The 136,163-nt window shown below is 39.3% G+C and overlaps 2 protein-coding genes across 5 annotated transcripts; both read left to right on the top strand.

Annotated features, from left to right (window-relative positions):
• Positions 1-40,156: 40,156 nt before the first annotated feature.
• CENP-C (centromere protein C) lies at positions 40,157-48,395 on the top strand. Of its 4 annotated transcripts, none has more exons than XM_028210554.2 (14): positions 40,157-40,451; positions 40,641-40,846; positions 40,929-40,999; positions 41,079-41,289; positions 41,376-41,464; positions 41,538-41,640; positions 41,735-41,901; positions 42,046-42,881; positions 42,975-43,085; positions 43,191-43,278; positions 44,768-44,832; positions 46,375-46,483; positions 46,567-46,674; positions 47,970-48,395. In XM_028210554.2, the coding sequence occupies exons 1-14, from the start codon at positions 40,290-40,292 to the stop codon at positions 48,095-48,097; spliced, it is 2,454 nt and encodes an 817-aa protein (XP_028066355.2). In that variant the 5' UTR covers positions 40,157-40,289; the 3' UTR covers positions 48,098-48,395. The 4 variants fall into 4 exon arrangements, with proteins under 4 accessions (XP_028066355.2, XP_028066224.2, XP_028066296.2 ...); XM_028210423.2 differs by having other exon boundaries at positions 44,747-44,832; XM_028210495.2 differs by having other exon boundaries at positions 43,185-43,278.
• A 9,313-nt stretch (positions 48,396-57,708) lies between these two features.
• On the top strand, positions 57,709-58,104 carry LOC145812866 (uncharacterized). Its single transcript, XM_082908092.1, has one exon. The coding sequence runs from the start codon at positions 57,709-57,711 to the stop codon at positions 58,102-58,104; it is 396 nt and encodes a 131-aa protein (XP_082764218.1).
• The last annotated feature ends 78,059 nt before the right edge of the window (positions 58,105-136,163 follow it).

Raw genomic sequence — 136,163 nt, 5'->3', positions numbered from 1 at the left:
TTATTTAGAAAATATTCCAGCGCTGTCCAGATTCTGTCCAAATCCGTCGACCGTTACGAAAAATTGATTTTCTTGCAAACCGCTTAATGTTTTTCGATGAAACCAATTTTAGTTGAAAGCTAACACCTTAAGAAAGGTTTTGACATAAAATAGAGGTCCAGAATAATTTTATAAATTTTTCTAAAATTTCTGGAAGTGGGCTGCAAAAACAGATTCTAGGGTACTTTGCCCAAAACAAGAAGATTTATGAACAAGGGATTCCACCAAGGGAAAGTTTCATTTCTTTTGTGAAGAAAATATGCTAAATATCATATATTTAACTCAGAAAATTTGTTTGAAGGAGTGCCTTTGCAAAGTTGAGAGATTGGTACAAAAAAAGATGGTTTTGGACCAAAATGAGAAAAATACAAGAGAGATGGAATCAATACTCAACCCTTAGCATTTTTAACATAAGAACTTAGTAATATCAGTTCTGAAAACATTATTTAGAACCTTTAGAAACGTGTATTGAAAAAAAAGAAAATGAAAGAGAAGGTTATGTTTGTGGCTTACCTACTAAGCTTTGCACAAGAAAGCTCTCTTCTTTCTTCCTCTTCTTCTTCTAGACTTCTCTCTCTTTCTCTCTTCCCTCTCTCTAGCCGAATGTGTGTGTGTGGGTGTGTTTGTGCTTTGCCAAGGTAGGGGAGGTTGGTATATGTATAGGCAAATTTTGATGTAAAATGTCCTAAAAGCCCATTAGTTGGAAATGGATGGAAAGGTTAGGATTTTGCTTGGAGTCTAATGGGATAGGAGTAACTAAGTTGCTAAATCATAGGATTAGGCACTATTTAGTTGATTTTTAGTTGAAAGGTAACTAGTATAGGGAACATCATCCTAGGCCTAGGGTACTAGGTTTTGGTTTTCCTAGAATATCATGATCAAAAATCTTCAAATTTGACTCCCCTCTTCTTCCTAGGGTGGCCGGCCTTGGGGGTGTGTGATGGAGTTATTATTTTATTAGTTTTGGTCCTAGGGCACACTTTTCAAGGTGTATATATATATATATATCTTACAAGATTGATGGTATTTCAAGGTACAAGGTACAAGTACTAGTTTTGGGTAAATTTTGAATTTTAAAAAAAGTGAGGGCTTGGAGTTAAATACATGTAACTTAGGTAGAATTAAATTAGGTTAGGGAACCTAATCCGGCTAGGGTAATTCCTGTTTCGATAAAAATAAAAATAGTAATGCTAACCGACAAGATTCGAATTAATTCAAGTAACCGAGGGGCTTTAAGAAAATAATTCAACATTATGGTTTTTAAAGTGAATACATATTTCAGAGGCTTCACAGGCCGGCCACAGATGAGGTTTTGCCGGCCAACACTGAGGGGTTGCCAGCCATTGGAGGTGGCCTGCCGGCCACTGATGAGGGTTTACCGGCCATTGGAGACAAGTCTTTCCTTGATGCAACAGAGGACAAAACAGAGGAAGAAATGGGTAGTCTCATAGGTTGTTTGTACCATGTATCACCCCTTATCATTAACACAAGCTCAAAGGAGTGATACATTTGGCCCTCAAACCATCAATTAAGCAATTTCCATGCATAATGGCTAAGGGATCAATTTGTACAAGTTCAATGAGTGCAAAACAAGACTCAAATACCATCACCCTATCATGCATGATCAAGGGCAACGGAGAACTAGGAAAGTGGCACATTTCATCACTTTTGAGTATGAAATGTCCCATTTTCCTTGTGTTCAAATTAATGTCCGATTTGAACACATGCAATGCAATGCAATACAAAGAAATGCTGATCTTGCCATTTTTACTTGCCAATTTTATTTATACATTTTAGTTACCAAATCATTCTTTAACCAATTTATTAATTGGTGAGTGTCTTCTAAGATGAAAGAAGTGTCAACCTAGGGATAATGTAAGGCAAGAAAGAGATCATGCCGTTAATAATGAACCCTCAAAGAGGATTAAACCATTAAGCATAACCTCAATCTCAAGCTTAAAGGATCCTAAGCTTGAAACAACCTCCAAAAGCAAATGAAAGAGTGAAGCAAAGAGGGAGGTTGCAGAGTTTATAGTGCTGAAATGGAGTGAAAAACAACACTAAAAGATGCTATCAACTCAAACAAGAGGTGTCTAAGACCCTAAAACACCAAGTTGTGAGGATTATTACACCATAACCATGCAAAACAAGATTCAAATGAACTAACCAGCCCAAAACACAACTAAAACAAGCTATTTCAGAGGCTAAAACATGCTAGACTTGAGCTAAGTTAGGCTAGAAAAATATGCTAACATGTGGAGTTAATTAGGCATGCAAACAAGACACAAGGAGGAGAGGCTAACCCCTCCAAATTTGGATTTCAAAATGAGTTTTTTGTCACTGAAAAGCCTCTGAAATTCAGTGGTTAAAAGGCCTAAACAAGTTGGTTTGAAAGTGGTGAACAAAGGTACAAAAACTTTACAAACAAAGAAGTAAGAAAGGGTGAACCACCCCCTAACTGAAAATGGCCTCAAGCCACCTCCTTTAGGCCAAAAAATAGAGTTTTTTATAGTTCAAAATCAGCCCCAAAACAATCTAAAAATAGTAGAAGAAGATGGCAAAGCAAGTATGTAAAACAAGCTAGCAAAGCAAGTGTTATACCTCTTGAAGCCAAGGCACAAATTAGGCAACAAAGCAAGCCACAACCATCTTCTAAAGCTCAAAGAGGGTCTCAAGTAACCTCAGCCCAAAGAGAAGCAACTTTGGTCAAGGGTTGATAGACAAAAGTGTAGAGACACTAAGCAACCCAAGCACAAAATTTCAAGAGAGAGAGAATTTTGCTCCAAAATTTTCTAACCTTTTACAATGGCGGAGAATGTTCTATATTTATAGAAAAACAAGCTTTCAGCTGAGTTATATCCATCCATACACGTGTATGGTGATCAAGACCATTGTGCTAACAGCTGGAATAACTGTCAAGAAAATATTTACATAAAGGCATCAATGACCGGTAGGCCACTAATGTGGCCGGCCGGCCACCAATTGACTCAATTGGTGGCCGGCAGCCTCAATTGGTGGCCGACAACCACCAAGGGTTATAGGCTTGAAGATTTTGATCCAAAACATGGTACATAATGGATAGGGTTTAAAGGCTTAAAGATAGTGCATTCCGCCGAAGACTTTAGACACCAAAACGAGCACAAATAGTCACAATCATTGAGTGCATAAACAATGACGTCCAAGTCTTGAGGACGGTCAAAAATAGGGTGTCTACAGTTGTCCCTCTTTGACAGAACTCAGAAGTCATGAAATGACGTGAACGAATGTCAAAACCCAGAGACGACCTATTTTTGACAAGGCTAAAGACTTGGACAAACAAACAAGTCAAAAACAAATGGTTGCGCCCATAGGCTATCTACGTATTCCTTTACAAGGAATCAAACCAGCGTAGTTTTGGGGCAAGATGCTTGTGATATGCACGATGCAAGAACATAACTTATGATCATGCAATGAGGCTGTAATGAAACATTTAAATGCAAATGCAATGCAATGAAAATGCCATATTTAAACAAATCGAAACAAGGTACAACAATCTTAAACATGGAAAGAAGTAAGCAAATAAACACGCCACGCGTGGGAATCATGAGCCAAACAACACTTCATGCAGAAAGGACGTAAGAAAATTATATAAGCTTAACTACGGAACGCGCAAGAAAGGAGAAGAGTGACATAACTGTCAGGCGCACCCGAGGTCTCAACCGAGATCCTAACGTGTCTCACGCGGAAGGAGAAAAGGGATGGCGTCAACACCAGGTGCACCCAAATGTTTTCAACCAATTGGAAATCCTAACACGTTGCACGCGTGAGGAGGAAGAGTGGTGCGAACACTGGGTGCACCCCAAGTGCTTTTAACCGAAAGGTGGTGTGAATACTGGGCGTACCCGAATGTTTTTAAACAAAGGGTGGTGTGAACACCGGGCATACCCGAATGTTTTTAACCGAAAGGTTAGTGTGAACACCGAGCGTGCCCGAATGTTTTTAACCGAAGGGTAGTGTGAACACCGGGCATACCTGAATATTTTTAACCGAAAGGTGGTGTGAACACTAGGCGTACCCGAATGTTTTTAACAGAAGGATGGTGTGAACATCGGCCGTACCCGAATGTTTTTAGCGAAAATGTGGTGTGAACACAGGGCGTATCTGAATATTTTTAACTGAAGGGTAGTGTGAACACTGGACGTACCCGAATGTTTTTAACCGAAGAGTGGTATGAACACCAGGCGTACTCAAATGTTTTTAACCGAAGGGTGGTGTGAACATCGGGCGTACTCGAATGTTTTTAACCGAAGGGTGTTCCTAATGCGTCTCACGCGAGAGGAGGCGGGGTGGAAGGACGCAATTCGAAGGGCATAAATGATTTCGCCTGGAGCTCCTCTAAATGAACCATACATATAATATCATGCATGTGAAGGAAAGAGACTTAACAAGAGCGATATAGTATGAATGCATGTTCTATGCGAGACAAACAAATGAGATACAATGTTAATGGCATGTTTTATGCAAGAAACAAAAGCATAAGCACGTTCTATGCATGATTGAAAAGCAAATGCAAAACGCACATACAATTCTCGTAAGATGCACATTTTACAACAACATATGTGAAATGCATATTCTATACCACAAAGTGAAATGCACGTTCCATGCAACAACGAAAAAGAAATGCATATTCTATGTAAGATAACAAAACATGATTTGACGAAACAAACTCAAAGCCAACTTCCGATTCACCTCTATGAAGAATTGCAATGTTTTTAAAGGATACACCTCGTCCACGTTGACAAGTGACGAACATCGCGCACTGAAAACACAGTTTTGAGCTTCCGCAGAGACATTCTAAACCAAACAATGAACAAACCCTTCAATTCTTGAAGACCAAAGACACAAAGAAGCATTAGGACTCCAAAGGAAACCTCAGAACACTTGCTGGCCACCAGAGGGGGCCGCCGGCCACTTGTTGGCTACTAGTGATCATTGTTGGCCACTCGTGGCAGATTCGGGACAAATTTGTCATTTTGCCTCGGGTCTTTAAGTACACACCCCCACACTTCATTTCCTTATTTCTCTAGGGCTGAAATCTTCCTCTCTCTCTCTCTCTCTAAACACTCCTTCTCTTTAGATCCGCGCTTTCTATGTATTTTCCAACGCCCCACGTGAAGTTTATTTGCTAAAGTCTCTTTGTTTTCGATGCTTTTTCTTGGAGTTTCACCTTTTGAGGCTTATTCCCCTCGAGTTTCTCTTGAGTTTTGCACCTTTTCTAGGGCTATGACTTTTTTTTCCACTTTCTCTCTCTTAGGGTTGACTTATTCTAAGTTTGCCATTCTTCCTCCATTTTTGATCACTTTCTCATCTTCTTTTCAGATGGCAGACGACATAGCTCATAATGGAGCTCCCCCGGAGATCCCACCCCAGTTGTCTCCAGAGATGGAGGCGGAGCCTGAGCCAATGCTACTACCACTCGGGATTTGACCCTTTGATCCGACGACATATCATCCTCAGACGCATGTGCAAGCCCCGGGGGTATCAGGCACTTCAGAGCATTTCCATGATGCACACCAAAGGACCTCTTGCTACAGGAGCCAGACTCCCATTTGTCTTATGGCACCACCGAGGTATACACTATATTCTCATGTTTTCTTCACTGTACATTGCATTTCTTGCTTTAACTGGGTTCCTTGCTTCAACTGTAATGTTTACACTACATTTCTTGCCTCTTACTGCATTTTTTGCCCTAATTACACTCTTGCATTGTATTTCTTACTGCCTTTTCATCTGCTTGTTCTCATATCGCTGTTTATCACTGTTTTGATCACAAGAGGGCTATGAAGCCACGTCTGCGAGAGACTGGTATTTGGAGCTTCTTGCCGGTGTTTGCTACATCATCGACGAGACCGGCTTCGGCTTATTTTGCATGGGGCTGTCGCGCCATATCGCGAGTCACCCGCTTCTTGGTGCATTAGTGGAGCAATGGTGGGATATACCAACTCCTTTCACTTCTCTGCTACTAGGGAGATAACGATGACTCCCTATGACTTCGCCATGCCCACGGGAGTAGAAGTAGGGGGTCATTGGATCCCTTACGATATGGACATGGGTGAGTGAGAGGCCGTCTAGCTACACCTACTAGGAGCACGTCGACCTCTTTTCCGACTGGGGATGGTACGATATAGCTGGTTCACCAAGCGTTTCTGAGGGAGAGAGCCAGAGACCCCAGAGGAGACCGAGCAATACGCCCGAGGCTTTTCGATGTTCCTGCTCAGCACCACCTTGTTTGCGAACAGGTGGAACACTGTAGGGTTATATCTCTTGGGCGCTCTAGTGGACTTATATCAGGTCTGGCTTTATGATTGGAGCAGTGCTGGCCTAGCCACAATGTATGGCTATATGAGCTCGAGGCTACTGGCGAGCCTACAAGGTACGTTTTATATTTATATTTTACATTTCCTGCTTGCCATTTCTGTGATTTCTACTTTGCACTTTTTGTACACTACACACTACATTGTTACACCTATATACTGCGCTCTCTGCATTGCACATTCTGTATCCTCTGTACACTGCACACACATTCTGCTTTCTGCATTTGTATTTTATGTACGCTATACACACATGCTATTTCCTGCACTCTGTATTTGTACTTTCTGTACGCTGTACACATATTCTATATTTGTATTTTCTGTACACTGTATACTTACTATTGTCTTTTCCTTGGAGCTATGGATATACGCATATTTCCTCGACCCTCGCTCCGGAGCCGGAGGTGGAGATGCTTCCCGTTGTACCATACTCTCACCGGTATGACGGGAGATGTCTACGGAGGACCCATAAGACTTTCACATTCTTTCCTCAGTACTTCGACACAGTGACTACCGTGGAGGTAACTCAAAACTCACAGTTGTTTTTGTTTTACTTCAGCTCTAATTCATATTGCAATATTTGATGGCAACTAAAAAATCTGCGCATTCTCTGTTTGCAGATCGTATCGCAGCCTTAGGCGATAATGCCGGATGGAGTCTGGAACCAGCATGCCAGAGCTCGAGGGGCTTCCTATTTTCAGCTTCTACTCGACGGCCCGGTTTGTCGAGCTTGGTTTCTAGGCGAGCGATTCGTGCGCCAGACCTTAGGTTTGCTCGAGCCGGTAGTTCCCATGTCGCTTGCGGCATCTATGAGAGCTACAGAGAGCCTCTCCTCCCAGGAGATGATTCAGTTCACTGGGGGCCTAGATGCTGACTACTTCCTTGGGGAGAGGGATTATGCAATATTCATCCAGACACACCTTACGCCTTCATTGATGGGTGCTCGTGCTCGTGCAGATAAAGCAGCAGATGCCTCTTCGGTGAGTAGGACTCGAGTGACGAGGGCCAGGACTTGGGGGGTTCCTCTCGAGGGACAAGCTACTAGTTGGCCAGAGATCTAGACCATACTAACATGCTGGAGGCCGGCCGGGACGTCCTATCAGATTCCGATCAAACCAGCGGAGGCCGAACATAGATACGTCAGAGCTCGTGACGCACCTCTAGTATGTACCACATCTTTTCCAGTTTTCCATTCTCTTTTTGATATTCATTCATTCCAAATACTAATCATTCCCAATGCATTTGCAGGCACCCCTGGGATACATTGAGGGATTGCTCGAGCTAGTAGCGTCATTCGAGAGTATGATACTGAGGAGGGAGGCGCTACTCAGTCTTCATAGCATTCAGGTATTTTCCCTATTCTCTACCTGTAATTCAGTATTTTCCATACTGTTATACATACCATTCTCACTGAAGCACTAATAGTCATACCACGGTATACATTCTGCTCATTGTCATATCACACTGATATGTTGCATCGACATACTGTACTGTACTGCACTTGCACTGTATCTGGCTCATTGCATTCTTCTATTTCACCATATTGCATCTGTAACCATACGTCGTATCTGATGCGTCAATATTATATTTTTTTTCAAGTTCTAGCCTTACCGAGAGCACCAGCGACGACGGTTGCACCTACACCATCACCACCTCCTCCAGCAGCAGAGGAGAGGGAGAGACAGGCCCCAGCATGCAGTCGAGAGGGACGTCGTGGTCAAGGCTGGAGGAGCCCTTCAAAGCCAGTGTTGAGTGTTGACAATGCCGAGACCAGTGGTTTCGAGGAGGTAGTGAGTCTACAGACTGAGTCCTCTGAGAGCGGAGATGACAACGACTCTAGATCTGAGAGTGAAAGTGATGCTGAGCCGGGCTTTGAGGCAGAGAGTGGCGATGATTCGAGTTTTGGCTCGGCATCTGAGTCAGATAGTGGTGCTGATGGAGACAGCTCTGAGTCCCGCTTAGAAAGAGGACGAAGAGGGCCTCTCGAGCCTGAGATGGAAGGCGCTGATTTTCTTGTATTTTTACATAGTTTCTTTTTGTTAATAGTGTTAGCACATTATACAGCTTCAGATAGGTTTTATTTGCTTTAAAAACTTGTACTGTACTTTTGTAAAAAACAACCATGATCGGAATGAAAACCAGCTTTTCTTTGAAAAAGTGTTGTATTTTGCATCATGAGCACCACTAAGCACGGAATGGAGATTGAAGTTGATACTGAAAACTGAATACTTGCATTGTCACAACAGGCTTAATCAGTTAATGAACTGACCAACAACTGAAATTCTAAACTCAACATACAACTCGATAATCGAAATAGCAACAACTCGATAAGCAAAACAAAATAACTCGATAAATAACACAACAACTCGATAAACAAAACAACTCAAATACAACTCAACAAACTTGCTAAAACTAACAAGACTCAAAACAAGACCTTAAAATGCATAAAGAAAAGAACAAAACACATATTTTTAGCATTCTCAGCACACAGGTGGATAGCAGGACAGACAAGACAGCTGCCGGCCACTTAAAGAGCTTGCCAGCCATATTTCAGGCATGGATGAAAGGTGCCGGCTACCAACAATGGCCTACCGGCCATAAGAGTGGCCTGCCGGCCATCAGTAGTGGCCTGCTGTAGACACCCTATTTTTGACCGTCCTCAAGACTTGGACGTCACCATTGGAACACTTGGTGATTACCCTTGTTTGTGTTCGTTTGGAGTTCCCGGAGGTCTCGGCTACGCGCCTTGCCTCAGGATCTCCGAACTTGACTGTTTAGTGTCTGGTTTTGCACCAAACACTTGTGTTTTGCCTTGGAGGGGCAGGAAATGCCTAGTGAGGCATCCCCACACATCACCGGCCATGGCCAGAGGCCACCGGCTAGTGTTTTGATGCCATCGGCAATCTATATTGCCGGTCAGCATTCTTTGTTGCCGGTCGGCACTCTCTTTTGCCAAAATGGCATTTTTGGGCAGCCGACTACTGTTCATCTGCTTTTGCAGATATTTTATTACAGCTGTAATGCATTTGGCTCCCCTCCATACACGTGTATGGAGGGATCTCTCTCTTTAGAAGCTTGTCTTGTAAGCTTTACAAGACAAAAAAAAGCTCTATAAGAGGAGCCCTTCTCTCCCTTGCTTAGGGTTAGACACTTTAGAGATTTTAGACAGCCATATTAGGGTTTTGAGTTCTAGGGTTAGGATTGATACATATCCTATCTCTATATCTCCCTCTTGTGTGTGTTTAAGTGTGTTTGTGTCTTACTATTGCACACAAACACATAGTGTTTCACCTTCACTTAGCTACTGAGGTTCTAAGAGGTTGGTTTTGAGGTTTTGGAGCTGGTTTCAACCTAAAAGAGGTTGCTGGTCCACCATTGTTAAAGGGGTCTTCAAGGGTAAGAAACTACTCCATTTATTCCCCATTTTTGCATTGTATTTTTACCTATCTTAAAATTGTTTTTGAGCTTGGTGTATAATATAAAAAAGTTCTGTTTTTAGGCCCTCTAAATAGTTTGTTTAGAGTGTTTTGTGGTTTGGAGGTGTTTGACCCCTCTTAGGCCTTGAAAGGCCCCATTTTGTGCTATTTTGAGTGAGCTCTGAGACCTTAATGTTTGGGCCTCCTCACCACTGAAATCTTGAGGGATTTCAGAGGTAAGGATGGTGCCTTGAGGTCCCAAGAAAGAGAGGGCCACCCCCTCTCCTTATTGTCCTTGAAATGGACCATTTTTGGCCTCTTGAGGGAGCATCTAGCTAAGCTTCATGTTGACCATGCCTTGGCTGTTTTTTGTGCCTATTATATCATAATATGCCTCTGTTTATTGTTGGTTTTGGTACACCATGCATGCTTAGCATACCTACCTTGTAATGCCATGTTTAGGCCTTAACATGCCTCAGGTTGTAAACCTTTGTTCAAGCTTGTTTTAGGTCTAGTTTTGTGAAGCTTTTATGCTTATTTTACCATGCTAGAGGTCTGTCCATAGTTGTTTGGGTCGGCCATGGCATGCATTGTATAGCCCCTTTGCATTTTTGGCTTGTTGGCCTTAAATGTATGAATGTATAGCATGCATCCTTGCCTTAATTGAGTGGGTTAGGACCATTTGTCATGTAATTTCAGTCCCTTTGACATGCTTGTATGCTTGCCTTGGACACCTCTTTAATGCTTTGAAAGCTTGTGTAGCATGTTCCATGTTTTGGCCATTGTACATGTCTTTGAATTCGAGCCACTTAGATGCCATCTAAGAGTCCCCTTTGCATGGTCTAGGTCTGCCTTGGACCTGTTTTAAGCCCTCTTGGCCTTGTGAGGCTTGGTTGACTTGGTCATGGTTCAAGCCCCTTTGACTTGCTTCAAGTATTTGGGCCATTTATTGCATGCTTAGTCTATTTTGTTTGCTTGGTTTGGCACCATCTTAACATGATTTTCAATGTTTATCTTGCATGCCATTAGTCCACATTATGCCTCTTTCAAGTGTGCTTGAGAGTCCCCCTTTTGTGCCTAAGTGTTGGCCCTTAATCATGTGCATGTGTGCATGTGTATTTGGTCCTTTATTTTGGTCACTTTGGCCACTGTTTTGGGCCTTTTTAGAGCTGCCCAAATCATGTTTAAGTCTATCTCTTTGTTTGTTGCATGTACTCCTTGTATGTTGTAGCATATTGGTGAGTTGTTGAATAATTGAACTTGCATGATTGAATGAAGTCACATGTTTGTTTACATGCTTAAACACCCACATTATGCCTTGCATACTTGTTGGTGGCATTATCTCATGCCTTGTATGCTTGTTTGCTTGCTTGCATAGTTGGTGTGCCTAGTGTACATCACTCGCATTGCATTGCTATGTTGCATGCTAGCTCGCATGATTAGGATTGCATTGCATTGGCATGCATGCTCTACCTCTTGACCAAGTCATGATGGAGGTTGAGTCCCATTGGTTTGTTGGTTTGCATTGCATTTGACATCAAAACGTGCACACTTGGTCCTTTGGGCCATCACGCATGGAAATGCGCGATTGATGGTCCGAGAACCAAGGAGCATGTCCCTTTGAGTCATTAACATGATAAGCGACATGATTGGTGCATATATGCCTTGAATTGTATTGCCATGCTCTGCCTTGCCCTCTGTTGCTGCCAATTGCAGATTCTGCAGGAACTTTCTGCCGACCGGCAGTGCTGAGTGCCGACCGGCAATCCTCTCTCTGCCGATAGCTTCACCAATGGCCGGTGATCACATGCCACTGCCGGTGGGCATTCTACCCAGCCGATGGCATTCCCCAGTATCCAGAGAAGCAATCCTGAGGTTTTGACAGCCTCCAGAGGAGTACATCAAGGAAAACAGAGGCAGCCTATGCATGGCGGTGCACTTCCGAGCAAGATCCGAGCACGCATTGCTTTGAGCTCTCTTCTCAAGGCGGTTTATTGTTTTCCCTAGCTTAGTTAGTTTGTTAACTAATTAGGTAATTTGTAATAATTAATTAGCTTGTAGGTTAATTATCTGTATTATTCTTTTGGTCCCTCCGAGCGAGGACGAATCTGTAATAAGTGTAGGTGAGTGTGTGAATGTCTTCCAACCTCCACTTCTTTCTTCCCTTTTATTTACCTACTTATGATGGTAGATTAGGGCATGTTTAAATTAGCATACCTTATGCTATGTATGCGTGCATCCATACATTTGTCTTGCATGCACCGGGCTCGGTACATCATGCTAACTGCATTTGTACTTCAATTCCAAATTGAATACGTGCATCAATTGGTTACATTTCACATGCCATGCTTAAGTTAGCCGAGCCTACTCTAATTGCATTCTGTATGTGTTGCATTAGGCACTTAACATGGACTAGGATCACGCATATTTGCTAACTAGTTTATTGTATTGGCACGGAGTACAATGTAAGTATTTATGCTTTAGCATCTCGCATGCGTGTGAATGTCAACATGATAGCATGCTTACCATGTGGCTAGATGCTTATGTGATAAACTGTTTGAATGCCTGTGGGTGAAGGTTGGATTGTTTGAATTGAAAAAACTCGTTGAAATCCATATTTTAGCCTACTTGCGAATAGCAAATTTCAAAGTACTTTTTTTAAGACAAACAGATATGCAATGCTTATTTCCAAATTAGGCAATCTAGTCTATACTTGTTTGCTGCGCGCATAACATAGTAATGCTAGGCTAATAATTGGTTTAAGAACACATAATGTTTTCAAAAATGGATATCACGGTTAGTAGAGACCGATCTTCGGATCGGGCGAGAGGGGGTGCTCATAGCTGACCTTCCCCAATCGTACCCTAGCTCCCGAGCCGAGACAACTTCGGTGATGACGGACATGTGGCCTTCGGCACCGAGTCAGGGTTTCCTAAATTCCCCCATAAAAAATATTTAGGTGGCGACTCTGTATCTGGCAAAGTAGTCCATGTTTGGCACTTCTTTTTCTAAAAAAAATCTGTTTCTCAAAACGATTTGCCAGATTTGGACTCTTTGGTTCAAGATTAAGAACCGTGACACAAATCGAGTCCGAGCTGTAGTGACCCCAAATGAACAGAACAGGAGCTCACCCTCCCGAGGCGTTCGGGGACGTTTACACCTGCCGGCCACTAATGTGCAAAACCTCTAGATTGTTGACAGCTGGTTTCCACTCACTGCCGTATCTTCTACAAAAGCTTCACCTTCGTCATTTCTTCTCCAGAACTCATTTTAGCTATTGTTTTTGCTACAAATGGAGCCATTTCTTGCCCAAAACCTCTCAGATTGGATTGCAACTTTAGATGGCTCGGAAAAGGTAAATTTCTGGGATTTTGGCATAAATGCACTTTTATCGCTGAGTTGTTCTCGACTTTGTTTTCTATTCCTTCACACCACGGCTAGGTGTTGGAACCTAATTACACATGTCTTTAGCTTCAGGGGACAAGAGATATGCCCGACAATTGAAGAATTTTAAGCGCTAATGGAGTTCCCGAGCGATGAGAAAATCTTGTCTCAGCCCCGTTTTGGTCACATCCAAGCTTTGGGATGGATGTGCAGGCTTACTCTACATGAGGCTCGATCCTTGGTTCACAATGGGAAGCTGCATATCCCTAATCTGATTCATTGATTTTCTGAAGTTGGTGATCAAGGCGACCTTCTTTGGCGGGATTTTCGGTAACACGGCCTCCGCTTGTGCATGTTGGCTTATTTCCTTCTTGCCCCTAGCTTCGGAGGGTCTAGCATTCGACTCATTGAAGCGGCCCAAGATTTGAAAGAGGGCAAGAGTTGCATTGGCTTAGCATTAGCCGAGACTTTGATGGGCTTTGGCGCCTTTCATCGATGGGAAACCACCAAATTCGCGCGAAGTCCATTACTTCTTCAAGTAATGTTTCCCACCCATCTCATATGTGTTTCTCACATCTCTCAGCTTTCATGCTTTATTTTTCTCTCAAAGCCCTTTTCTCACTTTTCTCTCAACATACAGCTATTTATTTTTTAATCTCTCTTTTCTTTCATCCCTCCCCAGATATGGCTAATGGACAAATTGAAGGTAGTGGACTCTTGCCCTACATACTCAGCTTGAGCGTAGTTTTTTCGTCGACAGCTAGTGGATTTCTTGAATGAGGGACGGTGGTGCCACTGGATGTACAACAGGTCTGCTGCTGACATTGCATGGCGTCGCCTGTAGACACCCCATTTTTGATCGTCCTCAAGACTTGGACGTCACCGCTTGGAACACTCGGTGATTATCCATGTTTGTGTTCGTGTCTGGTTTCACACCGAACACTTGTGTTTTGCTTTGGAGGGGCAGGGAATGCCTTGTGAGGCATCCCCATACACCACCGGCAGTGGCTAGAGGCCACCGGCTGGTATTTTGCTTCCATCGGCACTATTTGTTGCCGGTCGGCACATTTTATTGCCGGTCGGCATAGTTTGTTGCCGGTCGGCACTCTTTTTTGTCGAAATAACATTTTTGGGCAGTCGACTACTGTTCATCTACTTTATGGAGATATTTTGTGCCAGCTGTGATAGCTGGCACCAACTCTGCCTCCCTCCATACGCATGTATGGAGGGATCTCCCTCTAAGCAAGCTTGTTGTATAAGCTTTGCAAGAGGGAGTCTTATAAGAGGAAGGGCTCTCCTCTTTGATCTAGGTTAGAGACTTAGAAGCAAAAACCAGAGCTTAGAGATATAGATACATTCTATCTCTATATCTCCCTCTCTCTCCTCCTTTGTGTGTGTTTCCTTGGCCTAAATGTGGATTTTACCTTACTTTTGCACCATTACACACACTATTACACCTTGCTCCGAGATTGAGGGACTTGGGGGGTTGATTCTTGAGTTTTTGGACTGATTTTGATCAAAAGAAGAGGGCTAGACCATTTGTTCTTCAAAGGTTCTTCAAGGGTGAGCATCTTGCTTTATTTTCCCCAAACTTACAATAGTTTTTTACCTATCTTGCTTGCTGATTTAGATTTTGTGCATAACATGAAAAAGGCTTGCATTCTCATGCTTTAGAACTTTCATTAAGGTTGTTTTGTGGTTTGAGTGCAAACTCACCTTATTAGGCTTTATTTGGCCTCTTTTGTGCTTCTTTTGAGAGGCCTTGTTTGCTTGAGTGTGTTGGTCTTTTCACCACTAAAAACCAGTTGATTTTCAGTAATAAAGAAGGTGGTTTGAAGTCTTGCATAGGGGAGGGACACCCCTCTCCCTTCATTGTCTTGTTTCCTTACATTTTGGCCTAAAAGGGTAGCATGTATGTTTGATCATCTTGAGCCTTATTTCAGAAGTTTTTTGGATGTTTTAGGTCATATGTAACCTCTGTTTTTGGCCGGATTTGTGCCTCCTTATATGCTTGTAGTACTTGCTTTGCATTGCTCCATTTAGCTTGGAAGTGCACCTCATGATTAGGCCATGATTCTTACATGTGTTGGCTTAGTTCTATGAAGTTGTTTAGCATTGTTTTTCCATGTTTGAAGTCTGTTAGTTATCAATTTGGTCATGCTTGACATGTTTGTTAGGGTTGCTTTGCATTTTGGCTTAAAAGCTTTGAGCATGTTGACCCCTAGCATGCATGGTTGTGATCATCCTCATGATTTGGCATCATTTAGGACCACATTTCAGTCCAAGAATCATGTTTGTATGTGTGCATGTATGATCTCTTTTATGCCTTGAGGGTGTGCCCTCTTATGCCTAGAAATGAGTCTTGGTGGTAGCATTTCATGGGAGGCATCTTAGCTGCCATATTAGGAGGCTTTGGAGTCCCATTTTGCATGTAAAAATTCTGTCTTTACTTGTTTTAGTCATGCCATGAGTGGTCATGTTGGTGGGAGTGAAATGCCTCCCCTTTGTGCCTTAACCTTAGGACCATTACCTTGTTTGTTAGCATGACTATTTGTCCACCTTTTAGACACCTTTCGGCCACTGTTTTGGGGTAGATCAAGGTCTGTCCCTTTATGGTTCAAGGTCCCATTGCATGCTTGTTTCATGTTTGTTGCATGGTTGCTTCATTAAGCCTTGTAGTATATTAATCTCATTGTCAAATTGGTCCATGTTTGCACCACATTTGCACCTTGTATGCTTAGCATTGCATATTTGTCATGATAGTTGCATAACATTTGCTATGTCTTGCATAATTGGTATCATGTTGCATTTGAGCCATGTTTGCATAACATGCATTGCATTACTTGGTTTGGGGTGTCAAACCCAGTGTGAGAATCAAGGAACATTCATACTACAAGTGATGTAATGTGCCTTGATTCTCGGTCACCGAGGCCTTTGACTCCGACTTGATAAGGCTTTGGTTCTCATTTTGTTTGTTGCATGCATCCTTACATCAAGTGGCAAATTTGATCCCTTGGGTTATCATGCACCATTGATGGCTCGAGGATCGAAGGTCATGCTTCCTTGAGTTCAAAGCATGATAGGAAGCATGACCATGCTCACATGTGCCTGAAAACCCCATGCCATACACTGTCTGTTCTCTGTTTGTTGTCAAAACTGTCTTCTGCAGGAAGTTTCTGCCGACCGGCAGAATTAAGTGCCGGCCGGCAACCTTTGAATGGCCGGCAAATCAAAATAATGCCGATGGAAATCCTGGACTGCCGGTGGGAATTCTGCCTGGCCGGTGGTGATCTGCAACATGCAAGGAACCTGTTCTGGAGTTTTGGCGATTTTCAGAGAGACAGGGTAGTACAAACAGAGGTGGCAGGGGTACGGTACAGGTTTTTCGGGCGAGCCGATTTCCGAGCATGCATCATTTGCGCATCCCGAGGCAGAGGCTGCGGCCACCCTCTTCTTTCTTTTGCGTCCTTTCTTTTAATTAATTAGAAATTCTGTAATAATTTTATTTGCTTATTATTTGGGACTGTAATATGTATTTGTACCCTCCGAGTAAGGGCAATTATGTAATAAGTGTGCGTGAGTGTGTGTATGTCTTCCAACCTCACGTCTTTCTTCCCTTTTATTTACCTGCTTATGATGGTAGATTAGGGCACGTTTAATTTAGCATACCTTATGCTATGCATGCGTGCATTCATGCATTTGTACTGCATGCATTAGGCTCGGTACATCACGCTAACCGCATTTGTACTTCAATTTACAAATCGAATATGTGATAATTGATCGCATTACATATGCCATGCTTAGGTTAACCGAGCCTATCTAAATTGCATCCTGTATGTGTTGCATTAGGCAATTTAACATGAACTAGGACACGCACGTTTTGCTAACTAGTTTACTGTTTTGGCACGGAGTACGATGTAAGTATTTATGTTTTAGCATCTCGCATGTGTGTGAATGTTAACATGACAGTATGCTTGTCATGCGGCTAGTTGCTTACGTGATATTACTGCTTGAATGCCTGTGGATGGAGGTTGAATTGCTTAAATTGGGATAACACATTAAAACTGTGAATTTTAAAGCCCACTAGATAGTGGCAAAACCATCTTTTCTAAAAGCCCACTTGAGAGTGGCAAAACCTACACTTTAGCCTACTTGTGAGTAGCAAACCATTTTCAAAACAAACATGAAATGTTTTGTTCCAATTTAGGCGATTTGGTCTATACTTATTTGCTGTACGCATAACATAGTAATTCTAGGCTAATAACCAGAATAAGAACACATAAACGTTTTCAAAATAGAATATCACGGTTAGTAGAGGCCGGTCTTTGGACCGGGCGAGAGGGGGTGCTCATAGCTGACCTTCCCCAATCGTACCCTAGCTCCCGAGCTGAGACAACTCTGGTGATGACGGACATGTGGCCTTCGGCACCGAGTCAGGGTTTCCTAAATTCCCCATAAAAAATATTTAGGTGGCGACTCTGTATCTGGCAAAGCAGTCCATGTTTGGCACTACTTTTTTTTAAAAAAAATCTGTTTCTCAAAACGATTTGCCAGATTTGGACTCTTTGGTATCAGATTTAGAACCGTAACAAAATCGAGAGTCCGAACTGCAGCGAGGCCCCTTCGCGGACTTGTTACAGTTTCTGGCTTAATCTAACCCAAATGAGCTACAACATGACTCGACAACCTAGCATTAAGCTGATTGGCTTGCCACACTATGTATTCTACTTTTCGTTCTGGTTCAGGCGTCAGTTTGGACATGATCAGACTTGCCCAGAGAAGGGAGTAGAATACCTGGTTTCATTCCCAATCCGAGGTTCACATTTGGCTAGGTACCTCACTACTTGGAGGACAAGAGAGCTTTTGGCTCCTGCCCCTAGTTTCAACTGTGCTCTTTTTGGCAAGTGCCTGTCTTGGTTCGAAGATGAGGCACAAACCGAGCCCACTTTAGCATCAGAAACTTCCACAAGCACAAGCGGGGGATGCAGAAACACCTGACTCATCTATGCCCCTAATTTATTGCTTTGATCTTACTTTTACCACCATTTTCGATAAGGATCACAACTTGACATGCACGGAATCTGTAACGATCCCAGTTTTGCCATTTCGCTGAGTATGTCGGGGGTCGAGCTGCCTGGTCAGCTCGCCGAGTTCTAAGGAGCAACGCCCTTTGGCGGGTCCTAGGGCAACGCCCTAGCAGGGTTGAGGGGCAGCACCCTTAAAACAAAAATGCAAAATGCATTCGAAGTTGCTTGTCCGCTCGGTCAGTCTGGAGTGTCGGGAGTTGAATTGAGAAAATTTCGGGGTGAGAACCAGGGTCGTTCATGCGGGGCCTTGGGCAGCACGTGAGGGAGGTGAGGCCGCACGTGCGGGAAACAGGGGAGGGGGTGAAGCACACTGCTAAAAAGGCAGGTGCAAGAGTGAGGTACGGAAGAAGAGGGCCGCACGTGCGGGAGTAGGTGAGATCTCGATTTTTTTTGTTTTTCCTCTCTTTCTTTGGGCTGAAGTTGTATCACTTTTGTATACCTCTCTCTCTCTAAAAATATTTCCTCTTCATTCTCTTTACATTTCCTACCAAAAACCTCACAAGATCTTTGATTCCTCCAAATCCATTGGGATTTAGATCCAAGTTCTTTATCAAAGTTGGTTATCTAGGCGAGGGATACGTTGTGTGCGGTGGAGATCGAGGTTAGGCATCGTTGATTTTGGGGTTTCAACTCTATTCTTCTTCAACTTGAGGTAGGGATTTCTTTGAGTTATATATATGTTTTTGCAAGATCTAAATGATTTTCGAAATCATCCTTTGATTAGTTTTGAAAATTAATTGTTGATTCAAGAAAAAGAGTGATTTGGAAAGTGGGTTTACTATTTGATCCTTTGAGATAGAAATTGAGGCTTTTGAACTATGTTGATTAAAGAAAGATGTTTTTGGTGAGATTTCTTCAAATGTTTTGGAGATGAATTGTTTTGGTAAGAAAACCTAAAAAGTACGAGTTTTAAAAAGATGTTGAGAAATCATGGATGATGTTGTTATATTTATTTTGTATGTCAAAATAAATGGATGTTGAAAAATTTCTTATTTATATTTACATAAATGATGTTTTCATGGAATATGGGAAATTGTTGAGATGGCTTGAAATGTGAGAGTTATGCTATCCCTTGGATTAATTGAAATAAATGTATTTATTTATCTTGTGAAATTGTATTGAAGAGAGAAATGGAGGTTTTGATCACAATGGAAACATTGTGTGGAAGAATTGAAAATGGATAAAATGTTGCATTGCATTAATTGATACATTAGCATATAAATTCATTGATAATGAAGAGCTTTGAAATTTGATTCGAAAACTTGCACTGAGTAAAGAATGTTGAGAAACAAGTTTTCATAAAATGGTTTGGGGGTAAATACGGTGGTAAATCTTGAAAAGTGGTGTAGATTATAGGTGTCGAGCCTTCCAATTAATACTGGTTAAAATGACAGATTATAGGTGTCGAGCCTTCCGGTTGATACCGGTAAAAATGACAAATTGGTAGTACTTGTATAGTCTACTTGCAGACACTGACCTAGGGATTACGAGAGTTGTATTTACCGCCCCTCGAATAAAATTTGATAAATATTGAGCAGTTGAAATTGCATGACATCATTGAGCATGTTGGTTTTCAAAGGATGAAGGTGTGTTTTACTTTAAAAAAGGCATGGCATGGCATAAGCATTCCATCTCATGAAACTTGCATAAAATGTATATACTTTGTTAAGAAATTCCTACTGGGCTTTATACTCACCCTACAGGATTCTTGTGCAGGAAAAGATGTGGTGATTCCGCCTAACTGAAGGCGTGGAAGTGTGTGCAGAGAGCATAATGTGCTCATTTGCTGTGACTCTGATTGTAAGCCAAGGGCTTTGTATGCGTGGGTTTGAATAACCGTTTTGTGTAACCAGGCTCAAGCCTTAGAAACTTGTAAACCCTTAAGGATATTTGTTATTTAATTAATTATTGTTGGATTAATTATACTGTTGCATGAAGACTATTTACATCATATAATGCAAGTATGAGGGTTTATTATCAGTTTTACTTTAAAGGGCCATGACTATTGTATTACCATTTGGGCATGAAAATTGGGGTGTTATAACTTGGTATTAGAGCTACCGGGTTTGAAAACTTGGAGCTCGTGGGAAGTGGTTGTTTAACCACAACGAGTTTATTTAGCATGCTTAAGAAATGTTATGCATTTTGTGACTATGTAATAACATGCTTATGTGACTAAATGGGTATAGGATTGGACTTTTGGGATATTGTTTGCGCCTGTTAAATTCCTTGAGGTCTTATTAGAAGGGTACTTGATCAATACTCGTTCTACTAAGAATTCTTAATTTTTCGTGGGACGAATTTCATTGTAAAAGAACAGCCCCTATGTGTTTACATGACTAAGTACTTATGTGGAGTGAAATTGAATCGTGTATATGGTAGAGAAATATATAGGATTGTTGTAGTCGAACGTGTGTGTCAAGTTATGAGCACATATGAGTTAATGTGTTAAATTATTTCTATTGTGTCCTTTATTAGGATGTCAGGAAGGGGTCAAGTCCATAGTGGTAGAGGCGGGAGGCGTGGTAGGGCTCGCCGAGGTGTGTATGAGGTACCGGTCCATAGGGTTCTGGTGCAAGAAGAAAGGTTCGGCCAATCTAATATGGCCGAGCAAGCAGGCCAAGCTAATGTGGCCGGGCAGGTGGGACAAGCAGGTTAAACCGCAATGGGGGCCCTAGTTCGAGAAATGGCAGGGGCTTTAAGAGAGTCTATGAACTTAAGTATTAACACTTTCCTTTTGCGCTTTAACTTTTGCCAAGGCCACCTTTTAGGGTTTTCAACCTTGCGAGCTCAATTTTTCTTTATTTTCAATTTTTTGTGCTCTAACTTTTGCCTAGGTCACCCTTCTGAGTTTTCGGCCTAGCGAGTCTCTCAGGGATAATATTTCTTCAACTTGTCCATGTTGATCAGTTGGGAAAATTCTAGGCCATCCAGGTCCATAAGAATAACAACTCCACCTGACCAAATAGTTTTGATGATGTAAGGACCAGTCCAATTGGGTCTGAACTTGCCCCTAGGCTCATGGATGGGAGCTCGGTTGTCTTTCAGCACCAAATCCCCTTCTTTGAGATTCTTGGACTTAACCTTTTTGTTAAAAGCACTGGCAATCCTGCGTTAATAACCCTGAACATGGTACAGTGCTTTCAGCCTTCTCTCATCGAATAACATCAGATCTTCAAACCTGCTTTGCTGTCAATCCGCTTCTGCTATCTAACATTCAGCCATAACCCACAGTGACAGAACTTCTATTTCAATTGGCAGAACAGCTTCCATACCATAAACAAGAGAGTAGGAGGTTGCCCCAGTAGACGTCCGAATTGAAGTTTTATAAACCTAGAGTGCAAATGACAATTTTTTTGGCCAGTCCCTGTAGGTCTCAACCATTTTCTGCAAAATATGCTTGATGTTCTTGTTGGCGGCCTCAACAGCTCCGTTAGTTTGCGGCCGGTATATGGATGACTTATGAAAAGCCACGTTGTATTTCTCCAACAAGTCAATGACTTCTTTCTTAAAATGGGAGCCATTATCTCAAGTAATCTCGTTTAGGACTCTATAACGACAAATGATGTTTCGGATGAACTTAGCCACATGCGCTGCTTTCAACACTGCGTAAGACTGAGCTTCCACCCTTTTTGTAAAGTACTCAATTACCACTAGAATGTATTCATGCCCATTTGACCCTTTCGGTGTGACTGCGTTGATGACATCGATTCCCTAGACTGAGAAAGGCCATGGTGAAGTCATATTGTATAGTTTCAACGGCGGGGATATTCATATGATTAGCATGAATTTGGAATTTGTGGCTTCGCCGAACAAAATCGATACAATCCTCCTCCATAGTAGACCAGTAGTAACCTTGCCTGAGAATCTTTCGGGCTAACATTGCCCCGTTCATGTGCGCTCCACACTCTTCTCAATGGTTGGCCTCCATTAGACGCTTTGATTCCTTTGCTTCGATACATAACTTGTGCATTCCCAGATGACCTCTGTTGTACGGTTTACCTCCGCAGATGATAAATTGAACGGCCATCCACCGTATTGCCCTTTTATCTTTGGCATTTGCCCCTGGTGGATAAACCTCATTTTCCAAGAAGTTCCAGATATCATAAAACCAAGGGTTTTGATCTTGTACTTCATCTATTGCGGCGATAGTCTCGTAGGTCAGCATATACCTCTGCTCAATGATGATCGGACGCATCCGGATTCCGAGCGGGATGTCTATCGTAGAAGATAGAGTTAATAGGGCGTCAGTGAACCTATTGTTCTCTCTTAATAGATGTGTGAAAGTCAGCTTTTCAAACCTAGGAATCAGAATATCCAAGGTCTGGTGATAGATTTGTCATCTTTTCTTCTTTGACCTTCCAGTCTCCTTTTGCTTGAGATATAACCAGGTTCGAGTCCCCAATGACGTCAAACCTTTTTGCCCCTAGTTCCAGGGTGGCCTCCAAACTAGTGATGCACGCCTCGTATTCTACTTCATTATTAGATACCTTGAACCGGAGTTTGAAAGCTAAGGGTATATGGAAATTGTCAGGTGCTATCAGCAACACTCCTATCCCAAAACCGTATTGGTTAGACACCCCATCAAAGTACATTGTTCAAATCTCTTCCTCGACTTACAGAATAGCTTCATCTAGGAATATGTATTCTACCGCTTCATCCCCTTCCACTGGGTGATCTGCTAGGAACTCCGCTACAGCTCTCCCCTTGACAGACTTGTGAGTGACGTACTTCAGATCAAATTTGGAGAGAAGAAGCAACCAACGGGCTAGTCTACCCATAAGCGTTGGTTTCTCAAAAAGATATTTAATAGGATCTAATCTTGAAACCCGAATTACGGAGTGAGCTAACAGGTAGTGCCTCAACTTTCGGGTAGCCCATACTATGGCTAAACAAGCTTTTTCCAGCAGGGTGTAACGGGTCTCATAATCCAGCATTTTCTTGCTTAGGTAATAGATGGTTTTCTCCACCATATCCTCAGATTCTTGAGCAAGCATGCATCTCATTGTTGTGTCCGTTATTGACAGATACAAAATCAAAGGCTCCCTCGGCTCTGGTGGCGACAACACAAGTGGATTTTGAAAATATTGCTTGATCTGCTCGAAAGCAAATTGACATCGATCATCCCATCAGAACTTCTTTCCTTTCTCCAGGAGATCAAATAGTGGTTTACAAGTCAAGGTTAATTTTGAAATAAACTGTCTTATGAATTGCACTTTATCCAGAAAGCCTCGCACCTCATTTTCAATCCTTAGTGGTGGCATTTCTAGGATGGCCTTGATTTTGGAAGGATCTACCTCAATGCTCCTCTATATGATAAAAAACCCTGCATTTTTCCTGTTGTTACGCCGAAAGTACATTTTTGTGGATTCAACTTCAGTCTATATTCTCTGATCCGTTGAAAGAATTTCTTCAAGACAATGTAGTGTCCCTCTCTTTCTTTGGATTTGACAATCATGTCGTCTACGTACACATCGACTTCTTTATGGATCATTTCATGCAAAATTATGGTTGCAGCCCATTAATAGGTAGCCCCAGCATTCTTTAACCCAAACGGTATCACCCGATAGCAGTAGGTTCCCCACGGCATAATGAAAGCAGCTTTCTCTCTGTCTTCAGGTGCCATCAGAATCTGGTTATATCCGGAAATCCATCCATGAAGAAAAGTAACGCATGGCCTGTGGTGAAATCCACCAATTCATCGATATGTGGTAAGGGAAAGTTGTCCTTCGAACTGGCTCTGTTTAGATCTCTGAAGTCCACACACACCTGAATTCTATCATCCTTTTTTGGCACTAGAACAATGTTGGCCAACCAAGTTGGATACTCAGATACTAGCAAAAATCCTGCGTCTATCTGCTTGGTGACCTTCTCCTTAATCTTCAAAGCCCAATCCGAACGTATTCTCTGTAATATCTACTTGATGGGTCAGGCCTCGGGGTCAAAAGGGATCCGATGCTATACAATCTCAGGATCGGTTCTAGGCATGTCTTCGTAAAACATCTTTGAAATCTTTTAATAAAACGAATAAGCGTTTGTGCTCCTTCGAAGACAACGTGGACCTGACCTGGACCAGACGCGGATCCTTCTCAGTACCCACATTAAAAGCATTGATTTCATGAACGAGGGGTTTTGCAAACCTCTCATCTCCTCGATTAATCAAAATTTTCAAAACCAGAGGAATTCCTTCCTCATCATTTTCATCAAACTTTTAAAAATCATGCTCAATGCAATAAACAAGAGGCACAGAGAAATACTCAGAATCTGTAGTGGCATTCTCATTCACAAGGTCAAGCTGATCCAGTTCCTCGGTTACAATCGACTCAAAGGAAAAAGAAAAGGACGACCTAGACAAAACCTCGGCCTCTGGGTTATTAACCCCAAGAATACCGGACCCAGACTCAGAAGAACCGGAATCTGATTCCGACTCCACAGACTCTGTGGAATTAGATTCTAGTTCACTACCCGACTCAGAACTACTAAACAGGTAGCCCTCCTCTAGCTGCCAAATGAGGGATGGTGTGTCGGATGCATCCAAAATACTGCTAGAAGGATTCACACCCAGTTAGTCTCCGATCATGGAAACGGTCAGGTTATCCCCCAAGCTCTCTAAGTCAATCGGAGGATTCGGAATAAGACATGCCAGTGCTACCCCTACTTCAAACTCACTGCTATCGGAACCACTTTCTGTGCTCTTCGCAGCTTCAGTAATTGGTCCAGCTATTTCTTCCGTGTCACTGTCTTGCAGCTGTAAGTCAAAGAAAATCTCAAAATCAGGAACCCGCTGTCTCTCAGAGTTGAATCAGGGCTTGAGGAAACCACAGAATGGGAAGTCTTCACCCTCCCGAACAAAATAACCATTCAGGGTTCCCCAGATTGGTCGGTGCACAAGCTCGTAGCACTTCCCGATCTGTTTAGCTTTGGCTCTTCTTGCCATCTCTTTCTTTTTCCTCACACAGTCCTCTTTGGTGGGCGTATAGCCAAGACCAAAGGCATGCGGGTTATATGGCACATCGGCCAATGCAGTAACGCCATTCCGGCCATTCCTTCCCAACTCCATTCTTGGCATGTGATGGAGTTTGTTCATGAAGTACACAGATTGGGCGCTAACATACAAACCCTCATTAACAGCCAAGATACTCTGTACTGCTTGGGCCTCGGCCAAGGTGAATCTAGAGAGGAAAACATCATCTTCGCTATGCACAATTTCTAGCACAAGTGTAGTGACCTCTGGCGGAGGATGTATAGATGAATTCCCGAAGACTATGGCCGCTCTTTTTCCATAGGGGTACTTCAACATTTGGTAGAGGATGGAAGAGACAGCTTTTACTTGGTGCAGCCAGGGTTGCCCAAGTAGTAAGTTGAAAATGGCCGGAACATCCAGGACATGGAACTCGATATCCTGTTGAGTTGGGCCGACCTATACTCTAATCTGCACTGTTCCCATCATATCTCTACTTGTATTATTATACGCCAAATTACCTGGGCCGTAGGCACAAAATCGGCCGATTTTAGGCCAATAACGTAAGTCGTGCGACAAGGACAGACGTTGATTGGTGGCCTAGTGTCAACCAATACCACTGGTATCCACTTTTTCCAGCACTCCATTGATATGTATAGAAGCTTGTTGTGTATAGAGCCTTCCAGCGGCAGTTCCTTGTCTAGAAAGGTCAAAGTTGGTGCAGTGCCTCCCGGGAAGACTAATCCCACCAGTTGTTCCGAGTGGTGTCGATGGACAACTAGCTTTATCCATCGCCGACAGTACAGCTTGTCTGTGTTCTCGTGAAGCCATAAGCAGACCTCAGATTGGTATATCAGCTTGAATCTTCTTCAACTATTTCAGCACAGCCTCTTCCTCTAACTACTTTTCTTTCTGTTTCTCAATTTCTTTATCCTTCCCGGATGCCTCGGGTTGGTCTAGATGCGGTGGTTTGAAATATCGGCCATTTCTTGTCATATGGTCGACCTCTTCCACATACCAAGTGTTGTCAGGAAAGTCTTCATCCCAATCCTCATCGGTATGGGCCAAATGTAGGTTATCGTCATTCCACCAGACTCCTTCGGCAGCCGACAAACATTTGTCCGGCTTCGTTGGGATTATCTTCTCGTCACAAATCTCCCCTGTAGGGTATTGGGCTTTTCTAGCTTTCCAGTTGTTTCCACCTATTTCTTGCTCAAAGCGCTCCAGTGTGTCTTCTTGCTCAGTATGTACAGTACTAACAATGCCCAATTCCTGAGCCAATTGTTCTACACCGATGTTTTTTGGCTTATCCTTTCCATCGGCCATTCCGGCCATTGCAGCGGTTCTCGCTTTCTGTTCTTCCAACTTCAGTTCAGTTCTCTCATCTCTATCAAGTACATCACTTAGCTACCCAGAATTGTCTGTCAACCCGTTCAGATCAAACCAATCAATATGCACGTCCCTTTGATCTTGCTTATTGAAGAACTACAAATTGTCTATGTCCTCCTCTAGGTTGGCTAGATCATCTAATCCTTGACTTGGCCCATCTTCTCGAACTACATTGACCTTCATCCCAGTCGGCAACACCACTTCCGGCTTTGCTTGATTGATTAGCGCAATATAGCAGTATGGGTTGTGTAGACACCCCATTTTTTACTGTCCTCAAGACTTGGACGTCATCGTTTGAACACTTGGTGATCATCCATGCTCGTGTTCGTTTTGAGTTATTGAAGGTTCCGGCTACGCGCCTTGCCTTAAGATCTCTCAACTTGTCTGTTTTGTGCTTGGTTATGGACCAAGGACTTGTGGTTTTGCTTCTGAGGGAATAGGGTGGCTTGTTGGCCATCCCTACAACCCATTGGCTAAGGCCTTGTGCCATCGGCCTTGTTTTCTTTTCATCGGTCATAAGTGTTGGCCGATCGGCACTCTTTTTGGTCGATCGGCCATATTTTCTAGCCGAGACCTTTCTATGTGCTTTTTTAGATATTTTTATGCCAGCTGTGACAGCTAGTGAGCACAGATCTTATCCTCTATACACGTGTATGAAGGGATTGATTCAAGTCCTTAGCTTGCTCAACAAGCTTAGGAATTGAATTTCTATAAGAAGGGAGTCCCCTCTCCCTTTCCAAAGGTTCTAAAAAGTGAAGATACAAGTTATATCTCTCTCTCTATATATATTTTACCTCTCTCTCTATATTTTCACTCATTTGTGCTCAAAAGTGTAATTTCTTCACACTTTTGCACTAAAGTACCTACTAGAACACCATCCTTTTGTTATTGAGGTACTTAGGAGCTGGTGTTAGTGTTTTTGGATTGGTTTGAGCTCAGAAAAGCTGCTGGAGTTGTGATTTTGAAGGTGTTCTTCGAGAGTGAGTCAACTAGTCTTTAAACCCATGTTTTGGTTTAAGCTTTTGGACCTATTTGCATGCTGATTTAAGCTTAACTTTCTACTGAAAAAAGGTCTTATTTTGCATGCTTAACATGTTTGTTTAAGGTCACTTTTGTGTTGGGGGTAGTCTATCCCCTTTTAGGCCTTGTTTTTGTGCCATCTTTTTAAGCTATTGGGATCACCTTGTTTTGGCCTTCTCACCACTGAAACTCAGAAGAATTTTAGTGATGGAAATAGTGTTTTAAGGTCCCAAAAAGGAGAGGGTCATCCCCTCTCCTTGTGTCTTGCATGCTTGTATAGATGGCTCATCAAAGTGGCATGTTTATCTAGCATATGTTGGCCATATCTCAGCTTGTTTTTGGTGTTGTTTTGCCATGCTCTACCTCTATTTTAGGTTAGTTTGATAACATCTTGCATGCTTCACATACTTGTAGTGCAATCTTGCATGCTAGTATAACATGCATCATGTGTTTGAACCATCATTCTTGCATGTTTCGGCTCAACTCCAATAAGCTTTTAGCCTTGTTTTACCATGCTTAAGCTCTTATTTGTGTTGTTTGGGTCATGCATGCCATGCTTTGTATACCCATAGTGCATCTTAGCTTGTTAGTATTGAGTTTCCAAGCCACTAGCATGCATTGCTTGGACCATTTTCATGATTTGGCATCATTTCATATGTGATTTCAGTCCATGTAGTGTGGTCATACACTCACATCTTTCACTCTTTCGATGTTTTGAAGAGTTGGTGTTTTATGCCTTAAGAATGGGTCATTATGCATGTCATTTTGCTTAAGCTTGTGAGTTGCCATATCAGTGTGTATTTGGTCTTGTTTTGCCATAATATAACTCTAATTTTTGTTGTTGAAGTCATCTCATGCTTGGTCTTGGTAGGTGTAGAGTAATCCTCCCTATTGCCCTTGCATGATCCATGTTTTAGCCCTTCGTACTGGCTTGTTTTGGTTGTGCTCCATGCATGTTTTAGACTCATTTTGGCATGATCTAAGACTGTTTTGGTTGTCCTTGGCTCTTTGGGACTTGATTCATGTGGCCTTGGTACAAGCTCCTTGGCTAGCCTTAAGCTTTGAACCTCCTAGCATGCTATGCTTGTATTATGTGCATGATTTGGCATCATTCCTCACATGATTTCAGAGCTTACTTCATTGCCACACTCTCATATTTGTCACTTCTTGATCGTGTTTGAGAGTTGTGCTCCTATGCCTAGTTAATGGGCCATTGCATGGCATGCATTTTTCTCACTTTTCATGCCATCATTTTATCATTTTGGCCACTGTTTTGGACCCTCTTAGGTCTGTCCATATGCAGTTTAAGTCCACTATATGTTGCATTACATGGTCCTTGCCATTGCATTATTGTTTGCATATTGTTGCATGACATTATTATTTGCATGTTTGTGATGTTTGGCATTTTGATTAGATAATATGTTGTTGCATGCTTAATATATAGCATGTTGTTGCATGCTTGTTCCATTGTATTATTGTTGCATGTTTGAGTTGCATTGCATGGTGCTTGCATGCTCATGTTGCATTAGCATCGTTCGCATGCCATTAGCTTTGTTAAGTTGTGCATGCATTGCATTGCATTTTGTTTGGATATAGTGTTAGTCCAAACACGAGGAACGAGGGACGTTTCATACTTGAAGTGATGAAACGTGCCTCAATCCTCGGTCGCCGACCCTCTTGATCAAGCATGATAGAGGTCAAGGCATTTATGTGTTTTTGTGCATTCATTTGGCATTGATTTGTGCAACCCCGCCTCTTTGGCCATCATGCATTGGAATGCGTGATTGATGGCTCGAAAGCCGAGAACTACACACCTTTGAGCCTTAGACATGATAAGGGGTGTAGTTGCATACACATTTTCTTGCAAAAACATTGCCATGCTTCTGTTTGTGCTCTGTTGCAGCAAAAATGAGAGTTTGCAGGAAGAAATGGCTGATCGGCTATCTACTGTGCCAATCGGCTATAAAAAATTGGCCGATAGCCTCAAAATTGGTCGATGACCTTTATCCTTTGGCCGATGGCCCTACATTTTGGCCGACTACCCCTCAGATGGTTCCTAAGGTAGGTCAGATACATCATAGAAGTTGGCACAATTTTCAGAAGTACAGAAGTGTGCAAACAGAGACAACATGAGGCATGGTAACGGAGTTCCGAGCGAGGCGATCGAGCATGCATCTTCGAACTCTTGGAATTGAGCTGAGGCTTTGTAATTTGTAATTAGCTTTGTAATTTGTAATTAAACTAGTTAATTTGTTAATTAGTTAACATGTTGTAATAATTAGCTTAGTGTTAGCTAGTTATTCAATTTGATTATATAATAATTAGTCTAATTAGATTATTAGATTAGTTGCTCAGCTTAACGTAGCTAGCTTAGTGTGCTCATTTGGACCCTCCGTCGAGAGGGTGAATTTTGCAATAAGTGTGCATGAGTGTGTGAATGTCTTCCAACCCCACGTCTTTCTCCCTTTTACTTAACCGCTTACGATGGTTAGTTCTAGGTCATATTTTGATTAGCATCCTTATGCTTTCATGTTTGCATTCATCTATCTGTCTTGCATGCACTAGGCTCGGCGCATCATACAAACTGCATTGTGTTTCAATCCCAATTTGAATACATGTTATCAAGCTGCACTTCACATGACATCTTAGAATAGCTGAGCCTATCTTAGTTGCATTTTTGTATGTGTTGTATTAGCCATCTTAACAAGAACTAGGATCATGCATGATTTCTAACTAGTTCTCTGTTTTGGCTCGAAGTACACTGTAAGTGTTTATGCTTTAGCATCTTGCATTAGTGTGAGTGTTGCCATGATAGCTTGCTTGCCATGAGGCTAACTACTTAAGTGTTTGAATTGCATGAATGCCTGTGGACGAAGGTTGAATTACTTGAATTGGAACAATTCATCAAAATGCAAGTTTTAAGCCCACTTTGCGAAGTGGCAAAATCTTGTTTTCTAAGCCCACTTGAGGGTGGCAAAATCTACGTCTTAGCCTACTTGCGAGTAGCACCTTCAAACCATTTTCAAACAAACAAACATGAGATGTTTTGTTCCAACTTAGGCAATTTAGTCTATACTTGTATGTTGTACGCATCACGTAGTAATGATAGATTAATAACCATAATAAGAACACATGTGTTTTTAAAAACAAAATATCATGTTAGTAAAGGCCGATTTTTAATCAGGCGAGCGGGGGTGCTCATTGCATGACCTTTCCCTCTCGTATCCAAGTTCCCAAGCCGAGACAACTTTGGTGATGACGGACACGTGGCCTTAGGCACGAGTCAGGGTTTCCTAAATTTCCCAAAAATAAAACATTTAGGTGGCAACTCTGTATCTGGCAAAGCAGTCCATGTTTGGTATTTCTTTATTAAAATCAGTTTTCCAAAACGATTTGCTGGATTTGGACTCTTTGGTAATTTATCAATCTTGCATTGCACTTTGCAAGATTAGATTTAGAACTGTGACACGAGTCCGAACTGTAGTAGCTAATGAACAAAACGATTTCGCGCCTTCGCCGCGCGGAGCCGGGACATTCGGGCACGTCTACGGGTTGTATATCCCTTCAGATAAGTCCTCAGAGCCCTCAGGCAACGAATTGACATTCTCTACCAAGGCTGACCTCCCTTTATCTTCCACTGTCACCACCACTGGTTCAGATTAGAATATGGACGTGTTCATCATGCACAAGTCTGTGCTCTCAGGGATGAACAACGCCAACTTAGGTAGGTGGGAAGAGGTGGTGTATATACTAGGGTCATAAGGGACGACCAGTGTGTGGATGAGGTTTATATACCGGGGTGGAGGGACTTGGTTATGTGGTGGGAGAGGATTTGTAGTGACGTTTGGTTTTTAGGGCGGCATTATCACCTTATTGTCAATGAGATCTTGAATCTCATGACGCATCCTATAGCATTGATCAATGTCATGACCGTGCTGTTAGTGAAAAGCACAATATTTGGCCGGGTTGTGTTTCGGAGGGAGAAGATCAAGTAGTGGGCAAGGCTCTAGCAGTTTAAGATGCCCCTTTTTGATCAGAACCCCTAAGGCTTTGAACAAAGGCATATAGAGCGGGGTAAAAACCCTTTAAGACCAGGCCTGGCCGGTTGAGGTTTGTGGAGTTGTGTTGGATGTATTGGCGAACAGGTTGGTAGTTTTGGGTGTGGTGGTGACCATACTCACATCTGAAGGCTGTGCAAAGGTGCTACCACTCGTGGTTGCATTAGAGCTGTGTGTAAAGGGCCTCTTGGGTTGTTCCTTCTCATTGTCTATCAGCCCCTGCTTCATCGCATCCTCAATTTGAACCCCTATCTCATGGAGCTCAGCAAATGTAAACAAAGGCAAGACTATCATCTTCTGTAATAATCTCCCTTGCAAGTTACGGATCACCATTCTGATTTGGTCCTTTTCAGACAGCCTGATAGTCCTCATAGAGGCCTTAGCCCTCTATCTCGTTACAAAATTTGAGAAGCCCTCTTTCGGCTCCTAACAAGTCGCTTCAAGAACACGGGTTGTGACCTCGATTTGGGTATTGTAGGAGTACTGCGCGATGAAGGCCTCAGTCATTTCTTCCCAGCTCCGTTTCACGAAGTCTTCTAACTTTGCATACCAGATGGCCGCTATACCCAATAGGGTTCGGCCAAAAAGCGACAGCTTCTGAAGTCTAGTAAGGCCCATTAGTCGCAGGATATTTGAGAATAAATGCAAATGGACCATAGGATCTGCAGAGCCGTCAAACCGGTCTATGTGTGGCATCTTGAATCTGTCCGGTAAGGTTACTGCGGAGTCTGTGTATCCATCCTCAATGTTAGTGATTGAATTCACACCTTATGCCCACTTGAAGAGCTTTTCTAGCTTATTGGCCTTTAATGCGGTGGGCTGGTGCCTTAGAGGTCTGAGGTGGGATCGGATCTACCAGAATGCCCATATTCTCTTGGATATTGATAGTGACCTCGAGTGCTGGAATACCCGCTAGAGGTGCATGGGAAGCAGAAGCTACTGTTGGTTATGGTTCCTGTTGCTGAAGCTTATTTATCACTTCTGCTTGGCGGGCTGTGACCTCAGCTTGGCGAGCAGTATCTAGCTGCATAGTTTCTATGGTCTGCTGGAGCTGACGAAGCATATCTTCCATGCTAATTGGGGGATGTTGAACTATCAGAACTGGCGAATACTCTCTTTCTGGAGTAGAAGTAGAAGACTGAGCCTGACTGGGTGTAGGCGAAGTAAAAGATGACTGCTGGATTGGTGAATTATGCCTGGCCCTCCTCTATCTGGTAATTGGTGGGACTGAAACAAACACTGACTGTCCCCTAACAAGATCCTTGGATCTGTAAATCCTTTTCACACGGGTCTAGAGTGCTTGGGGGGTAATAGAATCGTCTGAAGCAATGGTGAAAAATTACCTTGCAAAAAGAAATAAAGCAAAAGAAAACAAGAATCAGAAACCGCACAGCACCTCGGCTCAGATACTAGCAACACGTAGTTGCAATCATAAGTTGTAGAACTATACTCAACACTGATTTCTGCCCCAAAAACTGATACCCAAACTTGCAATTGATACATACATTCCTGTGGAGTTTCACTCTAAAAGCACATACCAGTTAAATGAGAGCCAAAACAGCCCTATGATGGGGTAGGGTTACCCTATCCTAGTTTAGTCAAGAGCTAGGGTTTCACTATTCAAGCAAAGTGTTTTCACACAATCCTGAATTCGAGTAAGCAACTTGTCCTTGTTTGGAACAGTCTCTACAGCTTTTGATATGTAACTAGGCCGATTGGTCAAAAAGGGTACCTCAACAAGACCACCTAATATACCTCTCGCACCTAACACCGAGAAGTGAAAGGAGGATCAAACGGTAGAATGGTAGTCCAGATCCAAGGGTTGTGTTTCTATCGTGGCAGAGCCCGCAACCGGTCAGCCTTTTGGCAAGCTTTTCCAAACAAGCCTTTGGCAAACCGTTTAAGAATAGTAGATGGCAAAAACAGTGACTTAAGTGCACCAATGCAAATACAAATGAAAAGAAACACATAAGTGTAGATAAAAAAAGCCATATCATGAGCTCGAGTCAAGTTCTCTAAATTTTCAACAGAGTCGCCAGAAACTGTAGCTCGGTTTTTATGCGCCCCCTTTCAGAAGCTCGAAAAGAAGCCTTACAGTTCAGACTCCCGCGGTTCTGAATCTAATCTCACAAGTGCAATGTGAAAATGATAAACACCAAAGAGTCCAAATCCGACAAATTGTTTTGGAAAATTGATTTTGAATAAAAAAGTGCCAAATTTGGATTGCTTTGCCAGATACAGAGTCCCCACCTAAATATTTTATTTTAGAGAAATTTAGGAAACCCATGACTCGTGCCAAATGCCACGTGTCCGTCATCACCAAAGTTGTCTTGGCTCGGAAACTTAGGTACGAGAGGGGAAGGTCATGAATTGAGCACCCCCGCTCGCCCGGTCAAAGATCGACCTCTACTAATCATGATATGATTTTTTTATAAACATTACGTGTTCTTGTTCCGGTTATTTAAGTTAACTTTACTATGTGATGCACACAAGCAAGTATAGACTAGTTTGCTCAATTTGGAACAAGTCAACTCATGTTTGTTTGTGAAAATGGTTTGAATTTGCCACCTCAAGTGGGCTTAAAGTTTGCGGATTTTGCCACCAAACATAGTGGGCTTAAAACTGATTTGTCACTTAATAAAGTGGGCTTAAAATGCACATTTGTTGAATCGTTCCAATTCAAACAACAAACATTCATCCACAGGTATTCAAGCAGTTTATCAAATAAGCATTTAGCCTCATGGCAAGCATACTATACATGGCAACATTCACATTCATGCAAGTATGCTAAAGCATAAGAACTCACCTAGTACTCCAAGCTAACACGATATAAGTTAAAAAACTATGCATGATTCCTAACTATACAAGATGTCTAATGCAACACATGCGATATGCAATTAATAGGCTCGGCTACTAATATGGCATATGAAGCAATTTAAATAACATGCGGTTAAACACGTATTCAAAGATTATTGAAATGACAATGCAGTTTGAATGATGCGCCGAGCCTCAGTGCATGCAATATGAATGAATGGATGCAAGCATAAGGTATGCTAATCGAAACATGATGCTCCTAAACTAACTATCGAAAGTTGTTAAGTAAAAGGGAGAAAGACGTGGGGTTGGAAGACATACACACACGCACGCACACTTATTACAACATTACGCCTTCGCGAAGGAGGGGCCGAATGAAACTAGCTAAGCTATACTACTTAACTAATTATTACAACACTTGAAATGAATAAACTATTCTAAGCTAATTAATTATTACAATTAAATAATTAACTATCTAAGCGAATTAAATATTATGAAACAAACTAATTAGCTAAATACTTAACTAATTAATTACAAAGCAACTAAGCTAATTAATTACAATATGAATTAATTAACTAATCTACTTAAATAGTTATGACATTTGCATGAATTAGCTACAACTAATTAACTAAGCAAATTAACTAAATGGCCTCGGGAAACGAGGGATGCATACATGCTCAGTTTTTTACCCGAAGAACATCCACTGTCTGCCACTAATTGCCTCTGTTGCACAACACTTACATTGTTTCCCTCCTCCAGATCAACACTACTCTGCTTCAAAAGCACAATACTGAATTTTTCACTGATGGCTGGCCGGCCACAGATGAGGGTTTGTCGGCTAACACTAAGGGGTTGCCGGCCATTGGAGGTGGCCTGCCAGCCACTGATGAGGGTTTGTCGGCCATTGGAGACAAGTCTTTTCTTGTTGTAACAGAACACAAAACAGAGCAAGAAAGAGGTGGTCTCACAGGTTGTTTGTACCATGTATCACCCCTTATCATTAACGCAAGCTCCAATGAATGATACATTTGGCCCTCAAACCATCAATTAAGCAATTTCCATACATGATGGCTAAGGGACCAATTTGTACAAGTTCAATAAATGCAAAACAAGATTCAAATACCATCACCCTATCATGCATGATCAAGGCCAATGGAGACCTAGGAAAGTGGCACGTTTCATCACTTTTGAGTATAAAATGTCCCATTTTTCTTGTGTTCAAATTAACGTCCGATTTGAACACATGCAATGCAATACAAAGAAATGCTCATCTTGCCACTTTTACTTGCCAATTTTGTTTTTACATTTTAATTACCAAATCATTCTTTAATCAATTTATCAATTGGTGAGTGTCCTCTAAGATGAAAGAAATGTCAACCAAGGGATAATGTAAGGCAAGAGAGAGATCATGCCGTTGATAATGAACCCTCAAAGAGGATTAAACCATTAAGCATGATCTCAATCTCAAGCTTAAAGGATCCTAAGCTTGAAACAACATTCAAAAGCAAATGAAAGAGTGAAGCAAAAAGGGAGGTTGCAGAGTTTATAGTGCTGAAATGGAGTGAAAAACAACACTAAAAGATGCTATCAACTCAAACAAGAGGTGTCTAAGACCCTAAAACACCAACTTGTGAGGATTATTACACCACAACCATGCAAAACAAGATTCAAATGAACTAACCAGCTCAAAACAGAGCTCAAACAGGCTATTTCAGAGGCTAAAACATGTTGGACTTGAGCTAAGTTAAGCTAGAAAAACATGCTAACATATGAAGTTAATTAGGCATGCAAACAAGACACAAGGAGGGGAGGCTAACCCCTCAAAATTTGGATTTCAAAATGAGTTTTTTGTCACTAAAAAATCTCTGAAATTCAATGGTCAAAAGGCCCAAAAAAGTTGGTTTGAAAGTGGTGAACAAAGGTACAAAAGCTTTACAAACAAAGAAGTAAGAAAGGGTGAACCATCCCCTAATTGAAAATGGCCTCAAGGCCACAAAAATAGAGTTTTTTACAGTTCAAAATCAGCCCCAAAACAACCCAAAAACACTAGAAGAAAATGGCAAAGCAAGTATGTAAAACAAGCTAACAAAGCAAGTGTTATACCTCTTGAAGCCAAGGCACAAATTAGGCAACAAAGCAAGCCACAACCACCTTCTAAAGCTCAAAGAGGATCTCAAGTAACCTTAGCCCAAGACAAAAGTGTAGAGACACTAAAAAACCAAGCACAAAATTTCAAGAGAGAGAGAATTTTGCTCCAAAATTTTCTAACCTTTTACAATGGGGGAGAAAGTCTCATATTTGTAGAAAAACAAGCTTTCAGCTGAGTTATATCTATCCATACACGTGTATGGTGATCAAGACCATTGTGCTAACAGCTGGAACAGCTGTGAAGAAAATATTTGTAAAAAGGCATCAATGGCCGGCAGGCCACTAATGTGGCTGGTCGGCCACCAGTGATGGCCGACAGCCTCAATTGGTGGTCGGCAGCCACCAAGGGTTGCAGGCTTGAAGGTTTTGGTCCAAAACAGGGCACAGAATGGATGGGGTTTAAAGGCTCAAAGACAGGGCATTTCGCCGAGGACTTCGAGCACCAAAATGAGCACAAATAGTCACAATCATCGAGTGCAGAAACAATGATGTCCAAGTCTTGAGGACGGTAAAAAATGGGGTGTCTACAAAATGTCATGCGCCCTTCATTGCACGAAATTTGATTCTAGCCTCTGCCTAGGTGATAAATCAATTTGCCTCTTCCCGCATTATAATCCAAATAGTAACCTTATGTCGCAGCTCTCGAGCTTCACACTTGACCCACCAATGTTGAACGCATTTTCTCGAGAATTGTATGCATTTATAATTTTAAATATGAGCTTGTCACACTTTCTAAATTTGTTGTAGTTTAAGTTAGTCACATGAATTGCCTCATAATCCAGAACGACGTCCTTTTCAATTGGTGTAAATGTGCCTCCCTTAATTTTGCTGAGTTGACAAGCTTAACTATCCCAGCTATGTTTGACCGGAAGTTCAGCTTCGTTTGAGGTTAATGTTGCCCACCTATAGCTGCCTTTCCCACATTACAACCCACCCCATGTGTGACAACTTTAGTTTGTTTGAAGAGTATACGACCTTGCATTTTCACCCCAAGTTTGTTTGATTTCGAACCAATTCCCTCCTTAGCTCGTTTTTTTTCACATGAACGAGTCCATGGACTTGTTACCTTAGGAGAACCTGAAACAATAACAACAACAACAACACAACTTTTTCAGCTTAAATGCAATTTTCAACATAAGGAATCAAACATACAACGTTACATGTCACACATACACAATGTTCCACCCACCCACGTCCACACATTCTATAACAACATATACAACAAATACACACCACATTCCTCACCCAAATTTTTCAACAGGCAACACCCACATTAAACAATACGTGCACATGTGTACTCACAACACCACCCATAAACCCCATAACTCAAAATAAACGCTTTCCGTCACCAAACAACAAGTTCATGTTTGTGTTAGTACACGTTCTGCATTTTCACTATAATGCCCACAGGAAACATTTCATAACGTCTCACACTCATATTTTATGTGCGTCACTCGTACGAACTGTAACACACACTGACGTAAACACATTATGGCAGCACATTTACAAAAAAACAAAAACTAAAAAAAACCAAACTCTTCAACCCAAAAAAATCTGACAGCCAACACCTACATTTACTAAGATGCTCACATTTTTTTCCACAATCCCACCTGTAAACCAACCACACACAAAACTTATCTTTGTGTGCGTACATGTTTTACATATTCAATATAAGACCAACTCGCAACATGTCACACATACACAACGTACCACCCACCCACGTCCACACATTTCATAACAATATATACAACAAATACACACCACATTCCTCACCTAAATTTTTCAACAGGCAACACCCACATTAAACAATACGTGCACACACGTACTCACAACACCATGCATAAACCCCACAACTCACAAACTAAACGTTTTCCATCACCAAACAACTTCATGTTTGTGTTAGCACATGTTCTGCATTTTCACTATAACGCCCATAAGAAACATTTCATAATGTCTCACACATATTTTATGTATGTCATTCATACGAACCATAACACACACCGACGTAAACACACTACGACAACACATTTACAAAAAAAAAAAAACTCCTCAGCCCAATAAAAATCTGACAGCCAACACTCACATTTACTAAGATGCTCACATTTTTTTTTCCATAATCCCACCTGTAAACCAACAACACACAAAACTTATCTTTGTGTGCGTACATGTTTTACATATTCAATATAAGACCAACTCGTAACATGTTACACTAGTCCCCCTAACATACAACAACATGCACACAAACTCAAAAGCCATTACATGTTATAACCACTACATACAACACACACACTTCACATCAAACAAACCCAAATGCCTTCCCCCAACCCATTACCACCTCACACCTGCCCTCACCCACACAACCCAATACTAATGAACCCAAACCGTTTACAATAATCAACATACATTACAAAAATCTGCAACAACTAGCAACAAATAAAGTAAAAAAATGGGACCCCAAAAACCTAACTAACGACACATACACTCTGCAAATTAGACCCCAAACTACAACATTATCTGACAACACATACACAAATCCAAACCCTATAGCAACAAATAAATTCAAAAAATGGGACCCCAAACATCAAAATCAATTGACAACACACACTTTGCAAATGGACCGCAAACTACAAAAACAACTGACAACACATAATCTAAAAAACGGGTCCCCACATATCCATCTAATATACGAAAATCAGCAGTAGGGTCTTGTTATATACCTTCATCCGCCATCGACTCAGTTTACAGGATTGATCACTGATACAAGGACGATTTCGATTCATTGTCAGCTTTCCCTCTCCTCTGAAGTGTGACGACCAAATCGACAAAACGTTAGAATGTGTCGGCGTAACAGTCTCGTACCTTCAGTATATCTCTATCATCCCTCCAAATCACGGACACAATTGCATTTCAAATTTTTCGAAAATGATAATTTGGGGTTTCACACAAGTTAGTGAACCTCCCCTAACAAAATGGGGTTGGGTCGTGGGTATGGGTATTCATGTATGGTTACTGAATGGCCTCAAGTCAATTAGTGTGACACGTTACATCCTCACCACAACGGCAAAAGACACAAAAAGCCTTTAGTACGCTCTCGCAGTATGCGGCGCCTACAACGTGTCACGTGCCAAAACCCAATTTTGAAATTCATATGTACACAACACCCATTCTGTACATAATTTATGTGTGGCACATGCGCAATTCCGAAATCACACCATTTCATCTGCAACTCATACTTTTAACATCCAAATGATGGCAAATACGTCATTTCAAAACTAAAAGGATCAAACGGATCATTAGAAAACAAATGAGACTAATTGGACAATAAGTATAACTTTTAGGATTTATTGATAAATCTCCTAAAAAAGAGAGAGAACAAATAATTTTAAAAATTTATTAATCAAGCATATTTTTAATTTTTTATTAAAATATTAATTTAAAAATTAAACCAACCGTTCCTTTACACTTCCATCACCGATTTGCAATTTGGCCTAATTATTTTTAACCGCAGCGTAGGGAAGCTCTTATCTTACTAGAATTCGATTGGAGAAACCTCACTCACTGACTCCCGCTCAGTTTTCTTTTCGAAATACTTTCTCTCTCTAGGGTTTCCATCGGAACTCGACATGAAAGATGTTGACGAACCTCACACCTCCGATCCCATCGATCCCCTTCACTCTTTCTCTCTTCTCTCTCTTTTCCCTCAAACATTTCGCCATTCCATGAATCCCCCGAACCCCAATCACCCGGACGACCTCGAATCTATCCACGCCTTCATGAAATCCATGGTGAGTTCTTCACTCGTACCTCTACTTCGAATCTATCCCATCCACACCTTTATTGAAAATTTCAGATTCAGAACTTCAATTGAAAGAAAAAGTTTAAAAATTGAGTTGATTTTGGAACCCATGTATCACATATTCCTCTTTGATTAGAGCTTAATTATTGAATTTTATTGTTTTTGTGTACCCTGTTAGGTATTGACAAGTCCCGGAAAGTATTCGGAGCAGGCGAAGGCTATTTTAGATGGCAATTCACAACTTCTGAACTCAAATTTTGGCAGTTTTGCAGCATCTGAGAAGGAAAATGAAACTGTTGCTGCAAAGGGTAAGGAAAATTTTCAAGAACAAAGACCGGCATTGGAGCGTAAACAGGCTCAATTTTCTTCGAAGCTGAATTTAAGGTAATGTTACTGCTATGAAGATCAATTTTATCAGCAAAGTACATTCTTATCAGTCTGACCATGTGATATACATATTTGACAGTCAGTCTAGTTTGGACATTGATCAACTCCAAGACCCGGAGGAGTATTTCTTGGCCCATGAAAGGCTTGAAAGTAAACCCTACTGAAACTCTTTGGTAATGTTTGTATTCTATGGTTTTGGTTTTCATTCTGTCTTATAATTGTTGTACAGATGGCAATAAGGAATTACCGAGACAGATGGGTGGAAGTGTCACTGATTTAGATGATTACAATTTATCAAAAACTGAGACAGAAAATGAAACTGTTACTGCCAAGGGTAAGGAAAATAAAACTGTTGCTGCAGAGGGTAAGGAAAATGTTAAAGAACGAAGACCAGCATTGGGTCGTAGACGGGCTCAATTTTCTTTTAAGCCAAATTTAAGGTATAATGTTACTGTTCTGATGATTAGTTTTATCAGCGAAGTACATTGCTATCAGTCTGACCATGTAATATATACATATTTGATAGTCAGTCTTCTGTGATCGTGGAACCAAGTTTGGACATTGATCACCTCGAAGACCCGGAGGAGTATTTCTTGGCCTATGAAAGGCTTGAAAGTAAGTCTGACTGAATCTATTTGGCAGTGTTTGTCTGCTATGGTTTTCATTGTGTCTAATAATTGTTGTACAGATGCCAAAAAAATATTTCAGAGACAGAGGGGTGAAATTGTTACTGATTTAGATGACTACAAGTTATCAAAAACTGAGCGACGCCGTCGGCCAGGAATTCTGGGGTATCATCTGTGTTTCTATCAGCACTTCAATAGTAGTCCCTGTTTGCAGTATGGGTTTACTGACCCTTTTTTGGGTATTTTTGTGCCCGTACAGGAAGTCAGTTAGTTACAAGCATCGTTATTCAGTACTTCCTGAAAGTGATAACACTTTTGTTTCATCCCAAGAGACAATGGGGCAGGACATTCTCAGTCCACGTAATTATATTTCACAACCAGAAACTACAGATACTAATGCTGAATTGCGGGAAAAGGAATCAACTGGTGAGTGAATCCTATTGGGGCAAAAAGTTAATTTGTTGCACTCTCAATTTATGTTGTATTATTCATTATCATCTCAGGATTTTTTTGCTTTAATCTTGCGTTACTACTATTTCACTTGATGACAATTGATTTCACTATGGATAGGTTCAATTCATAAGACCGAGAAGAGAGTCAATGGCCTTTTGGATGAGTTACTCTCTGATAACTGTGGCAATTTAGATGGGGATGAGATGGTATCTTTCTTGCAGGAGCGCTTGCAGATCAAACCTCTTGATCTGGACAAATTATGCCTTCCTGAATTTCATGATGTTGGAAAGATTGATTTTACGGAGTTGGGAAGAAATTTGCAAAAGCCTCGGAAAACACTATCAGATAAAAGGGATTTGGGGAAAGGGATAAGTGGTAAAACACCTGTAAAACACAAACAGGTGGCAGAAAGCGCTGTCCATTCTCCGGCTTCGCCCACCCCTCCAAGAAGTCCGTTTGCTTCACTATCTTTGTTAATAAAGCGCACTTCGAAGTCAAATATGATGAGCAATCCTTTCTCAGCCCTCAATCAGTCACCAGTCAGAAATTCTTCTTCTGTTGAACATGTTGATGAGCAATCAGATCAGTATAATGCAATGAAGGAATTGGGGGTTTCTGGTGAGTTAAAGTCACTGATTACTGAAATAAGCGTTGTTAGAGTCGATGGTGCAGGTTCACAAGAGATGATAACAGGAGATTCAATCCCCCTATTTGAAAAGTCCGTGAATGACAACTCAAGCAGACTTAGCGTTGGTATTAATGTTATGTCAAGTGGGTCTCATGGTGACTTGAAAGATAATGATGGGAACTGGAATATGGATGACAATGACAGTAGGCTTAATATTGATAAAGATGTTCCGGAAAATGGGCCCAATGAAATGGAGGAGGATGACAGTATACTTAATACTGTTTCTGATATTCGGGCAAGAGCACCCAATGAATTGGAGGAGAATGTAAGGGCTTCTTGAGACGTTTCTGCATAATTTTGAAAGATTGTGAAAATCATGATACTGTGCTTGATTCTGATGTTTTGTGACAATATGCAGGTTGGAGATATTCCACAGGAAGCAGGGTCACATGGAGATGTCAACTTTGGGGACTCATCTAGGCCTCATACTGATTTTCAGACAGATGGACCAACTGAAATGGAGAAGAATGTAAGGTCTTTCACGCATGTGGGTGTATAATAAGTTTAGAGGATAGCGTAAGTCTCATACTGGATGCTAAAATGTGATTATGTGTTGTTCTGTGACAAGTTGCAGGTTGAAGATATGCCACCGAATGCAGAACCTGATATTAATATTGAAGACCCCAGTACAGGAAACTTGGACAGTAATCAGAATCAGGAGGGTATGATTATTGCTTTATGCCTGTGTTGCAACTTGTATTTCCTAGATTATTGTTTAAACTATTGCCTGAACCTGCATGTAGTGTGATGTGTTTGTTAAATCAATGAGTACATATAAGTATCTAGCTGCAATTCTCTGATCATTTTGGGTTTCAAATTCATTGTGGCACTAAAATCTCTATGCTTGGTACTTACATTTATAATTTTGGTAATTCCTATTTCTCGTGATTACATTTTATCTATTTTCCCCTCCATCTAAGTGAAGTATCTTTTTGTGATTTGATAACCGTAAAATGGTATTGAAATGTATAATCAATGGGGATCAGAAGAGGGCAACAAGAATCTGGTATTGCGCAAGTCTACTCTTGAATGTGAATTGTGAGTTTGCTACATAGCATATGTCTTCTGTTAAGCCACCAAATTTTCTAAATTCTTAATTTGTTAAGAAATGGGTATAACAATATATATTAAGCTCTACAACACTCCTTTCGTGCAGCCTCATCTCGTAGATGGAGAGGTGAATCAATTGAATTGAATGTGTGCACAAACACGTGCAGATGTGAACAAATTGAACTGAATGGGTGCACTTAAACACAAATAGAACGGAGTGCATAACAACAAACATAATAAGGGGAACAAGCATAGATTAAGAACCCAAAACCTCCTGGAGCCAAAGTTTTGCATGTTAAGTTACCTAATTCTCACAAAAGCTTGGACTGTTAGATAATGGACTCAACAATGTATATTAAGCCAGCCAACACTTTCCATTAGAAAATGGCTTGTTGTTTAAGATATTATGGATCTTGTAGCCCAGTTTTGTTGGGGATTTTTTTCAGTTTCATTATGTTCTTTTTCTTCCTCTCTCTCTCTCTCTGATTAGCAGATGGAAGTGCAGTGTCACGCTTGTCTTTCTTCCCTTTATGTTAAGAACTACTATGAGTGGCTTTGGTACGCCAAATTGAAATATTTGATTCTTAGAAGATCATATAATACATGTATGTATATATTATATGGTGGATGATTTGTTTGTTATTTAAAAAAAAAAAATTAAATCATTATTTTGAAAGGTATGTAAGATATGTACCATACCACTTGATGAACTTGTCATTTCTGGTCTTGTTCCAATTACTGTCACATTTATTAATTGGACTACTGGCAAACAAATTTAGCCATTTTACCTTACCTGTTGTGGGGGAAATGGAATCTGCTTGTTGGTTGTCCAAGGAATTAACAAATAGCCGTCAGCATCCAATCATTCATGGATTCAAAAATTTGTCATAGTTATTATGAATCTTATGTGTTTATTCTTATAGTTACTCGGTTACATTAATTGTAAGTTCTTTTTGCTTAGCAATTATCATCTTGCATTATGCGCCGGGTGTTCTTTGTCATCTATAACTATAGGGTTGAGATGGTTTCAACCTCTAGTCTTTTGAGGGCAATTTTCTGATTTCTTCTGAATTCTGACAGATCAATCAAGTCCTGCTGCAGGTAGACCCCATGCCATGGACGGACCCTCTGAAACTGCTGATTCGTTTCCAGATCAACATATTGAGGTCTTCTCCTTTCCTGGTCATTTTCTTTTTTGTTTACTCTTTGGTTCGGTGGTTGGCATTTATAACTTAAGTGAAATTAGAATTTCTGTATTTAGTTGAGTTGAAGTTACATAGGCACAGGAATTAGTAATCTGAATTGGAGGGTTTAAAAGTTCATTTGCTAGTTAGTTTATTGGTTTTTTTTTTTTCCTTTTTTATTTGCAATCATTTTTATAATCTATACATAAAACTTGTACAGACTGTTTTAAACCTTTAAATACACATGGTGCAGTCAATGTATGGAAGATTGACTCTAGTAAGAAGTATAGGTGTTTGCTGAGGGTCATGGATTTACACTTATCCGGGTTAGTGAGTCGTGAGTACATGGTTTGAAAACTGTAGGATTGGTAAATTTATCTTTCTGATCAGTTGGGATTTGTGTGTGGCTTAATAAAAGTATAATTCTACTTTCTTGCAGAATGGTTTGTAACCAAGCAAAATTTTAGGTTCAACATTAGTAAGTGTCTTGGTATTTCTTTGAAAAAGGCCTAAAAGACAGCACAAATTTTTAATTTATCTTATCCTCTATTGGAAGGAAGATGTAAAAATGTTAAATCATTATACATCCAAGCTGAATGGAATCAAATTTATAATCTTTTAAGGGAAATGTATGTTAAGAATATTTTCTATTTTTTTAAGGACTGTTTCTTGCATTATTTCTCGAGCTAGTTTCCTATTTTAAACATTACTTACGTGATTATTTATTACTTGTTTTGAGGTCCACCTATATGGGGTGTTATGTTAAATTTCTCTTTGGTTGCTTTGAGTTAAATCATAAACCTAGAAAATTGCTCGAAATGGATAGGACATACAGGCCATTATGGTTTAGCCTTTTGGTACTGGGTAGCATTCCCTCTAGATTTTTTTAAAATAAAACTTACTTATCCTAAAAAAAACATGTAGCAATTATTATTATTATTGTTTTTTTTTTGAAGAAAAACACACAAAAAAGAAATAGAAGGAAGAAGGATAAATCCCTTTGAGAGATTGAAATAGGGCCTTAAAAGGGTAACAAGTTTCTTTCTCTCAAAAGTTGAAATGTATAGCTATATTCATACATGATATTTCTTTTCTTCTTAGATTTCGTCTTCTTATCTTGTAAAAAAAAGTTGTCTTTTAATCTTGGCCTTCTTCTTCCAAGTGTTTTCTTTCTTCTGTAATCAACAGGACAGGATAAGAAAATGCTTTATATTCTCTCAGTTAAATGTTTTCTCCAAGTTCTTGCCACTTGTGATTTTCTGTATTAATTATAAGTTGAGTTTTGGTTCCTTTATGATCATGAAAGGATTCAGGTATTAGAAATAAAAAAGATTCAGGGTTATGAGAAGATAATAGAAAGCTTTCTTTACATTATGGTGTCAAGTTTTTATTTTTGTAATCCAAATGATTGTAGGATGAAATGTGCTTTTTGATGATGAATCACCTTCCTGTATGCCTTTTCCTCATGATTTTCTTGATTAAGTTCTATTGGAAATAATAATGATATTGCTTCTTCTGCAACAGAACGTTCAGGAACCTTCCAGAGTATCATTGAACGAGCAAAGTGCAGCAAAAAGATCTCCACCCCGTGGTCACAAAAGAAGAACACTTTCTCATAGGCAAAGCCTTGCAGGTTCTTACTTATGCATCTACTTGTACCATGCATCCTTTGAATATTTAGTTATTTGGTTTGAGTAATATCATATATGTTGGCAGGGGCTGGCACATTTTGGGAATCTGGGGTAAGGCGGAGCAAGAGAATCAAAATGAGGCCTTTGGAATATTGGAAAGGCGAAAGATTTTTGTATGGACGCATACATGAGAGTGAGTGATTCTTTACTTAGATTATTCTACAAAAATAGTTTGACACTATCATCTCAATATTATTTGTTTTCTTGAATGCTGCTTAAGTTATTTTTTGTTAAAGAGACCTTTTTTTCTTTTTTCAATTTAAAAATATTACATTAGAGTGCGTGATTCGTCAAATATAGTTTTCCATCGATCATCTCAATATTAATTGTTTCCTTGAATCCGTGGCTTAAGTTATTATTAGTTCAAAAGATCCCTTGTATTTTTTGTTTAAATTTATGGTCCCACGTTTTCCTGCTGGAGTGATGCTTGTGATTCTTTGCAGGACAATATTTACAAACTTAACCTAAATTCTTAATATTGAAGTGTGACATGATTTTTCCATGTAGTTGATAGTGGCACTACGATTAGCTTGTTACAACATTTTAGATACTTATTTGGGATTCGTTGACCTCAATAATGACTCAATATCTTTTGGGTATGATGGGGAACACAAGGGATAAGGATAAGAATAAAAAGTTTTATTCAGGGTAAATTATGTAAATGGTGTTTGTAGTTTACACAATTTGTCAATTTGTTCTCTGTTGTTTTAATTTGCTCGATTTTGCCCCTTAATTTAACGGATTGTGTTATATTGGCCCAATAAATAACGACCGTTAGGTTTGGTAGATAGAAACTCAAAGGATGTGTCAATTTGGTCTCTGTCAAAATCGAGCAAATTAAAACAATAGGGGATCACATTGACATATCGTGTATACTCCAAGGATCAAATTGACACATCGTTTAACCATGTGACGACTTTCCTTCCACCAAACCTAACGACCGTTATTTATTGGATCAATATGACACAATTCGTTAAACTGCAAGGCAAAATCGAGCAAATTAAAACAATCGGGACCAAATTGACACATTATGCAATTTACCCTTTTATTTATCTAGAAGTTCAGTTTGTTTAGTATTAGTTTGGTTTGCCTGTATATATGGCCTTTGTGTGATGGAACCCTAAGGTGATTTCTATCATTTTTGGTGTTGAAGCCAAACTCTTTAGGTGCTGAAGGCGGCTAAGGTTTCTTCTTTTTTCTTTCTTTCTTATTGTCCTGCATCAGGGTATCTTCTTGGTGGAAGACAAGACAAGTGTATAGTTGGATTTTAGCCGTATATGCCGAAAAAATAAATTAAGTTCTCTTTAAAACGTTTCTCTTTTAAATTTCCACACTATAGGTTGCAAAATCCACTAAATTACATGTCTTCTTGTGATTTGATATCTCACTGAGGCTGGATACGTTGAATTAATTTGTTACTTGTTGCAGGCCTGACAACTGTGATTGGGGTGAAGTATGTGTCACCGGCAAAGGGTAATGAAAAACCGGCTGTTAGAGTCAAGTCTTATGTCTCTGATGAATACAAGGAACTTGTTGAACTAGCAGCTTTGCATTGAGATCTCCTTGTTTTCATCTCAAGCACAATTGAGATATCCTGTGGGGGACTTCTTGATTGAAATGGTTTTTTCTTTTTCCCCCTAATGATAGATAAAGATTGAAATGACATTCAATGGGGATACCATAATAACTGCTTTATGATTTTCTGATATATGTAGTTGGGAAAATTGTTTTGCCTGTTTAAAGAATGTGTATTCTTTTTATGGTTTTGTAGAGGGATGTTAACGCATGATACCCTGTTCTACTAACAGATTAGGGATATGCTGTTTGATATTGAAGGTCAAATTATTGGGCTGATTTGGTGATTGCTTGTGCTTCATTTTTTTTTATTTTTAATTTTAATTTTTTAATTTAATATAAATAGAGTTGCCCCCCCCCCCCCCCTTCTCAAAAAGGATAAAAAAAGAAAAAGGAAAGAAAGAAAAGAAAAGAAAAGGGGAAATGACCAAAAAGGATTGTTAGAATGGTGGATGGTTTAAGCACAAACAAAGGTTCTTCTTTCTCGACTTTATGAAGCTTGTTATATAGACAGGAGTATCTTAATGTCCTGCTTAGTTGAGAAATTTGAAAAGAAAAAGAAAAAAGTATTATATTTGGTTGAGAAATTTTAAGAGGAAAAGAAAAAAAAATATAAGTGAAATGTGAATAAAATATATTTATATTTTATTTAATTTTAAATATATATATATTTTAAATTGTTCAACTAAATACTGTAAAACACACATATAGGATACTTACGCTGTGTTTGGTTGGAGATTTGTAGAGAAATTTGAAAAAGGAAAAGGAAAAAGTGTGAAACTAAGTAAAATGTAGATATTTTTTATTTTAGTCGTGTTAGAAGCTTTGAAATTTTGAGGCTCGAATGTCTAGAATCATATTTTTTTTTTGAAAGGGTGGTTATGTGTAGGGATGTGTTAAAAAATTAAATATTTTGTATTAACTCAACCTGTGTGGTTTGATAAGGTGAGTGAGTTGGGTTGGACTGGTTTAGTGATAAAATTGACTGATTAGTTAGGGCTGCTGGTTAAAATTTATTAATTCTATACAGTTTTGTTAATTTCATATAGGGATTCGTACAAAATTGTATGGAATTAACAAATTTTAACTAACAGCCTAATTATTCAGTCAATTTTATCACCAAACCAGTCCAACCCAACTCATTCATCTTATTAAACTATACAGGCTGAATTGGTGCGGGATGTCTAATTTTTTAGCATACCCCTACACATAATCATCATTGAAAGAAAAAAAAATCAAACCAACACTGGCCCCCCCCCCCAAAAAAAAAAAAAATTCCAGGCATTCGAGCCTCAAAATTTCGAGACTTCAAATATTTTTCATTTTATTTATATTTTACCTACTTTTTTTTATCTATCTTTCTAATTTTTTTTATAAAAATCTCTAAACTAAGTAGAGCATTACTCTCTCAAGGTAAAATGCGCATATGGTATTGTCTAGCAGCCAACACTTTCATACCAACCAAAGTATTTTTTTTCATCTTTTCCAACATTGTTTCTTGCTTCATTTCTATTTCAAAATGCAGTATAACTGAGAGTCTCGGGTTGTTTAGACCAATAAACTGATCTCTCTCTTCTGCTTGTAATGATTATCTCGGCTTACTATGTGCGAGACTATTCTACTCTGCCAGAGAAATCGATTTTAAAAAAAAATAAAAATAAAAAGACCGTAGATGCATTTATCCATTTCTTTTTTCTTTTTCTCTTAAAAAAAATAGAACATGTTTGATTTATGTATGTTAAATAATATAATTGTGATAGAGATTCCCTGCATATACATGACCCCTATAATTCCTATCCCAACTACTCAAAATATGAGGTCCATATATACATGAGTGGACCCCACACATACATCAAGGACCAAGATCAAATTGGAAGTTATGAAACCCTCAAAAAAAGGGATCTCAAACATTTTTATAAATAATAATGAAACAAAGTTCAAACAGACAACGAAGCAAAATAAAACTAGTTGAGGATATTTCTTCTCATACATTGTGTCCACCATATCCGTTAAATTATGTCGATAAACTATTTTTTACAGGGTTGGACGAACATTGAGCTGGGCAGCATTAGTACTAATCTAGTCATATTCCCAATCTAATTATTCCAAGTAGGATCCTAAATGAAATTTTAAATCTCCAGCTCATTTATTTAATTCAATAGATGTTGAGAGGGAGATTTGCGCTGAACAAGTGGGCCGAGTTATGGCAGTGCGGGATATGGTGTTGGGCCTTGCGAGGGCCAAAGACCCTGTGGCTGACCGAACTGCACCACCACGGCTCCTCGGCTCATTAAGTAGGGCCGGGTAGACCGTCGCGCAGAATGTGAAGGCATGCGAGTGTCCAACCGAGCTACGGACGGTTTGGATTGACGTAGGGCCGAGATGTCCTACGAGATAGCAAAGTGAGGCCGAGATGCCGAACCGCGCGCCCTACGTCTAGTCAATCCAGATGGACCGATTTGATATTGCTCGGCAGTTCTTGTCCATTGTGATGTCTGTCTCTCCTAGTGATAGCTCGGTTGTGTAAGCTACCTGGACTAATGGTAAGGAAGGGGAAATCCACTCTTGGCATGTGTTAATACCGTTTGGTGGTCGACAAACACTGTTTGGAGGTTTTGGTTTCTATACGTGTAAGGAAGGTAGAGAGGAGCACAGCTGCCTGTCCAAAGAAGGACAACAGGGGTAGTGCACCCACAATCTTTGAGGTTGTATGGCCAGCCTTGAAAAGGAGAAACATAGAGACTTTTGTGGCAAGCAATCTGAAGGAATTCCCAACTCTCTCTCTCTATAGTGCTCTCTTCATTCTTCTTTTTCTTTTTCTTCTTCTTCTCCAAGTGTGCTGACTTGATCGTCGGAGGGTTTATCCGGCAGTACACCGCCGGGCAGCTCACAATCTTTCTGTTCTCAGATTAAGCAACGTTACGTGAAGCTTGGATTCAAGGAGTACGGAGAACTGAGAATATTTCACCCCCGTACAATCGGCACCATCTGTGGGAAGTCTTTGACAGACAAACCTTGCTCTCCAAGCTTTTTCAACTGTTTCCATGGCCAACAACGACGAAATACCATTGTTCATTGTCGATGGAATCACACTAGAGTCTGTCCGAAGAAGAGATGACCCTCATGTTATTCTGACTATGGTGGGCCTAGAGACCTCTTCCAGAGGTCCGTGAGACAAACGCGCGAGGAGCACTGAACATTCAAAGAGTCTCGAGGGTCGCTGACGGCGAAGAGAGTCGCATGCTCAGCGCCTGAAGCACAAACTCAGAGACCAGGATGCCCTCATTCAGAACATGGCGGCTAAAATGGAGACGCTGAAGTGCCAAATCAAGGGGAAGGGTGTTGCTGGAGTGGGCGACCACAGTGAACACACCCCACCCTGTCGCTCTGACAGTCGTTACCAACATGGGACACCCTCTCTCTCTCTATCACCAGAAGCTACGGAGTTGGTGACTCCGACCCACAGGTGGAGAGGTCTTACATGCGCAATAGCAGTTATCGTTCCTCACGTTCGTCGACGACATCAAGATACTCTTACTCCATCCATTCAGCATGCCGTAGAGAGGCCCAAAGATTGCCAGCGCTGCAAAGGCTAAGTTTCCAAATCTGTTGCAGTGAAGAAGTGGCCATGCCAGCGCCAAGAATGGTGGCTCCAGCACCGATGGACAGAGAGCTAGCAAGACTTACCGCTACCCCACTATCCCTAGAAATCGAGAGCACACCACTCCCTGCCGGATTCCACCAACCCAAGTTCATGCTATACGATGGCAGACGGATCTGTACATGCACGTTAGTCATTACCGGAAAGTAATGGCTGGCCACTGGCACAACGACGCCTTGATGTGTCTCATATTCCTAGCAAGTTTAGGAGAATTGGGCCTGAAGTGGTTCGAAAGGCTCCCGGAGGGGAGTATCGAGGGATGGCAACAACTAGCAGAGGCCTTTGTCACCAGGTTTAATACCAATATTCGAACACCAAAGGAGGTCGACCACCTCCTGAGGGTCAAGATGGAGTTTCGAGGTTCTTTGAAGGCATACAATGCTAAGTATTGGAAAACCTACAATGAGATCCTCGATTGTCCAACCAATCTAGCGATCGCCTAATACAAGCGAGGTCTACCAGTCGGGCATAGGCTACAAGACTTGCCCACAATGCTTCAGTCCACAACCATGAAGTCCTTAATGCAGCGGATCAACGAGCATATCCGAGTAGAGGATGATGCCGCCACTGCCACCGCAATTGAGAAGGCAAATCCGATTGCAGCGGACAGAAGGGTAGCTGGGAAGGTTCACTCGGTGGGACAGGAGGACAACGCTTTAATAACCGAGCTAGAGACCAACATCACGGTTCAAATTGCAATGATAGAAACAAAATCTGTGAAAACGACTGAGCTAACACTCCTCGCAGCGAAGAGGAAGATGCCAAAAGGAAGTTGAAAGCACGAACCAGCATCACCACTGTCATTTAGATCCTAATTTATCACATCCTCAGTGAAATCTGATGTGAGCCATATGTGCGTTGGTCGGCCAAATTGGGAGACACGCAGAGGGGCTTCAACTTAAGGTATTGCACCTTCCATGAAGAAAGGGGGCACCGAACGGAGGACTGCATGCCGCTCAAACAACACTTGGAGGAGCTGGTTACGGCTGGGCATTTGGATCAGTACATTGATGGGGAGGTTGCTCCATAAGGACAAGCCAAGCCAAATGGCCTTGTCACCCTGGATGCAGAGCCCCAAGGAGTAATCAATGTTATTCACGGCATCATCGAGTCGGTGCGGGTTTGCAAGCTAAGGGGGATGATCAAGAAGGCCGAGCACATGAGGGAAGTGCTCTCTGTTCAGCCCGCCGTGAAAAAAGGGAAGAGCGAGATAAAGGACGTCTTAACTTTTTCAAGCAAGGACTTGAAAAGATTTCAAACGCCTCATAATCGCCCTAGTTGTGACACTTCGCGTCAAAGACTTCGACATCAAAAGAACTTTGATCGACTAGGAGAGTTTGGTCGAGATCATGTATTATGACGCGTTCAAACAGATGAAATTGGAGGAAAAAGACTTGGCCCCAACAACGTCTCTTTTGGTCGGCTTCAACTTTCAACCGGAATGGCCAATCAAAAAGATCATATTGTCGGTCAAAGCTGGGTCAGTCGCGAAGCAAGTGGAGTTCTGGGTACTTAACGTCCCATCAACCTACAACCTAATCTTGGGAAGGGGCTGGTTGCACACCATGCAAGCAGTAGCGTCGACTTATCACTAGGTCTTGCGTTTTCCTGCACTAGCTCGACAAGTAGAAGAGGTTTGAGAGGACCAAGTAATGGCAAAGTAATACTTCGTCGCGGTAAATGGCAGCTGGGCTGCCAAAGGCTTTGTCCAAATGATAGAAGAGCCAGAAGGAAAGGAGGTGTTGGAAGCTGTGGAAAAAAAAGCCGCAGAGAAACTGGTCGAAGACTTGGTGGAAGTGCGTATCGATGAGAATGACCCAAACAAATTCTTTCTTTTGGGATCATGTTTGTTCACCGCCGAGCGGCTGGACTACGTGAATTTTTTTGGTTTCCAACATCGAAGCCTTCGTGTGGACGCCTTACGATATGCCTGGCGTCGACCCTAGTTTCATTTGCCACCAATTAAATGCTTTCCCAACGCAAGATCGGTCATTCAAAGAACTCGGCGCTCGGCCCTGCACCATGCTGAGGTAATAGCAGAGGAGGTCAAAAACTTGTTGGAAGCCGGGGCAATAGAAGAAGTACAATACCCTAGATGGATCTCTAATACGGTGGTAGTGCCAAAGAAAAATGGAAAGTGGCGGGTATGCATTGATTACAAGACAGTCAACCGTGCCTGTCCAAAAGATAGTTTTCTATTACCAAGGATCGACCAGCTGGTGGACCTTACCACCGGGTACCAAAGGTTCAGCTTCTAGATGCATACCGCGGCTACCACCAAATAGCCATGTACAAGCTGGACAGAGAGATCACATTGTTTACCATGCCTAGAGGCTTGTACTGCTACAAGGTCATGCCCTTTGGCCTTAAGAACGCCGGGACAACTTTTCAAAGAATGGTGACCAAAATGTTTACCCCACTGTTGGGCTGCACTATAGAGGCTTACATTGACGACATGGTGGTGAAGAGTAAAGACAAGTCTCAACACTTGGCTAACCTAGCAGAAATGTTTGCCAAACTCAAACATCACAAGCTGCGTTTAAATGCCTCCGAGTGTGCGTTCTGAGTGGGAACCGAAAAATTTCTAGGTTTTTTGGTCACCAACCGAGGAATCGAAGCCGACCCTTCACAGATCAAGGCAATACAAGAACTGGAGCGGCCAAACTCCACAAAGGACGTGCAACATCTCGCCGGAATGGCAACTGAGCTGAACAGATTTATCAGTCGGTCTTTAGATCGTTGCAGGCCTTTTTTCAAGACTTTAAAAGCCAAGTTTTTTTGGGATGACGAGTGCGACCACACACTAGCGGATCTAAAGGTATAGCTTTCCTCGGCCGCAATCCTGGTCACACCACGACCGGGCGAAGAGTTGTATCTCTACTTGGCAGTTTTTCAATACACGACAAGCGCGGTCCTCGTCCGTGTTGGGGGGATCCAGCACCACCCTATTTTCTACGTTAGCAAGACACTGCTTCTAGTTAAATCGAGATATCTGCCGCTTGAAAAATTGGCTCTGACTCTCATGATGGCCTCCAGAAAGTTGGCGCACTATTTTCATGCCCACATAATAGTAGTGCTAACTGAATTTTTGCTCACGGTGCTCTTTGAGAAGACAAACTTCACCGGCAGAATTTTGAAGTGGGCTATAGAATTGGGACAATATGACATCAAGTTCTAGCCGCGCATTGCTATCAAAGCTCAAGCCCTTGCCGACTTCGTGGCGAAATTTGCCCTTGGAACACACCCTGTTTGCTTTGTTGATTTGGTTGGCGCGGACTTGGCGCAGCCCACGGCTCCGATAGTAGAAAAAAGTGGTGGGGACATGTAGTAAGACGTCAAGATCAAGCCGGACAAGAAATCGAAGAACCAACCAATTTACCGAAATACAAGCTTGATGGAGGTGCAGGAAAGGATAGTCCGAGTCGACCAGTGCCTTGGAGTTGAGGAACTCTCAAAATCCCTCTAACTGCTGGAAGTTGTTCATTAGTGAGATATGGAAGCTCTTCGTTGATGGGGCCTCCAACAGACATGGCGCCGGGCTGGGAGTTGTGTTGACCTAGATGGCTGACCATTGAGCATGCGATCACATTTGGTTTTCCAGCATCTAATAATGAGGCGGAATATGAAACCCTCATTGCCGGATTAAAGAGTGCTTTAAGAATGAAGGCATCAGAACTTATGGTATTCAGCGACTCCAAGCTGGTGGTCAATCAGATCTCTGGGGAATATGAGGCCAGGGATAAAAGGATGGCTAAATACATCAAAAAGTTTGCCGCGATAAGAATGGAACAAATTAACCGCGAAGAAAACAATGAAGCCGACGAATTAGTCGGCCTAGCATCTATGCAAACAACTTTTCCCAATCATTTGATGATAGAATTCTTACCCCGACCGAGCATTGAGGAACTGGAGGCATCCGGAGTACTCTGCACCGACTTGAGACCGTCCTGGATGATCCAATCATCACCTTCCTGAAGGATCGAATTCTATCCATTGAAAAGAAAGAGGCCAACAAGATCAGGGCCAAGTCAGAGTGGTTTTGGTTCTTTCCATCTGGCACCTTGTATAAGAAATCTTTTATTGGGCCATACTTGAAGTGTGTCCACCCCAACAAGGTTGAAACTTTCCTCTTCGAGATTTATGAAGGCATCTACGGAAGCCATATTGGGGGTAGATCTTTAGTTTACCGAGCAATTTTCTAGGGTTATTAGTGGCCGTACATGCAGGCTGACGCGCAGAAATATGTTCGCAAATGCGAAAAATGTCAAAAATTCGCTCACCAAATCCACCAGCCGGCTAGAGAGTTGCTCCCTCTTATAAGTCCTTGGCCATTTGCGCTTTGGGGGATAGACATTGTAGGATCGCTTCCAACCGCTCTGGGCAACTGAAAATTTTTCATCGCTGCTATGGACTACTTCACTAAGTGGGTAGAGGCAGAGCCGCTGGCCATCATCAGGGAAAATGATGTAAAGAAGTTTTTCTAGCGGAATGTCATCACTCGCTTCGGCATCCTAAAAGCCCTCATTTCGGATAATGGCACTCAATTCGACGAGAAACTCTTTCGCGGGTTTTGCGAAAAGTTAAAGATTGAATTTTACAACTCTACACCAGCCTATCCTCAATCAAATGGTCAAGTCGAAGTCTCAAGGAAAACCATCTTGGATGGGCTGAAGAAGCGACTGGAGAAGGCCAGAGGGAGGTGGGCTGAGGAACTCCCCAATGTGCTCTAGGCATACCGCACTACACCAAGGCGCTCAACCGGGAAAACTCCATTTGCCTTGGCTTACGACATTGTTAGACTTATTTATTTTGATGATTTATTTAATTATGTTTTAATTTATTTGGAAGGAAAAAATATAATCAAAATTTATTTTGATGATTTATTTGAAAGAGAAAAATAGAATCAAAATTTATTTTGATGATTTTATGTTTTAATAAAATTAAAATTTATTTTGTCCCATTATTTTTCACCTAAATCTTTATCCTAAATGTTGTTAGAATGTATTTAATATTTGATTAAATCAGAAGTTCAAACAGCCCAAAACAGAGGTTCAAACAGCTCAGCACAATAGCAGTTCAAAAGGTTTAAGTGGAAGATATTCAAATTTGTAATGATGGAGTGGAAGATATTCAAATTGGTAATGATGGAAGTACAACGGCTATAAATTCAAATTTGTAATGATGGAGTGGAAGATATTCAAATTGGTAATGATGGAAGCACAACGGTTATAAACAGCTATAAATTCAAATGAATACAATGGCTATAAATGGTTATAAGTTTCATTATATCTACCAAAGCCTCTAATGTAAACAAGTTACAAAAACTTGAAAATATTCTTTGATCTATAATCACTCACATCTATTCTCAGAAATTATACACTGAGCCTTATACCTTTAAGTCCATCTTTCCTGTGTGAGGTTTACAGAAAAACCAGAGCTTTATTTTTATATCTATCTTTGAGAGATAATTCTTGTAGCTTTTTGTGAAAGTAAAAACACATTCTTTTCAACCTTGTAAGAATGTAGTACACTCAGTGTTTTTGACTTAGAAAGTCAGTGTAAAATCTGTGGAGGATTGCTCCATCTGTGAAAATATTGCTAGCACCTTGTGAAGTTAGAGTATAATGGAAAATCTCAAGTGAAGCTTGAGGAGTGGACGTAGACCGAGTTGAAGCCGAACCACTATAAATTTGTTTGCCTCTCTCTCCCTTATCTCTTTATTTTATTTTAAATTGCCATAGCTATATTTCACATTTTTACTGTGCTAAAATCATTAACTAACATAGTTGTTAAGACACTTGTTTTAATTATTTTTATTTCATTAATTATATTTATCTATTGTGCTAGTCATAATTTTTATTAGGGTATTATTAATTTTAATTATAAAAACCTAATTCACCTCCCTCTTAGATTGTCTTTTGGGTAACAGGCATGGAGACAGTCATACAATTGGAAATCGGCATGCCAACCATCCGATCTGAAAGTTTTCAACCAGACTTAAACAATGAAGCTATAGCCCTGGAACTTGACCTAGCTGAAGAAAGAAGGGAACATGCACTAATCCACATAGCCGCCTACCAACAAGAGCTCTCCAAGAAATACAACAAGAACGTGCATCCTAGGCTATTCAAGGTAGGAGACTGGGTCTTGAGGAAAGTAATGGGCAACACAATGATCTCTGGAGAGGGTAAGTTAGGAGCAAATTGGGAGAGGCCATACAAGATAACTAGCCTTGCAGGCAAAGAGGCGTACCATCTAGAGGACTTAGATGGCAGTGCTATCTCCAGACCATGGAATGCGGCCAACCTAAAGCTATTTTACTTTTGAAATGTAACCTTTTCTACTTTTTTGATTTTTGAAACTTGGCCTTTTGCCACAGGATGTAATATGTGACGTGTAATAGAAGATAGCCCATTCTTTCTCTTATACTATGCGTTTCTGTACAAAAATATTACAAGAGTATTAAGCTACTATGAGTGCCAGGGGCAATGCCCAACCGGGCTGACTTTGCCTACTATACAACGGATGTCCAGTTAAGAGCTGATTATGTTTTTAATCAACTGAGCTGATTTTTGGTAGCAATAGTCGAGCTGATTTTTGCTCGCTGTTGTAGAGCTGATTTTGCTCAGGATTAACCGAGCTGATTTTTGCTTGCCGTTGTAAAGATGATTTTGCTCAGGATTACCTGAGCTAATTTTTGCTCGTCGTTGTAAAGCTGATTTTGCTCATAATTACCCAAGCTAATTTTTGCTTGCCGTTGTAAAGTTGATTTTGCTCATTAAACCGAGCTAAACTTGCTCACCCGCTCAAACAATTAGTGTTTTACCCAACTTGTATTAGAGCCGAGCTGACCTTGCTCACCCGCTCAAGCAGCTGGTGTTTTGCCCAACTTGTATTAGAGCCAAGCTGACCTTGCTCGCCCGCTCAAATAGTTGGTATTTTACCTAGCTTGTATTAGAACCGAGCTGACCCTGCTTGCCCGATCAAGCAGTTGGTGTTCGTTATATTCAAATTTCAAAATAGTTGGTGTTACGCTACACAAATGTTTTAGACCAAGCCGAGTTTGCTCTTTAACCCGAGCCGATTCGCTCGCCTTGGAATGAGTTTGCGATTTGTCCACCCCAAGGGTCGCTTTTGCCCTCCAACCGAGCTGATTTCGCTCGTTAAAGTGTTTTTCGTCCCCGAGATGATATTTGCTCGTTAGACCCCCAACCGAGCTGAACTTACTCACCCGCAAGGCAGCTACGCTTCCCTAATTTTGAAAAGGAATTTTGCATTTGTGCGGGTTTGTAGAAAAATTAGCTCCGCCTAAAAAGATCATTGCACTTGGAATGCAACGAGGAGATTTTATCTTGGCTACATGCATATTCGGCCTGCTGTTATGAAACTGAGCGATATATATCTCGGCCAAATCAAAGAAAATGACAACAAGGCAAACAAAAATTCGAATACATGGCGAGCGAAAAGTTCATCATTTTTCATTCATGAACAAGTGTGGTTACAAACGCGGGGATCATAGCTCGATTACAAAAAAAAAAAAAAAAGAAAAAAAAAAAGAGATCAATCCAAATCCACGGTGTTAACTTGATCGGTCACCCCTATCTCGGCATCTTCTTCTTCCACGCTGACCATCGTATCCCCCTTCTGCTCGGGCTCTTCTTGGGCTTGGGTCCCGCTTTCTTCAGACACCTTAAAATGAGGGTTTTGATCGGTGTGTTGCACGGCCGGAGCGTCTACCGCAGCTGCCAGTTTTGTCTCTTCTATTAGTTTCTGTTGTACGGCACTGGCATAAGCTTGCATATGGACCGAAATGAAGGTGGCTGGGGGATTTTTGAACACGTCAGAGTCTTGACCAAGGCCAAGTTTTTCCCCGGCAGCTTTCTAGCCGCACTGGAAAAAGATGTCCTTGGTTCCTTCCACTTGCTGTTCATAGGTTTTTTTGCCCTCTGCATAGCTGCAATATTCAGCATCATCGACCTGCTTCTCCAGCTCAGCTTTATGGGCTTCGCGGAGTTTGCGTAGCTCGGCGATGTATCTGACCTTCGTCACTTGCAAGGCACTTTGTTTATCTTCGTCGCCCTAGCCAACCGCTCGGCCAACCGATCCCGTTCGGCCAGTACTACCTCATGAAAGGACTTTAACTTCTTTAGCTCGGCGGTCTTGGCCTTGTTATCGGTGATGGCCTCCCGCAGACTTTGCCGCACGGCGATCATACGCTCATGGGCCAGATAGTTCTTCTGCGCGGCCTGCAAGAAAATAGGTGTCAGTACATCAAAATCGAGCAACAGGTTAACAACAAAGGTGCTCGTTCACTTACCAGGACGATTGACTTTGCTACAAAACAGAGGACTTTCAGGTCGGACAGTTCTTCATGCTTCTTCATGTCCACTGGGAGGAGTAATCCCTTGGTCATGTTAAAGCCGAGCGAATAATCCTTGTTGGCATAGACCGAATTAGCGATGGTTACTGCTCGGCCTTTATACTTTATCTCGTGCAACCAGATTGGAGGGGCAGTGGAGTAGGCGGATCGCTCGGTGAGTGGTTGATCAGTCTGCTCCCCTTGGTCAGCAGATGGGAGCTTGACGGAGTCTTTATCCACCAAATGTTGTTTAGATTGATTTCTTCTTGACTTCTTTTACGACCAACCGACAGCTTGCTCGCTAGCAAGAACCAGCACTACCCCTTTCTCTTGCATGGCTGGCGTGGAGGATTGTCGCCCAATTGTTTCTGTGGGCTGAGAGTCGCTCGGCTCGCCAATAATCATTGATTTAATAGCACAGATATAGCGATCCCGGTTTCTCTTCCTTTGATTGTTGTATTCTGAACTTAGGATCCGTGGAGTTGTTGGTTGTATGTCTTGTTGTCATTCTTTAATTCCCTATGTTTGAGTTTTAGGATGTGTTGGGCGTGTTTCGAATAGGTGGGTTGAGCCTTAGTTCAAATTCTTGTTGCCCAGTTTTTGAGTGGTCTGCTCGAGTGGGTCCTTGTGCGCTCGAGCAGAGATTCCACACTTCTAGTATCTGTGCCTCTGCAAAACTTCTGCAGACGTGTTTTTCACGCTCGAACGGGTTTCCTTACGTTCGAGCTGGTCGCGCTTGAGTGAGATTTTTGCACTCGAGCGGAGTGTTCATTTTCTGTGAAAGTTTTGGGAGAGGAGAATCTACGCTCGAGCGGACTGGTTTTCGCGCTTGAGCGGATGTGTTTTGTTTTTGTGTCTTAGCACTCGAGCGGGTCTTCTTGAGCTCGAACGGGTCCAGATTTTTGTGCTTGACGCTCGAGCATTCTATTCTCCGCTCGAGCGGGAGAGTCGTATATCAGTTGGCAGCTGGGCATTTTTAAATCACTTTTCAACTTTCATTCTCTCTCTTACTTTCCCAAAAATCGATTTTGAGAGCTCCTCTCTCTAGAATCTCCCTTCTCTCTAGGGTTTGATCTAGCTAGAGTGATTCACTCTCTTAGTGCCTTTGTAAAAAGTGTGTTGATCGTCGAGGGCTTCATTTTGATCTAAAAAGTTTGGAGTTTGGAGCATTTTCGATTTCTTCATATTCTTCGTTTGAGCTCTAACTCCGAGGTAGGGATTCCTACTCATCTCTATGATCTTTAACCTAAATGTAGAGCTTTTGTTTAAATGGTTTGGTTTGGGAAGTTAGGATTTGTAATGTAATATATTGAAAAATGGGGGTTTTGTCTTTTTGACTCATATATATATATATATATTTAGGGTCTTAAAAAGAGATTATTGATGTTGTTGATAATATTTGGACCTTTGGGTCAATATTGAGTTTAAAGGGAAAAAAATGCCATATTTGGGTATATTTGGGTCATTAGTGTAATTAATGACATTTGTTATGAAATTGAGTTGGATTTATAAGTCACTCACTTTTAAAAATGTCAATTGTATATATGTGTTGAGGTATTTATTATCTATTTAGAAATAATTGCTTTGGGCTATCGGTGGAGGATAGTTTGATTGTTGTAGACATTACATGATGATTAGGTGAACTGAAACTAATCAAGTTGTGCATTTGAATACATGGGTGCCGAATCCCGCGGATGAAATTTCCGTAAAATGGCCATTTGAATATAATAATACATGAGTGCCGAATCCCGCGGACGCAATTTCCGTAAAATGACAATCCGAATATATCTATACATGGGTGCCGAGTCCCGTGGATGAAATGTCCGTAAAATGGCCATAAGAGAATGAAAATACATGGGTGCTGAATCCCGCGGACGCAATTTCCGTAAAATGGCAAGTTATAGTATTGTTGGCATGAGATGTAGTCTCACTTCAGTTATTTGGCCAGGTTCTGAGCCATGTTCATAAGTTGAGTTGTGTTAAGTTGAACATTTATCAAATGCCAATGTTTTAGTTATTGCTCATATTATGTTTACATATCTCTACTGGGCGTTAGCTCACCCTATATGGGATATCATTTTCAGGTACTGGTAGCATGCCACCTCCAAGGACGTAGCTTGAGAGGCTTAGTGGCTGGGACATTTATTTTGTGATTACATTTTTGTATTACATGTACATAAAGCCAAGGGCTTATTTTGTGTATTGAGTTAGTACTCTCTTTTTGTAACCCAAGTGTTGACTTAGAAAGTTGTAAGCCTATAGGGCGTTTACTTTTGTTGTCAACATGTAATACATTTTGTAATGGATACTCTGATGAAATGTAATTATGCTTATTTCTTTTATGTCTGAGTATGTCAATATTTTATGAATTATGGGTTTATTTTGAGGGCGTTACAACAGATCTTGGCCATCTCCTACTCGGCGGTTAAGGGAACTAGTCTGATCGGCGGGATATCTGGATCCGGCTCTGAAGAGGGGGCACGAAGGAAATTGGTGACCATGCTGTTACGTGGCACAGTATGCCGGTAACTCGGTTAGAAGCCGGGCAATTTTTGCGCCTCACGTTCCTCGGCCTGATGACGTAGAGCAACCCTTATTGCCTCTTAGTTAGCGTTGGAGTAATCGTCCGCCAAGAGTTTGTAATCTGCAAAAATGAAGCAAGGGTTAGATTGACAAAGAAAACTCAAATTCAAAAAATTAAGCCATGCTATGATGCTCATCATCTCTCCTAAAATTTTTATGTATGTACTAGCCCGGTATGGGCGCTTCGGTGTCTTCATAATTCCCAAACACCCACAAGAAGTCATTAGCATTCACCTCTTTGTCTGCATTGCCCTCTGTGAGCTTTGTTTGGCCCTTTCTAACCTTGAGGTACCAACAGAAGCCTCCTTTATTTTTACTAAGTGTGTATTGGTGGAATATCTCGGCGAGACTGAGATTCAGACTGAGTATCCTATTCAGCGCGGCTACACCGTTTATTATTTTGTATGCATTGTTGGAGACTTGGGTGCGACACAACCTAGTTCGCCTCAAAAATTCGCAGACCAGGGGTTGGACTGGGAAGCGCAAACCGTCTTCTACAATAGACACAACCGTGAAGGGGAATTTGTCCAATTCGCCCTAGGGAGTGTCTCCCTTCTTGGCCAGCTCCAAGTGGACATCATCTGGAATGTTGTACTCTCTACGGAATTCAGCCATTGCCCTAGGAGAGCTGACCATAAAGCGATATTTCCCCATCTACCTCGGTTTTATTTTGTAAAATGAACTGACTGTAGCTCGGTCAAAATTGAGCTGCTCAAGTTAGTATTTGCTTAGTCTTTGAGCCTTACCGACGTGATGTCGATGTGTACCTGGTCGGTCCTAGTTCTACATTATTAAAAGTAAGTGCAAGTGTTAGCAAGGCAACGAGTGCACGGATCCCAAAGGCTTTCGTGTGCTAAACTTTGACACAGTTTGGATTTTAGACCGGTCGTGAAACCTAACATATTAGGCCGATTTTTTACCAAGTCCTAATCGCTTAGCGTTTATCTTAGCTGGATGATCCAAGTTTCAGCGCGGACGTTGTCGCTTGGAAGATCCACAAACCACTTTCAGTTCTGCTCAATCCTATTTGAAGATCTAGATTGGGACCTAGCTCGGTTTTTCTCAGAAATCAATGTGTTCATCCAAAATTTGAGGCTACACACAGACGCTAAGAAAGACAAGGGGCACGATGGCCCTAAGTATGTTCTTGGTTCCAGTTTTACTTAACTTCTACAGAAGCGTATGATTTTGCCCCATGAGAGGAGCATTGACAGCATATCAATGGTCCTAAACGAAGAACACGAAGAACACAAAAATGGTAATGAAAGTAAGAGGGACTTACAGATTTGAGTACCAAATCGGGCTTCAATCTGCTTCGACCTTCCCTGTGATGCTTGTTGAGATATAAAACTCTGGAAATGATGCGAGCGAGGGCGATGACAGTAGCAATAATGGTAGAGAAGGCAGAGACTAAAAGGGTTTAGGGTTTTGCTCAAGGAAGATAAACAGTGATAAGGGGGGAGAGGCACACCTTTCGTATGTATAAATGATGCGAAAGGGCGCCAACCTTTCAAATTTTAGAGATAATGAGATAGCTGTAGGGATGCACAGAACTAGTCAGGGAAGGCAATGTGGCGTTGAAAAGATAGTTTGTTTGTACGGCTGATTGATAGATGACAAAACTGCTGGCGCAATCCTCAATGACCGACCAAATCAGATAGCTCAATCAGAATAGTAATCCCAATCACGCTCAGCTCGGATGGGATTAAGGGGCAATTGAGAGGGAGATTTGCGCCGAACAAGTGGGCCGAGTTACGACAATGCGGGATATGGTGTTGGGCCTTGCGAGGGCCAAAGACCCTATGGCTGACCGAACTATACCAACACGGCTCCTCGGCTCATTACGTTGGGTTCGGCAGACCGTCGCCCAGAATGTGGAGGCATGCGGGTGTTCAACTGAGCTACGAACGATCCGGACTGACATAGGGCTGAGATGTCGAACTGCGCACTCTACGTCCAGTCAATCCAGATGGACCGATTTGATATTGCTCGACAATTCCTGTCCATTGTGATGTCTGTCTCTCTTAGTGATAGCTCAGTTGTGTAAGCTACCTGGACCAATGGTAAGGAAGGGGAAATCCACTCCTGGTATGCGTCAATGCCGTTTGGTGGTTCGATAAACACTGTTTGGAGGTTTTGGTCTCTACACGTGTAAGGAAGGTAGATGGGAGCACAACCACCTGCCCAAAGAAGGACAGCAGGGGTAGTGCGCCCACAATCTCTGAGGCTGCATGGCCAGTCTTGAAAATGAGAAACATGGAGATTTTAGTAGTAAGCAATCTGAAGGAATTCCCAACTCTCTCTGTTTATAGTGCTCTATTCATTATTATTCTTCTTCTTCTCCAAGTGTGCTGACTTGATCGTTGGAGGGTTTATCCGGCAGCACACCGCCGGGTAACTCACCATATTTCTGTTCTCTGGTTAAGCAACGTTACGTGAAGCTTGGATTCATGGAGTACAGAAAACTAAGAATATTTCATCCCCATACAGATGTAAATTTTTTTTTTTTTTTTGAGATCTTGAAGGGTAATTAAATTATTTAGATGTTTTAAAATAATTATTTGAATTTAGAATAGTAACAAAATTCAATTATAAAACAAATATGGTTACTTTAACAAAAGTTTTAAACCCTAAAAAGAAATGTACATATATATATATATATATATATATATTAGCATATTACCCGTGCTATGCACGGGATAAAATAATATATTATTTAATAAAAATATGATAATTACGTTTAATTTAATAAAAGTTAAATAGAAGCTAACCAATTGAGATTTTCTTAATTGTTTAAAATTAAGAAAATAAAAAAAAATTAGTATGAGATATTAATCATAGGATTCTCACTAAAAATCTCATTTTGCTTATATATATGGGAATATAAGATTCACTTTATGCAAGTGAAACAATTCACTTTTTTCTTCTTTTCTCAATGTAAGATTATAAAATAAAAGTCAAATGAAAGCTAACCAATAGAGATTTTCTTAATTGTTTAAAAGTTAACAATTGTTTGGACGAGAAGTTTATCTCGAATCAAGCAATCTTAGCTGTTTAATCTTTAATTAGGTCAATTTTTAATTTATTTCAAATCAAACAAATTTAACCAATATATTTTGATAAAATCGCAGTTAAACCAGCGAATCAGTCAAACCGAAAATGATTCACTCTATCGGCTAAGTCAAAGGACCAACCAATTTATACAAAAATTAATTAATTAAAATTTTTAAATTTTATTTTATTTTTAAAATTTAAACTGTCTTGAATTGAAACATACACAACACTGCAATATTAAATGAGAGCATAAGGTTTATATAGTGAAACAACTCATTTTCCTCTCATTTTCTTGATGTGCGATTGTAAAATAAAAGTTAACAGTTGTTTGGACAGAAAGTTCATTTCTAATCAAACAATCTCAGTCGTTCAATTTTTAATAAGGTCAATTTTAGTTTATTTCATATCAAATAAATCTAAGCAAAATATTTTGATAAAATAACTAAAACCGTGGTTAAACTAGTGAATCAGTCAAATTGAAAAAGATTCAGCCTAATTGGCTAAGTTAAAAGACCAATCAATTTACAACAAAATTAATTAATTTAAACCTTTAAATTTTATTTTAAAATTTAAATCATCTTGAACTAAAACATGCATAATACTATAACATTAAATGAGAGTATAAGATTCACTTTATATAAGTGAAACAACTCACTTTTTATTTCTCAATGTGGGATTGTAATTATTTTAAAGTTAAATATTATGAAAGTTTCAAAATCTCATACAAAATTATTTTTAAAATCAAAATATCTATGTGGGATTGTACAATAAAAGTTAAATGGAAGCTAGCCAATGGAGATTTTCTTAATTGTTTAAAATTAAGAAAATTAAAAAAAAAATTGGTATTAATTATAGGACTTCTTATTAAAAATCTTCTTTTGCTTATATAAATGGAAGTGTAAGATTCACTTTATATAAGTGAAACAATTCATTTTTTTCCTTCTTTTCTCGATACGAGATTGTAAAATAAAAGTTAAACGGATATGCACATTAGATTGCAAATTAAAATTGCGTTTACAAAAACATTTTCACATTGCACCTTCACATAACACGAGTGATATGCTAGGAGTATTGTACATGTGTTCTTAGACACATAAACAAACAAAAATTGGTATTGATTATGGGGTTTCTCACTAAAAATATTCTTTTGCTTATATAAATGGGAGCATAATATTCACTTTATATATGTGAAACAATTCATTTTTTCATTCTTTTCCCAATTTGGGATTATAAAATAAAAGTTAAATGAAAGCTAACCAATGTGATTTTTCTTAATTGTTTAAAATTAAGAAATTTCAATAATTTATATATATTTGAGTATAAGATTCACTTTATGTAAATGAAATAATTCACTTTTTTTTTTTCTTCTTCTTATTCTTCTTTCTGATTTGGGATTGTAAAATAAAAGGTGAAATTAAGAAAATTCAATAATTTTAGAATAAGGATTTTGACCTTCTAATAGGCTTCTCTCTTTATAAGATTCATTTTATATAAGTGAATGTAACGATCCCAATTTTGCCACTTCGCTGAGTATGTTGGGGGTTGAGCTCCTCGGTCACCTCGTGGGGTCCAGGGGGCAGCGCCTCTTGGCGGGTCTAGGGACAGCGCCCTGGCGGGGATCGAGCTTCCTGGTCAGCTCGCGGGGGTCCAGGGGGCAGCACTCCTTGGCGGGTCCTAGGGCAACGCCTTTGCGGGGTTGAGGGGTAGCGCCCCCAAAACAAAAATGCTAAATACATTCGAAGTTACTTGTCCGCTCGAGCAGGAGAGCAAGCCGCACATGCGGATTTCAGGGGAGAGCACAGTTTGCACACTACTAAAAAGGCAGGTGTAGGAGTAAGGTGCGGTGGGTTGGTGAGATCCGAAATTTTTTCCCTTTTCTTCTCTCTTTGGGCTGAAGTTGAATCACTTTTGTATATCTCTCTCTCTCTAAAAACATTTCCTCTCACTTCTCTTTACATTTCTTACCAAAAACCTCACAAGATCTTTGATTTCTTCAAATCCTTTGGAATTTGAAACTAAGTTCTTCATCAAAGTTGGTTAGCTCCTCGATGGCTTGGTTATGTGCGGTGAAGATCGAGTTTGGACACCGTTAATTTTGGGGTTTCATCTCATTTCTTCTTCAAAACTTGAGGTAGGGATTTTCTTAGAGTTATATATATATATATATTTGCAAGATCTAGATGATTTTCGAAATCCTTCGATAGCTTTAAAAATTAATTGTTAATTCAAGAAGTTGAGCGATTTTGAAAGTGGGTTTGTCTCTTGTTTTTTTAAAATGATCTTATGGGTTTTGATCTTCGTTGATTAAAGAAAGGATGATTTTGGAAAGTGTTCTTTCAAAAGATTTGAGTTGTATAGTTTTGGTGAGAGAACCTAGAATTTGGGATTTTTTTTTAAAGAGACTGAAAATTCATGAATGATATTGTTATATTTATTTTGTGTGTCAAAATAAATGGATGTTTGAAAAATTTCTTATTTATATTTATGTAAATGATGAATTTCAGGGAATATGAGAATTGTTGTTCATTTTGGAAATCATTGTTTAAAACGTTTAAATAATCTTAAAATGACTAATTGTTGAGGATACTTGAGAAAAGGAAATTGTGTTATTCATTGGATGATGAATTGGAATAAAAGTATTTATATCCATCTTGTGTTATTGGCATATCAATTCATTTGATTACATTAAACTTTGAAAATTGATTTGAAAACTTGCATTGAGAAAAGAATGTTGAGAAACAAGTTTCCATGAATTGGTTTTGGGGTAAATACGGTGGTAAGTCTTGACAGGTGGTATAGATGAAATTGAATAGGTGTCAAGCCTTCCAGTTAATACTGGTAAAAATGACAGATTATAGGTGTCGAGCCTTCTAGTCAATGCTGGTAAAAATGACAAATTGATAGTACTTGTATAGTCTACTTGCAGACACCGACCTAAGGATTACCAGAATCGTATTTACCGCCCTTGAAATAAATTGTTAAGTTTTGAACAACTGAAATTGTATGATATCATTGAGCATGATGGTTTTCAAAAGATGAAAATGTAATTTATCTTCAAAAAGGGCATAACATGGCATGTGCATTTTATCTCTTGAGACTTGTATGAAATGTATATACTTTGTTAAGAATTTCTTACTAGGCTTTATGCTCACTCTACGAGATTTTTGTGCAGGAAAAGATGTGGTGATCTCACCCAACTAGGGGTGTAGAAGTATGTGTGTTGGGAGTACAATACTCTCATTTTGCTGTGACTCTGTGTATAAGCTAAGGGTTGTGCTTGTGTGGGTTTGAATAACTATTTTGTGTAACCAGGCTCAAGTCTTGGAAACTTGTAAAACCCTTGGGAACTTGTAAAACCCTTGGGGGTATTTATTTTTTTATTTACTTGTTGTTGGATTAATGTATTGTTGCATGAAGAACTATTGTATCATGTAATGTAAGTTTGGAGATTTATATTTGGTTTTCCTTAAAAGAGTCTTGATTGTTGTATTATCAATTGGGCTAGAAATTTGGGACGTTACAGTGAAATAACTCATTTTTTCGTTTCCCGATGTGGGATTGTAACACTTTATATAAGTGAAACAACTCATTTTTTCTTCTTTTTTTCGATGTGGGATTGTAATTATTTTAAAGTTAAATATTATAAGAGTTTTAAAATCTCATACAAAATTATTTTTAAAATCAAAACTATGTGGGATTGTAAAATAAAAGTTAAATGGAGATTAGCCAATGGAAATTTTCTTAATTGTTTAAAATTAAGAAAATTAAAAAAATGAGTATGAGATATTGATCATAGGGCTTTTCACTAAAAATCTATTTTTGCTTACATAAATTGGAGTATAAGATTACTTTATGTAAGCGAAACAATTCACTTTTTTCTTTCTTTTTTCGATGTGGAATTGTAAAATAAAAGGTAAATGAAAGCTAGTCAACGGGAATTAGAGCGGCATAATTTAGGTTGGTGAATTTATCGTACTCGATCATTTTGTAAACTCATGCATATTAAAAAAAAAAATCAAATTCATTCTAAAGTCATGTTTATGTGATTTCAATGTATTTATCTTTAATAAAAATATATGATCTATTTATAAAATTATATATATTATTTATTTTTAAAAATTAAATATAATAAAATTACGTGATTATAAATGATAGTCTTACTCAAAGTAAATCAAACTTTATTTTTGTTCAGAATGTTGCTAATAAAAACTGAAAATAAATTAAAGTCAATCAACTGACCTCTTCTCCTGTCCGACTTGTGCCTTGTTACATTGTCATCCATATAGTCAAAATCACAGAATTAACTTGCATCATTGTATTTGGAACAAAATATTGGTTTAAAAATATAATTAATTGTAGTCATGCAAGCTAGATAGACCCAATTGGGGAAGATGGGTGACGACCTCCAAATTTCGAAACCCTTTTATTATAATAATAATAACATTAATTATTAAAAAAAGCCTTTAAGTTATATAAGTTGGCATCTTATTAAAGAGACATATTTTCACTGTACAGTTTGGTGAATCATCAACCTAGACTATAATAAAAACTTTTAACTTAAACTATCCCAACCTAAACAATTCATTCTATTCCAACCCAAATAATTCGCTTTTTCTTTCTTTTTTCGATGTAGGATTTTCAAATAAAAGTTAGTCAATTGAGATTTTTTCAATTATTTAAAATTAAGAAAATTAGTATGAAATATTAAAACTCTCACAAAACTTCTCACTAAATGGGATGAGAATAAAAGATTTTCTTTATATGAGTAAAACAACTCATTTTTTTCTTCTTCTTCTTCTTCTTCTTCTTTTTTTTTTTTTTTTCCTGATATGAGATTATCAAATAAAAGTAATTATTTAAAGTTAAGAACATCAAGAAAATTAAAATGAGGATTTAGAACTCTTAGAAGAGTTCTCACTAAAAAATTTATTTGCTTTATATATATATATGGAAAAAAAAATTAAAAAATAAATATGTGAACTAAGATAATATGAAGAAATCATTATATTTCCAAGTCAAATAATGAAAAAGCACAATCTCGAAAACCCTATACTCTCGTATAGCCACTACCTTCTTTCACTGTAGTTGTTGCAGTTACCTTTTGCAGACGTCGTTGGGTCTGTTCGGTAACATTTACGTTTTCAGTTTATAATTATAAAAATTTTATAAATTAATTTTTGTTTATTTTTAGAAAAATATAAACTACAAATGCGTTTGATAATTGACAAAATGTTTAAAAAATTTTAAAAATATAAAAAAGAGTGAGAAATGGCAAGTGGCGGCAGAAGACGGTAGTGGAAAATAGTGACGGTGGGTGGTGGGTAGCGGGTGGTTGTGGATGGTGGGTGGGTGGGTGGGGAACGGTGGCGGGTGGTGGGTGGTAGCGAGCGAGTGAGTGGTGGTGGTGGTGGTGGTGGTGGTGGTGGTGGAGGCGGGGGTGGTGGCGGCGAGTGGCGGGTGCTAATGGCAGGTGGGTGGCGGATAGCGGGTGGTGGTGGTGGTGACGGTGGTGGGTGGGTGACGGTGGCGGGTGGTGGGTGGTAGCGAGTGGGTGGTGGTAGTGGTGGTGGCGGGTGGCGGGTGGCAGGTGGTGGTGGGTGGCAGATGGCTGGTGGTGGTGGATAGTGGCGGATGAGCGGTGGTGGTGACGCGTGGGTGGGTGATGGTGGCGGGTGGGTGGCGGACGACAGATGACGGGTGATGGCGGTTAGGTGGCGGGTGGTGGTGGTGGTGGGTGGGTGAGTGGGTGACGGTGGCGGGTGGTAGCGAGTGGATGGTGGTGGCAGGTGGGTGGTGGGTAATGGTGGTGGTGGGTGGTGGTGGTGAGTGGTGGATGGTGGTGGCAGGTAGGTGGTAAGTGGTGGTAGCGGGCGGTGGATGGTAGTGGCGGGTGGATGGCAGGTGAGTGGTTGGTGGAGGTGGTGGTGGCGAGGGGTGGGTGGTGGTGGCAAGTGGGTGGCAGGTGGGTGGTGGTGGCCGGTGGATGGTGGCGGCGGGTGGTGGTGGCAGGTGGGTGGGTGGTGAGTGGTGGTGGTAGGTGGTTGTGGGGGGTGGGTGGTGGTGGCGGAAGACGATGGTGGAAAATGGTGGCGGGTGGTAAAAAAAAACTCAAAACTCAAAACGGAAGCACATTTTTTGGCCAAATTTATAAACTGAGATCACTGATTTATAAATAAAAAATTTACCAAACAAGTTTTTATTTGAGTTTTTAAAATTTTTATAAATATAAAGTGAAAACTGAAAACGTAAGTGTTACCAAACGGTATCTTAATTTTTGTAACTTATTTTATTTTTTGATTGATTTTTTATTAGCGTTTTTCTACAATTACGTTTCCACTCTAGATCATGTGTTACAATTCTTCAATTCCCAACACTATCCTAACGCCGACCTATATTTTACATAGTGAAACAGTTGCACCATCATATAAATGATTTTTTAATGTTTTTTTTGCAATTTGGCATCTTCTAATGTTTTGTTTTAAGGTTTTGCAATTCCAAATATTTGTTCGGTTTGTTTTTGGGAGAATTATTTTTAAAAAAAATTTGAGAGAGTTGTTTTAAATTTTTTTTTTGGTTTGTTTAGTTGTATATTTGTTGACTTTTTGGCTTTTCGAAGGGTATTTTTGTAAATGTGAGCGTGCCAGCAAGGATCAATCAGTCCTTACAGAAATTGTGATTGCCAACCAATTATCAGACGATTGTGTTTTAGTTCTTTTCAGCCTCAATGAAGAGGACTTTTACTGGTGGCTTGACTTAGGAGAAATTAAGAGAAATAACAGTAATACGAAGAACAATTGAAGTATTTCATAAAAATGAACACTTACAATGGTCCAAACTCAGCCTCGGAGAGGTTTACAACAGCAATCTACTTGAATCTACTTGAAGCTACTCCTATGAATCGAAGTACAGTGCGGGTATTTAAAGTGCAGGTATTTAAAGAACATGTATTTAAAGACTGGAAATGTAAAAGACTGGAAAAGAAAATATATGAAGTAAATGACTGATTTGTATGATCTGAGTCCGTCCTTTTTTTCTGGGGGCTGCCCTGCTATTTATACTCGTCAGTGATGACCTTCGAACTGCACTTCGAACCGTCGAACTGCTCCTCCATGATCGCTGATCATGCTTCCTTACAAGTAGCTCCATTACGCCATTACTGGCAGTTGAGCTTCCCTCTTGTACTTGAATTTGAATATGAGTAACCGTTGAAGATATGTCATCTTGCATCCCGTTATTGATCTAGTGTTACTCAGATCATGTGAGGACCAATATTTATTGCCACGTGTACGATCAGGATTAAAGGCTTGAATAACCTTCCTTTATTACCCTTACTCTGCCACGTGTCGAACTATAACTGGCTTTTACAAAATATGTAGCCAACATTACCCCCCGCACTAATATACCCAATACTTGGTGATATTAGTGGATTACAGTTTTCCCGCGCCTCTAGAACGTGTATGGAGTCCAAATTCTGGAAACACAACCGTCATCCATTTGGTGATGATTTGCATTAACTCGTCGAACATCCCAATACCTTAGTATTCGAACAGGCTATGGCTGCATCAACTTCCCTTACTACTGATCAAGCATATGAAGAGCCTTTGAGTGATGTTATTCCCCCTCGAAAGAACCTCCACGCATTCATTAGCCACCTTTACCCGCCCTTCTCTATTCAGGTAATGGAGGCTTTTGCAGATTATAAACCTTTGGACTACGAACATATTGCCTTTAATCCCTTGGTTTATAAACTTACAGATACAAAGAGTTCTTCCCCTAAACTCCCTTTGTATTTTGACCGAACTACTCTCAAGCCTTTGCTTCGACAAATTGCAAATATGGACTTAGGAAACTCTTCTTCACAGACCTCTGCATGGGATGAAACTGTAACCTCTTGACCCTCTGGGGCTTCTGGCTGGACAAGCTGGTCAACTCCTGAGACTTATGATTTAAGGGAGCGAATCAATCACCATTTTGTTGAGTTCACTGACCCCTTGGAGTTTCCCTCCTACGCTCGAAGCTCAGTAGTCTACCCTTACGTGCCCATTGACCTTCGACGTAGCTTGGAAGAGACTCTGCTTGTGGCTTGGTATACTTCTTCCATGCCTACAAAGATAATGCACCCTACCCGGCGTCCAGAAGAAGCACAAGGGTACACCCCTTCATTCTTAGCCAAGAAGGCGAAGATTTGTTCTTCTGATTGGCTTGATTACATTAATGCCTTTGTTCCTTTTGCTCCCGTGCCATCTCCCATGATAGAGGCATCCACACCCTCTTCTGCATCTTCTGAGATAGAAACATCTACTCTCTCCCCTTTGTAGAGAGCATTACCATATATCATATATTGCATAGACTGCAATTTAACTTTTCTACTGGCCTTCGAAGATGGACCGGTCAAGTACTGCTTTATTGGATGCCTCCAATCTTGTTCTTGTAAGTCATTATGATTGACTTCCAAGATCACATTCCTTTTATTCAAAGGTTGTATTAATCTCTGATATGTTGTTTGGCTTATGTCCCTTTGGGTATTATCCCTTCTCTTGAAGTTCGAAGCCTTTTGAGCCACATCATTGGCTCTAGTGTTCAAGAATCTTGGAACATGGGTTACATTTGCTATTTGAAACTGAGAAAGCAAATGTAATGCAACAACATAATATGGCAGGATACTTATGCTTTGACACTTGAAAATTCCTTTCACTTGGTTAACCACCAATTGAGAATCTCCAAATATGTCAACTGCATGTACTTGTAATCCAATAAGAATCTCTAATCCCACAATTAAGGCTTCATATTCAGCCTGGTTATTGGAACAGGTAGCTTCATCTACTCTAAAACCATGGGTAGTTTCTGTCCCCTGTGGAGACTTGATTACAATACCAATTCCAATTAACCCATTTGCTTTCGACCCATCGAACCACATTTGCCATGGCTCAACACTGGCCATACCAAGTTCCATTATCTCCTGGCTCTCTGTTTGAGATGGATGATCTGCCAAGAAATTGGCTAAAACCTGCCCTTTTACTGCCCTTTGAGGGACATATTCTAGATGAAATTCTGATAAGGCAAGCACCCATTTGCCAATTCTTCCCCTCAACATTGGTCTAGATAACATATATTTAACCAAATCTGTGGTTGCAATTACCAAGACAGTTGTAGGCAAAAGATAATATCTTAATTTTATTGCAGCAAAATACAAAGCAAGACACAGCTTTTCAACAACTGAATATTTACATTCACAAGAATTTAAAAACCTACTAAGGTAATAAATAGCTTGCTCCTTGCCTCCTTCATTGTCTTGGGCTAAGAAAGCTCCCAATGAATCCTCTGCTGCGGCTATGTACAACTTCAAGGGCTTGTTCCCCTTTGGTGGCATCAGCACTGGAGGGTTAGCCAAGTAGGCCTTGATACCTTCGAAAGCAATTTGATGCTCTGCTGTCCACACAAATTCCTCTTCATCTTTCAGCCTTAACAAGGAAGAAAATACTTTAGTTTTCCCTGCAGTGTTAGAAATGAACCTTCGAAGAAAGTTAACCTGCCCAAGGAACCTTTGTAATTCTTTCTTACTTGATGGGGATTTGGCTTCAATGATTGCTTTGGCTTTATTCTGATCAATCTGTATTCCTTTCTTGTGAACAACATAGCCCAAGAAATTTCCAGATGATACACCAAAAGCACATTTAAGAGGATTGAGCTTTAACTTGAACTTCCTCATCCTTTCAAAAGCTGCTTCTAAGTGAAACAGGTGCTCTTCCATGGATTGGGATTTAACCACAATGTCATCAATATAACATTCCAAATATCCTCCAATAAGATCATGAAAGATAGTGTTCATGGCTCTTTGATATGTAGCTCCAGCATTCTTTAGACCAAATGGCATTTTAACCCATTCAAAGGTGCCAATATTCCCAGGACATCTGAATGCTGTCTTGTGGATATCTTCCTCTGCAATGCAGATTTGGTTATAGTCGGAATGCCCATCCATCATTGACAAGACTTGGTGATCTACTGAACTGTCCACCAGCAAGTCCACTATAGGCATAGGGTACTCATCTTTGGGAGTCGCCAGATTTAAATTTCTGAAATCGATACATACCCTCATTTTGCCATTCTTCTTGACTACAGGCACAATATTATATAGCCACTCGACATACCTGGCTGTTCTAATAAAACCTGCCTTGAGGAGTCTAAGGATCTCTTCCTTAACCTTCTGAATTACTTCTGGACTCATCCTCCTTGGTTTCTGCTTGTAAGGCTTGAAATTAGGCTTCATGGGGAGCCTATGTTCCACTAATGACCTATCCAATCCTGGTAGTTCATTATAAGACCATGCAAAGCAATCTTTGTATTTCTTCAGAACAACCAATAGCTGGTTTCTGTCCAGAGCATTCAAACAAGCACTTATATAAGTGGGCTGTTGTACAGAACCTTCCCCTAGATTTACTTCTTCTAAAGGGTCTTGTGCATGAGAACTCCCTCTGGTTTCTTCTACCTTTGAAGTGATCTTCAAGCTTGGTTCTGCTCCCAAGTTCTTCAATTCAATATCTCTGCCCTCCTCTTCATAGACAAAATCTGTCCACAAGGCTTCCTCTTCCTGTATCTCCTGGACTTTTGTTTCAATGTCCAAGGCACAGTACTTACCAAGAGTCAAGACTCTAGCCTGTTGCTTCTGCTGTTTGCAGCCAATTATCATGGCCTCTCTCTCTTGCTCCTGAACTTTCTGGACTATTGCTTTTATATCCAATGCTGAAAATTTAATCAAAGCCAAGGACTTGGCTTCTTGTGGTTCCTCTCTTTGCCTATAACCAGGCATTATTGTCATCTCTAAGGACAACCTCTTCATCAGCACTTTCTTGGACTAAGTGCTTCAGGCGTGTCACCTCCTCATCAGCCGTTACTTCGGCTGAACTGTCATCTTTCATCAGTATACTGAGTGGTGTCACTCCCTCAATATACAATTTAGCCTCCGCAAAGTCTGCACAGGCTATGAAGGGTTGAGGATCTGCATCGATGTCCTCTGTCTCTCCATTGCCTAAAGCCATCATGATTTTCTGATGTAAAGAAGAAGGCACACATTTGTTAGTGTGGATCCAATCCCTTCCAAGCAAAGCATTGTATTTAGCATTACTGTCGATTACGAAGAATGCTGTCATACAATCCCTGGTTCCCACACTTAAATTAATGGGTAGAATCCCCTGAGCCATTTGCTTATCTCCAGCAAAACCAGCAATGGTTGTGCTGGTTGGTATCAACCTGGGATTCTTTTTTCCTAGTTTCTTCAAAGAAGATTTCGGGAGTAGGTTTACTGCTGCCCCATTGTCTATCAGGACTCGGTTCAGCTGTATCCCATCAAAGAAAGCCTTGGTGTACAAAGGCTTGACGTGCTGCGTCATTGAATCTGAGGGGTACTCAAATGGATACGATAGATTGATGCTTACCACTTCCTCACTTTCATATTCATCTTCCATCGGGGTAACCATTTCGAAATTATCTTGCACCAAACTTGCTTGCGAGTCTTCACTAGAGATCTGAACTGGATCAGCTTCCTGCCCCTCTTGATTTTCATCTCCAGCTTGGAATTCCTGTGGTAGTATGTGTACCATGTTCACTGATACTGGGGGAAACGAGCCAAACTGGATGGCTGGCTGTACTTGTTCCCCCTCTTGGTTACTTTGGTTGACTCCCTCAGAAACATCCTGCATGATGCATTCTGGTATTTCATTGCTAACTGATCCCTTCGAAGGATCTTTCTCAACTGGCTCTTCAGTCAGAAACGTTTGCTCAGCCATGAAGGCTTCGAACATCTCTTCCTTCACGACCTCTTTCTTCTGGCTTATGCTAATCTCTTCTTCGGTCTCACTATCTGTCTCCATCAGAGCTTTCTCCAACCCTACCAAACTAGCCTTCTCTCTGGTTTTCAGTTCAGAATGAACCTTGGCCAACTGTTCTCAGCTGCAGACCACTTTGCTCTGTGGAACTGGCTTTGGAGCATAGTCTGACTTTGGGTTCTTCCTTCCTTCCGTTTTGACTGGTGAAGAATTTTCTCCACTTTCCTTCAGATCTTTCTGATACTGGGTGTACCTGCGCTGAATTTTTCTTCTCTGTGATCTTGAGATGACTGGGACCATGTCTGGTTCCCTTGTCTTTGGGTGTTTAAGCAGCACCCAGTTATTCGGAGCCACCATAGGAGGCCTGATCATCCTGCCTTGGTTTACAACATCTCCTCGAACAGGCAATTCTCTAGGTTTGTTTTGCATTACAAACCAGTCTGGGACTCCAGGTACCCATGAACTTGCTGATTCAGACGCTGATCTGCCCTTTTCCACCTTCGAAGCCATCTTCGAAACTGGCCGTGAAGGTAAGTGCTTGGTTTTGTCCTCATGTTTTGAATCTGATTCAGACCTTCGATAAGGGTGACCATTTTCTGTCCTGCGTGAAACTGGTCTAGGGGGCCAATCTTTGGCTTTGATTCCATGAACTGAACCTCTCTCCAGTTTTCTTTCAGAATGGCAACTCTCCATTCTATAATAGTTATGTGGTCTGGATTCATGCAAGAGCTTTTTGCCTTTGTCATGCATTCTGTTCACCACAGGCTCAACCACTGGTGGTCTCTGCCTATCACTAGCCGGATACGGCCTTTTGTTGTAAGCATTGGTTGACTTAGGACGTCTCTGAACATCCCTGTAGTATTGCTTCCCATCAGTTGGAAGCCCCTTCAACCACTTGTAACTGAGTCTGCACCTGGGGCACATTCTCTGCATCACCGCTGCTTCTAAAGAATCATCATCCAGTGATTCTTCATCAGAGTGTTCCCTCTGGTGCGAGAAACCTTGTTCAATAACTGGTGGGCTTCTAGTATTCTTCTTGATGTTGGTTTGATTAGCAACGTGCATCTGCACATTGACTTCCTCCAATTCTGTCAAGGACAAGTTCTGGAAGTCTGATGTAATGACATTGGCTGCTGCCTCTCCAACTTCTGGAAAGGGATCCCTGTCAATTCCCATGGCTTTTTCTGTTTTAGCTGAGAACTTCAAACTTCCTTTTCGAATCTGTTCTTGGATCCTGTCTCGAAAAACAATGCAGTTTTTAGTCGAGTGAGACCAAGAATTATGCCATTTACAATATACTTTTCCTTTTAGTTCATCTGGAGATGGTAGTTTTACTCCTTTAGGTAACTTAAGGAAATTAGTTGCGAGCAAATGATCAAAGATGTCATCTGCTTTTGTTAAATTGAAAGAGTATTTTCTGTGAAAGTCTTTCTTTTTAAACTGCTGGTCTATAGTTGTATCCTTATGAATTAATGCTTCACAGATTACAGGTTCTTTGCCTACAATCTCTGCTGCATCTATTTCATAATTAGGATCTCTATAATATGTCTTATATGATGCATTATTTCGATCTTGTTCCTCTTCTAATAATGCTTCATATCGAGACACCTTATAGGTCAGTTCGACCAAATTTCTGAATTCAGTTGAATCAAACTTCTTTCGAAGCCTGAATTCTAAACCATTTTGAGCCAATCTGACGAATTCTGGCTCTGGCAGGATGACTCTACATTTATTTCGAGCCCTTTTAAATCTGGCAATAAACTGAGTAGCCTTTTCTTCAGGCCTTTGACTCAATCTAGCCAAATCTGCCATAGATACTTCTGGCTCTGATTGGAAGAATTGGGCATGAAATGCCTCTTCCATTTGTTGCCAATTTTGAATGGAGCCAGGTGTAAGGTTGATGTACCATACAAATGCTCCCCCCGTTAGGGAATTTGGAAATAATCTCAGTTTCATATAGTCATGGTTAGTAAATTCATTGCATTGAGCAGCAAACCTAGCAATATGTTCTATCGTTGATTGATTTCCAGTCCCATAAAAAAGGGTAAAATCTGGTATCCTGAATCCCCTTGGGTATTCATGTACCCTATCCACCCATTCTGGGTATGGTTTTCTGTATATAGGAGTTTGGACCCCCCGAGCCATTGGTCCACATATCTCCCTAACAATATCAGCAATCTGGTCTCTAGGGACCATATTTTGTGCCTGCTGAACCACTACTGGAGGGGCAAACACAGGATTTGGTGGACAAACTTGTGCTTGTGGTCCTCTTGGTCCATAAGGTGATAAATTTGGGGCTGGTTGTCCTTGCGGTGCAGGTTGCTGTTGAGGGTATGGGTAACCTCTTTGAGCATGACCTGCGAAAGGACCTGCAAAAGGTGCTGGAACAGGTGTTGGGTCTCTGCCATTTGTAGGAAAACCCTCCAACCCCCCGGGTGTAAATTCGAATAAGGGATTAGTGTACCCCCTTGTGCCAGGTATGGCTTCGAACATGGGATTTGTAGCCATTCTTATGCCAGTTTCTTGTACTTGGCCAGATCCACCATCTTGTGTGGCTTCATTATTAAATACTGAGGCATTTTGGCCTGCTATAGGCCTTGAAATGGGTTCGTACCAAGACTGAGGTGATGGTCTTTCAAAGTTTTGGGTACTAGTTTGACCATTAGAATGTCTATTAACTTGCATAGGCTGTTTCTCTCTAGCCAATCTTTGTTGGGGGACATTTACAACTTCCTCCGTGTGTCTTGTGTTTGTTGGTTGGTGGTTATTCATTCGATCCAAAAATGATGTTGCCCACCTTTCCATTGTGTTCATTAATTGTTGTCCCATGGCATCTACTAAACCATCCCATGGATTTGTTGGTTGAGTAAATGGCACAGTGGATGGTCCAATTCCTTGGTTTCGTCCAGTAATATGAACATATGGTTCTTGTCCAGAAGTACTGGTCTGTTCGACCATAGGTTCTGACAATATAGGAGCTTCCACAGGATGTGTTACCACATTATCCTCTGGATTTGGTATTTCTACCTCTCCTTCCACGCCTTCTTCCAAGCGTTCATTTTCTCCTTGTCGTCTTCTTCTAGCCATTTTTAATTAGGTCTCATCGGGCGTGCCAAAAATATATGTTGGCTTTTTGGCTTTTCGAAGGGTATTTTTGTAAATGTGAGCGTGCCAGCAAGGATCAATCAGTCCTTACAGAAATTGTGATTGCCAACCAATTATCAGACGATTGTGTTTTAGTTCTTTTCAGCCTCAATGAAGAGGACTTTTACTGGTGGCTTGACTTAGGAGAAATTAAGAGAAATAACAGTAATACGAAGAACAATTGAAGTATTTCATAAAAATGAACACTTACAATGGTCCAAACTCAGCCTCGGAGAGGTTTACAACAGCAATCTACTTGAATCTACTTGAAGCTACTCCTATGAATCGAAGTACGGTGCGGGTATTTAAAGTGCAGGTATTTAAAGAACAGGTATTTAAAGACTGGAAATGTAAAAGACTAGAAAAGAAAATATATGAAGTAAATGACTGATTTGTATGATCTGAGTCCGTCCTTTTTTTCTGGGGGCTGCCTTGCTATTTATACTCGTCAGTGATGACCTTCGAACTGCACTTCGAACCGTCGAACTGCTCCTCCATGATCGCTGATCATGCTTCCTTACAAGTAGCTCCATTACGCCATTACTAGCAGTTGAGCTTCCCTCTTGTACTTGAATTTGAATATGAGTAACCGTTGAAGATATGTCATCTTGCATCCCGTTATTGATCTAGTGTTACTCAGATCATGTGAGGACCAATATTTATTGCCACGTGTACGATCAGGATTAAAGGCTTGAATAACCTTCCTTTATTACCCTTACTCTGCCACGTGTCGAACTGTAACTGGCTTTTACAAAATATGTAGCCAACAATATTTTGAAAGTAGTTTTGGAGTTTGAAATGATTTAATATTTTGTTGTAATTGAGTTGATATGTGTGAGAGAAAAAGTGATTGAGAAAGAGAGAGGAGAGAGAAAAAATGATTCATTGATGTGTAAGAAATTTTTTTGAGAAAAATCTCAAACCAAACAATTTTTTAGAAATTTTTTTCTAAAACTCATCCCTAAAATTCAAACCAAACATACCCTTGGACTCTTACATGGACATACATTCTCCTGAGGGATTTGTTTTTGCTTCAAATTGTGGGATTATTTGAGATGATTTAAATAAGTATATTTTTTGACTTTTTATGAAATATGAGTTGGGTTTAGGTTGGGTTTGAAGTGATGTGTTAGAGAGGTGATGTGACTTAAATAAGATGATGTGATTTAAATAAAATAATGACTTTTTAACTTTTTGATTTTTTTTAAACATGCCAAACCAAGCCTCAATGAATTAATCAGAATTAGAAACACAATTATGAACACAAAAGATGATTGATTTTTGCTTCAAATTCAATGAATTAATCAGCTATCAGAAACACAATTATGATCAGAAAAGACAAAAAAAAATAAATAAAAAAAAAATAAAATTGTGCTGGAAAGGATTCAAATCATGAAAAATATGAATTCAACTGGAAACGTCGCTAGTTTTCTTTGGCATGTGCATTTAAAATTGAAACTTGACCTTTGGAATAGGATACAGATATCCATGTTGCATTCTTAATTGATTACTTTTCTAAATTATTGTCTAGTTTAGGCCCTTTTTATTGACGTTTTTGACCCCTACAACCACATTAGGCACCCTTTATTGTGGGATAATACTATAATACTTTATTGATCGATTGGAATGAGAAGGAATAAAATGAAAGGTGTGAAATGATCATTTTTTAGGCTCTTAAATTTAATTATTATTTTTTTAAAATGATGGATAATGATTTATTTGTAATGTATTTTGTTATTTTTCTTTTAGTCAACTAAATAGGAAAATGACTATTTTGATAGAATAATTATTTTATTCTATTTCATTAAAAAAAAGGAAAAGAAAAGTGAATATTGTTGACCATTGCTATTAAAAGTCAATTTTCTAGTTTGTTCTTTTTTTTGGATTGTAGCACTACTATCTCAGAGGAAATTTTTTTTCGTGGTTCTGAAAAAGTAACTAGAAATCCGTCTGGTTAAATTCTAGGTATTTTTTTTTGATTGAGAATTGCTATTCAAAAATAAAAATTAAACTTAATTTTTAAGTCTATTGATATGACAATCAATTAGAATATTAAAGGTAATATTCTCTCTTATCTTCTTCAATCATCAATCAATCATATCACTTACACATCATTAAATTCAAAAAGTAGACTTATATATCATTTTTCTTTTTGGTTCATTTCCTCTGAGATTGTAGCATTATTGTATCTCAAATATGCATACTCGTTTTTTGTTTGGTAAAAGCTTTGCTTCAGTTGGAGGGACGTGTAGTTTAGTCTAGTTCGGCTCATAAGACTGGTTACGAGTTTCACTTTAATAATAATTTTTTTTAAGGTCAATCAGGATAATTAATCATTTAAAAAAAATCTAACAAAATAAATGGAAGTCCAACACCAACAACTATTACAAGAAATAACTCCTAATAAGGAAGAAATAAACTAACAATTGTGCTGGGACCCCAGTGGGGGTGACCCCAGCACCCCCACTCCACGTGGGGCTCTGTGATTGCCAGACAGAAAAAAAAAAAAAAAAAAAATTCAGCCAATAAGAAAACAGTGGGGTGGTGGGGTCACTCCCACGGGGTCTAATGCATTTTCCATAAGAGTAATGCTAGAGACCCCAAATATTCTACTAAAAATTTTATTAAATGTCTCACATGGGTGTGGGACCCACACAATGTGGGTCCCATGTGGGTCCCACACCCATGTGAGACATTTGGTAAAACTTTTGGTAGAATTTTTGGGGTCTCTAACATTTTTGTTTCCATAAACTAGCAAACATCCTTTAATATGGAGTAAATAATAATCTTTACTTTTGGCAAGATAGACCCATTGATTACTCATTTAAAAATTTACATGAACGGTCAATTGAGTTAGTTTAGTTGATTAACCACTTTAGTAACATGAGTAAATTATTTTATAGACACATATAGATTATTCATGACAAAATGTAACACTAATTTAATAATCATAATTACATAATTAAATCAAATTTATTTTTTTTAAAAATATTTGTTCAAAATTTTAAAATAAATTAAATTATGTTACTACAATTACAAGTTCAATTTGAAATTTTTATATAAAACATTTACACACAAAAATTTATAAAATAAATAATTCAAATAATTGAAATAAATGGAGAAGAGCCAACCCCTTTTTGTTTTCTCCCATTTGTTTTCTTTTGATACTTTTGTATTGTTGGGAAGAGTCATGGATATGCTTCCTTTTGATACTTTTGTATTGTTGTGAAGAGTCATGGATAAATTTGCATTTTACACTCTTCACTGCACGCCGAGTAAACATTATTGGACAATTATTTGTATGGAAAAGGAAAGGGTAAACTATATCATTGCTCCCTCTAATTGTAGTAAAATTTTATTTTGATTTTCATAATTATAATTTAAATAATTTGAATTTTATATTTTCAATTTCGTTAAAATGTAATTCATTTATTACTTAAGTGTTAGAATTTTGAACTGATAATACTTCCATCTCTCTAATTTTACATATAAATTTTTTATTTTGTTCAAATTATTAATAACATGTGATAAATATATCACATTATAATAAAATTAAAAATATAAATTACGAGAATTAAAGTGACCCTACGTTTAATAGTGTAATTTACTCAAATGAAATAAACAACCTCTCATTTGTCACATGTATACATAATTCATGTACTTTTGATAGTGAATTGTTGAGGCTGTCACTGAAATGAATAATGCATCAATGACTTGAGCATCTGCAGACTGCATCCTGCAAGTTAGCCCACCCATAAGTGTACACTTTGGAGGATTGATCTCATAATACTTTGGGTTTTTTGTACTAAAAAAATTTAATAATAATAGTCCAACACAAAATATTTATTTAATAAAATGTTTTCGAATTAAGAATGAGTAATTTACATTTAGCATTTCTATACCTTCGCCAAAACCTTACATGTGATATGTTTACTATCAATTGTGATAGTTAACCTCTTATATTTTAAGTCATATTACAATATTATCTTTCCATTCATCATTTTTTTTTTTTTTGGATCAGCATCTTTCTATTCATCTAATGTTGGTAATACGTATATCTTTCTCACCTTACTAACAAAAATTATTTTAGTCCTTGCACTTTTACCAAAATATCACTTTAGTCTCTCTACTTTTAATCTCCATCAACCTTATTAACAATTGATGAACGAAAAGATAATATTGAAACTTAACTTAAAGTGTAATATTAATTGTCACAATTAAAAGTAAACAAATCAAACTACGACACAATACGTAAGACTTACGTTAAAGTGGGGTTGTAAAGGATAAGATTTATCCAACTTTAACGTTACTTCTATTTTCAGAGGGGTTATTTCCATGACTTGAACTTTTGTCACAAATTGTTTACAAACTATTTTTTTTCAATTTTATTCTTTTAAAAACAAAAACATTGATAGTAGGGGTGGGCGCGGGTCGGTTGCGGTCACGAAACCTCCAATCCGCCATCCGTCCGCCAGATTGGCGGATTGAAGAAAATCAATCCGCATCCGTCCGCCAATCCGGCGGATGTGGATTGAGCGGATTGGCGGTTTGGCGGATGGATGCGAATCGGTTTGGCGGTTTAAAATTTTATAAATTTTCAACATAATTCAACTTGTGCACTTCCTTAAAAAAAAAGAAAAAAAAAATATTACAGTCAATGACTTAAAAAAGTATTACAAACTGTATGCCTTATCCAAAGAAAGAAAGTTTGAAACTTTAGAATATCACGATCACTATGCTTCATCCACATATTACAATTACAGCATGATTCATCCCTATAAAGTATTACAATCTGTGATTCTTAAAATATAATAACAATTCAAACCACCAAAACCATAAACAGAGCAGTAGTAGAGATTGAATGTCTCTATATTGTTACATCTACATATGTTTTTGAAAACAAAAACCAACCAGCATATATCATATTTTTTATTTATTATTTTTAGAGTTAGATTTAAAAACTAAAAAATATAGATGAATAATATGTTTATTTTTTTCAATTCAAAAATATATTCAAGTTGAAAACTTTTTTTCAACAAAATATTTAAACTCTTTTTCAATTGAAAACACAAACAAAATATTTAAACAAATTGAAAATACAAAGTCTTATAAATTACTACAGGTGCTCGCGATTTGGCGGTTTGGCAGTTCGGTTGCGGCAAAAAAATCTCAAATCCGCCATCCGTCCGCCAAATTGGCGGATTGGAGAAAATCAATCCGCAACCGTCCGCTCATCATCACGCATCCATCCAAAATGTGGCGGATTGGTTCGGTTCGGTCGGTTTTGGCGGATCGGTATATCCGCTGCTCACCCCTAATTGATAGTTGTTTTGAAATTTTGAAAATTTTATATTATTTTTGTTTCTAAATTTTTTAAAAAAAAAACTCCATACCAAACAGACCCTACACTAGTGTTGATATTAGGATTATTGTGTTAAATTATTGTAGTACTCACGTAAAGTCCAATGCTATGATGTCAGCTCTTTTAGGAAGGTAAGTCAAATCTCATTTATTTGATTTGCAATATTCAATTTATAATATAATTAATTTAATATTTCATTATTAATGTTGTTTATGTAAGAATCGACAATATGTTCTGTCCTATAACTTCTTTCGACAAATTATTTAATATTTCATTATTAATGTTTTTATTTTGGGACAATTACAAAAAAAAATCCTAGGTTTGAGACTTGTAACAAAATAAACTCTAAATTTTAAATTTTATCAATTTAAACTCCAATATTTTGATTTATTTTCAATTTAAACCATTCGTCTATTTTAATTAAGTAAAATCGACAGAAAAATAGTATTTTAGTTATTAAATTCAATGTAGGTATACATAAAATGTCAAAAATATTATTTTTCATTGAATTTAATAACTAAAATATTATTTTTCTATTAATTTTACTTAACAAAAAATTGGTAAATGGTTCATATTGAAATCAAATCAAAAGTTTAGGATTTAAATTGACAAAATTAAAAACTCAAGCTTTAATTTGTTAAAAAGGTCAAAACTTAGATTTTTTTTTTTGTAATTTTTCCTTTTATTTTATTTATTTATTTATTTTTTATGTAAGAATCGACAATATGTTGTGTCTTACAACTTTATGTTAGCAATTAAGGTTTATATAAACAATTGTATACAAACATTACACTCGTTATCTTTTTATATCATATTCAATGAATTCTACACAAATTGCATTAATACTTGGTGATTGTAATTGTGACACATATAATGGTGCATCAAATGTGATATAACAAGATACTAATAATATCATTATTGAAAGGGTTGGGTCTGATTGAGAGAATTGTTCAGACCCATAAGGCCCATAATGGATCATGTTTCGATGATCCAAATAATTTATTTTGTAAAATTCTTCGTGTATATTAATAATACTTGGTGACTGTAATTATGACACATGAAATGGTGCATCAAATGTGGTATAAAAAGATAGTAATAATATCATTATTGAAAGGGTTGGGTTTGATTGAGAGAATTGTTCGGACCCATAGGGTTCACAATGGATCCTGTTTCGATGATCCGAATAATTTATTTTGTAAAGTTCTTCGTATATATTAATCATGAAAAAAATTTGGTCCAATGGATAATTATAGCCCTTTCATTTTTAAAAATAGATCATTTGTTTTTTTAGACAAATGTGATAAAATGAAAAGATTATGATTATCGAATTAACCTACAAAATAAACGGTTTAAATCATATACATAAAGGGCTCTACAAAATGTGAAAAATATGATAATTTTTTCTAGGGATCAATACACGGAGGACAAATTATGGAAACGAAACCCATGATGGGCCACACGGATACAAATAATTATCTTAAATTCAAATTTAAATTTGAAAGAAGTCTCCCACTTTTATTAAAAATTGTATCTAATAGAAAACAAACAATTTTTGTATGCTTACTTTTTATTATTATTTATTTATTGGAGTATGCTTACTTGATAAGGTGGACTCTTACAATGACACAAGTGTAATTTATTACATGTATAGCTTAAATTGTGCCTTCGCTTGCGGTTGATTTTTTAGTTTTTTTAATTATTTTAGTTTGGGATCAAAAATTTTTATTTGGGATAGACTTTTTGACTTTTTTAACTTTTATGAAAAAAAAAAAAAATGATTACAATTTAGATGTGACATTTTATTCTATTTAACTAAAATAGTCAATTTTGTCCTATATAACTATTTTAACCCAAATGGATATGACAAATGTAGCTTGTGTCAAACATGTTATGTTGCTAATCTTGCAATCAGTTCATTGAACTAAGCTAGCAGGATTAACAATAAACAGATATATGTATGTGTGCGTGTATATAACATATGTTTAATTTGTACTTATAAAAAGATAATAAAATAAACGGTCATGTTTTTATTTAATTTTTTGATTGGCAAGACATATGGTTAACTACATTATTTTATGTGAAGTAAAACAAAATTGAATTAGTTAATTTATTTTGACAGCAATTGTCACGTCCAAAAATGGCCTTCAGTCAGTTTTATTTTATTTTCTGCAGGCCTCCTTGAGCTAATCAAGCATTGATGTATATGTACATGAATTATTTTTAAATTTTATTTTATTTTGTTTCCTCAGCGTTGATGTGTAGTTGGGTCAATGAATCGCCGTATGGGCTAAACTATAAACTTATTAATTTAGATAATCTAATCAAATGGTCCATTTCATAGTTCCCTTAAATAGATTTAACCACACCATTTGAAAACTCAAAACAATTGTTTTTGTTGAGCTCAGCATTATCATGATGATAATGTTCTTGAGATAAATTTTGATTTGAGAAGTCAGTGATCTTGTTCAGTAATTTTGTTAGTTTGTTGGTTGTTTTTTGATGAAAATAACAAGAAGAATAAAGTTTGTTGATGATTGACTTATTTTTTTATAATTATTTCAAGAAATAGGTTGATCCCCCCCCTCCCAAAAAAAAAAAAAATGTGACAAATAATAAAATGACTTAGTAAACTGACTTATAAGGTAGTGCCAAAAGACCTAGGGGATATTTGGTGCAGTTTACTTGCCTATAATTTTTTTTTTTTTTATTGAAAAAAAATTACGTTAGCCACTATAACAAATAAGAGTCTTAATTTTTTTTTTTTCTTTTAAAAGTGACAATTTTATTGTAAAAAATATTTTGAGACCAATTCCTATGGTCAGAAGGATAGTCGTCAAAAATCGTTTCGAAGAGTTAAAATAAAAATCTTTAGTAACAAATTTTTGAAAATGTCGCTAATGAATGCACTTTTAAGGATAAAATAGTTTGGTCCAGATTTTTTTATATTTTTTGAAACAAAAATTTTAGTCCCAAAAAATAGTAATTCATTATTAAATGTCTAAAAATGTCCAAGAATTGCCTAAGAGTAAACATTTTCGTTATTTAGGGTCGATTATCACAACAGCGGGAGAGATTGATGCAGATGTGGCCCATAGGATTAATGCGGAATGGTGTAAGTGGAGAAGTGCGTCTGGGGTATTGTGCGATAAACGAATACCCACTAGACTAAAAGGTAAGTTTTATAGAACAGCTATTAGACCAACTATATTGTATGGGACGGGGTGTTGGGCAACCAAGAAACAACATGTAGATAAGATGAGTGTGGCTGAGATGAGGATGCTGAGGTGGATGTGTGGTAAGACTAGACAAGACAGGATTAGGAATGAGTGTATTCGGGAATGGATAGGAGTAGCACCGATAGAAGATAAGTTGAGAGAGAATCGTTTGAGATGGTTTGGTCATGTTTAACGGAGACCAACAGAGGCAGTAGTGAAGAGATGCGATGCTGTAACGGTAGATAGAAGTGTTAGGAGACGGGGTAGGCCTAGATTAACGTTAACTAACATTTTAAATAGAGATATGAATCTACTTAATTTGACTAATGAAATAGCCTTTGATAGGGCCGCGTGGAGAAGAAGAATTCATGTAACTGACCTCATTTGATGGGACTTAAGGCTTAGTTTAGTTTAGTTTGGTTTGGTTTAGCGTAACATTTCCTTAAAGCTTATAATGTAGAAATAATTTAAATAAATTAATTACTGAGATATAGACAAAAAAGACTTTTGACTTGTATTTTTTATCATCAATTATTAACTTGTGAAATGCTGTACCAAAGATGTCCTCCTCTATGAGGGCATGCTTTTATCATACATGTATCTAGACTTCTAGATCCTTTCAATATATATTCTAAATCAATCAATGTTGTAGACCCTTCAATGTTTGATCTAACCTTGTCTATTCTATACTCTCCTGTTGATATTCATTTCAAAAAAAATTTCGTTTGTTTGCTCGACAAATGGCAAAGCAACATTATTGATGAATCAGTCCTCGTAGATATGTCAGAGTTGGAATTTTCTCATTTTGTTCTCTTTTGCTACTTCCATTATAATAGAAGCTCATATTTTGTTGCAAAGCTTTTATGACTATTTGTTGGAGTAGCCCTTATTGACCGTTTACAGGATAGGATAGTGATGTAACGCAAATTTTGAAAGTTGGAATAAAAGTGCATTTACAAGTTTGAATGTTTGGATTTAGCAAATCAAAGAGAAATGAAAGAAATAAATTTAACTTCTTCTACTTTATTCACTTTAATGGTTTTTTTTTTTTTTTTAAATTTATTTATTTTCTATTATGTTTGACAATTTGGTAATTTTTAGTGATGGGTATTATTTGACCAGAAAAACAAGCCAACCTTTGGAAGGTAATTAACTCAGGATAAGTTCAGATTAGCTCTCCATTTGAAGGCTGTTCCACAGTTACATTGGAAAAGTCAATTACAGATTTAGAGAAAGAAGAATAACGTCACATTTCTGCAATTACAATTTAAGTTAAATTGACATAAGGGAAGAGAAGATTGAAATTGGAATAAGATATGATAATATAAAAAATAATTTTAATTTATTTAATTTAACTTATAACTTTGAGAAAGTAAAATGATTAAAAATGACTTATACAAATAAGTGATATTTATCAATAAATCTCATCTCAAAAATAAGTATTCCAATTAGTCTCAAGTTTTTTCTATTGATCTGTTAAATTTTATTAGTAGAAAGTTTCTTTCCATGTGGTCATATATTTGATTTTGGTAGTGTTTTGGTAGACAACTATACCCTTTTATTAATGTGATATGTATGATGTGATACTCCAAAGTGGTAGATATTAATGTGACATTTCAACGATGTGACATTCAAAAAAAATAAAAACTCCTTAGTGTATATTTTCTAAATGTGACAACGTGACGGGTATAATGTAACACTCCAAAACTTTTACTCAAAAAAAAAAAAAATTCTTTAGTGTACTTTTCTCAAACATGACAACGTGGCGGGTATGATGTGACACTTCAACAATATGATATTTTAAAAAATCTAAAAACTCCTTAGTATACTTTTTCTAAATGTGACAACGTGGCGGGTATAATGTAACACTTCAAAACTTAATACTCCAAAAAAATAAAAACTTCTTAGTATACTTTTCGTAAACGTGACTACATGACGAGTATGATGTGATACTTTAAAAAAAATTAAAAACTCCTTAGTGTATTTTTTTCAAACGTGGCATGTGACATTCTAACATGACGGGTATGATGTACACTTCAAAAAAAATAAAAACTCTTTAGTATAACGTGACACTCCAACGTGACACTCCAACGTGACACTCCAACGTAGCGGGTATGATGTGACACTTTAAAAAAAATTAAAAACTTCTTATTGTTTTTTTTCTAAACGTGAAATGTGACATTCCAACGTGACGATTATGATGTAACACCATAAAAAAAATTAAAAACTCTTTAATGCACTTTTTCTAAATGTAACACTCTAACGTGACGGATATGATGTGACACTAAAAAACTCTTTAATTTACTTTTTTCAAATGTGACATTACAATGTGGCTTGCAAATGAGTCATTACATATCCAAAAAGATTAATGTAATAACCCTCACCACTGCCTACCGATAAACATTGATTACCGTTAAACTGAACTGATCATGACTGATAACTGAACTGATTAAAGTACTGAACTGACTGACTGAAAACTGGAACTGAATTGACTGAGTATGTATGTTAATTTGTAATCCATCTGTTTGACTGTTTGACTATCTGTTCATGTTTTAGTGTTTAAACTGCTAATTGAAGGCCTTATCGGCGGCCGAACCGGGAATTGATTAATGTTTCTCGATCATCATGATTTATGTGATTTTATGGTATATTTATCTGAAAACTGATTAGGTATGATTAAATTAAATTGAAATGCGTCTAATTGCAAAGCTTGACTTAATTATGATTAGACCACTTAGTGGCCATTATCTATGCACTCTTGAGCCTTATACATTGAATCAAAACACTTTTGCTCAGCTCATTTTGAGCATACCACCGACTTGAGAGAGGGAGTGAGAGTGTCTTCATCTCTTTTTGCTTGATCTTGCTTGGATTGAGAGGATTGAAGTATAGATTTCATATTTGAGCTCCTAAACCTTGAATACAAGACTAAGGTAGGAAACTCATCTTCTTATTGTTGTCTTTGAGCTAGTTCTTGCATGATTCATGCTTCATTGTAGAACTAAGTCATGTTTTGGGTCATTGTTGTTGAATTGAAGAGCATTCCTTGTATGCATGTTTGTATTGTAGATGTTGAGTTGTTTTCATGGCAAAATGTTACATGCATGTTCACAATTATGTTTAAGTCCATGATTTCATCATGTTTTGGAAACGATTGGCTCTTTAGAGCATCAAATTGAAGCTTTGAAGTTATTTAAAGATCATGCATGTCATGTTTGTTTGAGGATTGTTCTTGAAAAATGATTTGAAATTGGGTTTGAATTAAACACCCTTGGGCTTTGATTTCTCAAAATTGAGCTTTGAACCATGTTATTCTATGTGTTTACAAATGTTTTCTGGAAATTCAGCCCAAGAGGTCGAGTTTTGAGTTGTTGAAACTCGGTTTGAGCTTGGAGGTGCAATCTGGGTTTTCCAGATTCTGCACTTCCGCTCGAGCGGGGGATAGTGACGCTCGAGCGGGGAATCCGAGCATCCAGTATGTAACGACCCTCATACTGTTTACCGACTTATGACTGATTGATTACCGATAACCATCGATTATCGTTAAACTGAATTGATTATGACTGATAATTGAACTGATTAGAGTACTGAACTGACTGACTGAAATTGGAAACCGAATTGATTGAGTATATGTTAGTTAAATTGCATTCTATCTGTTGACTGTATGATTATCTGTTCATGCTTATATGTTTAAACTGCTAATTGAAGGCCTTATCGGCGGCCGAATTAGAAACCGATTGATGTTTCGTGACCCTCATAATTAATGTGATTTTATGGTATATTTACCTGAAAACTGATTAGGCATGATCAAATTAGATTAAAATAAGCTAATTAAAGAGTTGGACTTAATTACCGAATTGCCACCCTTAGTGGTCCACTCAAATACACACACTTGAGCCTTGTATACACCTTAATCAGAGCATTTCATCAGCTCATTTCTTGAGCTTAACCGACCAAGAGAAGGAAAGGGAGAGGAATTGAGTTCTATCTTGTGAATTGCTTGGAAATTGAAGGAATTGGAACATAGGTTGCAAATTTAGCTTCCTCACCTTGTAACTAAAGCTCTAGGTAAGGAATTCAACCCCTCTTTGTTGTGTTTAAGCTCATTCATGTAAGATTCTTGAGCCTCTAGTGATTCAAGTCTAGAATTGGTTCATTGTTATTGATTTGGAACTCATTTCATGCATGCATGTTTGTAATGTAGATGTTTGAGTTGTTTTCATGGCAAAAGGTTACATGCATGTCCATCTTTTGGTCATACTCCATGAATTCATCATGTTCTTGAAGAAATGAGTCCATTTGAACAAGCTTTAAAGCTTTGAAAGTGATTTGAGATCATGCATGTTGCATGTTCATATTGTTCTTGAAATTGGTTTGAAATTGGGTTTGAATAAAACACCCTTGGGCTTTGATTTTTCAAATTGAGTTTTGAACCATGTTTAACTATGAGTTTACATGTGTTTTCTGGAAATTTAGCCCAAGAGGTCGAGTTTTGATGCTTTTGAACTTGGTTTTGAGCTTGGAGGTGCAATCTGGGTTTTCCAGATTTCGCACTTCCGCTCGAGCGGGGGAAATGCCGCTCGAGCGTAGAATCCGAGCATCCAGCATCTCTCTGCACTGTTTTACTGTCCGCTCGAGCGGAGGATTGGGCGCTCGAGCGGAGTTTGTCTCAAGCTCGAGCGTGCGTCGAGCGGAGATTTCACCCATCCAGTACTTTTACAGTACGCTCGAGCGGGAAAGTTTACGCTCGAGCGTGTACCTTTGCTGCATGACCGCTCGAGCGGGGAAACCTGCGCTCGAGCGGGACTCGATTTTTCTGAAAATTCTGAAACTGTTTTCTGATCGCATCTTTGCATCCTCATCCCATTCTAGGCATTGTTAGGCCTAGTTTAAGACATCTTAATGAGGATATCGTTGTAGAACACGCCAAGGCAAATTAGGGATTAAGTTATGATATTTCCCAACTATGTAGCTTAGTGTGTGTTCAACCTGTGAACTGTGTAGGGTTGGCGACTGGGGAGACACGCTCTAGCATACCGTAGCCCAAACTCTGTGAGTAACGATTGTGTAAAGATATGTTCACAAATGATTATTTTCTGAACAACTGAACTGTACTGTTTTCTGAACTGATTACTGTTAACTGAATGAATGTATGTCCTTTATTTCTGAACTGTACTGTGGCATCCTTAGCACCTACTGTTTACTGTTACTGTTACAGAGATCTCTGTCGGTTCCCTCGTGGAACCACTACTGTTTACTGACTGATGGCCATCATTACTGTTCGGTCTTTCAAGACCTACTGTTACTGTTATGCTAATGGATGTACCACATATGACTGTTTACTGTACTGAACGACTGAAATACTGATTGAATTGAACTGTTTTCATTACTGTAAGGACATTCATTCTAAACCTCTTTACGCTTTATGTTATTCACTGGGCTTTAGCTCACTGCTCATATATATATGTAGGTGTACAGGCACCAGACCGCAGCTAGAGGCGTCAGGGTTACTCCAGTTTTGTCAAGCCAGCCTTTGTGCCTCACTGCGAGGTTCCGAGTTGCCATGCTATGGCTTGGGGGTGTTTTGTTTGTTTTTCCCCCTTCTGTACTGTTTTACTGTTCTGTATAGACCGAGTGTTACTGTACTGTTACATAGGGTTGAGTCCCTAGTCTGAATGATTGTAAATATTGTGTATACTGTTCTGTACTGTTTATGTATAAATGTGTGAAAAGTCTTTTTGGCATACAGACTGTCACAGCTCATTGGACATTGTTTAATTACTGTATTGGCTTCCGCCAGGCCCTGTACTCTGTTTTACTGTATTACTGTTCAGCAGGCCTTCGGTAATCTCGGATTACTGGCCGGTTACGGTGCTAAACCCATAGGGCCGGGTTTGGGTCGTGACACAGTATCTCTGCACTGTTTTACAGTCCGCTCAAGCGGAGGATTGGGCGCTCGAGCGGAGTCATGTGTCTCAAGCTCGAGCGGGCGTTGAGCGTCCGTCGAGCGGAGATTTCACCCATCCAGTACTTTTACAGTACGCTCGAGCGGGATATTTGACGCTCGAGTGTGTACCTTTGTTGCATGACCGCTCGAGCGAGAAAACCTGAGCTCGAGCGGGACTCTGTTTTTCTGAAAACTCCTGAAACTGTTTTCTGATCACATCTTTGCATCCTCATCTCATCCTAGGCATTCTTAGGCCTAGTTTAAGACATCTTATTGAGGGCATAGATGTAGAACACACCGAGGCAAATTAGGGATTAAGTTATTATCTTTCCCAACTGTGTAGCTTAGTGTGTTCAATCTGTTAACTGTGTAGGGTTGGCGATTGGGGAGACACGCTCTAGCATACTGTAGCCCAAACTCTGTGAGTAACGATTGTGTAAAGATATGTTCACAAATGATTATCTTCTGAACAACTGAACTGATTACTGTTAACTGAATGAATGTATGTCCTATATTCTGAACTGTATTGTGGCATCCTTAGCACCTACTGTTTACTGTTACTGTGACAGAATTCTCTGTCGGTTCCCTTGTTGGAACCACTACTGTTACTGACTGATGGCCATCATTTACTGCTCGGTCTTTTAAGACCTACTGTTTACTGTACTGTTATGCTAATGGATGTACCACATATGACTGTACTGACTGAACGACTGAAATACTGATTTAATGAACTGTTTTCATTACTGTAAGGACATTCATTCTTAACCTCTTTACACATTATGTTATTCACTGGGCTTTAGCTCACTGCTCATATATATATGTAGGTGTTTAGGCACCAGACCGCGGTTAGGAGCGTCAGGGTTACTCCAGTTTCGTCAAGCCAACTACCGTGCCTCACTGCGAGGTTTCAAGCCTATCATGCTAAGGCTTAGGGGTGTTTTAGGACTCCCTCTTCTGTACTGTCTTGCTGTTCTGTAATAACCGAATGGATTGTATAGACTGAATGTTTACTGTACCGTTACATAGGGATTGAGTCCCTATTCTGAATGATTGTATATATTGTGTATCACTTCCCACTGAATGTAAATACGTTTGGAAGTCTTTTTGCATACAGACTGTCACAGCTCATTGGGCATTGTTTCTTTACTGTTTTGGCTTCCGCCAGGCCCTGTACTCTGTTTTGCTGTACTACTGTTAAGCAGGCCGTCGGTAATCTCGGATTACTGGCCGGTTACGGTGCTAAACCCATAGGGCCGGGTTTGGGTCGTGACAATTAAATGGATCATAAAAAAAATATATGGGACTATATGGATTACAAGTCCAAAATATGGGACTTATTGGTAAATTTATTGGAAAGTCTTATTTTGGAAACTTCTGTACCATTTGGTTCCACATTTTAAATGGTTGATTAAGAAATCCTTATTAGGTGTAGTGTGTGAATAGTAAATCTTTTTTCAAACGTAAATGAGTATTGGTTAGACAGATATAACCTCATTAGTTAATTAGGGAATTTTGTTTTTTATTTTTATTTTTAGAATGTGTGTATGGTATGATACTCCAATGTAGCAGGTATTAATGTGACACTCTAATAATGGGACACGCCATAAAAATTAAAAACTTATTAGTGTACTTTTCCTAAATATGACAACGTGACAGATATGATGTGACACTCCAAAATTTTTACTCATACATAATGTACTTTTTTCAAATATAACAACGTGGTAGGTATGATGTGACACTCTAAAAAAAATAAAAACTCCTTAGTATACTTTTTTCAAATGTGACAACGTAACGGGTATGTTGTGATACTTTAAAAAAATTAAAAACTCCTTAGTGTACTTTTCCTAAACATGATATGTGATACTCCAATGTAGCATACCTAATTTGATTGAATTACTGCATGTTTTCATGTCATGCGTCAAAAAACAATTAGTAAGGAATTCATGTCCCACACTGCGCATGTTAAAAACAATCAAACTTTAAAAAGCTACTAGTGCGCTTTTCGAACAATGTGACACACACCCAACCACCTTTTCCATACATAGTCACACCACCTGTCCCCTAACTGTACTAATAATGGCAAAACAATCAACAAATAATTTAAGGAACCACTCAGTCACCCGAAAAACATTTAGGATCTTATGGATTACAAGTACATAGAACAAGATCTACTGGTTAATTCCCCTAAAAAAAATTGATGTGATATATATATATTTTAATTGATAATAAATAATTTAATATTTTTTTAGTTCAAACTTTCGGTGTTTTTTTTTTTTACATCCAAATAGGCTCTTATTTTTTATGCATATAACAATCCGATCAAAATTTAGAGGGTGTTTGAAATAATCAAAATAAGTATATTTTTTTGAATTTTTATGAAAAAGTATATAAAAAAATACAAAAATGATGTGATCTAAAAAAGATAAGAAGCTAAAAAAAATTGTGCTTATGTGGGGATATATTTTCTAAGTCCCAACACGTGGCCAAGGTGACGCCGATGTATCAGCCGAGGTGCCACGTGTCTTGGTTATGACGCCGAGGTTATCTCGGCTAGACCGAGGTTATCTCCGAACATATCGGAATCCGAGATAAGCAGATAAGGGACAAGAGTCCTTAAATGATGAAAGACTTTGGCATGGATAAGGATAACACTCTTAGGGAGTTTATCTTTATCTCTTGGAGAGTCCAGGATAAGCACTGAGCAAGAGTCCATTGAAGCTAGGCTTCTAGTGGGACAAGGATTGAATTAACTATAAAAGAGAGGCACCCCCGATGGGTCTAAGGTACGCAATTTATATTCTGAACAGTGAGTTTAGCACTATTGATTATCTTTGAGAGATATACTGACTTGATCGTCGGAGTGCTCCCGGGTGGACGAACCACCGCCAGAATCTTCTCTTTCTGTTGCAGGTCAGTTAGGTGTCATCTATTCTGCCAGTTCTCTACAGCTGAATACTGAGTTGGGCAGTGTGATCGGAAAATCACTCACACAATTTGGCGCCGTCTGTGGGAAAGAAAGAAGAATAGATGGCCAGTGACGGACAGAAGGAAAAGATTAGGGACGACACTTCTGCTGGGAGTGGCAGACCTATCGACCTTGACGTCGAAGGAGACAACCGCAACACAGAAACTCGTGACCAGCATCACAGCAAGAAAGACGTCGGCCGGGATGACGACGTACCAAAGAAGCCAGATCGAAGTGGGTACTACACTGAGGATAACCTCCAGGTGTGGAAAGATAGATACCTGCGGAGGGACGAAGAGGTAAAAAAGATGGCAAACAAATTGGCAGACCTGCAATTGGTCGTCAATTTTATGATGCAAAGCAATGTCTTGCAGCCACCATATCCGCTGCAGGACACGCCGATCCCAGCGGCCAATGCCCAGAAGGGAGGGTAGAAGCAAATCCCAATAGCCCCTCAACATACCAGGAGTGAAAAACACTCTCACCGGCCTTCAAGGGAGGTCGGATGAGGAGAGTCAAGGAGAGAAGAATCACGGAGGACGCATCGTGCGAAGGAGGTAGACCCCAAAGAACATTGACATGTTCAAGGACAGGCACTCTGCTTCGACACAACCCACGGAGAAAGATAAAAAAGGACCCACCATGAAGCTGAAAGTAGTATGCTGAAAAGACTGAAGTCAAGAGATAGCCGAGCTCCTGGGCGAAACAAAGAAGACTTGAGAGATTACCTCAAGAGGAAGCAGCAGAATGTCGATGCCGAGGTAACTTCCCCTGAAAAGACGAGAACACCATTCTCAGTAGAGTTAGACAAGTTTGAGGCTCCGAAGAGATTCAGTATGCCGAGGTTCCAAATATACGATGGTAAGTCAGACCCCAACTTCCACGTTGGATTATACTTGAACTCGATGGCATTGTATAGTGGGAACGAGCCGATGCTCTGCAAAGTGTTCCCCTCATCGTTCGGGGAGATTGCATCAGATTGGTTTCACAAACTACCAAAGGGAAGTGTGAAGACCTGGGAAGGCCTGGCCGAGATGTTCGTTGCCAGGTTCGTGACAAACAAGCTGCAGCCATTAAGGGTGGACGCATTGATGGCTCTGAAGATCAGTAAGGAAGAAGGCCTTAGGGTCTATGCAAAAAGGTACTACGAGGTGTTCAACCGAATACCAGAGTGTAATCAAGAGGTGGCGGTCGTATCTTTCAAGAACGGCCTAAAAAACAACTGTCCACTACAAAAATCTTTGGCAAAGACATTGCCAAAAAGTATGGAAGAGCTCATGGCGAGAATCGAGAAGTATGCCAGAGCTGAGGAAGATACATCAGGGACTAAGGAGGCAAAGCAAGAAAAGGGAAACGGCTCGCCGAAGCGAGGCCGAGGTAACAACGGATCCAGCAAGCAGGAGATAGAACTGAGGGCAACATAGGCAGTGACAACGGTGTTCCGAATCCCAATTCACAAAGTCCTGGATCAAATTCGGAATCAACCCTATTTCAGAACACCAGCAAAGGCACTAGGAGAATTGATGAAAAGAAACCTTGGCAGATATTGTGCTTACCACAATGAAAATGGGCATATGACTCAAGGCTGCAGAGCCCTGAAAACACACTTGGAAGACCTGGTGAGGCAAGGCCATCTGAGAGACCTTGTCGATGAAGCCAGAACAAGGGAAGAACAGACAAGATTGCCTCAAGCGACAGTAGCTCCACCTCCTCCAGCACAGCAACCTCAAGCAGAAGGACCTCGGGTAATTAATGTAATTCACTCAAAGGTCAGCGAAAATGAGATAAGAGAGGAGACCCAGAAGGTGAAGCACTTGCAACATGTCTACCAAGTCGGGGAGAAGAGACATTGGGCAGAGGAGTGCCAAGGACCAGTAGTGTCCTTTTCTGAAGCTGACCTTGAGATGGTGCAGCACCCGTATAATGATGCCTTGGTAGTATCCCTCCAGATTGGGGAATGCCAAGTAAGGCGCATCCTGATTGACCAAGGTAGCTCTTGTGACATCATGTACGTCCGATGTTACAAGGAGTTTGGCCTTCACCCAGATGATATGGAGCAATCCAATAGCCCAATGGTCGGGTTCTATGGAACGCCGACATGGCCACTAGGAACAACCAACTTGGAGGTACAGGCAGGCACCAGGAAGATAACAACAGAGTTCACCATAATTGACACTCTCTCCCTTTACAATATCATTTTGGGAAGACCATGGTTGCATGCAATGAGGGTTGTTCCCTCAACTTTGCATCAACTATTGCGGTTTCCAACAGAGCATGGGATTGAGGAGGTTAGAGGAGATCAGCTGCAGGCAAAGAACTGCTTCATGGCAGCAATGAAATCCACTTGCAGCATAAGAGAACTAGAGAAGGCAGAGATCGAAGACGAAGACATGTAGGTCTTAGAGGATGCCGGCAATGAGCCAGCCGAGAAGAGTGAAGAAGCACTAAAGAAAATCCTCGTCCAGGAGGGGAATGAATAACGCTTCTTTCTTCTCGGCTTAGGCTTAACCGAAGAAGAAGAAAAAGAGTTGGAAGCTTTTTTGAGAGCAAATATTGTGGTGTTTGCTTGGACACTTTATGAGATGCCTGGCATTGACCTCGAGGTCACTTGCCATAAACTGAATGTTGATAGGTCGGCAAAACCAGTGATCCAACGAGCAAGAAGACCGACGTTGATACACGTCGAATCAGTGGAAGAGGAAGTAGACAGACTTCTAAAGGCCAGGGCCATTCGAGAGGTAAATTACCCGACATGGCTGTCAAACACAGTGGTGGTGAAGAAAAAGAACGGTAAATGGAGGGTCTGCGTGGACTTTACCAGCCTGAACAAGGCCTGTCCCAAAGACAGTTTTCCTCTATCCAAGATTGACCAACTGGTAGACGCCACATCGGGGCATGGAAGGATGAGCTTCCTGGATGCCTACAGGGGATACCATCAGATAGCCATGTATCCCCCAGATGAGGAGAAGACTGCATTTATCACCCCAACAGGTCTGTACTGCTACAGAGTGATGCCTTTTGGGTTGAAAAACGCAGGAGTAACTTACCAAAGACTGGTAACCAAGATGTTCAGACACCTGATTGGCAGAACGGTGGAAGTTTACATCGATGACATGGTTGTGAAGACAAAGGAACCTAAAGGTCATATGGTCGACTTGAAAGCAGTCTTTGACATCCTTAAAACATATCGGCTCCGACTCAATGCAACAAAGTGTGCATTTGGAGTGGGATCTGGTAAGTTTTTAGAATACCTAGTGACTAGAAGGGGCATTGAGGCCAGCCCAGATCAGATTAAGGCCATCTTGGAATTGAAGAGCTCGACGTCGGCAAAACAGGTACAAATGTTGATTGGAAGGGCCGCAGCCCTAAATAGGTTCATAAGCAGAAGCTCAGACAAGTGCAAACCTTTCTTCAACTTAGTGAAGAAAGCCACAAATTTTTTATGGACAGAAGAATGCGAGGCCGCCCTGGCCGACCTGAAGAAGTATTTGACCACAACTCTAGTTCTTTCAAATCCAGAACCTGAGGAAGAGTTGTTTTTGTACTTAGCAGTCTCAGAACACGCAGTAAGGGCAGTGGTAATCCGAGAAGAAAAAGGGGAGCAAAGGGTTGTTTACTATGTAAGCAAAACCTTGGCCGATGTAGAAACAAGATATCTACCCTTAGAGAAATTGGCACTAGCTTTAGTAATGGCTTCAAAGAAGCTGAACCATTACTTCCAGGCCCATAAAATTGTGGTGCTAACTGAACACCCCTTGAAGTCTTTGCACAAGGAGACCTAACAGGAAGAATAGACAAATGGGCAGTGGCCTTGGGACAGTATGACTTGGAGTACAGACCCAGAACAGCAATCAAAGGCCAAGTTTTGGCCGACTTCGTGGCCGAGTTCACACCAGAATCCATCGTACATCGGGCTCCGTTGAGCCAAGGCGAATGATGTCCAAGCAAGCAAGGAGAAGCCCAGCCAAATGTAACAGAACAAAAGAAAGAGGCAAAATTTAGACCCTGCAGCATTTACATCGGCGAATCCTTTTGACTGTTTGTCGATGGGAGCTCAAACCGGCAAGGAGTGGGGGCAGGAGTAGTACTAGTATCTCCAGATGAAGAAGTACTAGAACAGTCCATTCGATTGGGGTTCAAGGCCTCAAACAATAAAGCAGAGTATGAAGCATTGATTGCAGGACTAAAGCTTGCGGTAGCAGCAGAAGCAGATGAAGTGATAGTCTTCTGTGACTCCCAGCTTATAGTCAACCAGATAACGGGTGAATTTGCAGCCCGAGATGAAAGGATGTCAGCCTATGCAAAAGAAGTCAACAGGTTAGTAGCTTTGTTTCAGAATTGCCGACTACATCAGGTTAGCCGAGATCATAACAGTCATGCCGATACATTAGCCAATCTGGCCAGTGCAATACAATCTGGAAAAGCAAAGACGATAATGGTCAAATACTTGTCGGGCCCGAGCATTGAACCACCGATTGTAGTACATGAAGCAATGCGTGTGGATATGGGACCAAGCTGGATGGATGCAATTGTGGCATTCTTACAGAAAAGAAAGCTGCCAGATGACCACAAAGAGGCACATAAGATCAAATTAAAGTCGGCGAGATTCAGTCTGACAGCAGAAGGACATCTCTACAAAAGATCCTTCACTGGACCCCTTTTAAGGTGTGTACACCCATCACAAGTTGAAGATTTTTTTTATGAAATACATGAAGAAATTTGTGGAAGCCACACTGGAGGCAGATTATTAGCCCATAGGGCCATTACTCAGGGGTATTGGTGGCCCTACATGCAGAAAAACGCAGAAGCCTATGTTAAGAAGTGTGAAAAATGCCAAAGGTTTGCATCACTGATACACCAGCCAGCAGCAGACCTGAACCTAGTATCCAGTCCTTGGCCGTTTGCCCAATGGGGCATGGATCTCGTTGGGCAACTGCCCCAAGCAACTGGACAAAGAAAGTACCTGCTGGTAGCAACAGATTACTTCACCAAGTGGATAGAAGCTGAACCCCTAGCCAAGATTCGAGATGTAGACGTGAAGAACTTCTTATGGAGAAACATCATCACCAGATTTGAAATTTCGAGAGCAATAGTGGCTGATAATGGATAATAATTTGACAGCAAGCTGATCAAGAACTTCTGTGCAAAGTTCAAGATTAAGAACTACTTTTCAACCCCAAGCGTTCCCCAACGCAATGGACAAGCAGAAGCATCCAACAAAGTTATTCTAGATGGGATAAAAAAGAGGCTGCAGGCAGCAAAAGGAAAGTGGGTGGATGAACTACCAAGTGTGCTCTGGGTATATCAGACTATGCCGAGAAGATCAACGGGGGAATCCCCCTTTGCCATGACCTATGGCACAGAAACTGTCATTCCGCTTGAAGTCGGCATCCCTGGAATCAGAACCCAGGGAGTAGAGAACGGGACTAATGATGTACTCTTAGCCCGAGATCTGGATCTACTAGAAGAAAGAAGGAAGAGAGCTGCAATTCAGCTCACAGCCTACCACCAGCAGCAGCTTGCCAGAGTTTATAATAAAAGAGTCAACCCAAGGGAGTTCCAAGTCGACGACCTAGTCTTGCGAAAAGTCGTCGGCAACAAGAAGGATCCCAAGGATGGCAAGCTTGGCCCAAACTGGGAAGGACCCTATAGAATCACTTTGGTACTAGGCAATGGGGCATATCGACTTGAAGATAATGAGGGCAAAGAGTTGCCAAGACCCTGGAATACTTGTAATCTGAAGTTTTTCTATCATTAGATTTTCCTTGTTGTTTGCCGACGTAATGAATAAAATCTTAGCAGAATTTTTCTACATTTGTGACTGATAAAGATACATAACGTTGTTTCTGGAATACATGCATAATGAGACCCCAAATGGAATTTAGGTTCACATTAGGGGGCAGAGAGAAGAAATGATGTTTAACACTTGTTGAAACTTGAGAAAAGTTTACAAGTTGAAGTTAAACCGAAATGATGTTTGACACTTGTTGAAACTTGAGAAAAGTTTACAAGTTGAAGTTAAACCGAAATGATGTTTAACACTTGTTGAAACTTATGAAAAGTTTACAAGTTGAAGTTAAACTGAAATAATGTTTAACACTTGTTGAAACTTGAGAAAAGTTTACAAGTTGAAGTTAAACCGAGATGATGTTTAACACTTGTTGAAACTTAAAAAGTTTACAAGTTGAAGTTAAACCGAAATGATGTTTAACACTTTTTGAAACTTAAAAGGTTTACAAGTTGAAGTTAAACCGAGATTATGTTTAACACTTGTTGAAACTTAAAAAGTTTACAAGTTGAAGTTAAACCGAAATGATGTTTAACACTTTTTGAAACTTAAAAAGTTTACAAGTTGAAGTTAAACCAAGATTATGTTTAACACTTGTTGAAACTTAAAAAGTTTACAAGTTGAAGTTAAACCGAAATAATGTTTAACACTTGTTGAAACTTGAGAAAAGTTTACAAGTTGAAGTTAAACCGAGATTATGTTTAACACATGTTGAAACTTAAAAAGTTTACAAGTTGAAGTTAAACCGAAATGATGTTTAACACTTGTTGAAACTTAAAAAGTTTACAAGTTGAAGTTAAACCGAGATGATGTTTTAATACTTGTTGAAACTTATGAAAAGTTTACAAGTTGAAGTTAGACTAAGGTAAAACACTTGTTGAAATTTTATGAAACCAAGGTTATGTCTAGAAAGGTACTTGGGTACTTGCCGAGATAAATCATCAGTTTTATTACCAAGGTGTTTCACCCCGAAAAAGGATGCGCGAGATTGAAGTATATATTAAAGATACACAACATTATTCTAAGTATGAAAGACATACAAGAAGCAATAAAGGGAAGACAAACAATGCAAACATTCAAGAAAGAAGGAAGTTATATTCATGAAAAGGAACATCGGCAACTTAAAGAGTTTACATTACTTTGAAAGGAGAAACAAAGTACAAGAAAGGAAAGGAAAAACATCAAAACTATGATTCCTCAGCATCATTAGCTGGCTGGGTCTCGATCTCAGAAGACTGTTGGGAGGACATCTCGGCTACCTTCTCGACCACAAGCTCAGCATCAATCTCTTGAAGGGTCTGGTCAAGGCTTTTGTCGGCAAGAGGCACGTCCAATGATGCCTGCTCAGGGGTAGCTTCCTTGGGCACCTCCTCACTCTTCTCATCTTGAGTCAAGTCCAGGACTTGGTCATTCAGAGAAGGCGAATTGGCTCCATCAGCATTTTTCAACTTCCTCACCAAAACCTCTTCCTCAGATTCAGAGTTGTCATCGGATTGAGTTGGAGTTTGAGGGAATGGAAGAGGAATGGCGTCGGCGTTCCGAAGGGGCGAGTCCTCGGGGACTTCAAGCTTTTTTAGAAGAGACATCCAATCAAGGGTGAAACCCTTGTTGCATGCCTGCTTCAGCTGCTTTTCATAGTCCGCGGTGACATCGGCCACACCCTCATTATAGCCCTTCTGGTCGGCATCCTTTAGCTCAGCATCTTTGGTCGCCAAGGCGTTTCGCAGTTCTTTTTGGGCCTGGGCCATCTTTTCTTCAGCCTCTCTCTTCTGGGCCTCAAGAACCTTCTTGATGGCCTCAACAGACTCCGCATTTTGTTCGGCGTCGGTTTGAGCCTTGATGGCAGCCTCGGCCTAGTCCTCTAGTTTTTTCATTTTTGATTGTAAAATTTTGTTAGCCTTTTGAAGACTGGAGACCTCCCTCTTCATTTCGGCCAGCCTCTCCCGATTCTCAAAAGATTGTACTGAGAACGAATGGGCATGCTGGATGGCCTGAAAATAAACAGAACAAAAGTTGTTAAAAAAAATTACAAGTATGGAATGAACAGAAAGAAAGAAAAAGTTGCCAAATAAAGACACTTACTTGAACGGAGCGTTGAAGTATCAGAGTGTAGTTTTCATACTCGCTCAACTTGGCGTTTCGGTCGAGATCGCCGGGAAGAAGCAAAGCGGTACTGAGGGCTACGCCGACGTTAATATCATCAGCACTATCGTTGGCCATAACTGGCTTATCTTCCAGAGTAATTTTGGGGGCCCAGGGAGCATCATGTTTTCGAGACCCCGAGGTAGTTGCCGCGGATGACCTCGGCCTCTTTGATTTCGTAGAATCGGATGGTTGGGCTTCGGAACGCCTCTTCCCAGCAGCTGATTGAGACTTATCGCTTTCAGCCAATTTAGAAATTGGCAAAGTATTCTCAGTATCAACCTGAGTCACCTAAGCCTTTGGTTGAGCCTTCTTTATTCTTTTCGGCTTCGCAGGTTACTGGGATTGTGTTGGTGGAGCGTCAACGGTTGATGGGATGCTGGCCAGGAGATCTTTGGCAACAGCTTTCTGGCGGCCCATTTCAGCAGCAAAAACAGTTCGTCGCCGACGTTGACGCTGAGATATTGGGATCAGATAAGGAGCCGAGGTTGACGGCTGCTCGGCTGGATCAGAGGTTGATCCTTGGTCTGTCCGAGATATGGACGCCACCTGTGGAGTTGTGGCAGAAGGTGGAAAAAGGTTTTTCTTCTTTTTTTTTTGGGACGTCGGGAAGAGCCAACTTATAAGTGGCGATGAAGTTGAGAAGCAGAGGGGCCTTCTGCTTGTGGACATGCAAATTCAGTAGTTTCTTCAAGTCTTTGCTAGGAAAGAAAGACTGACAGAAGCCCTTTGTAGTTGAGGGAGAACTGCAAAAAAGAAAAAAAGCGTAAACATTAGAGCAGAATGTTGAAAACTTCATGCAAGAAAGTAAGAAAATTTGTGAAGGCTGGCCCTTACCAGCTCCTTCTCCGAAAACTGTTTGACTTAGGGGATAAAGATGGAGGTCATCGTTTGGCTGAAACTCCCAATTACCCGAAACGATAAAGTAATCATCCCCTACTCCCTTGTTGGAGTCAGGGAGGTCGGCAACGATTTTGTATTCCGTGGATCTCGGCTTGAGGTAATAGATGTGGCCTTTTTTCTGATTTCAGGCGACACATGGTATAACAGAATTGGAAGTTGGCAAGAGTAATCCTAGCATTCTCTTGTTTGGCTAAGGCTATGGTACCATTAATAACTCGGTACGAATTGATTATAAGTTGCATTGGGTTCAACCTATATAAATGGAGGATTTCACGGAAGAAAGGGTCAAGTGGAAACCTAAGTCCACATTCAATAAACGCTACTACTGGGAAAGGCATGAGGTTTACATTGGGCATGATAGAGTCGTCATCCCCAGCCAACCTCAGATGAACGTCGGCAGGAATGGAAAACTCTCGCCTGAAGTATTCTAATTTTGTCGGGGTGTCTACCCTATGCTTCCATATACCCATGATATCGGCTTAACTAAAGGGGTTGGATTTCAGAAAGGCGTTTTAAAAGGGTTATTGGGACTTCGAAAAAAACCAAAACTATGTGCTGGGTAAGAATTTGTGGAAATAGTTTCAGTTTTTCCTAAAAATCAAGGGTTCTACAAGCAAATCCCAAACCTAGATCTATGGAAACGAAGATTGAGTGCATGAATCTGGAAAACAGGAAAGCAAGAATGCGCTTCAGAATCAAGAAACAGAGATGGACTATCAAGAACATTGTAACTACGAAGGACATAAGGCCAAGAACAGTGGCAGAAATCAACAGGAGTGTGAACAGTGTATATTCAAGAAGATGATTTGGGTAAAAACAGAAACATGAAACAAACGTATTCAAATATATGGTGGAATACAAGATGCAAGATGAAAATCAAAAATATGAACAAGGTTGCAAAGACAGCAGGTAAAACAATAAAGTTCAGTAACGTAACAAGAAACTGAAACCAGGCGAAATAGTGGCTTACCAGAAAGAGGGAAGCCGGAATGGGATTTGCCGAAGTCTGACGACGGTTGCAGAGGCGGAAGATCGGTGGAAATCACGCCGGAGGTGGTCAATGAAGCAAGTTGCAGAGCTCAGAAAGCTTGAGCAATGGTGGGTCTGAGGAAGAGAGCTAGAGAGAGAAAAAGCTAGAGGATTGAACAAAACGTGAAACGACGAAAAGAGAGAAAAAAGTTTTGTTAAAACTTGAAACGGCGGCAAAACAGGATTAATGCGCCTAAAACAACGTGAGCGTCAGACGGCGTACGCATGCGCGAAACGATTAAGAAGCGCGTACCAAGTACGATCCAGTAAGAAAAAGGAGCGTGGCTAAAAATAGTTGAGTTGTTATGCATGACAACTCATGCGCGTGAAGAAGCTCTTGGAATTCTTGATCTTTAAGAAGACATGTCGGCCTATAGTGGTGAGCTCGGCTTAAGCCGATGTACTAGCATGAAGTACCGTTATAGGTTCTATCACCTCAGAATGCCGAGGTAATAGAACCTAGGGGGCAGTTGTGGGGATATATTTTCTGAGTCCCAACACGTGGCCAAGGTGACGCCGACGTATCAGCCGAGGTGCCACGTGTCCTGGTTATGATGCCGAGGTTATCTCGGCTAAGCCGAGGTTATCTCCGAAGATATCGAAATCCGAGATAAGCAAATAAGGGACAAGAGTCCTAGAATGATAAAAGACTTTGGCATGGATAAGGATAACACTCTCAGGGAGTTTATCTTTATCTCTTGGAGAGTCCAGGATAAGCACTGAGCAAGAGTCCATTGAAGCTAGGCTTCTAGTGGGACAAGGATTGAGTTAATTATAAAAGAGAGGCACCCCCGATGGGTCTAAGGTACGCAATTTATATTCTGAACAGTGAGTTTAGCACTATTGATTATCTTTGAGAGATATACTGACTTGATCGTCAAAGTGCCCCCGGGTGGACGAACCACCGCCGGAATCTTCTTTTTCTGTTGCAGGTCAGGTAGGTGTCATCTATTCTGCCAGTTCTCTCCAGCTGAATACTGAGTTGGGCAGTGTGATCGGAAAATCACTCACACAGCTAATATAAGGAATGTGAAATAGTACCTTAATAAAAGCATTTGGAGATTCAACCAAAACTATATAATAATAATAAAAAGAATTAATAACCTAAAAGTTCTATTTATAAATGTTATTATAGTTCAGGTTCTATTTAAGATTTTTTAAACCAATAAGTCTTATTTAGTGAAACTGAGAGTATTATAAATTTTTTCCAATTTTTAAAACAAAAAACATATCAATTTGTATAGTAATATTCCAGACAATTATTTTACTAATTGATGAAAAAAGTCAGAGCAAGAGATTAAATATTTTTGCCTTTTTTCTTATTAGTTTGATTTAACTATCCAATATAACCGAGAACATTATCAGTTTTTTCCAATTTTAAAACTAAGAGCATTATTTGTTTTTTCATTTTTAATTTTTTTCTCCAGTTTTACACATCAATGTTCCATTATCATGCTCCTTTATTGACACAAAATTTTCAATTTTGTACAAAAAAATAATTTAGTTTTTTCGATTTGTTTAATTTTTTTTATATATATATTTTTTTAATTTTTTTAATTTGAAAGTTGATATTTTAAAGTTTTAAAAATCAAAATAAATATCAAATTATCATGTTCCTTTATAGATAATCATAAATGATGAACAATTACGGTTTGAAGGACAATTTCAACTATTAAAAATTTAATGGAACTTGAAGGTCTAAAAAATCTTAGTTAGGACTTATAAGTTCATAAATTAGGACTTGTGTATAAATGTCCCTAAAAAAAACCGAACTTTTTTTTAGTTTGGTACTTTAATTAGACAGTTCAGTACCGATTTTGAACCAATTTTAGGTTTATTTTGATAATTAAAGCTGTTTAATGCGGACGGATTGTCGACTAATTCATTTTTGTAAAAATTTACATTAATTAAATAGCAATAATTACTTGTTCAGATTACATTTATATCAATAATTTATTTTTAAAATCAAACTTATTGTTGATATAAATTTAATCTGATTTATTATTAATATCTAATCAATATAATTTTTTTATAAAAATAAATTAATTAATAATTTTTACACATTAAACCAATCGAATCATCTATTTGAATTATGTGGTGGAACAATGGAGATCCAACAGTACGCTCCGATACTATTTCAAATTGGAGACAAGACAAGCCACTGTAAATAAATATTAAAAAAAAAAAAAAAAACATACAATAAAGAATGGAGGTGTGCTTTGAATTATGGTGTCGAATGTGAATAGAAAAATGTATGGCAGTCACGCGCCGGACATTGCCTACCTATGTTTTCACCCATTAGGCTCAGGGACGACTCCAGCCCATTGCTGATGATCCCATAATCCCATTTCCACATCAAACAAACGTAGGACATACTTCTTTGACTAGCATATATCATTCATTTTTAAATAAAAATTTAAGTAAAAACTCTAAGTGAAAAGAAGATTAGATTAATATTTTGTAAAATTTATAAAAATAGTGTTTGATTTGAGATATGAGTGAGTAGATTAATTATTTTCTTAGACTAGTAATCTCCTCATGTGATAGAACTAATAAAGTCATGAGAGGATTGAGATTAGAAATTGAATGAGGAGATTAGTGAATTTTAAAATGATTTTAAAACAAAAATTATATTTTTTAGAATAAAAAATAATTATAATATTAAAAAAATACTAAAACTTAAAAAATATTAATTTTATATATTAATACTATCTATAGTATTACTAATCTGGTGGTGTACAAATAAACACTCTTTATCTTATATCTCTAACTTAATAGTACCATACTAATAATCTCTTCATTTAATTCTTTTTTAAGAACTTTGGCCACATTTTTAGATATGGTGGTGTATAAATAAACACTCTTCATTTAAAAAATAAAAATTTCCACATTTTTTAGTCAAACAAGTTGAATGAAGAGTGTTAATAGATAAATGAAGAGTGTTTATTAAATATTTGGCCACAATTTTATTAATCTAAAAATGATCTCCATCCTATGGAGCCAAACAAACAAGTTGTTTATTTGGCTCCACAATTGTACATGGCCAAAAAATCATTCAACTTGTTTATTTGTACTATTAATCATCTCCATCCTATGGAGCCAAACAAATGTGGCTAAAGTTCTTAAAAAAAGAATTATTCAACTTGTTTGGTTTCATAACTTGTGATTCATTTTTTAGAAAATCATTTTTTTTTTGTGTTTTTTTTGTTTTTATAGAATTTTTTAAATATTTTATGTAATTTTTTTATTTTTTAGATACAATTAACATAAGTACACTTAAAAAGTATAATATTTGTGAAAAAATTTACTTAATATAAAAAATACAAAAAAATATAAAAATTTAGTACATTTTTTTTTATTTATATTTTTGTGTATTTATTGATTTTTTTAAATATTTTACTTTTTAGATACATCCTAAATAAGTTGCATCTAAAAAAGTAAAAAAAAAATGCTTAAAATTTGAAAAATATTCACCAAGAACAAAAAAAAAAAAATTAAAAAACTCAATTTCCAAATAATTGAATTCAAAAAATTAAAATCAAACACAGTGATTTGCTTGTAAATATTTTATTTTATATATTTTAATTCATCTAAAAAAATTAAGCATCCCATCAAATAAGAAAAATATTCAATAGAACAGTGAAATATAGTTATATTTTGAGATTGTGATTCACTCTCCATATCTAAGTTTATTGTTGATAAGTAATACCATGTATCCATAGCGATATGTTATTACCGTGACACTCAATTTTTACTTTTTGTTTGGTATATAGTTTTTAAAAATAGTATTTGAGTTTTTATTTTTCATGTCTTTGGTAAAATTTTTAAATTTAAAAAGTTTTTTTTATTTTTTTAGATTCAATTAATCTAAAAATTTAGTACATTTTTCACAAATATTTTTATTTAAATGCTTTTAAAAAAAACTAAAATATTTTTTTAAAAAAATCATTATAGGCAACAAAACTCAAAAATTATTTTGAGAAATTGTAAAATTTGAACTTATGAAGTGACCCATGTATAAAAATTTATGGAGTCAGCACTGATTATGCTATATACATTTAATATATATATAGATATATATAGATATATTGGTAATATTATAGTGTGTATCATATATAAATTATGTCATTTGTGACTTTGATTATCACAAATAACATACCTCAATATCATAACTAAAAAGAAAATTGAGTTATAACCAAATATCACATGATGTATAACAAACTATTTTTGGATCATAGCTAAAATAATATCGTAACTGTGGAGATATATTTTCTGAGTACCAACACGTGGCTAAGGTGACGCCGACGTGTCAGTCGAGGTGCCATGTGTCCTGGTTATGACGCCGAGGTTATCTCAGCTAGGCCGAGATTATCTCCGAAGATATCGAAATCTGAGATAAGCGGATAAGGGACAAGAGTCCTAGAATGATAAAAGACTTTAGCATGGATAAGGATAACACTCTTAGGGAGTTTATCTTTATCTCTTGAAGAGTCCAGAATAAGCACTGTGCAAGAGTCCATTGAAGCTAGGCTTCTAGTGGGACTAGGATTGAGTTAACTATAAAAGAGAGGCACCCCCGATGGCTCTTAGGTACGTAATTTATATTCTGAACAGTGAGTTTAGCACTATTGATTATCTTTGAGAGATATACTGACATGATCGTCGGAGTGCCCCCAGGTGGACGAACCACCGCCAGAATCTTCTCTTTCTGTTGCAAGTTAACCATGTGTCATCTATTCTGCCAGTTCTCTCCAGCTGATTACTGAGTTGGCAGTGTGATCGGAAAATCACTCACACAATTTGGCACTGTCTGTGGGAAAGAAAGAAGAATAGATGGTCAGTGACGGACAGAAGGAAAAGATTGGGGACGACACTCTTGCTGGGAGTGGCAGACCTATCGACCTTGACGTCGAAGGAGACAACCGCAACACAGAAACTCGTGACCAAAATCACAGCAAGAAAGACGTCGGCTAGGATGGCGACGTACCAAAGAAGCCAGATCGAAGTGGGTGCTACAATAAGGATGACCTCAAGGTATGGAAGGATAGATGCCTGCGGAGGGACGAAGAGGTAAAATAGATGGCAAACAAATTGGCAGACCTGCAATCGGTCGTCAATTTCATGATGCAAAACAATGTCATGCAGCCACCATACTCGTTGCAGGACACGCTGATTCTAGCGGCCAATGCCCAAAAGGGAGGACAGAAGACAATCCCAATAGCCCCCCAGCGCACCAGAAGCGAAAAACACTCTCACCGGCCTTCCAGGGAGGTCGGGCGATGAGAGTCGAGGAGAGAAGAATCACGGAGAACGCATCACACAAAGGAGGCAGACCCCAAAGAACATCGGCGTGTTCAGGGGCAGGCGCTGTGTTTTGACACAACTAATGGAGAAAGGTCAAAGAGGACTCACCACGAAGCTGAAAGTAATATACCAAAAAGATTGAGATCAGGAGATAGCTGAGCTCCTGGGCGGACAAAGGAAGACTTGAGAAATTACCTTAAGAGGAAGCAGCAGAATGCCGATGGCGTGGTAACTTCCCCTTAAAAGCCAAGAACACCATTCTTGGTGGAGTTGGACAAGTTTGAGGCGCCGAAGAGATTCAGTATGCCGAGGTTCCAAATATACGATGGTAAGTCAGACCCCAATTTCCACGTTGGATTATATTTGAACTCAATGGCATTGTATTGTGGGAACGAGCTGTTGCTCTGCAAAGTGTTCTCCTCATCGTTCGGGGAGATTGCATCAGATTGGTTTCACAAACTACCGAAGGAAAGTGTGAAGACCTGGGAAGGCCTGGCCGAGATGTTTGTGGCCAGGTTCGTGACAAACAAGCTGCAGCCATTAAGGGTGGACGCATTGATGGCTCTGAAGATCAGTAAGGATGAAGGCTTTAGGGCCTATGCAAAAAAGTACTATGAGGTGTTCAACCGAATACCAGAGTGTAATCAAGACGTGGCGGTCGTATCTTTCAAGAACGGCCTGAAAGACGACTGTCCACTCCGAAAATCATTGGCAAAGACATTGCCAAAAAGTATGGAAGAACTCATGGCGAGAATCGAGAAATATGCCAGAGTCGAAGAAGATACATCGGGGACCAAGGAGGCAAAGCAAGAAAAGGGAAACGGCTCGCCGAAGTGAGGCCGAGGTAACAACGGATCAAGTAAGCAAGAGACAGAACTGAGGGCTACATAGGCAGTGACAACTGTGTTCCGAATCCAAATTCACAAAGTCTTGGATCAAATTTGGAATCAACCCTATTTCAGAACACCAGCAAAGGCACTAGGAGAATTCATGGGAAGAAACCTTGGCAGGCATTGTGCTTACCACGATGAAAATGGGCTTATGACTCAGGGCTGCAGAGCCCTGAAAACATACTTGGAAGACCTGGTAAGGCAAGGCCATCTGAGAGACCTTGTCGATAAGGCCAGAACAAGGGAAGAACAGGCAAGACTGCCTCAGGCACTAACAGCTCCGCCTCCCCTAGCACAGCAACCTTAGGCAGGAGGATCTCGGGTAATTAATGTAATTCACTCGAAGGTTAACGAGAATGAAATTAGGGGGGAGACCCAGAAGGTGAAGCATTTTCAGCATGTTTACCAAGTCAGGGAGCAGAGACGTCGGGCAGAGGAGTGCCAAGGACCAGTAGTGTCCTTTTCTGAAGTCGACCTTGAGATGGTGCAGTATCCACATAATGATGCCTTGGTAGTATCCCTCCAGGTTGGGGAATGCCAAGTAAAGCGCATCCTGATTGACCCAGGCAGCTCTTGTGACATCATGTACGTCCGATGTTACAAGGAGCTTGGCCTTCACTCAGACGATATGGAGCAATCCAATAGCCCAATGGTTGGGTTCAATGGAACGCCGACATGGCCATTGGGAACGACGAGCTTGGAGGTGCAGGCAGGCACCAGGAAGATAACAACAGAGTTCACCGTAATTGACACACCCTCCCCTTACAACATCATTTTGGAAAGGACATGGTTGCATGTAATGGGGGCAGTTCCCTCAACATTGTATCAACTATTGCGGTTACTAACAGAGCATGGGATTGAAGAGGTCAGAGGAGATCAGCTGCAGGCAAAGAATTGCTCCATGACAGCAATGAAATCCATCTGCAGTATTCAAGAACCAAAGAAGGCAGAGATCGAAGGCGAGGACGTGGAGGTCCTAGAAGATGTCGGCAAGGAATCAGCCGAGAAGAATGAAGAAACATTAAAGAAAATCCTCGTCTAGGAAGGGGATGAAGAACGCTTCTTTCTTCTCGGCTCGGGCTTAGCCGAAGAAGAGGGAAAAGAGTTGGAAGTTTTTTTTTAAGAGCAAATATCGAGATATTTGCCGAAGTAAATAAATAAAGTTTTGCTCTTTTGCCGAAATAAATAAATAAAGATTTAGCTTGATTTATTCGTTGATACACTTGTGACTGATAAAGACACATAACGTTGTTTCTGGAATACATGTATAATGAGAACCGAAGTGGAACTTAGGTTCACATTAGGGGGTAGAGAGAAGAAAAATGATGTTTAACACTTGTTGAAACTTGAGAAAAGTTTACAAGTTGAAGTTAAACCGAGATGATGTTTAACACTTGTTGAAACGTGAGAAAAGTTTACAAGTTAAAGTTAAACCGAAATGATGTTTAATACTTGTTGAAACTTGAGAAAAGTTTACAAGTTGAAGTTAAACCGAAATGATGTTTAACACTTGTTGAAACTTAAGAAAAGTTTACAAGTTAAAGTTAAACCGATATGATGTTTAACACTTGTTGAAACTTGAGAAAAGTTTACAAGTTAAAGTTAAATCGAGATGATATTTAACACTTGTTGAAACTTGAGAAAAGTTTACAAATTAAAGTTAAATCGAGATGATGTTTAACACTTGTTGAAACTTGAGAAAAGTTTGCAAGTTAAAGTTAAACCGAGATGATGTTTAACACTTGCTGAAACTTGAGAAAAGTTTACAAGTTAAAGTTAAATCGAGATGATATTTAACTACAAGTTGAAACCAAGGTTGTATTAAACGGAGCACGTATGTACTTGCCGATGTAAACCGAGGTGTTTCACCCCGAGAAGGTTGCACAAGACTTGGGAGCATTTTGAAGACATGTAGATTGTATTCTAAGTATGAAATCATACAAGGCTTTAAGAAGAAAACAAACATACAGGCATTCAAGAAAGAAGAAAGTTGTATTCATAAGAAGGCACATCGGCCATACGAAGAGATTACATTGTCTCAAAAATAAAGAAGTACAAAGTGTAAAAAACAAAAAAAAAAACATAGAATCAAGAGTCTTCAACATCATTAACAAGCTGGGTCTGGATCTCAGAAGACTGTTGGGAGGACATCTCGGCCACCTTCTCGGCCGCAAGCTCAGCATCAATCTCTTGAAGGGTCTGATCAAGCCTCTTGTCGGCGAGAGGCACGTCCAACGATGCCTGCTCAGGGGTAGCTTCCTTGGGGACCTCCTCAACCTCATCATCTTGAGTCAAGTCTAGGACTTGCTCATTTTGAGGAAGAGACTTGGCCCCAATCTTTTGAACCCCTCACCAAAACCTCCTCCTCGGACTCAGAGTCGTCGTCAGCGGGTTGGCTTGGAGTTAGGGGGAATGGCAGGGGAATGGCAGGGGAATTTCATCAGTGTTCCTCAGGGGCGAGTCCTCGGGGACTTCAAGCTTTTTTAGAAGAGACATCCAACCAAGAGTGGAACCCTTGTTGCATGCCTGCTTCACTTGCTTTTCATAGTCCGCCGTGACATCGGCCACCCCTTCATTATAGCTCTTCTCGCCGGCGGCCTTGACTTCGGCCTCTTTGGTGGCCAGGGCGTCTTGAAGCTCCCTTTGGGCCTCGGCCATCTTGTCCTCAATCTCTTTCAGCTAGGCTTGAAGGACTTTGTTTACCGCCTCAGCAGCACCAATGTGACAACCCTCACCACTGATTAGTGCTAATCCATGATTAAGCATGTTAACTGACTGATTGACTGAAATCCTGAATTGATTGATTGAACGTATTAGTTTGAATGCATTTCTATCTGTTTGCCAGTGAACTATCTGTTCGTGTTTTATGTTTAAACTGCTAATTGAAGGCCTTATCGGCGGCCAAATCCGAAATTGCTTAATGTTTTATGCTCGTTAGAATTTATGTAATTTTATGGTATATTTAATTGAAATGTGATTTGGTATGATTAAACTAGATTTAATAATGTTAAACTACATAAGTTGGCTTTATTCACCCTTTTGCCATCTAGTGGGCCATTTGAAGCTTAGTCTTGCATCATCCCTCATTTCCTCTAAGACCAAAATGTGAGAGAGCTAGAGTGTTGGAGAAATTGAGTTCATCTAAAATTCTTGCTTGAAATTAGAAGAAATTGAAGGTTTATTTGCATAATTGAGCCTCTACACTTGTAATCCAAGACCTAAGGTAGAGAATTTACCTTCTTGTTCATAGTTTGAATTACTTCTTGCATGATCCATGTTAATTTTGAAGTCTAGAGCCAAAATATGGCTTAAATTGTTGAATTGAGTAAGATTTCATGCATGCATGGTCCTATTGTTGAGTTTTGAGTTGTTTTCATGGAAATTGCTACATGCATGTTCATATTTTTGGTCTTGATCCACGGATTCACCATGTTTTTGCAAGAATTGGCTCTTTGGAGCATGTTTTAGAAGCTTTGAATTCATTAGAACTCATGCATGTATGAGTTTTGCATCAATCTTCATGTTATTGGATTTTGGGTTGGAATTATGTTTTAATTGAACTACCTTTGGGCTTTGATTCCTTAAATTGATCTTCAAAACATGTTATACTATGAGTTTACAAGTGTTTTCCAAAAAATTAGTCCAAAAGGATCGAATTTGATGCATTGGAATAGAGTTTTGAGCTTGAGGTTCAAATCTGGAAATTCCAGATTTTGGACTCACGTTCGAGCGAGGAGTTCTACGCTCGAGCGTAAGCCTTGTGTTCATGCAGTCCGCTCGAGCGAGAAAAGTGGCGCTCGAGCGTGAAATGCGTGTATCCAGTACTTTGTATGTGTTTACAGTCTGCTCGAGTGAGAGAGTTCATGCTCGAGCGAAGACATGTGTCTCACGCTCGAGCGTGTATCGAGCGCCCGTCGAGCGTGATTTTTGTTCATCCATCACTTTTACTGTAGCTTGCAGTCCGCTCGAGCGACGGAAGTTACGCTCAAGCGAAGCTCATTTGTCTGCATGTCTGCTCGAGCATAGAAAGCCACGCTCGAGTGAGACCTCTGTTTTCTGAAAATTTTGAAAAGTATTTTAAAGTGCATCTTTGCATCCTCATTCCATCCTAGGCATTCCTAGGCCTAGTTTAAGGCATCTTAATGAGGATATTGATGCAGAACCACACCGAGTCAAGATAGAGATTAAGTTATTATTTCCTAATTGTGTAGCATAGTGTGTGTTCACTCTGTAACTGTGTAGGGTTGGCATCCGAGGACGCGTACTAGCTTATCTGTAGCCCAGAACTCTGTGAGTAACAATGTTGTAAAGATATGTTCAATTGAGATTATTTTTTGAACAATGACTGTACTGTTCTATGAAATGACACTGTTTACTGAATGAATGTTTGTCCTATTTGTGAACTGTATTCGTGGCATCCATAGCAATTTACTATTACTGAACTGTTACTGCTACTGTTATAGAGATCTCTGTCGGTTTCCATGTTTGGAACCATTACTGATGGCCATCATTGACTACTCGGTCTGTTAAGACCTACTGTACTATTTTGCTATCGGATGTACCACATATGACTATTATATTTTCTGAATGACTGTTATGGCATGAATTATGAGCCACAAACTGAACGACTGATATACTGATAAATGACTGTTTTCAATACTGAAGGGACATTCATTCTTAACCTCTTTACGCATATGTTATTCACTAGGTTTTAGCTCACTGCTTATATATGTATGTAGGTGTACAAGCACCAGACTGTTGCTAGGAGCGTCGGGCTAAGCTCCTGTTTTGTTAAACCAACCACCGTGCCTCACTGCGAGGTTCCAAGTCCTTCAAGCTAGGGCTTTTTGGGGTGTTTTAGTTTTTTCCCTTTTTGTATCTGGCTTTGTAACACTGTATAGACTGACATGTGTACCCGTACTGTACTGTTATGGTAGGGATTTGGTCCCTAACCTGAATGTCTGTAAATGGTGTATGTATGTATGTATACATTGTTTTGTTTCTGAATGTGAATATATATGAAAAGTCTTTTTGCATACAGACTGTCACAGCTCATTGGACATCTTTTAATTACTGTTTTGGCTTCCGCCAGCCCCTGTACTCTGTATTACTGTTATTACTGTTAAGCAGGCCTTTGGTAATCTTGGATTACTGGCTGGTTACGGTGCTAAACCCATAAGGGCGGGTTTGGGTCGTGACAACCAACCTTTTATTCGGCATCGTCCTTGGCTTTGATAGCGACCTCGGCCTGATCCTCCAAAGTCTTCATCTTTGACTGCAGATTTTTGTTAGTCTTTTGCAGACTGAAGAACTCTCTCTTCTTCTTGGCCAGCTTCTCTCGGTTCTGGAAAGATTGTACTAAGAAAGAATGAGCATGCTGGATGGCCTGAAAGTAAACAGAAAATATTAGAAAATATTGTAAGTATGTAAATGAATAGAAAGAAAGAAAAATTTCCCAATAAAGAGACTTACCTGAACAGAGTGCTGGAGCATCAGAGCATAGTTCTCATACTCGCTCATCTCGGCGTTTCGGTCGAGATTGCTGGGAAGGAGCAGAGCTGTACTAAGGGCAACGCTGACGTTAATATCTTCAGCACTGTCACTAGCCATAACTGGCTTATCTTCCAAAGTGATTTTGGGGGCCCAGGGGGCATCATGCTTTTGACACCCCGAGGTCGTTGCAGAAGATGACCTCGGCCTTTTTGATCTGGTGGATTCGAACGGGTGCGTTTTAGCAGAAATTCAGTAGTTTCTTCAAGTCTTTGCTGGGAAAAAAAGACTGACGGAAGCCCTTTGGTGGCTGAGGGAGAACTGCAAAAAAGAAAAAAACGTAGACATTAGGGCAGAATGTTGAAAACTTTATACAAGAAAATAAGAAAATTTGTGAAGGGTGGCCCTTACCAGCTCCTTCCCCGAAAACTGTTCGACTTAAGGGATAAAGATGGAGGTCATCGTTTGGCTGAAACTCCCAGTTACCCAAAACGATGAAGTAATCATCCCCGCTCCCTTGTTGGAGTTAGGGAGGTCGGCAACAATTTTGTATTCCGTGGACCTCGGCTTGAGGTAATAGATGTGGCCTTTTTCCGATTTCAGGCGACACATGGTATAACAGTACTGGAAATCGGCAAGAGTAATCCTAACATTCTCTTGTTTGGCTAAGGCTATGGTACCATTAATAACTCGGTAAGAATTGATGGCAAGCTGCATTGGGTTCAACCTATAGAAATTGAGGATATCACGGAAAAAAGGGTCAAGTGGAAACCTAAGTCCACACTCAATAAACGCTACTACTGGGAAAGGCATGAGGTTTACATCGGGCGTGATAGAGTCGTCATCCCCAGCCAACCTCAGATGGACGTCAACAGGGATGGAAAACTCTCGCCTAAAGTATTCTAATTTTGTCGGGGTGTCTACCATATACTTCCACATACCCATGATATCGACTTAACTGAAGGGGTTGGATTTCATTAAGGTGTTTTAAAAGAGTTATTGGGACCTCGGCAAAAACCAAAATTCGCTGGGTGAGAATTTGTGGAAATAGTTTCAATTTTTCCTAAAAATCAAGGGTTCTACAAGCAAATCCCAAACCTAGATCTATGGAAACGAATATTGAATGCACGGATCTGGAAAACAGAAAAACAGGGATGCGTTTCAGAATCAAGAATGGTGATGAAGCTATCAAGAAATCAAGACAAAAAGTTCGCACAGGTGTATCAGGCCAAGAACAATTGCAGAAATCAACAGGAGTGTGAACAGTGTATATTCAAGAAGATGATTTGGGTAAAAACAGAAACATGAAACAAACATGTTCAAATATATGGTGGAATACAAGATGCAAGATGAAATATCAAAAATATGACCAAGATTGCAAAGACAGCAGGTAAAACAGTAAAGTTCAGTAAGGTAACAAGAAACTGAAACCAGGAGGAATAGTGGCTTACCAGAAAGAGGGAAGCCGGAGTGGGGATTGCCGAAGTCTGACGACGGTTGCGAAGGCGGAAGATCGGTAAAAGCCGCGCCGGAAGAGGTGAACAGCAGCGATGGCAGAGCTTTAGAAGCTTGAATAATGAAGGGTTTGGAAAAAAAGCTAGAGAGAGAGAGCTTCAGAGACGATGGAGAAAAGTGAGAAAATAAGAAAAGGAGGAAAATTTTTTTGTTAAAACTTAAAACGGCGGCAAAACAGAATTAATGCGCCTAAAACAACGTGAGCGTCAGACGGTGCACGCATGCGCGAGACAATTTAGAAGGGCGTACCGAGCACGATCCAGTAAGAGAAAGACACGTGGTTGGAACGATTGAATTGTGATGCATGACAACTCATACGCGTGAAGAAGTTCTTGGAATTCTTGATCTTTAGGAAGACATGTCGGCCAATAGTAATGAGCTCGGCTTAAGCCGATGTACTGGAGGAATGATATAGGTTCCACCACCTCAGAATGCCGAGGTAATAGAACCTAGGGGGCAGTTGTGGGGATATATTTTCTGAGTACCAACACGTGGCCAAGGTGACGCCGACGTGTCAGCCGAGGTGCCACGTGTTCTGTTTATGGCGCCGAGGTTATCTCTGAAGATATCGGAATCCGAGATAAGCGGATAAGGGACAAGAGTTCTAGAATGATGAAAGACTTTAGCATGGATAAGGATAACACTTTTAGGGAGTTTATCTTTATCTTTTGAAGAGTCCAGAATAAGCACTGTGCAAGAGTCCATTGAAGCTAGGCTTCTAGTTGGACTAGGATTGAGTTAACTATAAAAGAGAGGCACCCCCGATGGGTCTAAGGTACGCAATTTATATTATGAACAGTGAGTTTAGCACTATTGATTATCTTTGAGAGATATACTGACTTGATCGTCGGAGTGCCCCCGGGTGGACGGAGTGCCGCCGGAATCTTCTCTTTCTGTTGTAGGTCAGCCAAGTGTCATCTATTCTGCCAGTTCTCTCCAGCTGATTACTGAGTTGGCAGTGTGATCGGAAAATCACTTACACAGTTACCAACATCAATGTGTCAAACAAACAACATAATATGTCATAACCAAATATATAAAGGTCATAACTAAAAGTGCATATGATACACATTCTATCCCAAAAGGAGTGTGTACCATACAATTTCTCTTTTATTTATTTATTATATTTGTATTTACCAATTGATCTTCTATATTTTCATTGATTAAGTATTAATGATAAAAAAAAAAAAACAACTTACGTATAGATGCTAATAAGTAAATTTATTGTCTAATAAATTCTATGATAATTAATAGCATTTTCATTAATCACTATTAAAAAAAGTCACTAATTGTTAATTTTTAGCGACAATTTAAAAATTGTCACAAAAGGTCACTAATTATAAGTTCTAGTGACAGTTTAAAAAAACGGTCACAAAAAACGTAACTAATTTATAACTTTCAGCAACAATTTGAAAAATTCGTCACAAAAAAAGTCACTAATTATACGTTTTAGCAATAATTTATAAAAATCGTGATAAAAAGTCACTAATTTTTAATTTTTAGCGACATATGTAAAAAAGCGTCATAGAAAATTATTTTTGGTGACGATTTTACTAGTATTTATTTTCTATAAAATTTGATGGGAATTAAGTTCAACTATTAGAATCCATTAATAGTTTATCCTAAAAAAGGATAAATTACGAAAAAAAAAAAACTTCAGGTCTGATCTTTGTAACAAAATACTTGAGTTTTAAATTTTATTAATTTAAAGCTTATTTTTTTAAATTTATTTCAATATAAACTATTTGGTTATGTTCGTTAAGTAAAATTGATGAAAACAATGATATTTTTGTGATTAAATTTAATAAAAAACATTTTATGTAAATCTACATTGAATTTAATTGCTAAAATGTCATTTTTTTTTTGTTGATTTTACTTTAAAAAAATATATTCATGATTTAGATTAAAAACAAATTAAAAGGTTGACAAAATTAAAAACTCATGGTATATTTTGTTACAAGGGTTAAACTGTAGGATTTTTTTAGTAATTTCCTCCAAAAAAATGTGAGCCTTGTTTGTAGTTTACTGTGTGAATTAGAGAGTGTTGTTGGTTCTTGCGAGACCCATAATAGAGCCTGTTTCGATGATTTAAACATTTTATTTTTTTAGATTTTGTGTAGATTATTCGCAAAAAAAAAAAAAAAATTCAATAATTATAACAACATAACTTTACTATATTTATCTTGAAAAAAAAAAATCAATAACTATAATTTTAAAAATAGTTCATTCATTATTTTTAAACATAAATATAATAAAATTATATAATTATAATTATTGGATCATTTTAATTTTTTTATGAATAATCTACACATAAAACTCAATAAAAATAAATATTTTAGATCGTCGAAACGTGTCCTGTGGTAAGCTCCACAAGGTCCAACACCACCCTCCAATCCACAGTGGATTAGAGACAAGTCTGACTGAAAAAAAAAAAAAAAAAACTCTTAACACCTTTAAAATATATTTTCTTAAATTGACCATTAATAACGTAAATTGTTGCATATTGTTTGTTCATTTATTTAGAAATAAATTAAATAAGACTCAATTACTTTACACATCAATGTGAATAAATTTAAAAATAATATTTTAGAAATCTATATCATTATTGACTTATGTTAGAAATGTAAAATTCACAAAAAAATTATTTAATACTGTACGGGGAGGAAATAATTCTCCTCGTATAATCCTGTTGACCAAGTCCACGCTCCTCCGTACGACGTCGCTTTATTACCTGAAAACACAAACGTGAGCTAGCCGGCGGGTGTGTGCCGGAAACCTCTCCGATGCCTAAGTCAGTAAGCTTGACAAATAGACAAAGTTTTATGCTCTCAGAAAGAATTGTGTTCAATTACCTCCTCCAAGGTGGTGCTTGTGAGCTTTTATAGGTTTCGAGTGGCATAATCCTAGTAGGACTTTTATTTCTCCATACAGAGTCCTCCTAGGATTCATACTCCTGAGGATAATGCTTATCCTTTTACACCCTCCCCCACTGCTTAAACCAAGTGGGATGGTTTCCTCCATGGCCGAACTACCATTTAACCGAAATAACACTGGTTATGCCGAGCCACAGAGTAGGCCGAACTATCCTTGGTTCGGTTTTCTCCCGTTTAACCATGGTATGCTGAGACCAAGCTAAGTAGCAAGCTCCGACCGATCTAACAATAATACACCGCAACCGGACTAACTGTGTGACCGGACTAACATCAAATTACCTTCAAACCGGAGTAGCTTTACACCGTCTTGGGCCGAAGTAATTACACCTCTCCTAACCGAAGTAACTATACTTCTTCCGGGCCGGAGTAACTATGTTTCTTCTGGGCCGGAATGTTATTACGGCCTTTTACTGAGTTCTTCATACTTTGGGCCATAAAGTCCATCTTACAGCTCGGTCCAATTTTCTCCAAAAAATTACCCTCTCAATTGCCCCTTAATTCCATCTGCACAGCGTGATCGGGATTACCAGTCTACCAACCGAGCTGAAGTTTATTAGGCCTCTCCAGCCGAGCTAAAAACCCTGTAGCTTCACTCTGTTCGGTCAAAAACGTCTCTTCAATCACAGCGACTGTAACGCTTCCCATTCCAATGACACGTGGCAGATTCTGATAGGCTGAGGACGGCTGTCACGCCGTCTTTCGTACTTCGTGAATTTTGAACAGTCCCGCCCAAATTTTGGGCTTTCTAGCAAAAACACGCCCTGAGGCTAGGTCCCTTCACCTTTGTCATTTCTTCCTCTTTTCTCTCTGTGTTCTTGCTGTTCGTGCTCTTTCTTTACTGCGACGGTCTTCATCTTCAGTCCCTCCTTATTCAATTCTGGTAAGCAAATCCACTTTCCCTTCATGTTTTTGCTTTTATATTCGTTTTATGCAACTGTATATCTTGTTTCGTATGTTTTTTGCAAACATTTTGTCCATTTCTGGTTTGCTTCTGTATTTTCATGAAAAAACCATAGAACTTGTACGTGTATGAACTATTATGTAGAAAAACCAGTCTTAGATCCAAAATCACATAGCAACCGAACTAGGATACTGTTTGTCCAATATTGGTAGATCACTTCAGTCAATAGCCGAACTAGAACTTGTAGAGACAACAGTAGCTTCAAAAAATAACCTTCTGATTTATTTTAGCCGAAATAAGATCACCGAACGAAGTCTGAATATACCAAACTAGGAACCTTGGTTTTCAACTGAACTAAGCTTTCGGGGCCAAGCAAACTTTCTTAGTTCCTAAACCGAACTCAGAAAGCCGCCCCTAGAGGCTTAACCGAAGTAACTTTATTCAAACTGCAACCGATTTAGGCCTTGGGGCTAAACCAGCTTTCTTAGTTTTTAGACCGAACTCAGAAAGCTGCCCCTAGACGTTAAACCGGTCTACCGAGCAACCTGCCCAAACCGAGCTACCAAACCTTTCGATGAACCGAGATAGAACCAGCTTTTTGAGGCTGAAGTAGGGCTCTTATACCTTGTTTTTAAATTGTAGCACGGTCCATTGATCAGTGCTTTAACCCCCTCTGTTTTTTACTTTGCAGACTTAGGTTACCCAGGCACTCCTGCGTGCGCTCAACCGAGCTACTGAGCACGATTTTTGTACCGATATAAATTATAAGTAATTTATTCATCAGATGGGTAAGTGTAGGTATCTAGTTGAGACCCCTGGTGGCATGGCCGAACTTAGGAAAGATTACCAAATTCCTGATGACGTCTATCTGACGTTGGCCAAAAAAGATGTTATTCCTTGGGAAAATGAAGGCTTCGTCCCTTTTACCCTTCAATCCATAATAGAAACCGGACTACGGTTTCCTGTCCAACCGTTGATCTGCGAATTCCTTAGGCAGACTAGATTATGCCCCACCCAACTGTCCACCAATACATTCCGTATTATAATGGGGATAGCCGCACTGAACCAACAAACCGGACTGAACCTTGGCCTGGCCGAAATTTTCCATCAATACTCCATCGGCTCAAAAGATGCTGGGTGGGTCTATTACCTTAGGGTTCGCCGCCGCCGAGAGAAGATAGTTAAACACACACCGGACAAAGATCTTAACGATGATGATTTCTTCTGGGTCTCTGGGAACTTTGAGGACTTTCAAGCCCAAATTCCTGGCCGACCTATAATTGGAAAAAGGGAGAGCTCGGTAATTTGACTTCGGTCTTCTTCCTTGTACTTTATTTCGGTTTTTTTAGCCTATTGACCGAACTAACACTTCTCTTTTTTGCAGATTTCGCTCACCTCCATTCCCTGTATAGCTATCCCAACCTTGCGATTTTGCGAGCCGCACTACGGATTAAAGAAAGAAGTTGGGCCAAGCTTCTAAACTTTGAACCGACCTACCGATATAGTGGTCGCCGAAAAGCAAGAGTAACCGATTTCCTTCTTGAGGAAGCACCAGAACCAGACCCAACCTTACCAGAAATACGACTTGTCCCATTAACTGCTGAAGAAGAGATGGCAAAGAAAAGCAGAGTTAGGGCTCTTCTGACCTCAACAACCAGAGCCGAAGTACCACCGACGATTGAGGCGCAGCCTGCCGTTGTGGCCCTCCCTTCTCAACGGCCTTCTTCATCCCGTTCTTCCAAACGCGCCCGATCTACATCGACCGAACAATAACTTGTTGATGAGGTTGAATCCATCCCCCGAAGTCCTCAACCTTCCATCCAACCGGAGCAAACTGACCGAGCTGAATCTCCGAAGTGGACTCCGCCGCTGACCTTCAACGACCGAGACATCAAAGCTACTGACTCGGTCGTGGCTGAAAAAGACCACCAATTGGCCTTTAACCTGGCCAAAAGTGTGTGCCTCCCCAAGGACATGGAGCACCACTTGAAGCAACTGAACACCGAAATGAAGTCAATTCGGTCTGCTTCCAAGTCCATGATCTTGGTAGGTAGCTCTATCTGTTTTTTCTTGTTTGAATTTTCCAACCTTTACTTCGGCTTAAGAGAAGTCTTTGTTTTGTCAGGCCTTACAGAAGAACAACATCACTTACAAGAAAGTCCAAGAACTCCGAAAAACCACAAGGCAAGCAATGGCTGAAGCCGAAGCGAAAGCGGCCGAGCTAGAAGAAGCCGAAAAGAGAATGGTCGAGCTACAAGCGGAGAACGGCCGTCTAGCCGATCTGGTTAGCTCGGCCGAGGCAGAAAGGCAGAAAGCGGCCATTGCTATGAAAGACAAATATCTGCGGGAGTTGCTAAAGCTAGAAAAGAGAAAGGATACCGAAATAAGTCAACTAAAAAAGAGTGTGGAGGGAGCCGAAAAGCAGGGTTACAAGCAGGGCTACAAGAAGGCAGAGGAAGCCTATGTGAAACAATGTGATGCTGCCAAGGAGTTGTTCTTCAAATGTGGCTGGAGGGCGGCTGTTGAGCAGCTCGGTCATGATCAACAGACCGAGGTCTTCAACCCTCCAGACTACTTTATACCGAAGTCCCTTGCTGAGTATGCCGATACCCTGCAGCAAGAGTTTCTGGAAGACTCAGGTTCCGATGACTCCTCTTCTGAAGATACTCCGGTCGATAATGTGGACCAGCCAGCTCGGTCGGTGCCCACTGTTGAAGACCTAACTGTTGATCTTCCCAGTGAAACCGTGGTTCCAGCCGAAGCGACTCTTACCATTGTGAATGAGCTCCCTCCAGAAACCGGTCTTGAAGTTGGTGGCGATGCAGGTTTTGATGCTGATATTGAAGAACTTTTTTCCTGATTTTGTACTTTTTGTTTTCGTTGTAACCGAACTAAGCCCCATTGTAATGACTTTTCTCTGAATGAAAATTTTACGCAACTCTTACTCCGGTTTTGATGTGTATGCTTGCACTTGTGATGTCCTCTAATTACTTCAACTGTTATTACGGTTTTGGCTGGTTAAAATATGTTTACTAGCCAACCACTCCTTAGCCGATATGCTTACTTCGGCTGAGGAGTACCAAGTGTTGGTTTATTCCCGCCAACCACTCTTCAGCCTTGCACTTACTTCGGCTGAAGAGTAACAAGAGTTGGTTTATTCCAGCCAACCACTCTTCAGCCTTACCCTTACTTTGGCTGAAGAGTAACAAGAGTTGGTTTATTCCAGCCAACCACTCTTCAGCCATACTCTTACTTTGGCTGAAGAGTAACAAGTGTTGGTTTATTCCAGCCAACCACTCCTCAGCCATACTCTTACTTCGGCTGAAGAGTAACAAGTGTTGGTTTATTCCAGCCAACCACTCTTCAGCCATACTCTTACTTCGGCTGAAGAGTAACAAGTGTTGGTTTATTCCAGCCAACCACTCTTCAGCCATACACTTACTTCGGCTGAAGAGTAACAAGTGTTGGTTTATTCCAGCCAACCACTCTTCAGCCTTACACTTACTTCGGCTGAAGAGTAACAAGTGTTGGTTTATTCCAGCCAACCACTCTTCAGCCATACACTTACTTCGGCTGAAGAGTAACAAGTGTTGGTTTATTCCAGCCAACCACTCTTCAGCCTTGCACTTACTTCGGCTGAAGAGTAACAAGTGTTGGTTTATTCCAGCCAACCACTCTTCAGTCTTACACTTACTTCGGTTGAAGAGTAACAAGTGTTGGTTTATTCCAGCCAACCACTCTTCAGCCATACACTTACTTCGGCTGAAGAGTAACAAGTGTTGGTTTATTCCAGCCAACCACTCTTCAGCCTTGCACTTACTTCGGCTGAAGAGTAACAAGTGTTGGTTTATTCCAGCCAACCTCCAAGTTAGTTTTTCCAGCTAACTATAAAATGCCTGTACCAAACCTAATCTATACTAAGGCTAACTCTTACAAAAAATAACTTGTGCTGAAAAAGAATTGCTTGTTTTATTGAAGGAAAAAGAAATTACATATGTTTGAAAAAGAAAAGCTAAAAGTAAAACAACTTGAGATTGGCCGTATTCCATGGCCTAGGGATTGCCTTGCCATCCTTGTCTGGTTATGTCGAGCCACAGAGTAGGCCGAACTATCCTTAGTTCGGTTTTCTCCCGTTTAACCATGGTATGCTGAGACCAAGCTAAGTAGCAAGCTCCGACCGATCTAACAATAATACACCGCAACCGGACTAACTGTGTGACCGGACTAACATCAAATTACCTTCAAACCGGAGTAGCTTTACACCGTCTTGGGCCGAAGTAATTACACCTCTCCTAACCGAAGTAACTATACTTCTTCCGGGCCGGAGTAACTATGTTTCTTCTGGGCCGGAATGTTATTACGGCCTTTTACTGAGTTCTTCATACTTTGGGCCATAAAGTCCATCTCACAGCTCGGTCCAATTTTCTCCAAAAAATTACCCTCTCAAATACCTTTAAAAATATTAACATATATTGTTGCATTTCGTTTGTTGATTTATTTAAAAATCAATAAAATAAGACTCAATTACTTAACACATCCATATGCATATATTTAAAAGAAATATTTTAAATTTTTTTTTTTAAAATCATTATTGATGTACGTTAGAAGTATAAAACTCAATAATGAGAGTTTTGGTCAAGTATTGGCCACGTGCATGACATTTTCCAAATGAATACCAATTCATTAGCAACAACTTATTTACCTTTGCGATTTAAGCTACCTTATTACTTAAATTTAAAGTCAACAAAAATAATAAGGTTAAAAAAAGATTAAGAGGCTGTTTGGGATAGGAACAGAATCATAGTTTTATTATTGGAAAGGTTAAAAGAATAATAATAATAATTTTTCATCATATACACAAATATACATGTATAATATATAGATTATATATATTCATAGAAAAAAATTATATACCATAGAAGTAATCTCTAATATAGGATGAAGAAGTTTTTTTTTTTGTGCAAAATAGAAAGAGAATGCAGGATGGGAGAAGAGCGAGATATATATTTTTTATACTGGGGGCCATTTTATGTATAAAATAGTATATATATTTTTAAAATACTATAGCAAATAATATTTTTTATAGAAACAGGGGGGGATTTTCTTTTCCTAGTTTTGTCACTGTTTGGGAGTATACTAAAAAAGTATATTTATTTATCTTTTTATCTTTTTTTGTATCATATCGTCTCTCTAATTTTTTACATATTTTTTTTATAAAAAAATTAAAAATACACTTATTTAAATCATCTTAAACAACTCCTAAGTTATTTGGCACACTTAAAAAAATGAAAGAGTTAAGATTTTGTAATGAAGTTTTGGTGAAAAAATAAGAGTTTTTATTTTTTTACTTGAGGTTGCCGCTAATCAATTGACCTTTTACGTCTATGTCGTAATAGGTAGACTTATTATCTAATATATTTTATAATAATTAATGGCATTTTTTTATCAAATACTATTAAAAAATTATTGGAAAAATGGTTTAATGTAGGCTTATTTTTGGCCAACATTAAGCCCAAAATTGAGTGGGCCCCAAACGTCTTTTGGGGTGGGTTTGAAGAGGTAAAGTGTTTCTTGCCGCGTGGCAAGTCACACGGTGAAAACGGAACGTCAAAACTATTATGAGTGAATGGGAAGTTGACGTCGTTTTCAGGTCTAACATTAATTTTTTAGACAAATTTCATTTGAATTTTTTCAATAAAAATTATTGTGGAAATTTAATTTAAATCTAAATTCAAATTTTGGTTTCCTAAGTGGTTTCCTAAGATTGTACCTCTTCCTTTATTGATTAAACTATTCAAATAGTTAAATAAAAAATATTCCAACAGTTTAAAAACTGTTCCACCAATGGATCCTTTTTCAAACTGTTTGAAAATTTGTTCTTAGCAACGGACAAATCAACTATTCAACAGTTATCTGTTTGAATAGTGCTTGCACCTGTTCATTTTAAATGTGCACCTATTCACATCAATTTGGTACTTGTTCGGGTCAGATTTTTGCTTATACTTTTGCTGTCTAGATTTTATTTAGTACATTATTCTCCATTCTAGTTTTATCAAAGAGAGTTAGAACACAGGTTTGGTTCGCCATACAATTTGTTTTGGAGTGCTACTACAAATTGGTTAAGATCATTGTATTCTAGGAGATAGACGCCACATAACCGTAAGCACCATAGCGGGGTGAATCTGTCTTAAGGAAAGAGTGTCACACACTCGACTTGGTCTTTTATTTTTCCATTCGGTTCGACAAAATAAATTCTGTAAGTTTTTATTTTATTTGTTTGTTTTAGTTTCAGTTTATTTTATTTACACAGATGATTATTCCAACAAAAACATCACCAATTGTTAATTTTTGGCAACAGTTTGAAAATTTTGTTACAAAAAATGTCATTAATTATAAGTTTTAGCGACAGTTTAAAAAAAATTGTTACAAAAAATGTCTCTAATTTTTAACTTTTAGCAATATATTGAAAATTTTGTTGCAGAGAAACGTTACTAATTGTAATTTTTAGCGACAATTTATAAAAATCGTGACAAAAAAAGTCACTAATTGTTAATTCTTAGTAACATTTAAAAAATCATCACAAAAAATTATTTTTAACGATGATTTTATTAGAACTTGTTTTTAACGACGATTTTATTTTTTTATGTAGCATGTATTTGTGTAGGCTAGGTTGATGTGTATTTTTTAGTTATTATTTGTCATGTCATAAGATGTGAAATCTTTTAAAAAATAATATATAAATACATTTTCTAAATTCACTTTCTAGAGATAATGTTGTATAAGTGATATAATTAATTGACGATTAAAAACGATATAAGAAAAAGTATTGTCTTTAATAACCTAATTGATTAATACATCACTGAATTTGAAAACCAAATCTAATGTTTTGTCTTGAATAGAAATACTTGAATGTTTAATGTGGTGAAACGCTTATCTTGAGCTAAGTTCAAAGTGACTTATCAGATCTAGGGGTGCAACTCGGGCGGGTTCGGTTGGGTTGGGAGGTTGTCCAAGCCCAGCCCAAGTTGTGTTGAGACCTGCCCAAGCCTGCACCAAGCCCGAATTGTAACCCGAGGTTGTCTGCCCAAGTCCGACCCGAGTTGAACCCGAATTGCCCCAGTTGTAAATGAATTTTAATTTTTTTTTTTATTTTTTTTTGCAGCTACATTATTAAATTATTAAAATTTGACTTTATTTACAATTTTTTTATTTATAGAAAATCATTAATATCATCAAAATAAATAATTTATATAATGTAAGAGAGATGCCACTATAGTAGTCTTTACAATTTATGAGTGGAAAAAAAAAAAGATTTTATGTTATTTGTATATATAATATATATTCAAATATGATTTAACAATATAAATTACTTTAATATCATGTAATGGCTAATAATTTATATGTATATTTAATATTTTTATATATCTATATATATATATAATTCGGGCTTCGGGTTACTCGGGTTGTTTGATGTCATTGCCCAAGTCCGCCCAAATTTAATTCGGACTTTTGAATTTTTGCCCAAGCCCGTACCGAATTTGAAAATATTTTGTCCAAACTCTAAAAAAATTCGGGCTGGACTCGAATTGCTCGGGTTGAGCCCGCCTAAGTTACACCCCTAATCAGATCATATATTAATCACATAACAAATAATGAATAAAAAAATACACCTAAGCTTAGTCTTAAATAAAATATTTTCTCCATCTTACATTCCATTGCATTAACCACGTCATGCCGCCTTACAAAATATTAAGAGTAATGTTAGAAACCCTAAATATTCTATCAAAATTTTTATCAAATGTTTCATATGGGTGTGGGACCCACACAATGTGGGTCCTCATGTGGGTCCCACACCCATGTGAGACATTTGGTAAAACTTTTAATAGAATTTTTGGGGTATCTAGCATTTTTAAAATATTAATGATCGTATTTTTTAAATAAACACTGAGACACATTAAATAATATAATTTACATTATAAAATTGTCATATTAAATAATACTTAAATATTCTTAAATATAAGGATAAATTACATTTTACCCCTTAATATTGAACCATATTACTTTACCCCGCCAACTAAAAATTGCAACACTTCAATCCCTCATTTACTAAATTTTTTCAATATGGACATTTCTGATGAAAATACGATTTCTGCTATAAAACAAATTACATTTTACCTCATTGAACTATCATATAATATCACTTTATCTCTAAACTAAAAAATACTGAACTTTGCCACATTGAATTATCAATTTATGTGCTGTTTGGGAACACGATTTTTGGTTAAATTAGTCACTACCGTCCCTAAATATTTTAATTTCAAAATATTACGATTTTAATTTTTTAAATTTTAAAATATTTTATAAAAATAAATTCAAACTCTATTTTATTAAAATATTTTTAAATATTTTAATTTTTTTATTATGTATATAGTTATTGTACGGGGAAGAAATAATTCTCCTCGTATAATCCTGTTGACCAAGTTCACGCTCCTTCGTACGACGTCGCTTTGTTACCTGAAAACACGAACGTAAGCTAGCCGGCGGGTGTGTGCCGGAAACCTCTCCGATGCCTAAGTCAGTAAGCTTGACAAATAGACAAAGTTTTATGCTCTCAGAAAGAATTATGTTCAATTACCTCCTCCAAGGTGATGTTAGTGGGCTTTTATAAGTTTCCCGTGGCACAATCCTAATAGGACTTGTATCTCTACTTGCAGAGTCCTCCTAGGATTCATACTCCTAAGGATAATGCTTATCCTTTTACACCCTCCCCCACTGCTTAAACCAAGTGGGATGGTTTTCTCCATGGCCGAACTACCATTTGACCGAGGTAAAGTAGGCCGAACTAACCTTAGTTCAGCCCTTCCCTTTACTCTTCCTTATATCGGTTTCTCATTTGTTCAACCCATGGTGTGTTTGGACCGAACCAACGACTCTCGACCGGTATAACTCCCAAACTGGTATACCTCTAAGGTCGGTATAACTTCAAGTTGCTCCCAGACCGAAGTACATTTACAATCCTCTAACCGAAGTAACTTTATCATTTGTGAGCCGAAGTAATTTCACCTCCTTGGGCCGGAGTAACTTTGTCTCTCCAAGGCCGGAGTAACCCTGCTCTCCTGGGCCGGAGTATCCATTACGCCCTTTTTACTTAGTCCTTCGCGTTTTGGGCCTCAAAGCCCAACTCGCAGCTCGGCCCAATTTTTTCCAAAAATTACCCTCTCAATTGCCCCTTAATTCCATCTGCGCAACATGATTGGGATTACCAGTCCACTGGCCGAGCTAGAGTTTATTAAGCCTTTTCAGCCGAGCTAAAAACCCTTTAGCCTCTCCAGCCGAGCGAAAAACCCTCGAGCTCTCCAACCGAGCTAATTTTACTTCGGGCTTCACTATGTCCGGTCAAAACGTCTCTTCAATCACAGCGACTGTAACGCTTCCCTTTCCAATGACACGTGGCAGATTCTGATAGGCTGTGGACGGCTGTCACGCCGTCTTTCGTACTTCGTGAATTTTGAACAGTCCTGCCCAAATTTTGGGCTTTCTAACCAAAACAATCCCTGAGGCTAGGATCCCTTCACTTTTGCTATTCCTTCATCTTCTCTCTCCGCTCTCTTGCTGCTCGTGTTCTTCCTTTTACTGCAACAGATTTTCAACTTCAGTCCCTTCTTCTTTAACCTGGTAAGCAAATCCACTTTCCCTTCATGTTTTTTTTTTTTTTGCTTTCACATTTGTTTTATGCACCTGTATATCTTGTTTCGTATGTTTTTTGCAAACATTTTGTCCATTTCTGGTTTGCTTCTGTATTTTCATGAAAAAACCATAGAACTTGTACGTGTATGAACTGTTATGTAGAAAAACCAGTCTTAGATCCAAAATCACATAGCCACCGAACTAGGATCCTGTTTGCCCCAAATACGTAGATCTCTGTAGTCAATAACCGAACTAGAACTTAAAAGTTTCAAAGGGTTACCAGAGCTTGACTTTCTTGAGCCGAAATAAGATCACCGAGTTTTGAATATAGCAAACTAGGAACCTCGGTTGTCGACCGAACTAAGTTTTTGGGGCCAAACCGGCTTTCTTGGTTCCTAAACCGAACTCAGAAAGCCGCCCCAAGGGGTTCAACCGAAGTAACTTTCTTCACACTGCAACTGATTTAGGCCTTGGGGCTAAACCAGCTTTCTTAGTTTTTTAGACCGAACTCAGAAAGCTGCCCCTAGACGTTAAACCGGTCTACCGAGCAAACTGCTCAAACCGAGCTACCAAACCTTTTGATGAAAGAACCAGTTCTTTGAGGCCGAAGTAGGGCTTTTATACCTTGTTTTTAAATTGTAGCACGGTCCGTTGATCAGTGCTTTAACCCCCTCTGTTTTTTACTTTGCAGACTTAGGTTACCCAGGCACTCCTGCGTGCGCTCAACCGAGCTACTGAGCACTATTTTTGCACCGATATAAATTATAAGTAATTTATTCATCAGATGGGTAAGTATAGGTATCTAGTTGAGACCCCTGGTGGCATGGCCGAATTTAGGAAAGATTACCAAATTCCTGATGACGTCCACCTGGTGTTGGCCAAAAGAGATGTTATTCCTTGGGAAAACGAAGGCTTCGTCCCTTTTACCCTTCAATCCATACTAGAAACCGGACTACGGTTTCCTGTCCAACCATTAATCTGTGAATTTCTTAGGCAGACTAGATTATGCCCCACCCAACTGTCCACCAATACATACCGCATTATTATGGGAATAGCCGCACTAAACCATCAAACTGGATTAAACCTTGGCCTGGCCCAAATATTCCATCAATACTCCATCGGTTCAAAAGATGCTGGGTGGGTCTATTACCTTAGGATTCGCCGCCGCCGAGAGAAGATAGTTAAACACACACCGGACAAAGATCTTAATGACGATGATTTTTTCTGGGTCTCTGGGAACTTTGAGGACTTTCAAGCCCAAATTCCTGGCCGACCTATAAATTGGAAAAAGGGAGAGCCCGGTAATTTGACTTCGGTCTTCTTCCTTGTACTTTATTTCGGTTTTTTTTTAGT

This window comes from Camellia sinensis, chromosome 15 (assembly GCF_055761805.1).
Source record: "Camellia sinensis isolate YWXY chromosome 15, ASM5576180v1, whole genome shotgun sequence".
NCBI classification, from domain to species: Eukaryota; Viridiplantae; Streptophyta; class Magnoliopsida; order Ericales; family Theaceae; genus Camellia; species Camellia sinensis.
The sequence above is the reverse complement of the archived record's forward strand: the minus strand, read 5'-3'. Positions and strand labels throughout refer to the sequence as shown.

Bases quoted from the DNA above. Each gene is read 5' to 3' on its own strand.
- CENP-C (XM_028210372.2), top strand. From the start codon at position 40,290: ATGAAAGATGTTGACGAACCTCACACCTCCGATCCCATCGATCCCCTT. The intron at 42,882-42,974 runs GTAAGGGCTTCT...GACAATATGCAG, and splicing joins CCAATGAATTGGAGGAGAAT to GTTGGAGATATTCCACAGGA. The intron at 46,484-46,566 runs GTTCTTACTTAT...ATATGTTGGCAG, and splicing joins TCATAGGCAAAGCCTTGCAG to GGGCTGGCACATTTTGGGAA.
- LOC145812866 (XM_082908092.1), top strand. From the start codon at position 57,709: ATGGAGACAGTCATACAATTGGAAATCGGCATGCCAACCATCCGATCT.